Below are 144,179 nucleotides of genomic sequence, written 5' to 3'. Positions count from 1 at the left end.
AAACACACGCCATGCACAACTGCACCGGGGAAGGTGCCAGAAAGGAGTTCTGTTGGTAGTTCTTCCACTTCCCCGGTAGCCAGCTGAAAGACACCACAAAAGTTGTTCTACCTGCTTTCTGGGCTGAGATGGGGAATCGCTGACATTTGGACTCGGCTGATGACAAAATCTTCCAAACACACCCCATGCACAACTCCCCCGGGGAAGATGCCAGAAAGAAGTTCTGTTGGTAGTTCTTACACTGCCGCGGTAGCCAGCTGAAAGACACCACAAAAGTGGTTTTACCTGCTTGCTGGGCTGAGATGGGGAATCGCTGACTTTTGGAGTCGGCTGGTGACAAAATGTTCCAAACACACCCCATGCACAACTCCACCGGGGAAGGTGCCAGAAAGTGGTTCTGTTGGTAGTTCTTCCACTGCCCCGGTAGCCAGCTGAAAGACACCACAAAAGTTGTTCTACCTGCTTTCTGGGCTGAGATGGGGAATCGCTGACTTTTGGACTCGGCTGATGACAAAATCTTCCAAACACACCCCATGCACAACTCCCCCGGGGAAGATGCCAGACAGAAGTTCTGTTGGTAGTTCTTACACTGCCGCGGTAGCCAGCTGAAAGACACCACAAAAGTGTTTCTACCTGCTTTCTGGGCTGAGATGGGCAATGGCTGACTTTTGGACTCGGCTGGTGACAAAGTGTTCCAAACACACCCCATGCACAACTGCACCGGGGAAGGTGCCAGAAAGGAGATCTGTTGGTAGTTCTTACACTGCCCCGGTAGCCAGATGAAAGACACCACAAAAGTGGTTCTACCTGTTTTCTGGGCTGAGATGGGGAATCGCTGACTTTTGGACTCGGCTGGTGACAAAATCTTCCAAACACACCCCATGCACAACTCCCCCGGGGAAGGTGCCAGAAAGGAGTTCTGTTGGGAGTTCTTACACTGCCCCGGTAGCCAGCTGAAAGACACCACAAAAGTGGTTCTACCTGTTTTCTGGGCTGAGATGGGGAATCGCTGACTTTTGGACTCGGCTGGTGACAAAGTGTTCCAAACACACCCCATGCACAACTGCACCGGGGAAGGTGCCAGAAAGGAGTTCTGTTGGTAGTTCTTCCACTGCCCCGGTAGCCAGCTGAAAGACACCACAAAAGTGGTTCTACCTGCTTTCTGGGCTGAGATGGGGAATCGCTGACTTTTGGACTCGGCTGGTGACAAAATGTTCCAAACACACCCCATGCACAACTCCCCCGGGGAAGATGCCAGAAAGGAGTTCTGTTGGTAGTTCTTACACTGCCCCGGTAGCCAGCTGAAAGACACCACAAAAGTGGTTCTACCTGCTTGCTGAGCTGAGATGGGCAATGGCTGACTTTTGGACTCGGCTGGTGACAAAATGTTCCAAACACACCCCATGCACAACTCCCCCGGGGAAGATGCCAGAAAGGAGTTCTGTTGGTAGTTCTTCCACTGCCCCGGTAGCCAGCTGAAAGACACCACAAAAGTGGTTCTACCTGTTTTCTGGGCTGAGATGGGGAATCGCTGACTTTTGGACTCGGCTGGTGACAAAATGTTCCAAACACACCCCATGCACAACTCCACCGGGGAAGATGCCAGAAAGGAGTTCTGTTGGTAGTTCTTCCACTGCCCCGGTAGCCAGATGAAAGACACCACAAAAGTGGTTCTACCTGCTTTCTGGGCTGAGATGGGGAATCGCTGACTTTTGGAGTCGGCTGGTGACAAAATGTTCCAAACACACCCCATGCACAACTCCCGTAGGGAAGGTGCCAAAATCAGTTCCGTTGGTAGTTGTTACATTGCCCCGGTAGCCAGATGAAAGACACCACAAAAGTGGTTCTACCTGCTTGCTGGGCTGAGATGGGAAATCGCAGACTTTTGGAGTCGGCCTGTAACAAAATGATCCAAAGACACCCCATGCACAACTCCCCCGGGGAAGGTGCCAGAAAGGAGTTCTGTTGGTAGTTCTTACACTGCCCCGGTAGCCAGATGAAAGACACCACAAAAGTGGTTCTACCTGCTTTCTGGGCTGAGATGGGAAATCGCTGACTTTTGGAGTCGGCCTGTGACAAAATGATCCAAACACACCCCATGCACAACTCCACCGGGGAAGGTGCCAGAAAGGAGTTCTGTTGGGAGTTCTTACACTGCCCCGGTAGCCAGCTGAAAGACACCACAAAAGTGGTTCTACCTGTTTTCTGGGCTGAGATGGGGAATCGCTGACTTTTGGAGTTGGCCGGAGACAAAACGTTCCAAACACACCCCATGCACAACTCCACCGGGGAAGGTGCCAAAATCAGTTCCGTTGGTAGTTGTTACATTGCCCCGGTAGGCAGATGAAAGACACCACAAAAGTGGTTCTACCTGCTTGCTGGGCTGAGATGGAAAATCGCAGACTTTTGGAGTCGGCCTGTAACAAAATGATCCAAACACACCCCATGCACAACTCCCCCGGGGAAGGTGCCAGAAAGGAGTTCTGTTGGTAGTTCTTCCACTGCCCCGGTAGCCAGCTGAAAGACACCACAAAAGTGTTTCTACCTGCTTTCTGGGCTGAGATGGGGAATCGCTGACTTTTGGACTCGGCTGGTGACAAAGTGTTCCAAACACACCCCATGCACAACTGCACCGGGGAAGGTGCCAGAAAGGAGTTCTGTTGGTAGTTCTTACACTGCCCCGGTAGCCAGCTGAAAGACACCACAAAAGTTGTTCTACCTGCTTTCTGGGCTGAGATGGGGAATCGCTGACTTTTGGAGTCGGCTGATGACAAAATGTTCCAAACACACCCCATGCACAACTCCCCCGGGGAAGATGCCAGAAAGGAGTTCTGTTGGTAGTTCTTACACTGCCCCGGTAGCCAGATGAAAGACACCACAAAAGTGGTTCTACCTGTTTTCTGGGCTGAGATGGGGAATCGCTGACTTTTGGACTCGGCTGGTGACAAAGTGTTCCAAACACACCCCATGCACAACTCCACCGGGGAAGGTGCCAAAATCAGTTCCGTTGGTAGTTGTTACATTGCCCCGGTAGGCAGATGAAAGACACCACAAAAGTGGTTCTACCTGCTTGCTGGGCTGAGATGGGAAATCGCAGACTTTTGGAGTCGGCCTGTAACAAAATGATCCAAACACACCCCATGCACAACTCCCCCGGGGAAGGTGCCAGAAAGGAGTTCTGTTGGTAGTTCTTACACTGCCCCGGTAGCCAGCTGAAAGACACCACAAAAGTAGTTCTACCTGCTTTCTGGGCTGAGATGGGGAATCGCTGACTTTTGGACTCGGCTGATGACAAACTCTTCCAAACACACCCCATGCACAACTCCCCCGGGGAAGATGCCAGAAAGAAGTTCTGTTGGTAGTTCTTACACTGCCGCGGTAGCCAGCTGAAAGACACCACAAAAGTGTTTCTACCTGCTTTCTGGGCTGAGATGGGGAATCGCTGACTTTTGGACTCGGCTGGTGACAAAGTGTTCCAAACACACCCCATGCACAACTGCACCGGGGAAGGTGCCAGAAAGGAGTTCTGTTGGTAGTTCTTCCACTGCCCCGGTAGCCAGCTGAAAGACACCACAAAAGTTGTTCTACCTGCTTTCTGGGCTGAGATGGGGAATCGCTGACTTTTGGACTCGGCTGATGACAAAATCTTCCAAACACACCCCATGCACAACTCCCCCGGGGAAGATGCCAGAAAGGAGTTCTGTTGGTAGTTCTTACACTGCCCCGGTAGCCAGCTGAAAGACACCATAAAAGTGGTTCTACCTGCTTGCTGAGCTGAGATGGGCAATGGCTGACTTTTGGACTCGGCTGGTGACAAAATGTTCCAAACACACCCCATGCACAACTCCACCGGGGAAGATGCCAGAAAGGAGTTCTGTTGGTAGTTCTTCCACTGCCCCGGTAGCCAGATGAAAGACACCACAAAAGTGGTTCTACCTGCTTTCTGGGCTGAGATGGGGAATCGCTGACTTTTGGACTCGGCTGGTGACAAAGTGTTCCAAACACACCCCATGCACAACTGCACCGGGGAAGGTGCCAGAAAGGAGTTCTGTTGGTAGTTCTTACACTGCCCCGGTAGCCAGCTGAAAGACACCACAAAAGTTGTTCTACCTGCTTTCTGGGCTGAGATGGGGAATCGCTGACTTTTGGAGTCGGCTGATGACAAAATGTTCCAAACACACCCCATGCACAACTCCCCCGGGGAAGATGCCAGAAAGGAGTTCTGTTGGTAGTTCTTACACTGCCCCGGTAGCCAGATGAAAGACACCACAAAAGTGGTTCTACCTGTTTTCTGGGCTGAGATGGGGAATCGCTGACTTTTGGACTCGGCTGGTGACAAAGTGTTCCAAACACACCCCATGCACAACTCCACCGGGGAAGGTGCCAAAATCAGTTCCGTTGGTAGTTGTTACATTGCCCCGGTAGGCAGATGAAAGACACCACAAAAGTGGTTCTACCTGCTTGCTGGGCTGAGATGGGAAATCGCAGACTTTTGGAGTCGGCCTGTAACAAAATGATCCAAACACACCCCATGCACAACTCCCCCGGGGAAGGTGCCAGAAAGGAGTTCTGTTGGTAGTTCTTACACTGCCCCGGTAGCCAGCTGAAAGACACCACAAAAGTAGTTCTACCTGCTTTCTGGGCTGAGATGGGGAATCGCTGACTTTTGGACTCGGCTGATGACAAACTCTTCCAAACACACCCCATGCACAACTCCCCCGGGGAAGATGCCAGAAAGAAGTTCTGTTGGTAGTTCTTACACTGCCGCGGTAGCCAGCTGAAAGACACCACAAAAGTGTTTCTACCTGCTTTCTGGGCTGAGATGGGGAATCGCTGACTTTTGGACTCGGCTGGTGACAAAGTGTTCCAAACACACCCCATGCACAACTGCACCGGGGAAGGTGCCAGAAAGGAGTTCTGTTGGTAGTTCTTCCACTGCCCCGGTAGCCAGCTGAAAGACACCACAAAAGTTGTTCTACCTGCTTTCTGGGCTGAGATGGGGAATCGCTGACTTTTGGACTCGGCTGATGACAAAATCTTCCAAACACACCCCATGCACAACTCCCCCGGGGAAGATGCCAGAAAGGAGTTCTGTTGGTAGTTCTTACACTGCCCCGGTAGCCAGCTGAAAGACACCATAAAAGTGGTTCTACCTGCTTGCTGAGCTGAGATGGGCAATGGCTGACTTTTGGACTCGGCTGGTGACAAAATGTTCCAAACACACCCCATGCACAACTCCACCGGGGAAGATGCCAGAAAGGAGTTCTGTTGGTAGTTCTTCCACTGCCCCGGTAGCCAGATGAAAGACACCACAAAAGTGGTTCTACCTGCTTTCTGGGCTGAGATGGGGAATCGCTGACTTTTGGACTCGGCTGGTGACAAAATGTTCCAAACACACCCCATGCACAACTGCACCGGGGAAGGTGCCAGAAAGGAGTTCTGTTGGTAGTTCTTCCACTGCCCCGGTAGCCAGATGAAAGACACCACAAAAGTGGTTCTACCTGCTTTCTGGGCTGAGATGGGAAATCGCAGACTTTTGCAGTCGGCCTGTAACAAAATGATCCAAAGACACCCCATGCACAACTCCCCCGGGGAAGGTGCCAGAAAGGAGTTCTGTTGGTAGTTCTTACACTGCCCCGGTAGCCAGCTGAAAGACACCACAAAAGTGGTTTTACCTGCTTGCTGGGCTGAGATGGGAAATCGCTGACTTTTGGACTCGGCTGGTGACAAAATGTTCCAAACACACCCCATGCACAACTCCCCCGGGGAAGGTGCCAGAAAGGAGTTCTGTTGGTAGTTCTTCCACTGCCCCGGTAGCCAGATGAAAGACACCACAAAAGTGGTTCTACCTGCTTTCTGGGCTGAGATGGGGAATCGCTGACTTTTGGACTCGGCTGATGACAAAATCTTCCAAACACACCCCATGCACAACTCCCCCGGGGAAGATGCCAGAAAGGAGTTCTGTTGGTAGTTCTTACACTGCCGCGGTAGCCAGCTGAAAGACACCACAAAAGTGTTTCTACCTGCTTTCTGGGCTGAGATGGGCAATGGCTGACTTTTGGAGTCGGCTGGTGACAAAATGTTCCAAACACACCCCATGCACAACTCCCCCGGGGAAGGTGCCAGAAAGGAGTTCTGTTGGTAGTTCTTACACTGCCCCGGTAGCCAGATGAAAGACACAACAAAAGGGGTTCTACCTGCTTTCTGGGCTGAGATGGGGAATCGCAGACTTTTGGAGTCGGCCTGTGATAAAATGATCCAAACACACCCCATGCACAACTCCCCCGGGGAAGGTGCCAGAAAGAAGTTCTGTTTGGAGTTCTTACACTGTCCCGGTAGCCAGATGAAAGACACCACAAAAGTGGTTCTACCTGCTTTCTGGGCTGAGATGGGGAATCGCTGACTTTTGGACTCGGCTGGTGACAAAGTGTTCCAAACACACCCCATGCACAACTGCACCGGGGAAGGTGCCAGAAAGGAGTTCTGTTGGTAGTTCTTCCACTGCCCCGGTAGCCAGATGAAAGACACCACAAAAGTGGTTCTACCTGCTTTCTGGGCTGAGATGGGAAATCGCAGACTTTTGGAGTCGGCCTGTAACAAAATGATCCAAAGACACCCCATGCACAACTCCCCGGGGAAGGTGCCAGAAAGGAGTTCTGTTGGTAGTTCTTACACTGCCCCGGTAGCCAGATGAAAGACACCACAAAAGTGGTTCTACCTGCTTTCTGGGCTGAGATGGGAAATCGCTGACTTTTGGAGTCGGCCTGTGACAAAATGACCCAAACACACGCCATGCACAACTGCACCGGGGAAGGTGCCAGAAAGGAGTTCTGTTGGTAGTTCTTCCACTTCCCCGGTAGCCAGCTGAAAGACACCACAAAAGTTGTTCTACCTGCTTTCTGGGCTGAGATGGGGAATCGCTGACATTTGGACTCGGCTGATGACAAAATCTTCCAAACACACCCCATGCACAACTCCCCCGGGGAAGATGCCAGAAAGAAGTTCTGTTGGTAGTTCTTACACTGCCGCGGTAGCCAGCTGAAAGACACCACAAAAGTGGTTTTACCTGCTTGCTGGGCTGAGATGGGGAATCGCTGACTTTTGGAGTCGGCTGGTGACAAAATGTTCCAAACACACCCCATGCACAACTCCCCCGGGGAAGGTGCCAGAAAGTGGTTCTGTTGGTAGTTCTTCCACTGCCCCGGTAGCCAGCTGAAAGACACCACAAAAGTTGTTCTACCTGCTTTCTGGGCTGAGATGGGGAATCGCTGACTTTTGGACTCGGCTGATGACAAAATCTTCCAAACACACCCCATGCACAACTCCCCCGGGGAAGATGCCAGACAGAAGTTCTGTTGGTAGTTCTTACACTGCCGCGGTAGCCAGCTGAAAGACACCACAAAAGTGTTTCTACCTGCTTTCTGGGCTGAGATGGGCAATGGCTGACTTTTGGACTCGGCTGGTGACAAAGTGTTCCAAACACACCCCATGCACAACTGCACCGGCGAAGGTGCCAGAAAGGAGTTCTGTTGGTAGTTCTTACACTGCCCCGGTAGCCAGATGAAAGACACCACAAAAGTGGTTCTACCTGTTTTCTGGGCTGAGATGGGGAATCGCTGACTTTTGGACTCGGCTGGTGACAAAATGTTCCAAACACACCCCATGCACAACTCCCCCGGGGAAGGTGCCAGAAAGGAGTTCTGTTGGGAGTTCTTACACTGCCCCGGTAGCCAGCTGAAAGACACCACAAAAGTGGTTCTACCTGTTTTCTGGGCTGAGATGGGGAATCGCTGACTTTTGGACTCGGCTGGTGACAAAGTGTTCCAAACACACCCCATGCACAACTGCACCGGGGAAGGTGCCAGAAAGGAGTTCTGTTGGTAGTTCTTCCACTGCCCCGGTAGCCAGCTGAAAGACACCACAAAAGTGGTTCTACCTGCTTTCTGGGCTGAGATGGGGAATCGCTGACTTTTGGAGTCGGCTGGTGACAAAATGTTCCAAACACACCCCATGCACAACTCCCCCGGGGAAGATGCCAGAAAGGAGTTCTGTTGGTAGTTCTTACACTGCCCCGGTAGCCAGATGAAAGACACCACAAAAGTGGTTCTACCTGCTTGCTGAGCTGAGATGGGCAATGGCTGACTTTTGGAGTCGGCTGGTGACAAAATGTTCCAAACACACCCCATGCACAACTCCCCCGGGGAAGATGCCAGAAAGGAGTTCTGTTGGTAGTTCTTCCACTGCCCCGGTAGCCAGCTGAAAGACACCACAAAAGTGGTTCTACCTGTTTTCTGGGCTGAGATGGGGAATCGCTGACTTTTGGACTCGGCTGGTGACAAAGTGTTCCAAACACACCCCATGCACAACTCCACCGGGGAAGGTGCCAAAATCAGTTCCGTTGGTAGTTGTTACATTGCCCCGGTAGGCAGATGAAAGACACCACAAAAGTGGTTCTACCTGCTTTCTGGGCTGAGATGGGAAATCGCAGACTTTTGGAGTCGGCCTGTAACAAAATGATCCAAAGACACCCCATGAACAACTCCCCCGGGGAAGGTGCCAGAAAGGAGTTCTGTTGGTAGTTCTTCCACTGCCCCGGTAGCCAGATGAAAGACACCACAAAAGTGGTTCTACCTGCTTTCTGGGCTGAGATGGGGAATCGCTGACTTTTGGACTCGGCTGGTGACAAAATGTTCCAAACACACCCCATGCACAACTCCCCCGGGGAAGATGCCAGAAAGGAGTTCTGTTGGTAGTTCTTACACTGCCCCGGTAGCCAGATGAAAGACACCACAAAATGGTGCTACCTGCTTTCTGGGCTGAGATGGGGAATCGCTGACTTTTGGACTCGGCTGGTGACAAAATGTTCCAAACACACCCCATGCACAACTCCACCGGGGAAGGTGACAGAAAGTGGTTCTGTTGGTAGTTCTTACACTGCCCCGGTAGGCAGCTGAAAGACACCACAAAAGTTGTTCTACCTGCTTTCTGGGCTGAGATGGGGAATCGCTGACTTTTGGACTCGGCTGGTGACAAAATCTTCCAAACACACCCCACGCACAACTCCCCCGGGGAAGATGCCAGAAAGGAGTTCTGTTGGTAGTTCTTCCACTGCCGCGGTAGCCAGCTGAAAGACACCACAAAAGTGGTTCTACCTGCTTGCTGGGCTGAGATGGGGAATCGCTGACTTTTGGACTCGGAGTGTAACAAAATGATCCAAACACACGCCATGCACAACTCCCCCGGGGAAGGTGCCAGAAAGGAGTTCTGTTGGTAGTTCTTCCACTGCCCCGGTAGCCAGCTGAAAGACACCACAAAAGTTGTTCTACCTGTTTTCTGGGCTGAGATGGGGAATCGCTGACTTTTGGAGTCGGCTGATGACAAAATGTGCCAAACACACCCCATGCACAACTCCCCCGGGGAAGATGCCAGAAAGGAGTTCTGTTGGTAGTTCTTACACTGCCCCGGTAGCCAGATGAAAGACACCAAAAAAGGGGTTCTACCTACTTTCTGGGCTAAGATGGGGAATCGCTGACTTTTGGAGTCGGCTGGTGACAAAATGTTCCAAACACACCCCATGCACAACTCCCCCGGGGAAGGTGCCAGAAAGGAGTTCTGTTGGTAGTTCTTCCACTGCCCCGGTAGCCAGATGAAAGACACCACAAAAGTGGTTCTACCTGCTTTCTGGGCTGAGATGGGGAATCGCTGACTTTTGGACTCGGCTGGTGACAAAGTGTTCCAAACACACCCCATGCACAACTCCACCGGGGAAGGTGCCAAAATCAGTTCCGTTGGTAGTTGTTACATTGCCCCGGTAGCCAGCTGAAAGACACCACAAAAGTGGTTCTACCTGCTTTCTGGGCTGAGATGGGGAATCGCTGACTTTTGGACTCGGCTGGTGACAAAATGTTCCAAACACACCCCATGCACAACTCCCCCGGGGAAGATGCCAGAAAGGAGTTCTGTTGGTAGTTCTTACACTGCCCCGGTAGCCAGATGAAAGACACCACAAAAGGGGTTCTACCTGCTTTCTGGGCTGAGATGGGGAATCGCAGACTTTTGGAGTCGGCCTGTGACAAAATGATCCAAACACACCCCATGCACAACTCCCCCGGGGAAGGTGCCAGAAAGGAGTTCTGTTGGGAGTTCTTACACTGCCCCGGTAGCCAGATGAAAGACACCACAAAAGTGGTTCTACCTGCTTTCTGGGCTGAGATGGGGAATCGCTGACTTTTGGACTCGGCTGATGACAAAATCTTCCAAACACACCCCATGCACAACTCCCCCGGGGAAGATGCCAGACAGAAGTTTGTTGGTAGTTCTTCCACTGCCGCGGTAGCCAGCTGAAAGACACCACAAAAGTGTTTCTACCTGCTTGCTGGGCTGAGATGGGGAATCGCTGACTTTTGGACTCGGCCTGTAACAAAATGATCCAAACACACCCCATGCACAACTCCCCCGGGGAAGGTGCCAGAAAGGAGTTCTGTTGGTAGTTATTCCACTGCCCCGGTAGCCAGCTGAAAGACACCACAAAAGTTGTTCTACCTGCTTGCTGGGCTGAGATGGGGAATCGCTGACTTTTGGAGTCGGCCTGTGACAAAATGATCCAAACACACCCCATGCACAACTCCACCGGGGAAGGTGCCAAAATCAGTTCCGTTGGTAGTTGTTACACTGCCCCGGTAGCCAGCTGAAAGACACCACAAAAGTTGTTCTACCTGCTTGCTGGGCTGAGATGGGGAATCGCTGACTTTTGGACTCGGCTGGTGACAAAGTGTTCCAAACACACCCCATGCACAACTGCACCGGGGAAGGTGCCAGAAAGGAGTTCTGTTGGTAGTTCTTACACTGCCCCGGTAGCCAGCTGAAAGACACCACAAAAGTGGTTCTACCTGCTTTCTGGGCTGAGATGGGGAATCGCTGACTTTTGGACTCGGCTGGTGACAAAATGTTCCAAACACACCCCATGCACAACTCCCCCGGGGAAGATGCCAGAAAGGAGTTCTGTTGGTAGTTCTTACACTGCCCCGGTAGCCAGATGAAAGACACCACAAAAGTTGTTCTACCTGCTTTCTGGGCTGAGATGGGGAATCGCTGACTTTTGGACTCGGCTGGTGACAAAATGTTCCAAACACACCCCATGCACAACTCCACCGGGGAAGGTGCCAGAAAGTGGTTCTGTTGGTAGTTCTTACACTGCCCCGGTAGGCAGCTGAAAGACACCACAAAAGTTGTTCTACCTGCTTTCTGGGCTGAGATGGGCAATCGCTGACTTTTGGACTCGGCTGGTGACAAAATCTTCCAAACACACCCCACGCACAACTCCCCCGGGGAAGATGCCAGAAAGGAGTTCTGTTGGTAGTTCTTCCACTGCCGCGGTAGCCAGCTGAAAGACACCACAAAAGTGGTTCTACCTGCTTGCTGGGCTGAGATGGGGAATCGCTGACTTTTGGACTCGGAGTGTAACAAAATGATCCAAACACACCCCATGCACAACTCCCCCGGGGAAGGTGCCAGAAAGGAGTTCTGTTGGTAGTTCTTACACTGCCCCGGTAGCCAGATGAAAGACACCACAAAAGTAGTTCTACCTGCTTTCTGGGCTGAGATGGGAAATCGCAGACTTTTGGAGTCGGCCTGTGACAAAATGATCCAAACACACGCCATGCACAACTCCCCCGGGGAAGGTGCCAGAAAGTAGTTCTGTTGGTAGTTCTTCCACTGCCCCGGTAGCCAGATGAAAGACACCACAAAAGTTGTTCTACCTGTTTTCTGGGCTGAGATGGGGAATCGCTGACTTTTGGACTCGGCTGATGACAAAATCTTCCAAACACACCCCATGCACAACTCCCCCGGGGAAGATGCCAGAAAGGAGTTCTGTTGGTAGTTCTTACACTGCCGCGGTAGCCAGCTGAAAGGCACCATAAAAGTGGTTCTACCTGCTTGCTGAGCTGAGATGGGCAATGGCTGACTTTTGGACTCGGCTGGTGACAAAATGTTCCAAACACACCCCATGCACAACTCCCCCGGGGAAGATGCCAGAAAGGAGTTCTGTTGGTAGTTCTTCCACTGCCCCGGTAGCCAGCTGAAAGACACCACAAAAGTGGTTCTACCTGTTTTCTGGGCTGAGATGGGGAATCGCTGACTTTTGGACTCGGCTGGTGACAAAGTGTTCCAAACACACCCCATGCACAACTCCACCGGGGAAGGTGCCAAAATCAGTTCCGTTGGTAGTTGTTACATTGCCCCGGTAGGCAGATGAAAGACACCACAAAAGTGGTTCTACCTGCTTTCTGGGCTGAGATGGGAAATCGCAGACTTTTGGAGTCGGCCTGTAACAAAATGATCCAAAGACACCCCATGCACAACTCCCCCGGGGAAGGTGCCAGAAAGGAGTTCTGTTGGTAGTTCTTCCACTGCCCCGGTAGCCAGATGAAAGACACCACAAAAGTGGTTCTACCTGCTTGCTGGGCTGAGATGGGCAATGGCTGACTTTTGGAGTCGGCTGATGACAAAATGTGCCAAACACACCCCATGCACAACTCCCCCGGGGAAGATGCCAGAAAGGAGTTCTGTTGGTAGTTGTTACATTGCCCCGGTAGCCAGATGAAAGACACCACAAAAGTGGTTCTACCTGCTTGCTGGGCTGAGATGGGGAATCGCTGACTTTTGGACTCGGAGTGTAACAAAATGATCCAAACACACCCCATGCACAACTCCCCCGGGGAAGGTGCCAGAAAGGAGTTCTGTTGGTAGTTCTTACACTGCCCCGGTAGCCAGATGAAAGACACCACAAAAGTGGTTCTACCTGCTTTCTGGGCTGAGATGGGAAATCGCAGACTTTTGGAGTCGGCCTGTGACAAAATGATCCAAACACACGCCATGCACAACTCCCCCGGGGAAGATGCCAGAAAGGAGTTCTGTTGGTAGTTCTTACACTGCCCCGGTAGCCAGATGAAAGACACCAAAAAAGGGGTTCTACCTACTTTCTGGGCTAAGATGGGGAATCGCTGACTTTTGGACTCGGCCTGTAACAAAATGATCCAAAGACACCCCATGCACAACTCCCCCGGGGAAGGTGCCAGAAAGGAGTTCTGTTGGTAGTTCTTACACTGCCCCGGTAGCCAGATGAAAGACACCACAAAAGTGGTTCTACCTGCTTTCTGGGCTGAGATGGGAAATCGCAGACTTTTGGAGTCGGCCTGTGACAAAATGATCCAAACACACCCCATGCACAACTGCACCGGGGAAGGTGCCAGAAAGGAGTTCTGTTGGTAGTTCTTCCACTTCCCCGGTAGCCAGCTGAAAGACACCACAAAAGTGTTTCTACCTGCTTTCTGGGCTGAGATGGGGAATCGCTGACTTTTGGAGTCGGCTGGTGACAAAGTGTTCCAAACACACCCCATGCACAACTGCACCGGGGAAGGTGCCAGAAAGGAGTTCTGTTGGTAGTTCTTACACTGCCCCGGTAGCCAGATGAAAGACACCAAAAAAGTTGTTCTACCTGCTTTCTGGGCTGAGATGGGGAATCGCTGACTTTTGGACTCGGCTGGTGACAAAATGATCCAAACACACCCCATGCACAACTGCACCGGGGAAGGTGCCAGAAAGGAGTTCTGTTGGTAGTTCTTACACTGCCCCGGTAGCCAGATGAAAGACACCACAAAAGTGGTTTTACCTGCTTGCTGGGCTGAGATGGGGAATCTCTGACTTTTGGACTCGGCTGGTGACAAAGTGTTCCAAACACACCCCATGCACAACTCCCCCGGGGAAGGTGCCAGAAAGGAGTTCTGTAGATAGTTCTTCCACTGCCCCGGTAGCCAGCTGAAAGACACCACAAAAGTTGTTCTACCTGCTTACTGGGCTAAGATGGGGAATCGCTGACTTTTGGACTCGGCTGGTGACAAAATGTTCCAAACACACCCCATGCACAACTCCCCCGGGGAAGATGCCAGAAAGGAGTTCTCTTGGTAGTTCTTACACTGCCGCGGTAGCCAGCTGAAAGACACCACAAAAGTGGTTCTACCTGCTTGCTGGGCTGAGATGGGCAATGGCTGACTTTTGGAGTCGGCTGGTGACAAAATGTTCCAAACACACCCCATGCACAACTCCCCCGGGGAAGGTGCCAAAATCAGTTCCGTTGGTAGTTGTTACATTGCCCCGGTAGCCAGCTGAAAGACACCACAAAAGTGGTTCTACCTGCTTTCTGGGCTGAGATGGGGAATCGCTGACTTTTGGACTCGGCTGGTGACAAAATGTTCCAAACAAACCCCATGCACAACTGCACCGGGGAAGGTGCCAGAAAGGAGTTCTGTTGGTAGTTCTTCCACTGCCCCGGTAGCCAGATGAAAGACACCACAAAAGTGGTTCTACCTGCTTTCTGGGCTGAGATGGGAAATCGCAGACTTTTGGAGTCGGCCTGTGACAAAATGATCCAAACACACCCCATGCACAACTCCCCCGGGGAAGGTGCCAGAAAGGAGTTCTGTTGGTAGTTCTTCCACTGCCCCGGTAGCCAGCTGAAAGACACCACAAAAGTTGTTCTACCTGCTTGCTGGGCTGAGATGGGGAATCGCTGACTTTTGGACTCGGCTGGTGACAAAGTGTTCCAAACACACCCCATGCACAACTGCACCGGGGAAGGTGCCAGAAAGGAGTTCTGTTGGTAGTTCTTACACTGCCCCGGTAGCCAGATGAAAGACACCACAAAAGTGGTTCTACCTGCTTTCTGGTCTGAGATGGGCAATCGCTGACTTTTGGACTCGGCTGGTGACAAAATCTTCCAAACACACCCCACGCACAACTCCCCCGGGGAAGGTGCCAGAAAGGAGTTCTGTTGGTAGTTCTTCCACTGCCGCGGTAGCCAGCTGAAAGACACCACAAAAGTGGTTCTACCTGCTTGCTGGGCTGAGATGGGCAATGGCTGACTTTTGGAGTCGGCTGGTGACAAAATGTTCCAAACACACCCCATGCACAACTCCACCGGGGAAGGTGCCAAAATCAGTTCCGTTGGTAGTTGTTACATTGCCCCGGTAGCCAGATGAAAGACACCACAAAAGTGTTTCTACCTGCTTGCTGGGCTGAGATGGGGAATCGCTGACTTTTGGACTCAGCTGATGACAAAATCTTCCAAACACACCCATGCACAACTCCCCTGAGGAAGGTGCCAGAAATGAGTTCTGTTGGTAGTTCTTACACTGCCCCGGTAGCCAGCTGAAAGACACCACAAAAGTGGTTCTACCTGCTTGCTGGGCTGAGATGGGGAATCGCTGACTTTTGGACTCGGAGTGTAACAAAATGATCCAAACACACCCCATGCACAACTCCCCCGGGGAAGGTGCCAGAAAGGAGTTCTGTTGGTAGTTCTTACACTGCCCCGGTAGCCAGATGAAAGACACCACAAAAGTGGTTCTACCTGCTTTCTGGGCTGAGATGGGAAATCGCAGACTTTTGGAGTCGGCCTGTGACAAAATGATCCAAACACACGCCATGCACAACTCCCCCGGGGAAGGTGCCAGAAAGTAGTTCTGTTGGTAGTTGTTCCACTGCCCCGGTAGCCAGCTGAAAGACACCACAAAAGTTGTTCTACCTGTTTTCTGGGCTGAGATGGGGAATCGCTGACTTTTGGACTCGGCTGATGACAAAATCTTCCAAACACACCCCATGCACAACTCCCCCGGGGAAGATGCCAGAAAGGAGTTCTGTTGGTAGTTCTTACACTGCCGCGGTAGCCAGCTGAAAGACACCATAAAAGTGGTTCTACCTGCTTTCTGGGCTGAGATGGGGAATCGCAGACTTTTGGACTCGGCTGGTGACAAAATGTTCCAAACACACCCCATGCACAACTCCCCCGGGGAAGATGCCAGAAAGGAGTTCTGTTGGTAGTTCTTCCACTGCCCCGGTAGCCAGCTGAAAGACACCACAAAAGTGGTTCTACCTGTTTTCTGGGCTGAGATGGGGAATCGCTGACTTTTGGACTCGGCTGGTGACAAAGTGTTCCAAACACACCCCATGCACAACTCCACCGGGGAAGGTGCCAAAATCAGTTCCGTTGGTAGTTGTTACATTGCCCCGGTAGGCAGATGAAAGACACCACAAAAGTGGTTCTACCTGCTTTCTGGGCTGAGATGGGAAATCGCAGACTTTTGGAGTCGGCCTGTAACAAAATGATCCAAAGACACCCCATGCACAACTCCCCCGGGGAAGGTGCCAGAAAGGAGTTCTGTTGGTAGTTCTTCCACTGCCCCGGTAGCCAGATGAAAGACACCACAAAAGTGGTTCTACCTGCTTGCTGGGCTGAGATGGGGAATGGCTGACTTTTGGAGTCGGCTGATGACAAAATGTGCCAAACACACCCCATGCACAACTCCCCCGGGGAAGATGCCAGAAAGGAGTTCTGTTGGTAGTTCTTACACTGCCGCGGTAGCCAGCTGAAAGACACCACAAAAGTGGTTCTACCTGCTTGCTGAGCTGAGATGGGCAATGGCTGACTTTTGGACTCGGCTGATGACAAAATGTTCCAAACACACCCCATGCACAACTCCCCCGGGGAAGATGCCAGAAAGGAGTTCTGTTGGTAGTTCTTACACTGCCCCGGTAGCCAGATGAAAGACACCAAAAAAGGGGTTCTACCTACTTTCTGGGCTAAGATGGGGAATCGCTGACTTTTGGAGTCGGCTGGTGACAAAATGTTCCAAACACACCCCATGCACAACTCCCCCGGGGAAGATGCCAGAAAGGAGTTCTGTTGGTAGTTCTTACACTGCCCCGGTAGCCAGATGAAAGACACCACAAAAGGGGTTCTACCTGCTTTCTGGGCTGAGATGGGGAATCGCTGACTTTTGGACTCGGCTGGTGACAAAGTGTTCCAAACACACCCCATGCACAACTCCACCGGGGAAGGTGCCAAAATCAGTTCCGTTTGTAGTTGTTACATTGCCCCGGTAGCCAGCTGAAAGACACCACAAAAGTGGTTCTACCTGCTTTCTGGGCTGAGATGGGCAATCGCTGACTTTTGGACTCGGCTGGTGACAAAATGTTCCAAACACACCCCATGCACAACTCCCCCGGGGAAGATGCCAGAAAGGAGTTCTGTTGGTAGTTCTTACACTGCCCCGGTAGCCAGATGAAAGACACCACAAAAGTGGTTCTACCTGCTTTCTGGGCTGAGATGGGGAATCGCTGACTTTTGGACTCGGCTGATGACAAAATCTTCCAAACACACCCCATGCACAACTCCCCCGGGGAAGATGCCAGACAGAAGTTCTGTTGGTAGTTCTTACACTGCCGCGGTAGCCAGCTGAAAGACACCACAAAAGTGTTTCTACCTGCTTTCTGGGCTGAGATGGGCAGTGGCTGACTTTTGGACTCGGCTGGTGACAAAGTGTTCCAAACACACCCCATGCACAACTGCACCGGGGAAGGTGCCAGAAAGGAGTTCTGTTGGTAGTTCTTCCACTGCCCCGGTAGCCAGATGAAAGACACCACAAAAGTGGTTCTACCTGCTTTCTGGGCTGAGATGGGAAATCGCAGACTTTTGGAGTCGGCCTGTAACAAAATGATCCAAAGACACCCCATGCACAACTCCACCGGGGAAGATGCCAGAAAGGAGTTCTGTTGGTAGTTCTTCCACTGCCCCGGTAGCCAGATGAAAGACACCACAAAAGTGGTTCTACCTGCTTTCTGGGCTGAGATGGGAAATCGCAGACTTTTGGAGTCGGCCTGTAACAAAATGATCCAAAGACACCCCATGCACAACTCCCCCGGGGAAGGTGCCAGAAAGGAGTTCTGTTGGTAGTTCTTACACTGCCCCGGTAGCCAGATGAAAGACACCACAAAAGTGGTTCTACCTGCTTGCTGGGCTGAGATGGGGAATCGCTGACTTTTGGACTCGGCTGGTGACAAAATGTTCCAAACACACCCCATGCACAACTCCCCCGGGGAAGATGCCAGAAAGGAGTTCTGTTGGTAGTTCTTACACTGCCCCGGTAGCCAGATGAAAGACACCACAAAAGTTGTTCTACCTGCTTTCTGGGCTGAGATGGGGAATCGCTGACTTTTGGACTCGGCTGGTGACAAAATGATCCAAACACACCCCATGCACAACTGCACCGGGGAAGGTGCCAGAAAGGAGTTCTGTTGGTAGTTCTTACACTGCCCCGGTAGCCAGATGAAAGACACCACAAAAGTGGTTTTACCTGCTTGCTGGGCTGAGATGGGGAATCTCTGACTTTTGGACTCGGCTGGTGACAAAGTGTTCCAAACACACCCCATGCACAACTCCCCCGGGGAAGGTGCCAGAAAGGAGTTCTGTAGATAGTTCTTCCACTGCCCCGGTAGCCAGCTGAAAGACACCACAAAAGTTGTTCTACCTGCTTACTGGGCTAAGATGGGGAATCGCTGACTTTTGGACTCGGCTGGTGACAAAATGTTCCAAACACACCCCATGCACAACTCCCCCGGGGAAGATGCCAGAAAGGAGTTCTCTTGGTAGTTCTTACACTGCCGCGGTAGCCAGCTGAAAGACACCACAAAAGTGGTTCTACCTGCTTGCTGGGCTGAGATGGGCAATGGCTGACTTTTGGAGTCGGCTGGTGACAAAATGTTCCAAACACACCCCATGCACAACTCCACCGGGGAAGGTGCCAAAATCAGTTCCGTTGGTAGTTGTTACATTGCCCCGGTAGCCAGCTGAAAGACACCACAAAAGTGGTTCTACCTGCTTTCTGGGCTGAGATGGGGAATCGCTGACTTTTGGACTCGGCTGGTGACAAAATGTTCCAAACAAACCCCATGCACAACTGCACCGGGGAAGGTGCCAGAAATGAGTTCTGTTGGTAGTTCTTCCACTGCCCCGGTAGCCAGATGAAAGACACCACAAAAGTGGTTCTACCTGCTTTCTGGGCTGAGATGGGAAATCGCAGACTTTTGGAGTCGGCCTGTAACAAAATGATCCAAACACACCCCATGCACAACTCCCCCGGGGAAGGTGCCAGAAAGGAGTTCTGTTGGTAGTTCTTCCACTGCCCCGGTAGCCAGATGAAAGACACCACAAAAGTGGTTCTACCTGCTTTCTGGGCTGAGATGGGGAATCGCTGACTTTTGGACTCGGCTGGTGACAAAATCTTCCAAACACACCCCATGCACAACTCCACCGGGGAAGGTGCCAAAATCAGTTCCGTTTGTAGTTGTTACATTGCCCCGGTAGCCAGCTGAAAGACACCACAAAAGTGGTTCTACCTGCTTTCTGGGCTGAGATGGGCAATCGCTGACTTTTGGACTCGGCTGGTGACAAAATGTTCCAAACACACCCCATGCACAACTCCCCCGGGGAAGATGCCAGAAAGGAGTTCTGTTGGTAGTTCTTACACTGCCCCGGTAGCCAGATGAAAGACACCACAAAAGTGGTTCTACCTGCTTTCTGGGCTGAGATGGGGAATCGCTGACTTTTGGACTCGGCTGATGACAAAATCTTCCAAACACACCCCATGCACAACTCCCCCGGGGAAGATGCCAGACAGAAGTTCTGTTGGTAGTTCTTACACTGCCGCGGTAGCCAGCTGAAAGACACCACAAAAGTGTTTCTACCTGCTTTCTGGGCTGAGATGGGCAGTGGCTGACTTTTGGACTCGGCTGGTGACAAAGTGTTCCAAACACACCCCATGCACAACTGCACCGGGGAAGGTGCCAGAAAGGAGTTCTGTTGGTAGTTCTTCCACTGCCCCGGTAGCCAGATGAAAGACACCACAAAAGTGGTTCTACCTGCTTTCTGGGCTGAGATGGGAAATCGCAGACTTTTGGAGTCGGCCTGTAACAAAATGATCCAAAGACACCCCATGCACAACTCCACCGGGGAAGATGCCAGAAAGGAGTTCTGTTGGTAGTTCTTCCACTGCCCCGGTAGCCAGATGAAAGACACCACAAAAGTGGTTCTACCTGCTTTCTGGGCTGAGATGGGAAATCGCAGACTTTTGGAGTCGGCCTGTAACAAAATGATCCAAAGACACCCCATGCACAACTCCCCCGGGGAAGGTGCCAGAAAGGAGTTCTGTTGGTAGTTCTTACACTGCCCCGGTAGCCAGATGAAAGACACCACAAAAGTGGTTCTACCTGCTTGCTGGGCTGAGATGGGGAATCGCTGACTTTTGGACTCGGCTGGTGACAAAATGTTCCAAACACACCCCATGCACAACTCCCCCGGGGAAGATGCCAGAAAGGAGTTCTGTTGGTAGTTCTTACACTGCCCCGGTAGCCAGATGAAAGACACCACAAAAGTGGTTCTACCTGCTTTCTGGGCTGAGATGGGGAATCGCTGACTTTTGGACTCGGCTGATGACAAAATCTTCCAAACACACCCCATGCACAACTCCCCCGGGGAAGATGCCAGACAGAAGTTCTGTTGGTAGTTCTTACACTGCCGCGGTAGCCAGCTGAAAGACACCACAAAAGTGTTTCTACCTGCTTTCTGGGCTGAGATGGGCAATGGCTGACTTTTGGACTCGGCTGGTGACAAAGTGTTCCAAACACACCCCATGCACAACTGCACCGGGGAAGGTGCCAGAAAGGAGTTCTGTTGGTAGTTCTTCCACTGCCCCGGTAGCCAGATGAAAGACACCACAAAAGTGGTTCTACCTGCTTTCTGGGCTGAGATGGGAAATCGCAGACTTTTGGAGTCGGCCTGTAACAAAATGATCCAAAGACACCCCATGCACAACTCCACCGGGGAAGATGCCAGAAAGGAGTTCTGTTGGTAGTTCTTCCACTGCCCCGGTAGCCAGATGAAAGACACCACAAAAGTGGTTCTACCTGCTTTCTGGGCTGAGATGGGAAATCGCAGACTTTTGGAGTCGGCCTGTAACAAAATGATCCAAAGACACCCCATGCACAACTCCCCCGGGGAAGGTGCCAGAAAGGAGTTCTGTTGGTAGTTCTTACACTGCCCCGGTAGCCAGATGAAAGACACCACAAAAGTGGTTCTACCTGCTTGCTGGGCTGAGATGGGGAATCGCTGACTTTTGGACTCGGCTGGTGACAAAATGTTCCAAACACACCCCATGCACAACTCCCCCGGGGAAGATGCCAGAAAGGAGTTCTGTTGGTAGTTCTTACACTGCCCCGGTAGCCAGATGAAAGACACCACAAAAGTGGTTCTACCTGCTTTCTGGGCTGAGATGGGGAATCGCTGACTTTTGGACTCGGCTGATGACAAAATCTTCCAAACACACCCCATGCACAACTCCCCCGGGGAAGATGCCAGACAGAAGTTCTGTTGGTAGTTCTTACACTGCCGCGGTAGCCAGCTGAAAGACACCACAAAAGTGTTTCTACCTGCTTTCTGGGCTGAGATGGGCAATGGCTGACTTTTGGACTCGGCTGGTGACAAAGTGTTCCAAACACACCCCATGCACAACTGCACCGGGGAAGGTGCCAGAAAGGAGTTCTGTTGGTAGTTCTTCCACTGCCCCGGTAGCCAGATGAAAGACACCACAAAAGTGGTTCTACCTGCTTTCTGGGCTGAGATGGGAAATCGCAGACTTTTGGAGTCGGCCTGTAACAAAATGATCCAAAGACACCCCATGCACAACTCCACCGGGGAAGATGCCAGAAAGGAGTTCTGTTGGTAGTTCTTCCACTGCCCCGGTAGCCAGATGAAAGACACCACAAAAGTGGTTCTACCTGCTTTCTGGGCTGAGATGGGAAATCGCAGACTTTTGGAGTCGGCCTGTAACAAAATGATCCAAAGACACCCCATGCACAACTCCCCCGGGGAAGGTGCCAGAAAGGAGTTCTGTTGGTAGTTCTTACACTGCCCCGGTAGCCAGATGAAAGACACCACAAAAGTGGTTCTACCTGCTTGCTGGGCTGAGATGGGGAATCGCTGACTTTTGGACTCGGCTGGTGACAAAGTGTTCCAAACACACCCCATGCACAACTCCCCCGGGGAAGATGCCAGAAAGGAGTTCTGTTGGTAGTTCTTACACTGCCCCGGTAGCCAGATGAAAGACACCACAAAAGTGGTTCTACCTGCTTTCTGGGCTGAGATGGGGAATCGCTGACTTTTGGACTCGGCTGATGACAAAATCTTCCAAACACACCCCATGCACAACTCCCCCGGGGAAGATGCCAGACAGAAGTTCTGTTGGTAGTTCTTACACTGCCGCGGTAGCCAGCTGAAAGACACCACAAAAGTGTTTCTACCTGCTTTCTGGGCTGAGATGGGCAGTGGCTGACTTTTGGACTCGGCTGGTGACAAAGTGTTCCAAACACACCCCATGCACAACTGCACCGGGGAAGGTGCCAGAAAGGAGTTCTGTTGGTAGTTCTTCCACTGCCCCGGTAGCCAGATGAAAGACACCACAAAAGTGGTTCTACCTGCTTTCTGGGCTGAGATGGGAAATCGCAGACTTTTGGAGTCGGCCTGTAACAAAATGATCCAAAGACACCCCATGCACAACTCCACCGGGGAAGATGCCAGAAAGGAGTTCTGTTGGTAGTTCTTCCACTGCCCCGGTAGCCAGATGAAAGACACCACAAAAGTGGTTCTACCTGCTTTCTGGGCTGAGATGGGAAATCGCAGACTTTTGGAGTCGGCCTGTAACAAAATGATCCAAAGACACCCCATGCACAACTCCCCCGGGGAAGGTGCCAGAAAGGAGTTCTGTTGGTAGTTCTTACACTGCCCCGGTAGCCAGATGAAAGACACCACAAAAGTGGTTCTACCTGCTTGCTGGGCTGAGATGGGGAATCGCTGACTTTTGGACTCGGCTGGTGACAAAATGTTCCAAACACACCCCATGCACAACTCCCCCGGGGAAGATGCCAGAAAGGAGTTCTGTTGGTAGTTCTTACACTGCCCCGGTAGCCAGATGAAAGACACCACAAAAGTGGTTCTACCTGCTTTCTGGGCTGAGATGGGGAATCGCTGACTTTTGGACTCGGCTGATGACAAAATCTTCCAAACACACCCCATGCACAACTCCCCCGGGGAAGATGCCAGACAGAAGTTCTGTTGGTAGTTCTTACACTGCCGCGGTAGCCAGCTGAAAGACACCACAAAAGTGTTTCTACCTGCTTTCTGGGCTGAGATGGGCAATGGCTGACTTTTGGACTCGGCTGGTGACAAAGTGTTCCAAACACACCCCATGCACAACTGCACCGGGGAAGGTGCCAGAAAGGAGTTCTGTTGGTAGTTCTTCCACTGCCCCGGTAGCCAGATGAAAGACACCACAAAAGTGGTTCTACCTGCTTTCTGGGCTGAGATGGGAAATCGCAGACTTTTGGAGTCGGCCTGTAACAAAATGATCCAAAGACACCCCATGCACAACTCCACCGGGGAAGATGCCAGAAAGGAGTTCTGTTGGTAGTTCTTCCACTGCCCCGGTAGCCAGATGAAAGACACCACAAAAGTGGTTCTACCTGCTTTCTGGGCTGAGATGGGAAATCGCAGACTTTTGGAGTCGGCCTGTAACAAAATGATCCAAAGACACCCCATGCACAACTCCCCCGGGGAAGGTGCCAGAAAGGAGTTCTGTTGGTAGTTCTTACACTGCCCCGGTAGCCAGATGAAAGACACCACAAAAGTGGTTCTACCTGCTTGCTGGGCTGAGATGGGGAATCGCTGACTTTTGGAGTCGGCTGGTGACAAAGTGTTCCAAACACACCCCATGCACAACTGCACCGGGGAAGGTGCCAGAAAGGAGTTCTGTTGGTAGTTCTTACACTGCCCCGGTAGCCAGATGAAAGACACCAAAAAAGTTGTTCTACCTGCTTTCTGGGCTGAGATGGGGAATCGCTGACTTTTGGACTCGGCTGGTGACAAAATGATCCAAACACACCCCATGCACAACTGCACCGGGGAAGGTGCCAGAAAGGAGTTCTGTTGGTAGTTCTTACACTGCCCCGGTAGCCAGATGAAAGACACCACAAAAGTGGTTTTACCTGCTTGCTGGGCTGAGATGGGGAATCTCTGACTTTTGGACTCGGCTGGTGACAAAGTGTTCCAAACACACCCCATGCACAACTCCACCGGGGAAGGTGCCAAAATCAGTTCCGTTGGTAGTTGTTACATTGCCCCGGTAGGCAGATGAAAGACACCACAAAAGTTGTTCTACCTGTTTTCTGGGCTGAGATGGGGAATGGCTGACTTTTGGAGTCGGCTGATGACAAAATCTTCCAAACACACCCCATGCACAACTCCCCCGGGGAAGATGCCAGAAAGGAGTTCTGTTGGTAGTTCTTACACTGCCGCGGTAGCCAGCTGAAAGACACCACAAAAGTGGTTCTACCTGCTTGCTGAGCTGAGATGGGCAATGGCTGACTTTTGGACTCGGCTGATGACAAAATGTTCCAAACACACCCCATGCACAACTCCCCCGGGGAAGATGCCAGAAAGGAGTTCTGTTGGTAGTTCTTACACTGCCCCGGTAGCCAGATGAAAGACACCAAAAAAGGGGTTCTACCTACTTTCTGGGCTAAGATGGGGAATCGCTGACTTTTGGAGTCGGCTGGTGACAAAATGTTCCAAACACACCCCATGCACAACTCCCCCGGGGAAGATGCCAGAAAGGAGTTCTGTTGGTAGTTCTTACACTGCCCCGGTAGCCAGATGAAAGACACCACAAAAGGGGTTCTACCTGCTTTCTGGGCTGAGATGGGGAATCGCTGACTTTTGGACTCGGCTGGTGACAAAGTGTTCCAAACACACCCCATGCACAACTCCACCGGGGAAGGTGCCAAAATCAGTTCCGTTTGTAGTTGTTACATTGCCCCGGTAGCCAGCTGAAAGACACCACAAAAGTGGTTCTACCTGCTTTCTGGGCTGAGATGGGCAATCGCTGACTTTTGGACTCGGCTGGTGACAAAATGTTCCAAACACACCCCATGCACAACTCCCCCGGGGAAGATGCCAGAAAGGAGTTCTGTTGGTAGTTCTTACACTGCCCCGGTAGCCAGATGAAAGACACCACAAAAGTGGTTCTACCTGCTTTCTGGGCTGAGATGGGGAATCGCTGACTTTTGGACTCGGCTGATGACAAAATCTTCCAAACACACCCCATGCACAACTCCCCCGGGGAAGATGCCAGACAGAAGTTCTGTTGGTAGTTCTTACACTGCCGCGGTAGCCAGCTGAAAGACACCACAAAAGTGTTTCTACCTGCTTTCTGGGCTGAGATGGGCAGTGGCTGACTTTTGGACTCGGCTGGTGACAAAGTGTTCCAAACACACCCCATGCACAACTGCACCGGGGAAGGTGCCAGAAAGGAGTTCTGTTGGTAGTTCTTCCACTGCCCCGGTAGCCAGATGAAAGACACCACAAAAGTGGTTCTACCTGCTTTCTGGGCTGAGATGGGAAATCGCAGACTTTTGGAGTCGGCCTGTAACAAAATGATCCAAAGACACCCCATGCACAACTCCACCGGGGAAGATGCCAGAAAGGAGTTCTGTTGGTAGTTCTTCCACTGCCCCGGTAGCCAGATGAAAGACACCACAAAAGTGGTTCTACCTGCTTTCTGGGCTGAGATGGGAAATCGCAGACTTTTGGAGTCGGCCTGTAACAAAATGATCCAAAGACACCCCATGCACAACTCCCCCGGGGAAGGTGCCAGAAAGGAGTTCTGTTGGTAGTTCTTACACTGCCCCGGTAGCCAGATGAAAGACACCACAAAAGTGGTTCTACCTGCTTGCTGGGCTGAGATGGGGAATCGCTGACTTTTGGACTCGGCTGGTGACAAAATGTTCCAAACACACCCCATGCACAACTCCCCCGGGGAAGATGCCAGAAAGGAGTTCTGTTGGTAGTTCTTACACTGCCCCGGTAGCCAGATGAAAGACACCACAAAAGTGGTTCTACCTGCTTTCTGGGCTGAGATGGGGAATCGCTGACTTTTGGACTCGGCTGATGACAAAATCTTCCAAACACACCCCATGCACAACTCCCCCGGGGAAGATGCCAGACAGAAGTTCTGTTGGTAGTTCTTACACTGCCGCGGTAGCCAGCTGAAAGACACCACAAAAGTGTTTCTACCTGCTTTCTGGGCTGAGATGGGCAATGGCTGACTTTTGGACTCGGCTGGTGACAAAGTGTTCCAAACACACCCCATGCACAACTGCACCGGGGAAGGTGCCAGAAAGGAGTTCTGTTGGTAGTTCTTCCACTGCCCCGGTAGCCAGATGAAAGACACCACAAAAGTGGTTCTACCTGCTTTCTGGGCTGAGATGGGAAATCGCAGACTTTTGGAGTCGGCCTGTAACAAAATGATCCAAAGACACCCCATGCACAACTCCACCGGGGAAGATGCCAGAAAGGAGTTCTGTTGGTAGTTCTTCCACTGCCCCGGTAGCCAGATGAAAGACACCACAAAAGTGGTTCTACCTGCTTTCTGGGCTGAGATGGGAAATCGCAGACTTTTGGAGTCGGCCTGTAACAAAATGATCCAAAGACACCCCATGCACAACTCCCCCGGGGAAGGTGCCAGAAAGGAGTTCTGTTGGTAGTTCTTACACTGCCCCGGTAGCCAGATGAAAGACACCACAAAAGTGGTTCTACCTGCTTGCTGGGCTGAGATGGGGAATCGCTGACTTTTGGACTCGGCTGGTGACAAAGTGTTCCAAACACACCCCATGCACAACTCCCCCGGGGAAGATGCCAGAAAGGAGTTCTGTTGGTAGTTCTTACACTGCCCCGGTAGCCAGATGAAAGACACCACAAAAGTGGTTCTACCTGCTTTCTGGGCTGAGATGGGGAATCGCTGACTTTTGGACTCGGCTGATGACAAAATCTTCCAAACACACCCCATGCACAACTCCCCCGGGGAAGATGCCAGACAGAAGTTCTGTTGGTAGTTCTTACACTGCCGCGGTAGCCAGCTGAAAGACACCACAAAAGTGTTTCTACCTGCTTTCTGGGCTGAGATGGGCAGTGGCTGACTTTTGGACTCGGCTGGTGACAAAGTGTTCCAAACACACCCCATGCACAACTGCACCGGGGAAGGTGCCAGAAAGGAGTTCTGTTGGTAGTTCTTCCACTGCCCCGGTAGCCAGATGAAAGACACCACAAAAGTGGTTCTACCTGCTTTCTGGGCTGAGATGGGAAATCGCAGACTTTTGGAGTCGGCCTGTAACAAAATGATCCAAAGACACCCCATGCACAACTCCACCGGGGAAGATGCCAGAAAGGAGTTCTGTTGGTAGTTCTTCCACTGCCCCGGTAGCCAGATGAAAGACACCACAAAAGTGGTTCTACCTGCTTTCTGGGCTGAGATGGGAAATCGCAGACTTTTGGAGTCGGCCTGTAACAAAATGATCCAAAGACACCCCATGCACAACTCCCCCGGGGAAGGTGCCAGAAAGGAGTTCTGTTGGTAGTTCTTACACTGCCCCGGTAGCCAGATGAAAGACACCACAAAAGTGGTTCTACCTGCTTGCTGGGCTGAGATGGGGAATCGCTGACTTTTGGACTCGGCTGGTGACAAAATGTTCCAAACACACCCCATGCACAACTCCCCCGGGGAAGATGCCAGAAAGGAGTTCTGTTGGTAGTTCTTACACTGCCCCGGTAGCCAGATGAAAGACACCACAAAAGTGGTTCTACCTGCTTTCTGGGCTGAGATGGGGAATCGCTGACTTTTGGACTCGGCTGATGACAAAATCTTCCAAACACACCCCATGCACAACTGCACCGGGGAAGGTGCCAGAAAGGAGTTCTGTTGGTAGTTCTTACACTGCCCCGGTAGCCAGATGAAAGACACCACAAAAGTGGTTTTACCTGCTTGCTGGGCTGAGATGGGGAATCTCTGACTTTTGGACTCGGCTGGTGACAAAGTGTTCCAAACACACCCCATGCACAACTCCCCCGGGGAAGGTGCCAGAAAGGAGTTCTGTAGATAGTTCTTCCACTGCCCCGGTAGCCAGCTGAAAGACACCACAAAAGTTGTTCTACCTGCTTACTGGGCTAAGATGGGGAATCGCTGACTTTTGGACTCGGCTGGTGACAAAATGTTCCAAACACACCCCATGCACAACTCCCCCGGGGAAGATGCCAGAAAGGAGTTCTCTTGGTAGTTCTTACACTGCCGCGGTAGCCAGCTGAAAGACACCACAAAAGTGGTTCTACCTGCTTGCTGGGCTGAGATGGGCAATGGCTGACTTTTGGAGTCGGCTGGTGACAAAATGTTCCAAACACACCCCATGCACAACTCCACCGGGGAAGGTGCCAAAATCAGTTCCGTTGGTAGTTGTTACATTGCCCCGGTAGCCAGATGAAAGACACCACAAAAGTGTTTCTACCTGCTTGCTGGGCTGAGATGGGGAATCGCTGACTTTTGGACTCAGCTGATGACAAAATGTTCCAAACACACCCCATGCACAACTCCCCTGAGGAAGGTGCCAGAAATGAGTTCTGTTGGTAGTTCTTACACTGCCCCGGTAGCCAGCTGAAAGACACCACAAAAGTGGTTCTACCTGCTTGCTGGGCTGAGATGGGGAATCGCTGACTTTTGGACTCGGAGTGTAACAAAATGATCCAAACACACCCCATGCACAACTCCCCCGGGGAAGGTGCCAGAAAGGAGTTCTGTTGGTAGTTCTTACACTGCCCCGGTAGCCAGATGAAAGACACCACAAAAGTGGTTCTACCTGCTTTCTGGGCTGAGATGGGAAATCGCAGACTTTTGGAGTCGGCCTGTGACAAAATGATCCAAACACACGCCATGCACAACTCCCCCGGGGAAGGTGCCAGAAAGTAGTTCTGTTGGTAGTTGTTCCACTGCCCCGGTAGCCAGCTGAAAGACACCACAAAAGTTGTTCTACCTGTTTTCTGGGCTGAGATGGGGAATCGCTGACTTTTGGACTCGGCTGATGACAAAATCTTCCAAACACACCCCATGCACAACTCCCCCGGGGAAGATGCCAGAAAGGAGTTCTGTTGGTAGTTCTTACACTGCCGCGGTAGCCAGCTGAAAGACACCACAAAAGTGGTTCTACCTGCTTGCTGAGCTGAGATGTGCAATGGCTGACTTTTGGACTCGGCTGGTGACAAAATGTTCCAAACACACCCCATGCACAACTCCCCCGGGGAAGATGCCAGAAAGGAGTTCTGTTGGTAGTTCTTCCACTGCCCCGGTAGCCAGCTGAAAGACACCACAAAAGTGGTTCTACCTGTTTTCTGGGCTGAGATGGGGAATCGCTGACTTTTGGACTCGGCTGGTGACAAAGTGTTCCAAACACACCCCATGCACAACTCCACCGGGGAAGGTGCCAAAATCAGTTCCGTTGGTAGTTGTTACATTGCCCCGGTAGGCAGATGAAAGACACCACAAAAATGGTTCTACCTGCTTTCTGGGCTGAGATGGGAAATCGCAGACTTTTGGAGTCGGCCTGTAACAAAATGATCCAAACACACCCCATGCACAACTCCCCCGGGGAAGGTGCCAGAAAGGAGTTCTGTTGGTAGTTCTTCCACTGCCCCGGTAGCCAGATGAAAGACACCACAAAAGTGGTTCTACCTGCTTTCTGGGCTGAGATGGAAAATCGCAGACTTTTGGAGTCGGCCTGTGACAAAATGTTCCAAACACACCCCATGCACAACTCCACCGGGGAAGGTGCCAAAATCAGTTCCGTTGGTAGTTGTTACATTGCCCCGGTAGCCAGATGAAAGACACCACAAAAGTGTTTCTACCTGCTTGCTGGGCTGAGATGGGGAATCGCTGACTTTTGGACTCAGCTGATGACAAAATCTTCCAAACACACCCATGCACAACTCCCCTGAGGAAGGTGCCAGAAATGAGTTCTGTTGGTAGTTCTTACACTGCCCCGGTAGCCAGCTGAAAGACACCACAAAAGTGGTTCTACCTGCTTGCTGGGCTGAGATGGGGAATCGCTGACTTTTGGACTCGGAGTGTAACAAAATGATCCAAACACACCCCATGCACAACTCCCCCGGGGAAGGTGCCAGAAAGGAGTTCTGTTGGTAGTTCTTACACTGCCCCGGTAGCCAGATGAAAGACACCACAAAAGTGGTTCTACCTGCTTTCTGGGCTGAGATGGGAAATCGCAGACTTTTGGAGTCGGCCTGTGACAAAATGATCCAAACACACGCCATGCACAACTCCCCCGGGGAAGGTGCCAGAAAGTAGTTCTGTTGGTAGTTGTTCCACTGCCCCGGTAGCCAGCTGAAAGACACCACAAAAGTTGTTCTACCTGTTTTCTGGGCTGAGATGGGGAATCGCTGACTTTTGGACTCGGCTGATGACAAAATCTTCCAAACACACCCCATGCACAACTCCCCCGGGGAAGATGCCAGAAAGGAGTTCTGTTGGTAGTTCTTACACTGCCGCGGTAGCCAGCTGAAAGACACCATAAAAGTGGTTCTACCTGCTTTCTGGGCTGAGATGGGGAATCGCAGACTTTTGGACTCGGCTGGTGACAAAATGTTCCAAACACACCCCATGCACAACTCCCCCGGGGAAGATGCCAGAAAGGAGTTCTGTTGGTAGTTCTTCCACTGCCCCGGTAGCCAGCTGAAAGACACCACAAAAGTGGTTCTACCTGTTTTCTGGGCTGAGATGGGGAATCGCTGACTTTTGGACTCGGCTGGTGACAAAGTGTTCCAAACACACCCCATGCACAACTCCACCGGGGAAGGTGCCAAAATCAGTTCCGTTGGTAGTTGTTACATTGCCCCGGTAGGCAGATGAAAGACACCACAAAAGTGGTTCTACCTGCTTTCTGGGCTGAGATGGGAAATCGCAGACTTTTGGAGTCGGCCTGTAACAAAATGATCCAAAGACACCCCATGCACAACTCCCCCGGGGAAGGTGCCAGAAAGGAGTTCTGTTGGTAGTTCTTCCACTGCCCCGGTAGCCAGATGAAAGACACCACAAAAGTGGTTCTACCTGCTTGCTGGGCTGAGATGGGGAATGGCTGACTTTTGGAGTCGGCTGATGACAAAATGTGCCAAACACACCCCATGCACAACTCCCCCGGGGAAGATGCCAGAAAGGAGTTCTGTTGGTAGTTGTTACATTGCCCCGGTAGCCAGATGAAAGACACCACAAAAGTGGTTCTACCTGCTTGCTGGGCTGAGATGGGGAATCGCTGACTTTTGGACTCGGAGTGTAACAAAATGATCCAAACACACCCCATGCACAACTCCCCCGGGGAAGGTGCCAGAAAGGAGTTCTGTTGGTAGTTCTTACACTGCCCCGGTAGCCAGATGAAAGACACCACAAAAGTGGTTCTACCTGCTTTCTGGGCTGAGATGGGAAATCGCAGACTTTTGGAGTCGGCCTGTGACAAAATGATCCAAACACACGCCATGCACAACTCCCCCGGGGAAGGTGCCAGAAAGTAGTTCTGTTGGTAGTTCTTCCACTGCCCCGGTAGCCAGCTGAAAGACACCACAAAAGTTGTTCTACCTGTTTTCTGGGCTGAGATGGGGAATCGCTGACTTTTGGACTCGGCTGATGACAAAATCTTCCAAACACACCCCATGCACAACTCCCCCGGGGAAGATGCCAGAAAGGAGTTCTGTTGGTAGTTCTTACACTGCCGCGGTAGCCAGCTGAAAGACACCACAAAAGTGGTTCTACCTGCTTGCTGAGCTGAGATGGGCAATGGCTGACTTTTGGACTCGGCTGATGACAAAATGTTCCAAACACACCCCATGCACAACTCCCCCGGGGAAGATGCCAGAAAGGAGTTCTGTTGGTAGTTCTTACACTGCCCCGGTAGCCAGATGAAAGACACCAAAAAAGGGGTTCTACCTACTTTCTGGGCTAAGATGGGGAATCGCTGACTTTTGGAGTCGGCTGGTGACAAAATGTTCCAAACACACCCCATGCACAACTCCCCCGGGGAAGGTGCCAGAAAGGAGTTCTGTTGGTAGTTCTTCCACTGCCCCGGTAGCCAGATGAAAGACACCACAAAAGTGGTTCTACCTGCTTTCTGGGCTGAGATGGGGAATCGCTGACTTTTGGACTCGGCTGGTGACAAAGTGTTCCAAACACACCCCATGCACAACTCCACCGGGGAAGGTGCCAAAATCAGTTCCGTTTGTAGTTGTTACATTGCCCCGGTAGCCAGCTGAAAGACACCACAAAAGTGGTTCTACCTGCTTTCTGGGCTGAGATGGGCAATCGCTGACTTTTGGACTCGGCTGGTGACAAAATGTTCCAAACACACCCCATGCACAACTCCCCCGGGGAAGATGCCAGAAAGGAGTTCTGTTGGTAGTTCTTACACTGCCCCGGTAGCCAGATGAAAGACACCACAAAAGTGGTTCTACCTGCTTTCTGGGCTGAGATGGGGAATCGCTGACTTTTGGACTCGGCTGATGACAAAATCTTCCAAACACACCCCATGCACAACTCCCCCGGGGAAGATGCCAGACAGAAGTTCTGTTGGTAGTTCTTACACTGCCGCGGTAGCCAGCTGAAAGACACCACAAAAGTGTTTCTACCTGCTTTCTGGGCTGAGATGGGCAGTGGCTGACTTTTGGACTCGGCTGGTGACAAAGTGTTCCAAACACACCCCATGCACAACTGCACCGGGGAAGGTGCCAGAAAGGAGTTCTGTTGGTAGTTCTTCCACTGCCCCGGTAGCCAGATGAAAGACACCACAAAAGTGGTTCTACCTGCTTTCTGGGCTGAGATGGGAAATCGCAGACTTTTGGAGTCGGCCTGTAACAAAATGATCCAAAGACACCCTATGCACAACTCCACCGGGGAAGATGCCAGAAAGGAGTTCTGTTGGTAGTTCTTCCACTGCCCCGGTAGCCAGATGAAAGACACCACAAAAGTGGTTCTACCTGCTTTCTGGGCTGAGATGGGAAATCGCAGACTTTTGGAGTCGGCCTGTAACAAAATGATCCAAAGACACCCCATGCACAACTCCCCCGGGGAAGGTGCCAGAAAGGAGTTCTGTTGGTAGTTCTTACACTGCCCCGGTAGCCAGATGAAAGACACCACAAAAGTGGTTCTACCTGCTTGCTGGGCTGAGATGGGGAATCGCTGACTTTTGGACTCGGCTGGTGACAAAATGTTCCAAACACACCCCATGCACAACTCCCCCGGGGAAGATGCCAGAAAGGAGTTCTGTTGGTAGTTCTTACACTGCCCCGGTAGCCAGATGAAAGACACCACAAAAGTGGTTCTACCTGCTTTCTGGGCTGAGATGGGGAATCGCTGACTTTTGGACTCGGCTGATGACAAAATCTTCCAAACACACCCCATGCACAACTCCCCCGGGGAAGATGCCAGACAGAAGTTCTGTTGGTAGTTCTTACACTGCCGCGGTAGCCAGCTGAAAGACACCACAAAAGTGTTTCTACCTGCTTTCTGGGCTGAGATGGGCAATGGCTGACTTTTGGACTCGGCTGGTGACAAAGTGTTCCAAACACACCCCATGCACAACTGCACCGGGGAAGGTGCCAGAAAGGAGTTCTGTTGGTAGTTCTTCCACTGCCCCGGTAGCCAGATGAAAGACACCACAAAAGTGGTTCTACCTGCTTTCTGGGCTGAGATGGGAAATCGCAGACTTTTGGAGTCGGCCTGTAACAAAATGATCCAAAGACACCCCATGCACAACTCCACCGGGGAAGATGCCAGAAAGGAGTTCTGTTGGTAGTTCTTCCACTGCCCCGGTAGCCAGATGAAAGACACCACAAAAGTGGTTCTACCTGCTTTCTGGGCTGAGATGGGAAATCGCAGACTTTTGGAGTCGGCCTGTAACAAAATGATCCAAAGACACCCCATGCACAACTCCCCCGGGGAAGGTGCCAGAAAGGAGTTCTGTTGGTAGTTCTTACACTGCCCCGGTAGCCAGATGAAAGACACCACAAAAGTGGTTCTACCTGCTTGCTGGGCTGAGATGGGGAATCGCTGACTTTTGGAGTCGGCTGGTGACAAAGTGTTCCAAACACACCCCATGCACAACTGCACCGGGGAAGGTGCCAGAAAGGAGTTCTGTTGGTAGTTCTTACACTGCCCCGGTAGCCAGATGAAAGACACCAAAAAAGTTGTTCTACCTGCTTTCTGGGCTGAGATGGGGAATCGCTGACTTTTGGACTCGGCTGGTGACAAAATGATCCAAACACACCCCATGCACAACTGCACCGGGGAAGGTGCCAGAAAGGAGTTCTGTTGGTAGTTCTTACACTGCCCCGGTAGCCAGATGAAAGACACCACAAAAGTGGTTTTACCTGCTTGCTGGGCTGAGATGGGGAATCTCTGACTTTTGGACTCGGCTGGTGACAAAGTGTTCCAAACACACCCCATGCACAACTCCCCCGGGGAAGGTGCCAGAAAGGAGTTCTGTAGATAGTTCTTCCACTGCCCCGGTAGCCAGCTGAAAGACACCACAAAAGTTGTTCTACCTGCTTACTGGGCTAAGATGGGGAATCGCTGACTTTTGGACTCGGCTGGTGACAAAATGTTCCAAACACACCCCATGCACAACTCCCCCGGGGAAGATGCCAGAAAGGAGTTCTCTTGGTAGTTCTTACACTGCCGCGGTAGCCAGCTGAAAGACACCACAAAAGTGGTTCTACCTGCTTGCTGGGCTGAGATGGGCAATGGCTGACTTTTGGAGTCGGCTGGTGACAAAATGTTCCAAACACACCCCATGCACAACTCCCCCGGGGAAGGTGCCAAAATCAGTTCCGTTGGTAGTTGTTACATTGCCCCGGTAGCCAGCTGAAAGACACCACAAAAGTGGTTCTACCTGCTTTCTGGGCTGAGATGGGGAATCGCTGACTTTTGGACTCGGCTGGTGACAAAATGTTCCAAACAAACCCCATGCACAACTGCACCGGGGAAGGTGCCAGAAAGGAGTTCTGTTGGTAGTTCTTCCACTGCCCCGGTAGCCAGATGAAAGACACCACAAAAGTGGTTCTACCTGCTTTCTGGGCTGAGATGGGAAATCGCAGACTTTTGGAGTCGGCCTGTGACAAAATGATCCAAACACACCCCATGCACAACTCCCCCGGGGAAGGTGCCAGAAAGGAGTTCTGTTGGTAGTTCTTCCACTGCCCCGGTAGCCAGCTGAAAGACACCACAAAAGTTGTTCTACCTGCTTGCTGGGCTGAGATGGGGAATCGCTGACTTTTGGACTCGGCTGGTGACAAAGTGTTCCAAACACACCCCATGCACAACTGCACCGGGGAAGGTGCCAGAAAGGAGTTCTGTTGGTAGTTCTTACACTGCCCCGGTAGCCAGATGAAAGACACCACAAAAGTGGTTCTACCTGCTTTCTGGTCTGAGATGGGCAATCGCTGACTTTTGGACTCGGCTGGTGACAAAATCTTCCAAACACACCCCACGCACAACTCCCCCGGGGAAGATGCCAGAAAGGAGTTCTGTTGGTAGTTCTTCCACTGCCGCGGTAGCCAGCTGAAAGACACCACAAAAGTGGTTCTACCTGCTTGCTGGGCTGAGATGGGCAATGGCTGACTTTTGGAGTCGGCTGGTGACAAAATGTTCCAAACACACCCCATGCACAACTCCACCGGGGAAGGTGCCAAAATCAGTTCCGTTGGTAGTTGTTACATTGCCCCGGTAGCCAGATGAAAGACACCACAAAAGTGTTTCTACCTGCTTGCTGGGCTGAGATGGGGAATCGCTGACTTTTGGACTCAGCTGATGACAAAATCTTCCAAACACACCCATGCACAACTCCCCTGAGGAAGGTGCCAGAAATGAGTTCTGTTGGTAGTTCTTACACTGCCCCGGTAGCCAGCTGAAAGACACCACAAAAGTGGTTCTACCTGCTTGCTGGGCTGAGATGGGGAATCGCTGACTTTTGGACTCGGAGTGTAACAAAATGATCCAAACACACCCCATGCACAACTCCCCCGGGGAAGGTGCCAGAAAGGAGTTCTGTTGGTAGTTCTTACACTGCCCCGGTAGCCAGATGAAAGACACCACAAAAGTGGTTCTACCTGCTTTCTGGGCTGAGATGGGAAATCGCAGACTTTTGGAGTCGGCCTGTGACAAAATGATCCAAACACACGCCATGCACAACTCCCCCGGGGAAGGTGCCAGAAAGTAGTTCTGTTGGTAGTTGTTCCACTGCCCCGGTAGCCAGATGAAAGACACCACAAAAGTGGTTCTACCTGTTTTCTGGGCTGAGATGGGGAATCGCTGACTTTTGGACTCGGCTGATGACAAAATCTTCCAAACACACCCCATGCACAACTCCCCCGGGGAAGATGCCAGAAAGGAGTTCTGTTGGTAGTTCTTACACTGCCGCGGTAGCCAGCTGAAAGACACCATAAAAGTGGTTCTACCTGCTTTCTGGGCTGAGATGGGGAATCGCAGACTTTTGGACTCGGCTGGTGACAAAATGTTCCAAACACACCCCATGCACAACTCCCCCGGGGAAGATGCCAGAAAGGAGTTCTGTTGGTAGTTCTTCCACTGCCCCGGTAGCCAGCTGAAAGACACCACAAAAGTGGTTCTACCTGTTTTCTGGGCTGAGATGGGGAATCGCTGACTTTTGGACTCGGCTGGTGACAAAGTGTTCCAAACACACCCCATGCACAACTCCACCGGGGAAGGTGCCAAAATCAGTTCCGTTGGTAGTTGTTACATTGCCCCGGTAGGCAGATGAAAGACACCACAAAAGTGGTTCTACCTGCTTTCTGGGCTGAGATGGGAAATCGCAGACTTTTGGAGTCGGCCTGTAACAAAATGATCCAAACACACGCCATGCACAACTCCCCCGGGGAAGGTGCCAGAAAGGAGTTCTGTTGGTAGTTCTTCCACTGCCCCGGTAGCCAGATGAAAGACACCACAAAAGTTGTTCTACCTGTTTTCTGGGCTGAGATGGGGAATGGCTGACTTTTGGAGTCGGCTGATGACAAAATCTTCCAAACACACCCCATGCACAACTCCCCCGGGGAAGATGCCAGAAAGGAGTTCTGTTGGTAGTTCTTACACTGCCGCGGTAGCCAGCTGAAAGACACCACAAAAGTGGTTCTACCTGCTTGCTGAGCTGAGATGGGCAATGGCTGACTTTTGGACTCGGCTGATGACAAAATGTTCCAAACACACCCCATGCACAACTCCCCCGGGGAAGATGCCAGAAAGGAGTTCTGTTGGTAGTTCTTACACTGCCCCGGTAGCCAGATGAAAGACACCAAAAAAGGGGTTCTACCTACTTTCTGGGCTAAGATGGGGAATCGCTGACTTTTGGAGTCGGCTGGTGACAAAATGTTCCAAACACACCCCATGCACAACTCCCCCGGGGAAGATGCCAGAAAGGAGTTCTGTTGGTAGTTCTTACACTGCCCCGGTAGCCAGATGAAAGACACCACAAAAGGGGTTCTACCTGCTTTCTGGGCTGAGATGGGGAATCGCTGACTTTTGGACTCGGCTGGTGACAAAGTGTTCCAAACACACCCCATGCACAACTCCACCGGGGAAGGTGCCAAAATCAGTTCCGTTTGTAGTTGTTACATTGCCCCGGTAGCCAGCTGAAAGACACCACAAAAGTGGTTCTACCTGCTTTCTGGGCTGAGATGGGCAATCGCTGACTTTTGGACTCGGCTGGTGACAAAATGTTCCAAACACACCCCATGCACAACTCCCCCGGGGAAGATGCCAGAAAGGAGTTCTGTTGGTAGTTCTTACACTGCCCCGGTAGCCAGATGAAAGACACCACAAAAGTGGTTCTACCTGCTTTCTGGGCTGAGATGGGGAATCGCTGACTTTTGGACTCGGCTGATGACAAAATCTTCCAAACACACCCCATGCACAACTCCCCCGGGGAAGATGCCAGACAGAAGTTCTGTTGGTAGTTCTTACACTGCCGCGGTAGCCAGCTGAAAGACACCACAAAAGTGTTTCTACCTGCTTTCTGGGCTGAGATGGGCAGTGGCTGACTTTTGGACTCGGCTGGTGACAAAGTGTTCCAAACACACCCCATGCACAACTGCACCGGGGAAGGTGCCAGAAAGGAGTTCTGTTGGTAGTTCTTCCACTGCCCCGGTAGCCAGATGAAAGACACCACAAAAGTGGTTCTACCTGCTTTCTGGGCTGAGATGGGAAATCGCAGACTTTTGGAGTCGGCCTGTAACAAAATGATCCAAAGACACCCCATGCACAACTCCACCGGGGAAGATGCCAGAAAGGAGTTCTGTTGGTAGTTCTTCCACTGCCCCGGTAGCCAGATGAAAGACACCACAAAAGTGGTTCTACCTGCTTTCTGGGCTGAGATGGGCAATGGCTGACTTTTGGAGTCGGCCTGTAACAAAATGATCCAAAGACACCCCATGCACAACTCCCCCGGGGAAGGTGCCAGAAAGGAGTTCTGTTGGTAGTTCTTACACTGCCCCGGTAGCCAGATGAAAGACACCACAAAAGTGGTTCTACCTGCTTGCTGGGCTGAGATGGGGAATCGCTGACTTTTGGAGTCGGCTGGTGACAAAGTGTTCCAAACACACCCCATGCACAACTGCACCGGGGAAGGTGCCAGAAAGGAGTTCTGTTGGTAGTTCTTACACTGCCCCGGTAGCCAGATGAAAGACACCACAAAAGTTGTTCTACCTGCTTTCTGGGCTGAGATGGGGAATCGCTGACTTTTGGACTCGGCTGGTGACAAAATGATCCAAACACACCCCATGCACAACTGCACCGGGGAAGGTGCCAGAAAGGAGTTCTGTTGGTAGTTCTTACACTGCCCCGGTAGCCAGATGAAAGACACCACAAAAGTGGTTTTACCTGCTTGCTGGGCTGAGATGGGGAATCTCTGACTTTTGGACTCGGCTGGTGACAAAGTGTTCCAAACACACCCCATGCACAACTCCCCCGGGGAAGGTGCCAGAAAGGAGTTCTGTAGATAGTTCTTCCACTGCCCCGGTAGCCAGCTGAAAGACACCACAAAAGTTGTTCTACCTGCTTACTGGGCTAAGATGGGGAATCGCTGACTTTTGGACTCGGCTGGTGACAAAATGTTCCAAACACACCCCATGCACAACTCCCCCGGGGAAGATGCCAGAAAGGAGTTCTCTTGGTAGTTCTTACACTGCCGCGGTAGCCAGCTGAAAGACACCACAAAAGTGGTTCTACCTGCTTGCTGGGCTGAGATGGGCAATGGCTGACTTTTGGAGTCGGCTGGTGACAAAATGTTCCAAACACACCCCATGCACAACTCCACCGGGGAAGGTGCCAAAATCAGTTCCGTTGGTAGTTGTTACATTGCCCCGGTAGCCAGCTGAAAGACACCACAAAAGTGGTTCTACCTGCTTTCTGGGCTGAGATGGGGAATCGCTGACTTTTGGACTCGGCTGGTGACAAAATGTTCCAAACAAACCCCATGCACAACTGCACCGGGGAAGGTGCCAGAAATGAGTTCTGTTGGTAGTTCTTCCACTGCCCCGGTAGCCAGATGAAAGACACCACAAAAGTGGTTCTACCTGCTTTCTGGGCTGAGATGGGAAATCGCAGACTTTTGGAGTCGGCCTGTAACAAAATGATCCAAACACACCCCATGCACAACTCCCCCGGGGAAGGTGCCAGAAAGGAGTTCTGTTGGTAGTTCTTCCACTGCCCCGGTAGCCAGATGAAAGACACCACAAAAGTGGTTCTACCTGCTTTCTGGGCTGAGATGGGGAATCGCTGACTTTTGGACTCGGCTGGTGACAAAATCTTCCAAACACACCCCACGCACAACTCCCCCGGGGAAGATGCCAGAAAGGAGTTCTGTTGGTAGTTCTTCCACTGCCGCGGTAGCCAGCTGAAAGACACCACAAAAGTGGTTCTACCTGCTTGCTGGGCTGAGATGGGCAATGGCTGACTTTTGGAGTCGGCTGGTGACAAAATGTTCCAAACACACCCCATGCACAACTCCACCGGGGAAGGTGCCAAAATCAGTTCCGTTGGTAGTTGTTACATTGCCCCGGTAGCCAGATGAAAGACACCACAAAAGTGTTTCTACCTGCTTGCTGGGCTGAGATGGGGAATCGCTGACTTTTGGACTCAGCTGATGACAAAATCTTCCAAACACACCCCATGCACAACTCCCCTGAGGAAGGTGCCAGAAATGAGTTCTGTTGGTAGTTCTTACACTGCCCCGGTAGCCAGCTGAAAGACACCACAAAAGTGGTTCTACCTGCTTGCTGGGCTGAGATGGGGAATCGCTGACTTTTGGACTCGGAGTGTAACAAAATGATCCAAACACACCCCATGCACAACTCCCCCGGGGAAGGTGCCAGAAAGGAGTTCTGTTGGTAGTTCTTACACTGCCCCGGTAGCCAGATGAAAGACACCACAAAAGTGGTTCTACCTGCTTTCTGGGCTGAGATGGGAAATCGCAGACTTTTGGAGTCGGCCTGTGACAAAATGATCCAAACACACGCCATGCACAACTCCCCCGGGGAAGGTGCCAGAAAGTAGTTCTGTTGGTAGTTGTTCCACTGCCCCGGTAGCCAGCTGAAAGACACCACAAAAGTTGTTCTACCTGTTTTCTGGGCTGAGATGGGGAATCGCTGACTTTTGGACTCGGCTGATGACAAAATCTTCCAAACACACCCCATGCACAACTCCCCCGGGGAAGATGCCAGAAAGGAGTTCTGTTGGTAGTTCTTACACTGCCGCGGTAGCCAGCTGAAAGACACCACAAAAGTGGTTCTACCTGCTTGCTGAGCTGAGATGTGCAATGGCTGACTTTTGGACTCGGCTGGTGACAAAATGTTCCAAACACACCCCATGCACAACTCCCCCGGGGAAGATGCCAGAAAGGAGTTCTGTTGGTAGTTCTTCCACTGCCCCGGTAGCCAGCTGAAAGACACCACAAAAGTGGTTCTACCTGTTTTCTGGGCTGAGATGGGGAATCGCTGACTTTTGGACTCGGCTGGTGACAAAGTGTTCCAAACACACCCCATGCACAACTCCACCGGGGAAGGTGCCAAAATCAGTTCCGTTGGTAGTTGTTACATTGCCCCGGTAGGCAGATGAAAGACACCACAAAAATGGTTCTACCTGCTTTCTGGGCTGAGATGGGAAATCGCAGACTTTTGGAGTCGGCCTGTAACAAAATGATCCAAACACACCCCATGCACAACTCCCCCGGGGAAGGTGCCAGAAAGGAGTTCTGTTGGTAGTTCTTCCACTGCCCCGGTAGCCAGATGAAAGACACCACAAAAGTGGTTCTACCTGCTTTCTGGGCTGAGATGGAAAATCGCAGACTTTTGGAGTCGGCCTGTGACAAAATGTTCCAAACACACCCCATGCACAACTCCACCGGGGAAGGTGCCAAAATCAGTTCCGTTGGTAGTTGTTACATTGCCCCGGTAGCCAGATGAAAGACACCACAAAAGTGTTTCTACCTGCTTGCTGGGCTGAGATGGGGAATCGCTGACTTTTGGACTCAGCTGATGACAAAATCTTCCAAACACACCCATGCACAACTCCCCTGAGGAAGGTGCCAGAAATGAGTTCTGTTGGTAGTTCTTACACTGCCCCGGTAGCCAGCTGAAAGACACCACAAAAGTGGTTCTACCTGCTTGCTGGGCTGAGATGGGGAATCGCTGACTTTTGGACTCGGAGTGTAACAAAATGATCCAAACACACCCCATGCACAACTCCCCCGGGGAAGGTGCCAGAAAGGAGTTCTGTTGGTAGTTCTTACACTGCCCCGGTAGCCAGATGAAAGACACCACAAAAGTGGTTCTACCTGCTTTCTGGGCTGAGATGGGAAATCGCAGACTTTTGGAGTCGGCCTGTGACAAAATGATCCAAACACACGCCATGCACAACTCCCCCGGGGAAGGTGCCAGAAAGTAGTTCTGTTGGTAGTTGTTCCACTGCCCCGGTAGCCAGCTGAAAGACACCACAAAAGTTGTTCTACCTGTTTTCTGGGCTGAGATGGGGAATCGCTGACTTTTGGACTCGGCTGATGACAAAATCTTCCAAACACACCCCATGCACAACTGCACCGGGGAAGGTGCCAGAAAGGAGTTCTGTTGGTAGTTCTTACACTGCCGCGGTAGCCAGCTGAAAGACACCACAAAAGTGGTTCTACCTGCTTTCTGGGCTGAGATGGGGAATCGCAGACTTTTGGACTCGGCTGGTGACAAAATGTTCCAAACACACCCCATGCACAACTCCCCCGGGGAAGATGCCAGAAAGGAGTTCTGTTGGTAGTTCTTCCACTGCCCCGGTAGCCAGCTGAAAGACACCACAAAAGTGGTTCTACCTGTTTTCTGGGCTGAGATGGGGAATCGCTGACTTTTGGACTCGGCTGGTGACAAAGTGTTCCAAACACACCCCATGCACAACTCCACCGGGGAAGGTGCCAAAATCAGTTCCGTTGGTAGTTGTTACATTGCCCCGGTAGGCAGATGAAAGACACCACAAAAGTGGTTCTACCTGCTTTCTGGGCTGAGATGGGAAATCGCAGACTTTTGGAGTCGGCCTGTAACAAAATGATCCAAAGACACCCCATGCACAACTCCCCCGGGGAAGGTGCCAGAAAGGAGTTCTGTTGGTAGTTCTTCCACTGCCCCGGTAGCCAGATGAAAGACACCACAAAAGTGGTTCTACCTGCTTGCTGGGCTGAGATGGGGAATGGCTGACTTTTGGAGTCGGCTGATGACAAAATGTGCCAAACACACCCCATGCACAACTCCCCCGGGGAAGATGCCAGAAAGGAGTTCTGTTGGTAGTTGTTACATTGCCCCGGTAGCCAGATGAAAGACACCACAAAAGTGGTTCTACCTGCTTGCTGGGCTGAGATGGGGAATCGCTGACTTTTGGACTCGGAGTGTAACAAAATGATCCAAACACACCCCATGCACAACTCCCCCGGGGAAGGTGCCAGAAAGGAGTTCTGTTGGTAGTTCTTACACTGCCCCGGTAGCCAGATGAAAGACACCACAAAAGTGGTTCTACCTGCTTTCTGGGCTGAGATGGGAAATCGCAGACTTTTGGAGTCGGCCTGTGACAAAATGATCCAAACACACGCCATGCACAACTCCCCCGGGGAAGGTGCCAGAAAGTAGTTCTGTTGGTAGTTCTTCCACTGCCCCGGTAGCCAGCTGAAAGACACCACAAAAGTTGTTCTACCTGTTTTCTGGGCTGAGATGGGGAATCGCTGACTTTTGGACTCGGCTGATGACAAAATCTTCCAAACACACCCCATGCACAACTCCCCCGGGGAAGATGCCAGAAAGGAGTTCTGTTGGTAGTTCTTACACTGCCGCGGTAGCCAGCTGAAAGACACCACAAAAGTGGTTCTACCTGCTTGCTGAGCTGAGATGGGCAATGGCTGACTTTTGGACTCGGCTGATGACAAAGTGTTCCAAACACACCCCATGCACAACTGCACCGGGGAAGGTGCCAGAAAGGAGTTCTGTTGGTAGTTCTTACACTGCCCCGGTAGCCAGATGAAAGACACCACAAAAGTGGTTCTACCTGCTTTCTGGGCTGAGATGGGGAATCGCTGACTTTTGGACTCGGCTGGTGACAAAATCTTCCAAACACACCCCACGCACAACTCCCCCGGGGAAGATGCCAGAAAGGAGTTCTGTTGGTAGTTCTTCCACTGCCCCGGTAGCCAGATGAAAGACACCACAAAAGTGGTTCTACCTGCTTTCTGGGCTGAGATGGGGAATCGCTGACTTTTGGACTCGGCTGGTGACAAAGTGTTCCAAACACACCCCATGCACAACTCCACCGGGGAAGGTGCCAAAATCAGTTCCGTTGGTAGTTGTTACATTGCCCCGGTAGCCAGCTGAAAGACACCACAAAAGTGGTTCTACCTGCTTTCTGGGCTGAGATGGGGAATCGCTGACTTTTGGACTCGGCTGGTGACAAAATGTTCCAAACACACCCCATGCACAACTCCCCCGGGGAAGATGCCAGAAAGGAGTTCTGTTGGTAGTTCTTACACTGCCCCGGTAGCCAGATGAAAGACACCACAAAAGTGGTTCTACCTGCTTTCTGGGCTGAGATGGGGAATCGCTGACTTTTGGACTCGGCTGATGACAAAATCTTCCAAACACACCCCATGCACAACTCCCCCGGGGAAGATGCCAGACAGAAGTTCTGTTGGTAGTTCTTACACTGCCGCGGTAGCCAGCTGAAAGACACCACAAAAGTGTTTCTACCTGCTTTCTGGGCTGAGATGGGCAATGGCTGACTTTTGGACTCGGCTGGTGACAAAGTGTTCCAAACACACCCCATGCACAACTGCACCGGGGAAGGTGCCAGAAAGGAGTTCTGTTGGTAGTTCTTCCACTGCCCCGGTAGCCAGATGAAAGACACCACAAAAGTGGTTCTACCTGCTTTCTGGGCTGAGATGGGAAATCGCAGACTTTTGGAGTCGGCCTGTAACAAAATGATCCAAAGACACCCCATGCACAACTCCACCGGGGAAGATGCCAGAAAGGAGTTCTGTTGGTAGTTCTTCCACTGCCCCGGTAGCCAGATGAAAGACACCACAAAAGTGGTTCTACCTGCTTTCTGGGCTGAGATGGGAAATCGCAGACTTTTGGAGTCGGCCTGTAACAAAATGATCCAAAGACACCCCATGCACAACTCCCCCGGGGAAGGTGCCAGAAAGGAGTTCTGTTGGTAGTTCTTACACTGCCCCGGTAGCCAGATGAAAGACACCACAAAAGTGGTTCTACCTGCTTGCTGGGCTGAGATGGGGAATCGCTGACTTTTGGAGTCGGCTGGTGACAAAGTGTTCCAAACACACCCCATGCACAACTGCACCGGGGAAGGTGCCAGAAAGGAGTTCTGTTGGTAGTTCTTACACTGCCCCGGTAGCCAGATGAAAGACACCAAAAAAGTTGTTCTACCTGCTTTCTGGGCTGAGATGGGGAATCGCTGACTTTTGGACTCGGCTGGTGACAAAATGATCCAAACACACCCCATGCACAACTGCACCGGGGAAGGTGCCAGAAAGGAGTTCTGTTGGTAGTTCTTACACTGCCCCGGTAGCCAGATGAAAGACACCACAAAAGTGGTTTTACCTGCTTGCTGGGCTGAGATGGGGAATCTCTGACTTTTGGACTCGGCTGGTGACAAAGTGTTCCAAACACACCCCATGCACAACTCCCCCGGGGAAGGTGCCAGAAAGGAGTTCTGTAGATAGTTCTTCCACTGCCCCGGTAGCCAGCTGAAAGACACCACAAAAGTTGTTCTACCTGCTTACTGGGCTAAGATGGGGAATCGCTGACTTTTGGACTCGGCTGGTGACAAAATGTTCCAAACACACCCCATGCACAACTCCCCCGGGGAAGATGCCAGAAAGGAGTTCTCTTGGTAGTTCTTACACTGCCGCGGTAGCCAGCTGAAAGACACCACAAAAGTGGTTCTACCTGCTTGCTGGGCTGAGATGGGCAATGGCTGACTTTTGGAGTCGGCTGGTGACAAAATGTTCCAAACACACCCCATGCACAACTCCACCGGGGAAGGTGCCAAAATCAGTTCCGTTGGTAGTTGTTACATTGCCCCGGTAGCCAGCTGAAAGACACCACAAAAGTGGTTCTACCTGCTTTCTGGGCTGAGATGGGGAATCGCTGACTTTTGGACTCGGCTGGTGACAAAATGTTCCAAACAAACCCCATGCACAACTGCACCGGGGAAGGTGCCAGAAATGAGTTCTGTTGGTAGTTCTTCCACTGCCCCGGTAGCCAGATGAAAGACACCACAAAAGTGGTTCTACCTGCTTTCTGGGCTGAGATGGGAAATCGCAGACTTTTGGAGTCGGCCTGTAACAAAATGATCCAAACACACCCCATGCACAACTCCCCCGGGGAAGGTGCCAGAAAGGAGTTCTGTTGGTAGTTCTTCCACTGCCCCGGTAGCCAGATGAAAGACACCACAAAAGTGGTTCTACCTGCTTGCTGGGCTGAGATGGGGAATCGCTGACTTTTGGACTCGGCTGGTGACAAAGTGTTCCAAACACACCCCATGCACAACTGCACCGGGGAAGGTGCCAGAAAGGAGTTCTGTTGGTAGTTCTTACACTGCCCCGGTAGCCAGATGAAAGACACCACAAAAGTGGTTCTACCTGCTTTCTGGGCTGAGATGGGGAATCGCTGACTTTTGGACTCGGCTGGTGACAAAATCTTCCAAACACACCCCACGCACAACTCCCCCGGGGAAGATGCCAGAAAGGAGTTCTGTTGGTAGTTCTTCCACTGCCGCGGTAGCCAGCTGAAAGACACCACAAAAGTGGTTCTACCTGCTTGCTGGGCTGAGATGGGCAATGGCTGACTTTTGGAGTCGGCTGGTGACAAAATGTTCCAAACACACCCCATGCACAACTCCACCGGGGAAGGTGCCAAAATCAGTTCCGTTGGTAGTTGTTACATTGCCCCGGTAGCCAGATGAAAGACACCACAAAAGTGTTTCTACCTGCTTGCTGGGCTGAGATGGGGAATCGCTGACTTTTGGACTCAGCTGATGACAAAATCTTCCAAACACACCCCATGCACAACTCCCCTGAGGAAGGTGCCAGAAATGAGTTCTGTTGGTAGTTCTTACACTGCCCCGGTAGCCAGCTGAAAGACACCACAAAAGTGGTTCTACCTGCTTGCTGGGCTGAGATGGGGAATCGCTGACTTTTGGACTCGGAGTGTAACAAAATGATCCAAACACACCCCATGCACAACTCCCCCGGGGAAGGTGCCAGAAAGGAGTTCTGTTGGTAGTTCTTACACTGCCCCGGTAGCCAGATGAAAGACACCACAAAAGTGGTTCTACCTGCTTTCTGGGCTGAGATGGGAAATCGCAGACTTTTGGAGTCGGCCTGTGACAAAATGATCCAAACACACGCCATGCACAACTCCCCCGGGGAAGGTGCCAGAAAGTAGTTCTGTTGGTAGTTGTTCCACTGCCCCGGTAGCCAGCTGAAAGACACCACAAAAGTTGTTCTACCTGTTTTCTGGGCTGAGATGGGGAATCGCTGACTTTTGGACTCGGCTGATGACAAAATCTTCCAAACACACCCCATGCACAACTCCCCCGGGGAAGATGCCAGAAAGGAGTTCTGTTGGTAGTTCTTACACTGCCGCGGTAGCCAGCTGAAAGACACCATAAAAGTGGTTCTACCTGCTTTCTGGGCTGAGATGGGGAATCGCAGACTTTTGGACTCGGCTGGTGACAAAATGTTCCAAACACACCCCATGCACAACTCCCCCGGGGAAGATGCCAGAAAGGAGTTCTGTTGGTAGTTCTTCCACTGCCCCGGTAGCCAGCTGAAAGACACCACAAAAGTGGTTCTACCTGTTTTCTGGGCTGAGATGGGGAATCGCTGACTTTTGGACTCGGCTGGTGACAAAGTGTTCCAAACACACCCCATGCACAACTCCACCGGGGAAGGTGCCAAAATCAGTTCCGTTGGTAGTTGTTACATTGCCCCGGTAGGCAGATGAAAGACACCACAAAAGTGGTTCTACCTGCTTTCTGGGCTGAGATGGGAAATCGCAGACTTTTGGAGTCGGCCTGTAACAAAATGATCCAAAGACACCCCATGCACAACTCCCCCGGGGAAGGTGCCAGAAAGGAGTTCTGTTGGTAGTTCTTCCACTGCCCCGGTAGCCAGATGAAAGACACCACAAAAGTGGTTCTACCTGCTTGCTGGGCTGAGATGGGGAATGGCTGACTTTTGGAGTCGGCTGATGACAAAATGTGCCAAACACACCCCATGCACAACTCCCCCGGGGAAGATGCCAGAAAGGAGTTCTGTTGGTAGTTGTTACATTGCCCCGGTAGCCAGATGAAAGACACCACAAAAGTGGTTCTACCTGCTTGCTGGGCTGAGATGGGGAATCGCTGACTTTTGGACTCGGAGTGTAACAAAATGATCCAAACACACCCCATGCACAACTCCCCCGGGGAAGGTGCCAGAAAGGAGTTCTGTTGGTAGTTCTTACACTGCCCCGATAGCCAGATGAAAGACACCACAAAAGTGGTTCTACCTGCTTTCTGGGCTGAGATGGGAAATCGCAGACTTTTGGAGTCGGCCTGTGACAAAATGATCCAAACACACGCCATGCACAACTCCCCCGGGGAAGGTGCCAGAAAGTAGTTCTGTTGGTAGTTCTTCCACTGCCCCGGTAGCCAGCTGAAAGACACCACAAAAGTTGTTCTACCTGTTTTCTGGGCTGAGATGGGGAATCGCTGACTTTTGGACTCGGCTGATGACAAAATCTTCCAAACACACCCCATGCACAACTCCCCCGGGGAAGATGCCAGAAAGGAGTTCTGTTGGTAGTTCTTACACTGCCGCGGTAGCCAGCTGAAAGACACCACAAAAGTGGTTCTACCTGCTTGCTGAGCTGAGATGGGCAATGGCTGACTTTTGGACTCGGCTGATGACAAAATGTTCCAAACACACCCCATGCACAACTCCCCCGGGGAAGATGCCAGAAAGGAGTTCTGTTGGTAGTTCTTACACTGCCCCGGTAGCCAGATGAAAGACACCAAAAAAGGGGTTCTACCTACTTTCTGGGCTAAGATGGGGAATCGCTGACTTTTGGAGTCGGCTGGTGACAAAATGTTCCAAACACACCCCATGCACAACTCCCCCGGGGAAGGTGCCAGAAAGGAGTTCTGTTGGTAGTTCTTCCACTGCCCCGGTAGCCAGATGAAAGACACCACAAAAGTGGTTCTACCTGCTTTCTGGGCTGAGATGGGGAATCGCTGACTTTTGGACTCGGCTGGTGACAAAGTGTTCCAAACACACCCCATGCACAACTCCACCGGGGAAGGTGCCAAAATCAGTTCCGTTTGTAGTTGTTACATTGCCCCGGTAGCCAGCTGAAAGACACCACAAAAGTGGTTCTACCTGCTTTCTGGGCTGAGATGGGGAATCGCTGACTTTTGGACTCGGCTGGTGACAAAATGTTCCAAACACACCCCATGCACAACTCCCCCGGGGAAGATGCCAGAAAGGAGTTCTGTTGGTAGTTCTTACACTGCCCCGGTAGCCAGATGAAAGACACCACAAAAGTGGTTCTACCTGCTTTCTGGGCTGAGATGGGCAATGGCTGACTTTTGGACTCGGCTGGTGACAAAGTGTTCCAAACACACCCCATGCACAACTGCACCGGGGAAGGTGCCAGAAAGGAGTTCTGTTGGTAGTTCTTCCACTGCCCCGGTAGCCAGATGAAAGACACCACAAAAGTGGTTCTACCTGCTTTCTGGGCTGAGATGGGAAATCGCAGACTTTTGGAGTCGGCCTGTAACAAAATGATCCAAAGACACCCCATGCACAACTCCACCGGGGAAGATGCCAGAAAGGAGTTCTGTTGGTAGTTCTTCCACTGCCCCGGTAGCCAGATGAAAGACACCACAAAAGTGGTTCTACCTGCTTTCTGGGCTGAGATGGGAAATCGCAGACTTTTGGAGTCGGCCTGTAACAAAATGATCCAAAGACACCCCATGCACAACTCCCCCGGGGAAGGTGCCAGAAAGGAGTTCTGTTGGTAGTTCTTACACTGCCCCGGTAGCCAGATGAAAGACACCACAAAAGTGGTTCTACCTGCTTGCTGGGCTGAGATGGGGAATCGCTGACTTTTGGAGTCGGCTGGTGACAAAGTGTTCCAAACACACCCCATGCACAACTCCCCCGGGGAAGGTGCCAGAAAGGAGTTCTGTTGGTAGTTCTTACACTGCCCCGGTAGCCAGATGAAAGACACCAAAAAAGTTGTTCTACCTGCTTTCTGGGCTGAGATGGGGAATCGCTGACTTTTGGACTCGGCTGGTGACAAAATGATCCAAACACACCCCATGCACAACTCCCCCGGGGAAGGTGCCAGAAAGGAGTTCTGTTGGTAGTTCTTACACTGCCCCGGTAGCCAGATGAAAGACACCACAAAAGTGGTTTTACCTGCTTGCTGGGCTGAGATGGGGAATCTCTGACTTTTGGACTCGGCTGGTGACAAAGTGTTCCAAACACACCCCATGCACAACTCCCCCGGGGAAGGTGCCAGAAAGGAGTTCTGTAGATAGTTCTTCCACTGCCCCGGTAGCCAGCTGAAAGACACCACAAAAGTTGTTCTACCTGCTTACTGGGCTAAGATGGGGAATCGCTGACTTTTGGACTCGGCTGGTGACAAAATGTTCCAAACACACCCCATGCACAACTCCCCCGGGGAAGATGCCAGAAAGGAGTTCTCTTGGTAGTTCTTACACTGCCGCGGTAGCCAGCTGAAAGACACCACAAAAGTGGTTCTACCTGCTTGCTGGGCTGAGATGGGCAATGGCTGACTTTTGGAGTCGGCTGGTGACAAAATGTTCCAAACACACCCCATGCACAACTCCACCGGGGAAGGTGCCAAAATCAGTTCCGTTGGTAGTTGTTACATTGCCCCGGTAGCCAGCTGAAAGACACCACAAAAGTGGTTCTACCTGCTTTCTGGGCTGAGATGGGGAATCGCTGACTTTTGGACTCGGCTGGTGACAAAATGTTCCAAACAAACCCCATGCACAACTGCACCGGGGAAGGTGCCAGAAATGAGTTCTGTTGGTAGTTCTTCCACTGCCCCGGTAGCCAGATGAAAGACACCACAAAAGTGGTTCTACCTGCTTTCTGGGCTGAGATGGGAAATCGCAGACTTTTGGAGTCGGCCTGTGACAAAATGATCCAAACACACCCCATGCACAACTCCACCGGGGAAGGTGCCAGAAAGGAGTTCTGTTGGTAGTTCTTCCACTGCCCCGGTAGCCAGATGAAAGACACCACAAAAGTGGTTCTACCTGCTTGCTGGGCTGAGATGGGGAATCGCTGACTTTTGGACTCGGCTGGTGACAAAGTGTTCCAAACACACCCCATGCACAACTGCACCGGGGAAGGTGCCAGAAAGGAGTTCTGTTGGTAGTTCTTCCACTGCCCCGGTAGCCAGATGAAAGACACCACAAAAGTGGTTCTACCTGCTTTCTGGGCTGAGATGGGGAATCGCTGACTTTTGGACTCGGCTGGTGACAAAATCTTCCAAACACACCCCACGCACAACTCCCCCGGGGAAGATGCCAGAAAGGAGTTCTGTTGGTAGTTCTTCCACTGCCGCGGTAGCCAGCTGAAAGACACCACAAAAGTGGTTCTACCTGCTTGCTGGGCTGAGATGGGGAATCGCTGACTTTTGGAGTCGGCTGGTGACAAAATGTTCCAAACACACCCCATGCACAACTCCACCGGGGAAGGTGCCAAAATCAGTTCCGTTGGTAGTTGTTACATTGCCCCGGTAGCCAGATGAAAGACACCACAAAAGTGTTTCTACCTGCTTGCTGGGCTGAGATGGGAAATCGCAGACTTTTGGAGTCGGCCTGTGACAAAATGATCCAAACACACGCCATGCACAACTCCCCCGGGGAAGGTGCCAGAAAGTAGTTCTGTTGGTAGTTGTTCCACTGCCCCGGTAGCCAGCTGAAAGACACCACAAAAGTTGTTCTACCTGTTTTCTGGGCTGAGATGGGGAATCGCTGACTTTTGGACTCGGCTGATGACAAAATCTTCCAAACACACCCCATGCACAACTCCCCCGGGGAAGATGCCAGAAAGGAGTTCTGTTGGTAGTTCTTACACTGCCGCGGTAGCCAGCTGAAAGACACCACAAAAGTGGTTCTACCTGCTTGCTGAGCTGAGATGTGCAATGGCTGACTTTTGGACTCGGCTGGTGACAAAATGTTCCAAACACACCCCATGCACAACTCCCCCGGGGAAGATGCCAGAAAGGAGTTCTGTTGGTAGTTCTTCCACTGCCCCGGTAGCCAGCTGAAAGACACCACAAAAGTGGTTCTACCTGCTTTCTGGGCTGAGATGGGGAATCGCTGACTTTTGGAGTCGGCTGGTGACAAAGTGTTCCAAACACACCCCATGCACAACTCCACCGGGGAAGGTGCCAAAATCAGTTCCGTTGGTAGTTGTTACATTGCCCCGGTAGGCAGATGAAAGACACCACAAAAATGGTTCTACCTGCTTTCTGGGCTGAGATGGGAAATCGCAGACTTTTGGAGTCGGCCTGTGACAAAATGATCCAAACACACGCCATGCACAACTGCACCGGGGAAGGTGCCAGAAAGGAGTTCTGTTGGTAGTTCTTACACTGCCCCGGTAGCCAGATGAAAGACACCAAAAAAGGGGTTCTACCTACTTTCTGGGCTAAGATGGGGAATCGCTGACTTTTGGAGTCGGCTGGTGACAAAATGTTCCAAACACACCCCATGCACAACTCCCCCGGGGAAGGTGCCAGAAAGGAGTTCTGTTGGTAGTTCTTCCACTGCCCCGGTAGCCAGATGAAAGACACCACAAAAGTGGTTCTACCTGCTTTCTGGGCTGAGATGGGGAATCGCTGACTTTTGGACTCGGCTGGTGACAAAGTCTTCCAAACACACCCCATGCACAACTCCACCGGGGAAGGTGCCAAAATCAGTTCCGTTGGTAGTTGTTACATTGCCCCGGTAGCCAGCTGAAAGACACCACAAAAGTGGTTCTACCTGCTTTCTGGGCTGAGATGGGGAATCGCTGACTTTTGGACTCGGCTGGTGACAAAATGTTCCAAACACACCCCATGCACAACTCCCCCGGGGAATATGCCAGAAAGGAGTTCTGTTGGTAGTTCTTACACTGCCCCGGTAGCCAGCTGAAAGACACCACAAAAGTGGTTCTACCTGCTTGCTGAGCTGAGATGGGCAATGGCTGACTTTTGGACTCGGCTGGTGACAAAATGTTCCAAACACACCCCATGCACAACTCCCCCGGGGAAGATGCCAGAAAGGAGTTCTGTTGGTAGTTCTTCCACTGCCCCGGTAGCCAGCTGAAAGACACCACAAAAGTGGTTCTACCTGTTTTCTGGGCTGAGATGGGGAATCGCTGACTTTTGGACTCGGCTGGTGACAAAATGTTCCAAACACACCCCATGCACAACTCCACCGGGGAAGGTGCCAAAATCAGTTCCGTTGGTAGTTGTTACATTGCCCCGGTAGGCAGATGAAAGACACCACAAAAGTGGTTCTACCTGCTTTCTGGGCTGAGATGGGAAATCGCAGACTTTTGGAGTCGGCCTGTAACAAAATGATCCAAAGACACCCCATGCACAACTCCCCCGGGGAAGGTGCCAGAAAGGAGTTCTGTTGGTAGTTCTTCCACTGCCCCGGTAGCCAGATGAAAGACACCACAAAAGTGGTTCTACCTGCTTTCTGGGCTGAGATGGAAAATCGCAGACTTTTGGAGTCGGCCTGTGACAAAATGATCCAAACACACGCCATGCACAACTGCACCGGGGAAGGTGCCAGAAAGGAGTTCTTTTGGTAGTTCTTCCACTGCCCCGGTAGCCAGCTGAAAGACACCACAAAAGTTGTTCTACCTGCTTTCTGGGCTGAGATGGGGAATCGCTGACTTTTGGACTCGGCTGATGACAAAATCTTCCAAACACACCCCATGCACAACTCCCCCGGGGAAGATGCCAGAAAGGAGTTCTGTTGGTAGTTCTTACACTGCCCCGGTAGCCAGATGAAAGACACCAAAAAAGGGGTTCTACCTACTTTCTGGGCTAAGATGGGGAATCGCTGACTTTTGGAGTCGGCTGGTGACAAAATGTTCCAAACACACCCCATGCACAACTCCCCCGGGGAAGGTGCCAGAAAGGAGTTCTGTTGGTAGTTCTTCCACTGCCCCGGTAGCCAGATGAAAGACACCACAAAAGTGGTTCTACCTGCTTTCTGGGCTGAGATGGGGAATCGCTGACTTTTGGACTCGGCTGGTGACAAAGTGTTCCAAACACACCCCATGCACAACTCCACCGGGGAAGGTGCCAAAATCAGTTCCGTTGGTAGTTGTTACATTGCCCCGGTAGCCAGCTGAAAGACACCACAAAAGTGGTTCTACCTGCTTTCTGGGCTGAGATGGGGAATCGCTGACTTTTGGACTCGGCTGGTGACAAAATGTTCCAAACACACCCCATGCACAACTCCCCCGGGGAAGATGCCAGAAAGGAGTTCTGTTGGTAGTTCTTACACTGCCCCGGTAGCCAGATGAAAGACACCACAAAAGGGGTTCTACCTGCTTTCTGGGCTGAGATGGGGAATCGCAGACTTTTGGAGTCGGCCTGTGACAAAATGATCCAAACACACCCCATGCACAACTCCCCCGGGGAAGGTGCCAGAAAGGAGTTCTGTTGGGAGTTCTTACACTGCCCCGGTAGCCAGATGAAAGACACCACAAAAGTGGTTCTACCTGCTTTCTGGGCTGAGATGGGGAATCGCTGACTTTTGGACTCGGCTGATGACAAAATCTTCCAAACACACCCCATGCACAACTCCCCCGGGGAAGATGCCAGACAGAAGTTCTGTTGGTAGTTCTTACACTGCCGCGGTAGCCAGCTGAAAGACACCACAAAAGTGTTTCTACCTGCTTGCTGGGCTGAGATGGGGAATCGCTGACTTTTGGACTCGGCCTGTAACAAAATGATCCAAACACACCCCATGCACAACTCCCCCGGGGAAGGTGCCAGAAAGGAGTTCTGTTGGTAGTTATTCCACTGCCCCGGTAGCCAGCTGAAAGACACCACAAAAGTGGTTCTACCTGCTTTCTGGGCTGAGATGGGAAATCGCAGACTTTTGGAGTCGGCCTGTGACAAAATGATCCAAACACACCCCATGCACAACTCCACCGGGGAAGGTGCCAAAATCAGTTCCGTTGGTAGTTGTTACACTGCCCCGGTAGCCAGCTGAAAGACACCACAAAAGTTGTTCTACCTGCTTGCTGGGCTGAGATGGGGAATCGCTGACTTTTGGACTCGGCTGGTGACAAAGTGTTCCAAACACACCCCATGCACAACTGCACCGGGGAAGGTGCCAGAAAGGAGTTCTGTTGGTAGTTCTTCCACTGCCCCGGTAGCCAGCTGAAAGACACCACAAAAGTGGTTCTACCTGCTTTCTGGGCTGAGATGGGGAATCGCTGACTTTTGCAGTCGGCTGGTGACAAAATGTTCCAAACACACCCCATGCACAACTCCCCCGGGGAAGATGCCAGAAAGGAGTTCTGTTGGTAGTTCTTACACTGCCCCGGTAGCCAGATGAAAGACACCACAAAATGGTGCTACCTGCTTTCTGGGCTGAGATGGGGAATCGCTGACTTTTGGACTCGGCTGGTGACAAAATGTTCCAAACACACCCCATGCACAACTCCACCGGGGAAGGTGCCAGAAAGTGGTTCTGTTGGTAGTTCTTACACTGCCCCGGTAGGCAGCTGAAAGACACCACAAAAGTTGTTCTACCTGCTTTCTGGGCTGAGATGGGCAATCGCTGACTTTTGGACTCGGCTGGTGACAAAATCTTCCAAACACACCCCACGCACAACTCCCCCGGGGAAGATGCCAGAAAGGAGTTCTGTTGGTAGTTCTTCCACTGCCGCGGTAGCCAGCTGAAAGACACCACAAAAGTGGTTCTACCTGCTTGCTGGGCTGAGATGGGGAATCGCTGACTTTTGGACTCGGAGTGTAACAAAATGATCCAAACACACCCCATGCACAACTCCCCCGGGGAAGGTGCCAGAAAGGAGTTCTGTTGGTAGTTCTTACACTGCCCCGGTAGCCAGATGAAAGACACCACAAAAGTAGTTCTACCTGCTTTCTGGGCTGAGATGGGAAATCGCAGACTTTTGGAGTCGGCCTGTGAAAAAATGATCCAAACACACGCCATGCACAACTGCACCGGGGAAGGTGCCAGAAAGTAGTTCTGTTGGTAGTTCTTCCACTGCCCCGGTAGCCAGCTGAAAGACACCACAAAAGTTGTTCTACCTGTTTTCTGGGCTGAGATGGGGAATCGCTGACTTTTGGACTCGGCTGATGACAAAATCTTCCAAACACACCCCATGCACAACTCCCCCGGGGAAGATGCCAGAAAGGAGTTCTGTTGGTAGTTCTTACACTGCCGCGGTAGCCAGCTGAAAGACACCATAAAAGTGGTTCTACCTGCTTGCTGAGCTGAGATGGGCAATGGCTGACTTTTGGACTCGGCTGGTGACAAAATGTTCCAAACACACCCCATGCACAACTCCCCCGGGGAAGATGCCAGAAAGGAGTTCTGTTGGTAGTTCTTACACTGCCCCGGTAGCCAGCTGAAAGACACCACAAAAGTGGTTCTACCTGTTTTCTGGGCTGAGATGGGGAATCGCTGACTTTTGGACTCGGCTGGTGACAAAGTGTTCCAAACACACCCCATGCACAACTCCACCGGGGAAGGTGCCAAAATCAGTTCCGTTGGTAGTTGTTACATTGCCCCGGTAGGCAGATGAAAGACACCACAAAAGTGGTTCTACCTGCTTTCTGGGCTGAGATGGGAAATCGCAGACTTTTGGAGTCGGCCTGTAACAAAATGATCCAAAGACACCCCATGCACAACTCCCCCGGGGAAGGTGCCAGAAAGGAGTTCTGTTGGTAGTTCTTCCACTGCCCCGGTAGCCAGATGAAAGACACCACAAAAGTGGTTCTACCTGCTTGCTGGGCTGAGATGGGGAATCGCTGACTTTTGTTGTCGGCTGGTGACAAAATGTTCCAAACACACCCCATGCACAACTCCCCCGGGGAAGGTGCCAGAAAGGAGTTCTGTTGGTAGTTCTTCCACTGCCCCGGTAGCCAGATGAAAGACACCACAAAAGTGGTTCTACCTGCTTGCTGGGCTGAGATGGGCAATGGCTGACTTTTGGAGTCGGCTGATGACAAAATGTGCCAAACACACCCCATGCACAACTCCCCCGGGGAAGATGCCAGAAAGGAGTTCTGTTGGTAGTTGTTACATTGCCCCGTTAGCCAGATGAAAGACACCACAAAAGTGGTTCTACCTGCTTGCTGGGCTGAGATGGGGAATCTCTGACTTTTGGAGTCGGCCTGTGACAAAGTGTTCCAAACACACCCCATGCACAACTCCCCCGGGGAAGGTGCCAAAATCAGTTCCGTTGGTAGTTGTTACATTGCCCCGGTAGCCAGCTGAAAGACACCACAAAAGTGGTTCTACCTGCTTTCTGGGCTGAGATGGGGAATCGCTGACTTTTGGACTCGGCTGGTGACAAAATGTTCCAAACAAACCCCATGCACAACTGCACCGGGGAAGGTGCCAGAAAGGAGTTCTGTTGGTAGTTCTTCCACTGCCCCGGTAGCCAGATGAAAGACACCACAAAAGTGGTTCTACCTGCTTTCTGGGCTGAGATGGGAAATCGCAGACTTTTGTTGTCGGCTGGTGACAAAATGATCCAAACACACCCCATGCACAACTCCCCCGGGGAAGGTGCCAGAAAGGAGTTCTGTTGGGAGTTCTTACACTGCCCCGGTAGCCAGATGAAAGACACCACAAAAGTGGTTCTACCTGCTTTCTGGGCTGAGATGGGGAATCGCTGACTTTTGGACTCGGCTGATGACAAAATCTTCCAAACACACCCCATGCACAACTCCCCCGGGGAAGATGCCAGACAGAAGTTCTGTTGGTAGTTCTTACACTGCCGCGGTAGCCAGCTGAAAGACACCACAAAAGTGTTTCTACCTGCTTGCTGGGCTGAGATGGGGAATCGCTGACTTTTGGACTCGGCCTGTAACAAAATGATCCAAACACACCCCATGCACAACTCCCCCGGGGAAGGTGCCAGAAAGGAGTTCTGTTGGTAGTTATTCCACTGCCCCGGTAGCCAGCTGAAAGACACCACAAAAGTGGTTCTACCTGCTTTCTGGGCTGAGATGGGAAATCGCAGACTTTTGGAGTCGGCCTGTGACAAAATGATCCAAACACACCCCATGCACAACTCCACCGGGGAAGGTGCCAAAATCAGTTCCGTTGGTAGTTGTTACACTGCCCCGGTAGCCAGCTGAAAGACACCACAAAAGTTGTTCTACCTGCTTGCTGGGCTGAGATGGGGAATCGCTGACTTTTGGACTCGGCTGATGACAAAATCTTCCAAACACACCCCATGCACAACTGCACCGGGGAAGGTGCCAGAAAGGAGTTCTGTTGGTAGTTCTTCCACTGCCCCGGTAGCCAGCTGAAAGACACCACAAAAGTGGTTCTACCTGCTTTCTGGGCTGAGATGGGGAATCGCTGACTTTTGGACTCGGCTGGTGACAAAATGTTCCAAACACACCCCATGCACAACTCCCCCGGGGAAGATGCCAGAAAGGAGTTCTGTTGGTAGTTCTTACACTGCCCCGGTAGCCAGATGAAAGACACCACAAAATGGTGCTACCTGCTTTCTGGGCTGAGATGGGGAATCGCTGACTTTTGGACTCGGCTGGTGACAAAATGTTCCAAACACACCCCATGCACAACTCCACCGGGGAAGGTGCCAGAAAGTGGTTCTGTTGGTAGTTCTTACACTGCCCCGGTAGGCAGCTGAAAGACACCACAAAAGTTGTTCTACCTGCTTTCTGGGCTGAGATGGGCAATCGCTGACTTTTGGACTCGGCTGGTGACAAAATCTTCCAAACACACCCCACGCACAACTCCCCCGGGGAAGATGCCAGAAAGGAGTTCTGTTGGTAGTTCTTCCACTGCCGCGGTAGCCAGCTGAAAGACACCACAAAAGTGGTTCTACCTGCTTGCTGGGCTGAGATGGGGAATCGCTGACTTTTGGACTCGGAGTGTAACAAAATGATCCAAACACACCCCATGCACAACTCCCCCGGGGAAGGTGCCAGAAAGGAGTTCTGTTGGTAGTTCTTCCACTGCCCCGGTAGCCAGATGAAAGACACCACAAAAGTAGTTCTACCTGCTTTCTGGGCTGAGATGGGAAATCGCAGACTTTTGGAGTCGGCCTGTGACAAAATGATCCAAACACACGCCATGCACAACTGCACCGGGGAAGGTGCCAGAAAGTAGTTCTGTTGGTAGTTCTTCCACTGCCCCGGTAGCCAGCTGAAAGACACCACAAAAGTTGTTCTACCTGTTTTCTGGGCTGAGATGGGGAATCGCTGACTTTTGGACTCGGCTGATGACAAAATCTTCCAAACACACCCCATGCACAACTCCCCCGGGGAAGATGCCAGAAAGGAGTTCTGTTGGTAGTTCTTACACTGCCGCGGTAGCCAGCTGAAAGACACCACAAAAGTGGTTCTACCTGCTTGCTGAGCTGAGATGGGCAATGGCTGACTTTTGGACTCGGCTGGTGACAAAATGTTCCAAACACACCCCATGCACAACTCCCCCGGGGAAGATGCCAGAAAGGAGTTCTGTTGGTAGTTCTTCCACTGCCCCGGTAGCCAGCTGAAAGACACCACAAAAGTGGTTCTACCTGCTTTCTGGGCTGAGATGGGGAATCGCTGACTTTTGGAGTCGGCTGGTGACAAAGTGTTCCAAACACACCCCATGCACAACTCCACCGGGGAAGGTGCCAAAATCAGTTCCGTTGGTAGTTGTTACATTGCCCCGGTAGGCAGATGAAAGACACCACAAAAATGGTTCTACCTGCTTTCTGGGCTGAGATGGGAAATCGCAGACTTTTGGAGTCGGCCTGTGACAAAATGATCCAAACACACGCCATGCACAACTGCACCGGGGAAGGTGCCAGAAAGGAGTTCTGTTGGTAGTTCTTACACTGCCCCGGTAGCCAGATGAAAGACACCAAAAAAGGGGTTCTACCTACTTTCTGGGCTAAGATGGGGAATCGCTGACTTTTGGAGTCGGCTGGTGACAAAATGTTCCAAACACACCCCATGCACAACTCCCCCGGGGAAGGTGCCAGAAAGGAGTTCTGTTGGTAGTTCTTCCACTGCCCCGGTAGCCAGATGAAAGACACCACAAAAGTGGTTCTACCTGCTTTCTGGGCTGAGATGGGGAATCGCTGACTTTTGGACTCGGCTGGTGACAAAGTCTTCCAAACACACCCCATGCACAACTCCACCGGGGAAGGTGCCAAAATCAGTTCCGTTGGTAGTTGTTACATTGCCCCGGTAGCCAGCTGAAAGACACCACAAAAGTGGTTCTACCTGCTTTCTGGGCTGAGATGGGGAATCGCTGACTTTTGGACTCGGCTGGTGACAAAATGTTCCAAACACACCCCATGCACAACTCCCCCGGGGAATATGCCAGAAAGGAGTTCTGTTGGTAGTTCTTACACTGCCCCGGTAGCCAGCTGAAAGACACCACAAAAGTGGTTCTACCTGCTTGCTGAGCTGAGATGGGCAATGGCTGACTTTTGGACTCGGCTGGTGACAAAATGTTCCAAACACACCCCATGCACAACTCCCCCGGGGAAGATGCCAGAAAGGAGTTCTGTTGGTAGTTCTTCCACTGCCCCGGTAGCCAGCTGAAAGACACCACAAAAGTGGTTCTACCTGTTTTCTGGGCTGAGATGGGGAATCGCTGACTTTTGGACTCGGCTGGTGACAAAATGTTCCAAACACACCCCATGCACAACTCCACCGGGGAAGGTGCCAAAATCAGTTCCGTTGGTAGTTGTTACATTGCCCCGGTAGGCAGATGAAAGACACCACAAAAGTGGTTCTACCTGCTTTCTGGGCTGAGATGGGAAATCGCAGACTTTTGGAGTCGGCCTGTAACAAAATGATCCAAAGACACCCCATGCACAACTCCCCCGGGGAAGGTGCCAGAAAGGAGTTCTGTTGGTAGTTCTTCCACTGCCCCGGTAGCCAGATGAAAGACACCACAAAAGTGGTTCTACCTGCTTTCTGGGCTGAGATGGAAAATCGCAGACTTTTGGAGTCGGCCTGTGACAAAATGATCCAAACACACGCCATGCACAACTGCACCGGGGAAGGTGCCAGAAAGGAGTTCTTTTGGTAGTTCTTCCACTGCCCCGGTAGCCAGCTGAAAGACACCACAAAAGTTGTTCTACCTGCTTTCTGGGCTGAGATGGGGAATCGCTGACTTTTGGACTCGGCTGATGACAAAATCTTCCAAACACACCCCATGCACAACTCCCCCGGGGAAGATGCCAGAAAGGAGTTCTGTTGGTAGTTCTTACACTGCCCCGGTAGCCAGATGAAAGACACCAAAAAAGGGGTTCTACCTACTTTCTGGGCTAAGATGGGGAATCGCTGACTTTTGGAGTCGGCTGGTGACAAAATGTTCCAAACACACCCCATGCACAACTCCCCCGGGGAAGGTGCCAGAAAGGAGTTCTGTTGGTAGTTCTTCCACTGCCCCGGTAGCCAGATGAAAGACACCACAAAAGTGGTTCTACCTGCTTTCTGGGCTGAGATGGGGAATCGCTGACTTTTGGACTCGGCTGGTGACAAAGTGTTCCAAACACACCCCATGCACAACTCCACCGGGGAAGGTGCCAAAATCAGTTCCGTTGGTAGTTGTTACATTGCCCCGGTAGCCAGCTGAAAGACACCACAAAAGTGGTTCTACCTGCTTTCTGGGCTGAGATGGGGAATCGCTGACTTTTGGACTCGGCTGGTGACAAAATGTTCCAAACACACCCCATGCACAACTCCCCCGGGGAAGATGCCAGAAAGGAGTTCTGTTGGTAGTTCTTACACTGCCCCGGTAGCCAGATGAAAGACACCACAAAAGGGGTTCTACCTGCTTTCTGGGCTGAGATGGGGAATCGCAGACTTTTGGAGTCGGCCTGTGACAAAATGATCCAAACACACCCCATGCACAACTCCCCCGGGGAAGGTGCCAGAAAGGAGTTCTGTTGGGAGTTCTTACACTGCCCCGGTAGCCAGATGAAAGACACCACAAAAGTGGTTCTACCTGCTTTCTGGGCTGAGATGGGGAATCGCTGACTTTTGGACTCGGCTGATGACAAAATCTTCCAAACACACCCCATGCACAACTCCCCCGGGGAAGATGCCAGACAGAAGTTCTGTTGGTAGTTCTTACACTGCCGCGGTAGCCAGCTGAAAGACACCACAAAAGTGTTTCTACCTGCTTGCTGGGCTGAGATGGGGAATCGCTGACTTTTGGACTCGGCCTGTAACAAAATGATCCAAACACACCCCATGCACAACTCCCCCGGGGAAGGTGCCAGAAAGGAGTTCTGTTGGTAGTTATTCCACTGCCCCGGTAGCCAGCTGAAAGACACCACAAAAGTGGTTCTACCTGCTTTCTGGGCTGAGATGGGAAATCGCAGACTTTTGGAGTCGGCCTGTGACAAAATGATCCAAACACACCCCATGCACAACTCCACCGGGGAAGGTGCCAAAATCAGTTCCGTTGGTAGTTGTTACACTGCCCCGGTAGCCAGCTGAAAGACACCACAAAAGTTGTTCTACCTGCTTGCTGGGCTGAGATGGGGAATCGCTGACTTTTGGACTCGGCTGGTGACAAAGTGTTCCAAACACACCCCATGCACAACTGCACCGGGGAAGGTGCCAGAAAGGAGTTCTGTTGGTAGTTCTTCCACTGCCCCGGTAGCCAGCTGAAAGACACCACAAAAGTGGTTCTACCTGCTTTCTGGGCTGAGATGGGGAATCGCTGACTTTTGCAGTCGGCTGGTGACAAAATGTTCCAAACACACCCCATGCACAACTCCCCCGGGGAAGATGCCAGAAAGGAGTTCTGTTGGTAGTTCTTACACTGCCCCGGTAGCCAGATGAAAGACACCACAAAATGGTGCTACCTGCTTTCTGGGCTGAGATGGGGAATCGCTGACTTTTGGACTCGGCTGGTGACAAAATGTTCCAAACACACCCCATGCACAACTCCACCGGGGAAGGTGCCAGAAAGTGGTTCTGTTGGTAGTTCTTACACTGCCCCGGTAGGCAGCTGAAAGACACCACAAAAGTTGTTCTACCTGCTTTCTGGGCTGAGATGGGCAATCGCTGACTTTTGGACTCGGCTGGTGACAAAATCTTCCAAACACACCCCACGCACAACTCCCCCGGGGAAGATGCCAGAAAGGAGTTCTGTTGGTAGTTCTTCCACTGCCGCGGTAGCCAGCTGAAAGACACCACAAAAGTGGTTCTACCTGCTTGCTGGGCTGAGATGGGGAATCGCTGACTTTTGGACTCGGAGTGTAACAAAATGATCCAAACACACCCCATGCACAACTCCCCCGGGGAAGGTGCCAGAAAGGAGTTCTGTTGGTAGTTCTTACACTGCCCCGGTAGCCAGATGAAAGACACCACAAAAGTAGTTCTACCTGCTTTCTGGGCTGAGATGGGAAATCGCAGACTTTTGGAGTCGGCCTGTGAAAAAATGATCCAAACACACGCCATGCACAACTGCACCGGGGAAGGTGCCAGAAAGTAGTTCTGTTGGTAGTTCTTCCACTGCCCCGGTAGCCAGCTGAAAGACACCACAAAAGTTGTTCTACCTGTTTTCTGGGCTGAGATGGGGAATCGCTGACTTTTGGACTCGGCTGATGACAAAATCTTCCAAACACACCCCATGCACAACTCCCCCGGGGAAGATGCCAGAAAGGAGTTCTGTTGGTAGTTCTTACACTGCCGCGGTAGCCAGCTGAAAGACACCATAAAAGTGGTTCTACCTGCTTGCTGAGCTGAGATGGGCAATGGCTGACTTTTGGACTCGGCTGGTGACAAAATGTTCCAAACACACCCCATGCACAACTCCCCCGGGGAAGATGCCAGAAAGGAGTTCTGTTGGTAGTTCTTACACTGCCCCGGTAGCCAGCTGAAAGACACCACAAAAGTGGTTCTACCTGTTTTCTGGGCTGAGATGGGGAATCGCTGACTTTTGGACTCGGCTGGTGACAAAGTGTTCCAAACACACCCCATGCACAACTCCACCGGGGAAGGTGCCAAAATCAGTTCCGTTGGTAGTTGTTACATTGCCCCGGTAGGCAGATGAAAGACACCACAAAAGTGGTTCTACCTGCTTTCTGGGCTGAGATGGGAAATCGCAGACTTTTGGAGTCGGCCTGTAACAAAATGATCCAAAGACACCCCATGCACAACTCCCCCGGGGAAGGTGCCAGAAAGGAGTTCTGTTGGTAGTTCTTCCACTGCCCCGGTAGCCAGATGAAAGACACCACAAAAGTGGTTCTACCTGCTTGCTGGGCTGAGATGGGGAATCGCTGACTTTTGTTGTCGGCTGGTGACAAAATGTTCCAAACACACCCCATGCACAACTCCCCCGGGGAAGGTGCCAGAAAGGAGTTCTGTTGGTAGTTCTTCCACTGCCCCGGTAGCCAGATGAAAGACACCACAAAAGTGGTTCTACCTGCTTGCTGGGCTGAGATGGGCAATGGCTGACTTTTGGAGTCGGCTGATGACAAAATGTGCCAAACACACCCCATGCACAACTCCCCCGGGGAAGATGCCAGAAAGGAGTTCTGTTGGTAGTTGTTACATTGCCCCGTTAGCCAGATGAAAGACACCACAAAAGTGGTTCTACCTGCTTGCTGGGCTGAGATGGGGAATCTCTGACTTTTGGAGTCGGCCTGTGACAAAGTGTTCCAAACACACCCCATGCACAACTCCCCCGGGGAAGGTGCCAAAATCAGTTCCGTTGGTAGTTGTTACATTGCCCCGGTAGCCAGCTGAAAGACACCACAAAAGTGGTTCTACCTGCTTTCTGGGCTGAGATGGGGAATCGCTGACTTTTGGACTCGGCTGGTGACAAAATGTTCCAAACAAACCCCATGCACAACTGCACCGGGGAAGGTGCCAGAAAGGAGTTCTGTTGGTAGTTCTTCCACTGCCCCGGTAGCCAGATGAAAGACACCACAAAAGTGGTTCTACCTGCTTTCTGGGCTGAGATGGGAAATCGCAGACTTTTGTTGTCGGCTGGTGACAAAATGATCCAAACACACCCCATGCACAACTCCCCCGGGGAAGGTGCCAGAAAGGAGTTCTGTTGGGAGTTCTTACACTGCCCCGGTAGCCAGATGAAAGACACCACAAAAGTGGTTCTACCTGCTTTCTGGGCTGAGATGGGGAATCGCTGACTTTTGGACTCGGCTGATGACAAAATCTTCCAAACACACCCCATGCACAACTCCCCCGGGGAAGATGCCAGACAGAAGTTCTGTTGGTAGTTCTTACACTGCCGCGGTAGCCAGCTGAAAGACACCACAAAAGTGTTTCTACCTGCTTGCTGGGCTGAGATGGGGAATCGCTGACTTTTGGACTCGGCCTGTAACAAAATGATCCAAACACACCCCATGCACAACTCCCCCGGGGAAGGTGCCAGAAAGGAGTTCTGTTGGTAGTTATTCCACTGCCCCGGTAGCCAGCTGAAAGACACCACAAAAGTGGTTCTACCTGCTTTCTGGGCTGAGATGGGAAATCGCAGACTTTTGGAGTCGGCCTGTGACAAAATGATCCAAACACACCCCATGCACAACTCCACCGGGGAAGGTGCCAAAATCAGTTCCGTTGGTAGTTGTTACACTGCCCCGGTAGCCAGCTGAAAGACACCACAAAAGTTGTTCTACCTGCTTGCTGGGCTGAGATGGGGAATCGCTGACTTTTGGACTCGGCTGATGACAAAATCTTCCAAACACACCCCATGCACAACTGCACCGGGGAAGGTGCCAGAAAGGAGTTCTGTTGGTAGTTCTTCCACTGCCCCGGTAGCCAGCTGAAAGACACCACAAAAGTGGTTCTACCTGCTTTCTGGGCTGAGATGGGGAATCGCTGACTTTTGGACTCGGCTGGTGACAAAATGTTCCAAACACACCCCATGCACAACTCCCCCGGGGAAGATGCCAGAAAGGAGTTCTGTTGGTAGTTCTTACACTGCCCCGGTAGCCAGATGAAAGACACCACAAAATGGTGCTACCTGCTTTCTGGGCTGAGATGGGGAATCGCTGACTTTTGGACTCGGCTGGTGACAAAATGTTCCAAACACACCCCATGCACAACTCCACCGGGGAAGGTGCCAGAAAGTGGTTCTGTTGGTAGTTCTTACACTGCCCCGGTAGGCAGCTGAAAGACACCACAAAAGTTGTTCTACCTGCTTTCTGGGCTGAGATGGGCAATCGCTGACTTTTGGACTCGGCTGGTGACAAAATCTTCCAAACACACCCCACGCACAACTCCCCCGGGGAAGATGCCAGAAAGGAGTTCTGTTGGTAGTTCTTCCACTGCCGCGGTAGCCAGCTGAAAGACACCACAAAAGTGGTTCTACCTGCTTGCTGGGCTGAGATGGGGAATCGCTGACTTTTGGACTCGGAGTGTAACAAAATGATCCAAACACACCCCATGCACAACTCCCCCGGGGAAGGTGCCAGAAAGGAGTTCTGTTGGTAGTTCTTCCACTGCCCCGGTAGCCAGATGAAAGACACCACAAAAGTAGTTCTACCTGCTTTCTGGGCTGAGATGGGAAATCGCAGACTTTTGGAGTCGGCCTGTGACAAAATGATCCAAACACACGCCATGCACAACTGCACCGGGGAAGGTGCCAGAAAGTAGTTCTGTTGGTAGTTCTTCCACTGCCCCGGTAGCCAGCTGAAAGACACCACAAAAGTTGTTCTACCTGTTTTCTGGGCTGAGATGGGGAATCGCTGACTTTTGGACTCGGCTGATGACAAAATCTTCCAAACACACCCCATGCACAACTCCCCCGGGGAAGATGCCAGAAAGGAGTTCTGTTGGTAGTTCTTACACTGCCGCGGTAGCCAGCTGAAAGACACCATAAAAGTGGTTCTACCTGCTTGCTGAGCTGAGATGGGCAATGGCTGACTTTTGGACTCGGCTGGTGACAAAATGTTCCAAACACACCCCATGCACAACTCCCCCGGGGAAGATGCCAGAAAGGAGTTCTGTTGGTAGTTCTTACACTGCCCCGGTAGCCAGCTGAAAGACACCACAAAAGTGGTTCTACCTGTTTTCTGGGCTGAGATGGGGAATCGCTGACTTTTGGACTCGGCTGGTGACAAAGTGTTCCAAACACACCCCATGCACAACTCCACCGGGGAAGGTGCCAAAATCAGTTCCGTTGGTAGTTGTTACATTGCCCCGGTAGGCAGATGAAAGACACCACAAAAGTGGTTCTACCTGCTTTCTGGGCTGAGATGGGAAATCGCTGACTTTTGGAGTCGGCTGGTGAAAAATGTTCCAAACACACCCCATGCACAACTCCACCGGGGAAGGTGCCAGAAAGGAGTTCTGTTGGTAGTTCTTCCACTGCCCCGGTAGCCAGATGAAAGACACCACAAAAGTGGTTCTACCTGCTTGCTGGGCTGAGATGGGGAATCGCTGACTTTTGTTGTCGGCTGGTGACAAAATGTTCCAAACACACCCCATGCACAACTCCCCCGGGGAAGGTGCCAGAAAGGAGTTCTGTTGGTAGTTCTTCCACTGCCCCGGTAGCCAGATGAAAGACACCACAAAAGTGGTTCTACCTGCTTGCTGGGCTGAGATGGGCAATGGCTGACTTTTGGAGTCGGCTGATGACAAAATGTGCCAAACACACCCCATGCACAACTCCCCCGGGGAAGATGCCAGAAAGGAGTTCTGTTGGTAGTTGTTACATTGCCCCGTTAGCCAGATGAAAGACACCACAAAAGTGGTTCTACCTGCTTGCTGGGCTGAGATGGGGAATCTCTGACTTTTGGAGTCGGCCTGTGACAAAGTGTTCCAAACACACCCCATGCACAACTCCCCCGGGGAAGGTGCCAAAATCAGTTCCGTTGGTAGTTGTTACATTGCCCCGGTAGCCAGCTGAAAGACACCACAAAAGTGGTTCTACCTGCTTTCTGGGCTGAGATGGGGAATCGCTGACTTTTGGACTCGGCTGGTGACAAAATGTTCCAAACAAACCCCATGCACAACTGCACCGGGGAAGGTGCCAGAAAGGAGTTCTGTTGGTAGTTCTTCCACTGCCCCGGTAGCCAGATGAAAGACACCACAAAAGTGGTTCTACCTGCTTTCTGGGCTGAGATGGGAAATCGCAGACTTTTGTTGTCGGCTGGTGACAAAATGATCCAAACACACCCCATGCACAACTCCCCCGGGGAAGGTGCCAGAAAGGAGTTCTGTTGGTAGTTCTTCCACTGCCCCGGTAGCCAGCTGAAAGACACCACAAAAGTGGTTCTACCTGCTTTCTGGGCTGAGATGGGAAATCGCAGACTTTTGGAGTCGGCCTGTGACAAAATGATCCAAACACACCCCATGCACAACTCCACCGGGGAAGGTGCCAGAAAGGAGTTCTGTTGGTAGTTCTTCCACTGCCCCGGTAGCCAGCTGAAAGACACCACAAAAGTTGTTCTACCTGCTTGCTGGGCTGAGATGGGGAATCGCTGACTTTTGGACTCGGCTGGTGACAAAGTGTTCCAAACACACCCCATGCACAACTGCACCGGGGAAGGTGCCAGAAAGGAGTTCTGTTGGTAGTTCTTACACTGCCCCGGTAGCCAGATGAAAGACACCACAAAAGTGGTTCTACCTGCTTTCTGGGCTGAGATGGGGAATCGCTGACTTTTGGACTCGGCTGGTGACAAAATCTTCCAAACACACCCCACGCACAACTCCCCCGGGGAAGATGCCAGAAAGGAGTTCTGTTGGTAGTTCTTCCACTGCCGCGGTAGCCAGCTGAAAGACACCACAAAAGTGGTTCTACCTGCTTGCTGGGCTGAGATGGGCAATGGCTGACTTTTGGAGTCGGCTGGTGACAAAATGTTCCAAACACACCCCATGCACAACTCCACCGGGGAAGGTGCCAAAATCAGTTCCGTTGGTAGTTGTTACATTGCCCCGGTAGGCAGATGAAAGACACCACAAAAGTGTTTCTACCTGCTTGCTGGGCTGAGATGGGGAATCGCTGACTTTTGGACTCAGCTGATGACAAAATCTTCCAAACACACCCCATGCACAACTCCCCTGAGGAAGGTGCCAGAAATGAGTTCTGTTGGTAGTTCTTACACTGCCCCGGTAGCCAGCTGAAAGACACCACAAAAGTGGTTCTACCTGCTTGCTGGGCTGAGATGGGGAATCGCTGACTTTTGGACTCGGAGTGTAACAAAATGATCCAAACACACCCCATGCACAACTCCCCCGGGGAAGGTGCCAGAAAGGAGTTCTGTTGGTAGTTGTTCCACTGCCCCGGTAGCCAGCTGAAAGACACCACAAAAGTTGTTCTACCTGTTTTCTGGGCTGAGATGGGGAATCGCTGACTTTTGGACTCGGCTGATGACAAAATCTTCCAAACACACCCCATGCACAACTCCCCCGGGGAAGATGCCAGAAAGGAGTTCTGTTGGTAGTTCTTACACTGCCGCGGTAGCCAGCTGAAAGACACCACAAAAGTGGTTCTACCTGCTTGCTGAGCTGAGATGTGCAATGGCTGACTTTTGGACTCGGCTGGTGACAAAATGTTCCAAACACACCCCATGCACAACTCCCCCGGGGAAGATGCCAGAAAGGAGTTCTGTTGGTAGTTCTTCCACTGCCCCGGTAGCCAGCTGAAAGACACCACAAAAGTGGTTCTACCTGTTTTCTGGGCTGAGATGGGGAATCGCTGACTTTTGGACTCGGCTGGTGACAAAGTGTTCCAAACACACCCCATGCACAACTCCACCGGGGAAGGTGCCAAAATCAGTTCCGTTGGTAGTTGTTACATTGCCCCGGTAGGCAGATGAAAGACACCACAAAAGTGGTTCTACCTGCTTTCTGGGCTGAGATGGGAAATCGCAGACTTTTGGAGTCGGCCTGTAACAAAATGATCCAAAGACACCCCATGCACAACTCCACCGGGGAAGGTGCCAGAAAGGAGTTCTGTTGGTAGTTCTTCCACTGCCCCGGTAGCCAGATGAAAGACACCACAAAAGTGGTTCTACCTGCTTTCTGGGCTGAGATGGAAAATCGCAGACTTTTGGAGTCGGCCTGTGACAAAATGATCCAAACACACGCCATGCACAACTGCACCGGGGAAGGTGCCAGAAAGGAGTTCTGTTGGTAGTTCTTCCACTGCCCCGGTAGCCAGATGAAAGACACCACAAAAGTGGTTCTACCTGCTTTCTGGGCTGAGATGGGAAATCGCAGACTTTTGGAGTCGGCCTGTGACAAAATGATCCAAACACACCCCATGCACAACTCCACCGGGGAAGGTGCCAGAAAGGAGTTCTGTTGGTAGTTCTTCCACTGCCCCGGTAGCCAGCTGAAAGACACCACAAAAGTTGTTCTACCTGCTTGCTGGGCTGAGATGGGGAATCGCTGACTTTTGGACTCGGCTGGTGACAAAGTGTTCCAAACACACCCCATGCACAACTGCACCGGGGAAGGTGCCAGAAAGGAGTTCTGTTGGTAGTTCTTCCACTGCCGCGGTAGCCAGCTGAAAGACACCACAAAAGTGGTTCTACCTGCTTGCTGGGCTGAGATGGGCAATGGCTGACTTTTGGAGTCGGCTGGTGACAAAATGTTCCAAACACACCCCATGCACAACTCCACCGGGGAAGGTGCCAAAATCAGTTCCGTTGGTAGTTGTTACATTGCCCCGGTAGCCAGATGAAAGACACCACAAAAGTGTTTCTACCTGCTTGCTGGGCTGAGATGGGGAATCGCTGACTTTTGGACTCAGCTGATGACAAAATCTTCCAAACACACCCCATGCACAACTCCCCTGAGGAAGGTGCCAGAAATGAGTTCTGTTGGTAGTTCTTACACTGCCCCGGTAGCCAGCTGAAAGACACCACAAAAGTGGTTCTACCTGCTTGCTGGGCTGAGATGGGGAATCGCTGACTTTTGGACTCGGAGTGTAACAAAATGATCCAAACACACCCCATGCACAACTCCCCCGGGGAAGGTGCCAGAAAGGAGTTCTGTTGGTAGTTCTTACACTGCCCCGGTAGCCAGATGAAAGACACCACAAAAGTGGTTCTACCTGCTTTCTGGGCTGAGATGGGAAATCGCAGACTTTTGGAGTCGGCCTGTGACAAAATGATCCAAACACACGCCATGCACAACTCCCCCGGGGAAGGTGCCAGAAAGGAGTTCTGTTGGTAGTTGTTCCACTGCCCCGGTAGCCAGCTGAAAGACACCACAAAAGTTGTTCTACCTGTTTTCTGGGCTGAGATGGGGAATCGCTGACTTTTGGACTCGGCTGATGACAAAATCTTCCAAACACACCCCATGCACAACTCCCCCGGGGAAGATGCCAGAAAGGCGTTCTGTTGGTAGTTCTTACACTGCCGCGGTAGCCAGCTGAAAGACACCACAAAAGTGGTTCTACCTGCTTGCTGAGCTGAGATGTGCAATGGCTGACTTTTGGACTCGGCTGGTGACAAAATGTTCCAAACACACCCCATGCACAACTCCCCCGGGGAAGATGCCAGAAAGGAGTTCTGTTGGTAGTTCTTCCACTGCCCCGGTAGCCAGCTGAAAGACACCACAAAAGTGGTTCTACCTGTTTTCTGGGCTGAGATGGGGAATCGCTGACTTTTGGAGTCGGCCTGTGACAAAGTGTTCCAAACACACCCCATGCACAACTCCACCGGGGAAGGTGCCAAAATCAGTTCCGTTGGTAGTTGTTACATTGCCCCGGTAGGCAGATGAAAGACACCACAAAAGTGGTTCTACCTGCTTTCTGGGCTGAGATGGGAAATCGCAGACTTTTGGAGTCGGCCTGTAACAAAATGATCCAAAGACACCCCATGCACAACTCCACCGGGGAAGGTGCCAGAAAGGAGTTCTGTTGGTAGTTCTTACACTGCCCCGGTAGCCAGATGAAAGACACCACAAAAGTGGTTCTACCTGCTTTCTGGGCTGAGATGGAAAATCGCAGACTTTTGGAGTCGGCCTGTGACAAAATGATCCAAACACACGCCATGCACAACTGCACCGGGGAAGGTGCCAGAAAGGAGTTCTGTTGGTAGTTCTTCCACTGCCGCGGTAGCCAGATGAAAGACACCACAAAAGTGGTTCTACCTGCTTTCTGGGCTGAGATGGGAAATCGCAGACTTTTGGAGTCGGCCTGTGACAAAATGATCCAAACACACCCCATGCACAACTCCCCCGGGGAAGGTGCCAGAAAGGAGTTCTGTTGGTAGTTCTTCCACTGCCCCGGTAGCCAGCTGAAAGACACCACAAAAGTTGTTCTACCTGCTTGCTGGGCTGAGATGGGGAATCGCTGACTTTTGGACTCGGCTGGTGACAAAATGTTGCATACACACCCCATGCACAACTCCCCCGGGGAAGGTGCCAGAAAGGAGTTCTGTTGGTAGTTCTTACACTGCCCCGGTAGCCAGATGAAAGACACCACAAAAGTGGTTCTACCTGCTTTCTGGGCTGAGATGGGGAATCGCTGACTTTTGGACTCGGCTGGTGACAAAATCTTCCAAACACACCCCACGCACAACTCCCCCGGGGAAGATGCCAGAAAGGAGTTCTGTTGGTAGTTCTTCCACTGCCGCGGTAGCCAGCTGAAAGACACCACAAAAGTGGTTCTACCTGCTTGCTGGGCTGAGATGGGCAATGGCTGACTTTTGGAGTCGGCTGGTGACAAAATGTTCCAAACACACCCCATGCACAACTCCACCGGGGAAGGTGCCAAAATCAGTTCCGTTGGTAGTTGTTACATTGCCCCGGTAGCCAGATGAAAGACACCACAAAAGTGTTTCTACCTGCTTGCTGGGCTGAGATGGGGAATCGCTGACTTTTGGACTCAGCTGATGACAAAATCTTCCAAACACACCCCATGCACAACTCCCCTGAGGAAGGTGCCAGAAATGAGTTCTGTTGGTAGTTCTTACACTGCCCCGGTAGCCAGCTGAAAGACACCACAAAAGTGGTTCTACCTGCTTGCTGGGCTGAGATGGGGAATCGCTGACTTTTGGACTCGGAGTGTAACAAAATGATCCAAACACACCCCATGCACAACTCCCCCGGGGAAGGTGCCAGAAAGGAGTTCTGTTGGTAGTTCTTACACTGCCCCGGTAGCCAGATGAAAGACACCACAAAAGTGGTTCTACCTGCTTTCTGGGCTGAGATGGGAAATCGCAGACTTTTGGAGTCGGCCTGTGACAAAATGATCCAAACACACGCCATGCACAACTCCCCCGGGGAAGGTGCCAGAAAGTAGTTCTGTTGGTAGTTGTTCCACTGCCCCGGTAGCCAGCTGAAAGACACCACAAAAGTTGTTCTACCTGTTTTCTGGGCTGAGATGGGGAATCGCTGACTTTTGGACTCGGCTGATGACAAAATCTTCCAAACACACCCCATGCACAACTCCCCCGGGGAAGATGCCAGAAAGGAGTTCTGTTGGTAGTTCTTACACTGCCGCGGTAGCCAGCTGAAAGACACCACAAAAGTGGTTCTACCTGCTTGCTGAGCTGAGATGTGCAATGGCTGACTTTTGGACTCGGCTGGTGACAAAATGTTCCAAACACACCCCATGCACAACTCCCCCGGGGAAGATGCCAGAAAGGAGTTCTGTTGGTAGTTCTTCCACTGCCCCGGTAGCCAGCTGAAAGACACCACAAAAGTGGTTCTACCTGTTTTCTGGGCTGAGATGGGGAATCGCTGACTTTTGGACTCGGCTGGTGACAAAGTGTTCCAAACACACCCCATGCACAACTCCACCGGGGAAGGTGCCAAAATCAGTTCCGTTGGTAGTTGTTACATTGCCCCGGTAGGCAGATGAAAGACACCACAAAAGTGGTTCTACCTGCTTTCTGGGCTGAGATGGGAAATCGCAGACTTTTGGAGTCGGCCTGTAACAAAATGATCCAAAGACACCCCATGCACAACTCCACCGGGGAAGGTGCCAGAAAGGAGTTCTTTTGGTAGTTCTTCCACTTCCCCGGTAGCCAGCTGAAAGACACCACAAAAGTTGTTCTCCCTGCTTTCTGGGCTGAGATGGGGAATCGCTGACTTTTGGACTCGGCTGATGACAAAATCTTCCAAACACACCCCATGCACAACTCCCCCGGGGAAGATGCCAGAAAGGAGTTCTGTTGGTAGTTCTTACACTGCCCCGGTAGCCAGATGAAAGACACCAAAAAAGGGGTTCTACCTACTTTCTGGGCTAAGATGGGGAATCGCTGACTTTTGGAGTCGGCTGGTGACAAAATGTTCCAAACACACCCCATGCACAACTCCCCCGGGGAAGGTGCCAGAAAGGAGTTCTGTTGGTAGTTCTTCCACTGCCCCGGTAGCCAGATGAAAGACACCACAAAAGTGGTTCTACCTGCTTTCTGGGCTGAGATGGGGAATCGCTGACTTTTGGACTCGGCTGGTGACAAAGTGTTCCAAACACACCCCATGCACAACTCCACCGGGGAAGGTGCCAAAATCAGTTCCGTTGGTAGTTGTTACATTGCCCCGGTAGCCAGCTGAAAGACACCACAAAAGTGGTTCTACCTGCTTTCTGGGCTGAGATGGGGAATCGCTGACTTTTGGACTCGGCTGGTGACAAAATGTTCCAAACACACCCCATGCACAACTCCCCCGGGGAAGATGCCAGAAAGGAGTTCTGTTGGTAGTTCTTACACTGCCCCGGTAGCCAGATGAAAGACACCACAAAAGGGGTTCTACCTGCTTTCTGGGCTGAGATGGGGAATCGCAGACTTTTGGAGTCGGCCTGTGACAAAATGATCCAAACACACCCCATGCACAACTCCCCCGGGGAAGGTGCCAGAAAGGAGTTCTGTTGGGAGTTCTTACACTGCCCCGGTAGCCAGATGAAAGACACCACAAAAGTGGTTCTACCTGCTTTCTGGGCTGAGATGGGGAATCGCAGACTTTTGGACTCGGCTGATGACAAAATCTTCCAAACACACCCCATGCACAACTCCCCCGGGGAAGATGCCAGACAGAAGTTCTGTTGGTAGTTCTTACACTGCCGCGGTAGCCAGCTGAAAGACACCACAAAAGTGTTTCTACCTGCTTGCTGGGCTGAGATGGGGAATCGCTGACTTTTGGACTCGGCCTGTAACAAAATGATCCAAACACACCCCATGCACAACTCCCCCGGGGAAGGTGCCAGAAAGGAGTTCTGTTGGTAGTTATTCCACTGCCCCGGTAGCCAGCTGAAAGACACCACAAAAGTGGTTCTACCTGCTTTCTGGGCTGAGATGGGAAATCGCAGACTTTTGGAGTCGGCCTGTGACAAAATGATCCAAACACACCCCATGCACAACTCCACCGGGGAAGGTGCCAAAATCAGTTCCGTTGGTAGTTGTTACACTGCCCCGGTAGCCAGCTGAAAGACACCACAAAAGTTGTTCTACCTGCTTGCTGGGCTGAGATGGGGAATCGCTGACTTTTGGACTCGGCTGGTGACAAAGTGTTCCAAACACACCCCATGCACAACTGCACCGGGGAAGGTGCCAGAAAGGAGTTCTGTTGGTAGTTCTTACACTGCCCCGGTAGCCAGATGAAAGACACCACAAAAGTGGTTCTACCTGCTTTCTGGGCTGAGATGGGGAATCGCTGACTTTTGGACTCGGCTGGTGACAAAATGTTCCAAACACACCCCATGCACAACTCCCCCGGGGAAGATGCCAGAAAGGAGTTCTGTTGGTAGTTCTTACACTGCCCCGGTAGCCAGATGAAAGACACCACAAAATGGTGCTACCTGCTTTCTGGGCTGAGATGGGGAATCGCTGACTTTTGGACTCGGCTGGTGACAAAATGTTCCAAACACACCCCATGCACAACTCCACCGGGGAAGGTGCCAGAAAGTGGTTCTGTTGGTAGTTCTTACACTGCCCCGGTAGGCAGCTGAAAGACACCACAAAAGTGGTTCTACCTGCTTTCTGGGCTGAGATGGGGAATCGCTGACTTTTGGACTCGGCTGGTGACAAAATCTTCCAAACACACCCCACGCACAACTCCCCCGGGGAAGATGCCAGAAAGGAGTTCTGTTGGTAGTTCTTCCACTGCCGCGGTAGCCAGCTGAAAGACACCACAAAAGTGGTTCTACCTGCTTGCTGGGCTGAGATGGGGAATCGCTGACTTTTGGACTCGGAGTGTAACAAAATGATCCAAACACACCCCATGCACAACTCCCCCGGGGAAGGTGCCAGAAAGGAGTTCTGTTGGTAGTTCTTACACTGCCCCGGTAGCCAGATGAAAGACACCACAAAAGTAGTTCTACCTGCTTTCTGGGCTGAGATGGGAAATCGCAGACTTTTGGAGTCGGCCTGTGACAAAATGATCCAAACACACGCCATGCACAACTCCCCCGGGGAAGGTGCCAGAAAGTAGTTCTGTTGGTAGTTCTTCCACTGCCCCGGTAGCCAGCTGAAAGACACCACAAAAGTTGTTCTACCTGTTTTCTGGGCTGAGATGGGGAATCGCTGACTTTTGGACTCGGCTGATGACAAAATCTTCCAAACACACCCCATGCACAACTCCCCCGGGGAAGATGCCAGAAAGGAGTTCTGTTGGTAGTTCTTACACTGCCCCGGTAGCCAGATGAAAGACACCATAAAAGTGGTTCTACCTGCTTGCTGAGCTGAGATGGGCAATGGCTGACTTTTGGACTCGGCTGGTGACAAAATGTTCCAAACACACCCCATGCACAACTCCCCCGGGGAAGATGCCAGAAAGGAGTTCTGTTGGTAGTTCTTCCACTGCCCCGGTAGCCAGCTGAAAGACACCACAAAAGTGGTTCTACCTGTTTTCTGGGCTGAGATGGGGAATCGCTGACTTTTGGACTCGGCTGGTGACAAAGTGTTCCAAACACACCCCATGCACAACTCCACCGGGGAAGGTGCCAAAATCAGTTCCGTTGGTAGTTGTTACATTGCCCCGGTAGGCAGATGAAAGACACCACAAAAGTGGTTCTACCTGCTTTCTGGGCTGAGATGGGAAATCGCAGACTTTTGGAGTCGGCCTGTAACAAAATGATCCAAAGACACCCCATGCACAACTCCCCCGGGGAAGGTGCCAGAAAGGAGTTCTGTTGGTAGTTCTTCCACTGCCCCGGTAGCCAGCTGAAAGACACCACAAAAGTTGTTCTCCCTGCTTTCTGGGCTGAGATGGGGAATCGCTGACTTTTGGACTCGGCTGATGACAAAATCTTCCAAACACACCCCATGCACAACTCCCCCGGGGAAGATGCCAGAAAGGAGTTCTGTTGGTAGTTCTTACACTGCCCCGGTAGCCAGATGAAAGACACCAAAAAAGGGGTTCTACCTACTTTCTGGGCTAAGATGGGGAATCGCTGACTTTTGGAGTCGGCTGGTGACAAAATGTTCCAAACACACCCCATGCACAACTCCCCCGGGGAAGGTGCCAGAAAGGAGTTCTGTTGGTAGTTCTTCCACTGCCCCGGTAGCCAGATGAAAGACACCACAAAAGTGGTTCTACCTGCTTTCTGGGCTGAGATGGGGAATCGCTGACTTTTGGACTCGGCTGGTGACAAAGTGTTCCAAACACACCCCATGCACAACTCCACCGGGGAAGGTGCCAAAATCAGTTCCGTTGGTAGTTGTTACATTGCCCCGGTAGCCAGCTGAAAGACACCACAAAAGTGGTTCTACCTGCTTTCTGGGCTGAGATGGGGAATCGCTGACTTTTGGACTCGGCTGGTGACAAAATGTTCCAAACACACCCCATGCACAACTCCCCCGGGGAAGATGCCAGAAAGGAGTTCTGTTGGTAGTTCTTACACTGCCCCGGTAGCCAGATGAAAGACACCACAAAAGGGGTTCTACCTGCTTTCTGGGCTGAGATGGGGAATCGCAGACTTTTGGAGTCGGCCTGTGACAAAATGATCCAAACACACCCCATGCACAACTCCCCCGGGGAAGGTGCCAGAAAGGAGTTCTGTTGGGAGTTCTTACACTGCCCCGGTAGCCAGATGAAAGACACCACAAAAGTGGTTCTACCTGCTTTCTGGGCTGAGATGGGGAATCGCTGACTTTTGGACTCGGCTGATGACAAAATCTTCCAAACACACCCCATGCACAACTCCCCCGGGGAAGATGCCAGACAGAAGTTCTGTTGGTAGTTCTTACACTGCCGCGGTAGCCAGCTGAAAGACACCACAAAAGTGTTTCTACCTGCTTGCTGGGCTGAGATGGGGAATCGCTGACTTTTGGACTCGGCCTGTAACAAAATGATCCAAACACACCCCATGCACAACTCCCCCGGGGAAGGTGCCAGAAAGGAGTTCTGTTGGTAGTTATTCCACTGCCCCGGTAGCCAGCTGAAAGACACCACAAAAGTGGTTCTACCTGCTTTCTGGGCTGAGATGGGAAATCGCAGACTTTTGGAGTCGGCCTGTGACAAAATGATCCAAACACACCCCATGCACAACTGCACCGGGGAAGGTGCCAGAAAGGAGTTCTGTTGGTAGTTCTTACACTGCCCCGGTAGCCAGATGAAAGACACCACAAAAGTGGTTCTACCTGCTTTCTGGGCTGAGATGGGGAATCGCTGACTTTTGGACTCGGCTGGTGACAAAATGTTCCAAACACACCCCATGCACAACTCCCCCGGGGAAGATGCCAGAAAGGAGTTCTGTTGGTAGTTCTTACACTGCCCCGGTAGCCAGATGAAAGACACCACAAAATGGTGCTACCTGCTTTCTGGGCTGAGATGGGGAATCGCTGACTTTTGGACTCGGCTGGTGACAAAATGTTCCAAACACACCCCATGCACAACTCCACCGGGGAAGGTGCCAGAAAGTGGTTCTGTTGGTAGTTCTTACACTGCCCCGGTAGGCAGCTGAAAGACACCACAAAAGTTGTTCTACCTGCTTTCTGGGCTGAGATGGGGAATCGCTGACTTTTGGACTCGGCTGGTGACAAAATCTTCCAAACACACCCCACGCACAACTCCCCCGGGGAAGATGCCAGAAAGGAGTTCTGTTGGTAGTTCTTCCACTGCCGCGGTAGCCAGCTGAAAGACACCACAAAAGTGGTTCTACCTGCTTGCTGGGCTGAGATGGGGAATCGCTGACTTTTGGACTCGGAGTGTAACAAAATGATCCAAACACACCCCATGCACAACTCCCCCGGGGAAGGTGCCAGAAAGGAGTTCTGTTGGTAGTTCTTACACTGCCCCGGTAGCCAGATGAAAGACACCACAAAAGTAGTTCTACCTGCTTTCTGGGCTGAGATGGGAAATCGCAGACTTTTGGAGTCGGCCTGTGACAAAATGATCCAAACACACGCCATGCACAACTCCCCCGGGGAAGGTGCCAGAAAGTAGTTCTGTTGGTAGTTCTTCCACTGCCCCGGTAGCCAGCTGAAAGACACCACAAAAGTTGTTCTACCTGTTTTCTGGGCTGAGATGGGGAATCGCTGACTTTTGGACTCGGCTGATGACAAAATCTTCCAAACACACCCCATGCACAACTCCCCCGGGGAAGATGCCAGAAAGGAGTTCTGTTGGTAGTTCTTACACTGCCCCGGTAGCCAGATGAAAGACACCATAAAAGTGGTTCTACCTGCTTGCTGAGCTGAGATGGGCAATGGCTGACTTTTGGACTCGGCTGGTGACAAAATGTTCCAAACACACCCCATGCACAACTCCCCCGGGGAAGATGCCAGAAAGGAGTTCTGTTGGTAGTTCTTCCACTGCCCCGGTAGCCAGCTGAAAGACACCACAAAAGTGGTTCTACCTGTTTTCTGGGCTGAGATGGGGAATCGCTGACTTTTGGACTCGGCTGGTGACAAAGTGTTCCAAACACACCCCATGCACAACTCCACCGGGGAAGGTGCCAAAATCAGTTCCGTTGGTAGTTGTTACATTGCCCCGGTAGGCAGATGAAAGACACCACAAAAGTGGTTCTACCTGCTTTCTGGGCTGAGATGGGAAATCGCAGACTTTTGGAGTCGGCCTGTAACAAAATGATCCAAAGACACCCCATGCACAACTCCCCCGGGGAAGGTGCCAGAAAGGAGTTCTGTTGGTAGTTCTTCCACTGCCCCGGTAGCCAGATGAAAGACACCACAAAAGTGGTTCTACCTGCTTGCTGGGCTGAGATGGGGAATCGCTGACTTTTGTTGTCGGCTGGTGACAAAATGTTCCAAACACACCCCATGCACAACTCCCCCGGGGAAGATGCCAGAAAGGAGTTCTGTTGGTAGTTCTTCCACTGCCCCGGTAGCCAGATGAAAGACACCACAAAAGTGGTTCTACCTGCTTGCTGGGCTGAGATGGGCAATGGCTGACTTTTGGAGTCGGCTGATGACAAAATGTGCCAAACACACCCCATGCACAACTCCCCCGGGGAAGATGCCAGAAAGGAGTTCTGTTGGTAGTTGTTACATTGCCCCGGTAGCCAGATGAAAGACACCACAAAAGTGGTTCTACCTGCTTTCTGGGCTGAGATGGGGAATCGCTGACTTTTGGACTCGGCTGGTGACAAAATGTTCCAAACACACCCCATGCACAACTCCCCCGGGGAAGATGCCAGAAAGGAGTTCTGTTGGTAGTTCTTACACTGCCCCGGTAGCCAGCTGAAAGACACCACAAAAGTGTTTCTACCTGCTTTCTGGGCTGAGATGGGCAATGGCTGACTTTTGGACTCGGCTGGTGACAAAGTGTTCCAAACACACCCCATGCACAACTGCACCGGGGAAGATGCCAGAAAGGACTTCTGTTGGTAGTTCTTCCACTGCCCCGGTAGCCAGCTGAAAGACACCACAAAAGTGTTTCTACCTGCTTTCTGGGCTGAGATGGGGAATCGCTGACTTTTGGAGTCGGCTGGTGACAAAGTGTTCCAAACACACCCCATGCACAACTGCACCGGGGAAGGTGCCAGAAAGGAGTTCTGTTGGTAGTTCTTACACTGCCCCGGTAGCCAGATGAAAGACACCAAAAAAGTTGTTCTACCTGCTTTCTGGGCTGAGATGGGGAATCGCTGACTTTTGGACTCGGCTGGTGACAAAATGATCCAAACACACCCCATGCACAACTGCACCGGGGAAGGTGCCAGAAAGGAGTTCTGTTGGTAGTTCTTACACTGCCCCGGTAGCCAGATGAAAGACACCACAAAAGTGGTTTTACCTGCTTGCTGGGCTGAGATGGGGAATCTCTGACTTTTGGACTCGGCTGGTGACAAAGTGTTCCAAACACACCCCATGCACAACTCCCCCGGGGAAGGTGCCAGAAAGGAGTTCTCTTGGTAGTTCTTACACTGCCGCGGTAGCCAGCTGAAAGACACCACAAAAGTGGTTCTACCTGCTTGCTGGGCTGAGATGGGCAATGGCTGACTTTTGGAGTCGGCTGGTGACAAAATGTTCCAAACACACCCCATGCACAACTCCCCCGGGGAAGGTGCCAAAATCAGTTCCGTTGGTAGTTGTTACATTGCCCCGGTAGCCAGCTGAAAGACACCACAAAAGTGGTTCTACCTGCTTTCTGGGCTGAGATGGGGAATCGCTGACTTTTGGACTCGGCTGGTGACAAAATGTTCCAAACACACCCCATGCACAACTCCCCCGGGGAAGGTGCCAGAAAGGAGTTCTGTTGGTAGTTCTTCCACTGCCCCGGTAGCCAGATGAAAGACACCACAAAAGTGGTTCTACCTGCTTTCTGGGCTGAGATGGGAAATCGCAGACTTTTGGAGTCGGCCTGTGACAAAATGGTCCAAACACACGCCATGCACAACTCCCCCGGGGAAGGTGCCAGAAAGGAGTTCTGTTGGTAGTTCTTCCACTGCCCCGGTAGCCAGATGAAAGACACCACAAAAGTGGTTCTACCTGCTTTCTGGGCTGAGATGGGAAATCGCTGACTTTTGGACTCGGCCTGTGACAAAATGATCCAAACACAACCCATGCACAACTCCCCCGGGGAAGGTGCCAGAAAGGAGTTCTGTTGGTAGTTCTTCCACTTCCCCGGTAGCCAGCTGAAAGACACCACAAAAGTGTTTCTACCTGCTTTCTGGGCTGAGATGGGGAATCGCTGACTTTTGGAGTCGGCTGGTGACAAAGTGTTCCAAACACACCCCATGCACAACTGCACCGGGGAAGGTGCCAGAAAGGAGTTCTGTTGGTAGTTCTTACACTGCCCCGGTAGCCAGATGAAAGACACCAAAAAAGTTGTTCTACCTGCTTTCTGGGCTGAGATGGGGAATCGCAGACTTTTGGAGTCGGCCTGTGACAAAATGATCCAAACACACCCCATGCACAACTGCACCGGGGAAGGTGCCAGAAAGGAGTTCTGTTGGTAGTTCTTACACTGCCCCGGTAGCCAGCTGAAAGACACCACAAAAGTGGTTTTACCTGCTTGCTGGGCTGAGATGGGAAATCGCTGACTTTTGGACTCGGCTGGTGACAAAATGTTCCAAACACACCCCATGCACAACTCCCCCGGGGAAGGTGCCAGAAAGGAGTTCTGTTGGTAGTTCTTCCACTGCCCCGGTAGCCAGATGAAAGACACCACAAAAGTGGTTCTACCTGCTTTCTGGGCTGAGATGGGGAATCGCAGACTTTTGGAGTCGGCCTGTAACAAAATGATCCAAACACACCCCATGCACAACTCCCCCGGGGAAGGTGCCAGAAAGGAGTTCTGTTGGTAGTTCTTCCACTGCCCCGGTAGCCAGCTGAAAGACACCACAAAAGTGGTTCTACCTGCTTTCTGGGCTGAGATGGGGAATCGCTGACTTTTGGACTCGGCTGGTGACAAAATGTTCCAAACACACCCCATGCACAACTGCACCGGGGAAGGTGCCAGAAAGGAGTTCTGTTGGTAGTTCTTCCACTGCCCCGGTAGCCAGATGAAAGACACCACAAAAGTGGTTCTACCTGCTTTCTGGGCTGAGATGGGAAATCGCAGACTTTTGGAGTCGGCCTGTGACAAAATGATCCAAACACACCCCATGCACAACTCCCCCGGGGAAGGTGCCAGAAAGGAGTTCTGTTAGTAGTTCTTACACTGCCCCGGTAGCCAGCTGAAAGACACCACAAAAGTGGTTCTACCTGCTTTCTGGGCTGAGATGGGAAATCGCAGACTTTTGGAGTCGGCCTGTGACAAAATGATCCAAACACACCCCATGCACAACTGCACCGGGGAAGGTGCCAGAAAGGAGTTCTGTTGGTAGTTCTTCCACTTCCCCGGTAGCCAGCTGAAAGACACCACAAAAGTGTTTCTACCTGCTTTCTGGGCTGAGATGGGGAATCGCTGACTTTTGGAGTCGGCTGGTGACAAAGTGTTCCAAACACACCCCATGCACAACTGCACCGGGGAAGGTGCCAGAAAGGAGTTCTGTTGGTAGTTCTTACACTGCCCCGGTAGCCAGATGAAAGACACCAAAAAAGTTGTTCTACCTGCTTTCTGGGCTGAGATGGGGAATCGCTGACTTTTGGACTCGGCTGGTGACAAAATGATCCAAACACACCCCATGCACAACTGCACCGGGGAAGGTGCCAGAAAGGAGTTCTGTTGGTAGTTCTTACACTGCCCCGGTAGCCAGCTGAAAGACACCACAAAAGTGGTTTTACCTGCTTGCTGGGCTGAGATGGGAAATCGCTGACTTTTGGACTCGGCTGGTGACAAAATGTTCCAAACACACCCCATGCACAACTCCCCCGGGGAAGGTGCCAGAAAGGAGTTCTGTTGGTAGTTCTTCCACTGCCCCGGTAGCCAGATGAAAGACACCACAAAAGTGGTTCTACCTGCTTTCTGGGCTGAGATGGGGAATCGCTGACTTTTGGACTCGGCTGGTGACAAAGTGTTCCAAACACACCCCATGCACAACTCCACCGGGGAAGGTGCCAAAATCAGTTCCGTTGGTAGTTGTTTCATTGCCCCGGTAGCCAGCTGAAAGACACCACAAAAGTGGTTCTACCTGCTTTCTGGGCTGAGATGGGGAATCGCTGACTTTTGGACTCGGCTGGTGACAAAATGTTCCAAACACACCCCATGCACAACTGCACCGGGGAAGGTGCCAGAAAGGAGTTCTGTTGGTAGTTCTTCCACTGCCCCGGTAGCCAGATGAAAGACACCACAAAAGTGGTTCTACCTGCTTTCTGGGCTGAGATGGGAAATCGCAGACTTTTGGAGTCGGCCTGTGACAAAATGATCCAAACACACCCCATGCACAACTCCCCCGGGGAAGGTGCCAGAAAGGAGTTCTGTTAGTAGTTCTTACACTGCCCCGGTAGCCAGCTGAAAGACACCACAAAAGTGGTTCTACCTGCTTTCTGGGCTGAGATGGGAAATCGCAGACTTTTGGAGTCGGCTGGTGACAAAATGTTCCAAACACACCCCATGCACAACTCCCCCGGGGAAGATGCCAGAAAGGAGTTCTGTTGGTAGTTCTTACACTGCCCCGGTAGCCAGATGAAAGACACCAAAAAAGGGGTTCTACCTACTTTCTGGGCTAAGATGGGGAATCGCTGACTTTTGGAGTCGGCTGGTGACAAAATGTTCCAAACACACCCCATGCACAACTCCCCCGGGGAAGGTGCCAGAAAGGAGTTCTGTTGGTAGTTCTTACACTGCCCCGGTAGCCAGCTGAAAGACACAACAAAAGTGGTTCTACCTGCTTTCTGGGCTGAGATGGGGAATCGCTGACTTTTGGAGTCGGCTGGTGACAAAATGTTCCAAACACACCCCATGCACAACTCCCCCGGGGAAGGTGCCAGAAAGGAGTTCTGTTAGTAGTTCTTACACTGCCCCGGTAGCCAGCTGAAAGACACCACAAAAGTGGTTCTACCTGCTTTCTGGGCTGAGATGGGAAATCGCATACTTTTGGAGTCGGCCTGTGACAAAATGATCCAAACACACGCCATGCACAACTCCCCCGGGGAAGGTGCCAGAAAGGAGTTCTGTTGGTAGTTCTTACACTGCCCCGGTAGCCAGATGAAAGACACCACAAAAGGGGTTCTACCTGCTTTCTGGGCTGAGATGGGGAATCGCTGACTTTTGGACTCGGCTGGTGACAAAATGTTCCAAACACACCCCATGCACAACTCCCCCGGGGAAGATGCCAGAAAGGAGTTCTGTTGGTAGTTCTTACACTGCCGCGGTAGCCAGCTGAAAGACACCACAAAAGTGGTTCTACCTGCTTGCTGAGCTGAGATGGGCAATGGCTGACTTTTGGACTCGGCTGGTGACAAAATGTTCCAAACACACCCCATGCACAACTCCCCCGGGGAAGAGGCCAGAAAGGAGTTCTGTTGGTAGTTCTTCCACTGCCCCGGTAGCCAGCTGAAAGACACCACAAAAGTGGTTCTACCTGCTTTCTGGGCTGAGATGGGAAATCGCAGACTTTTGGAGTCGGCCTGTGACAAAATGATCCAAACACACCCCATGCACAACTGCACCGGGGAAGGTGCCAGAAAGGAGTTCTGTTGGTAGTTCTTCCACTTCCCCGGTAGCCAGCTGAAAGACACCACAAAAGTGTTTCTACCTGCTTTCTGGGCTGAGATGGGGAATCGCTGACTTTTGGAGTCGGCTGGTGACAAAGTGTTCCAAACACACCCCATGCACAACTGCACCGGGGAAGGTGCCAGAAAGGAGTTCTGTTGGTAGTTCTTACACTGCCCCGGTAGCCAGATGAAAGACACCAAAAAAGTTGTTCTACCTGCTTTCTGGGCTGAGATGGGGAATCGCTGACTTTTGGACTCGGCTGGTGACAAAATGATCCAAACACACCCCATGCACAACTCCCCCGGGGAAGGTGCCAGAAAGGAGTTCTGTTGGTAGTTCTTACACTGCCCCGGTAGCCAGATGAAAGACACCACAAAAGTGGTTTTACCTGCTTGCTGGGCTGAGATGGGAAATCGCTGACTTTTGGACTCGGCTGGTGACAAAATGTTCCAAACACACCCCATGCACAACTCCCCCGGGGAAGGTGCCAGAAAGGAGTTCTGTTGGTAGTTCTTCCACTGCCCCGGTAGCCAGATGAAAGACACCACAAAAGTGGTTCTACCTGCTTTCTGGGCTGAGATGGGAAATCGCAGACTTTTGGAGTCGGCTGGTGACAAAATGGTCCAAACACACGCCATGCACAACTCCCCCGGGGAAGGTGCCAGAAAGGAGTTCTGTTGGTAGTTCTTCCACTGCCCCGGTAGCCAGATGAAAGACACCACAAAAGTTGTTCTACCTGCTTTCTGGGCTGAGATGGGGAATCGCTGACTTTTGGACTCGGCTGGTGACAAAGTGTTCCAAACACACCCCATGCACAACTCCCCCGGGGAAGATGCCAGAAAGGAGTTCTGTTGGTAGTTCTTACACTGCCCCGGTAGCCAGATGAAAGACACCAAAAAAGGGGTTCTACCTACTTTCTGGGCTAAGATGGGGAATCGCTGACTTTTGGACTCGGCTGGTGACAAAATGTTCCAAACACACCCCATGCACAACTCCCCCGGGGAAGGTGCCAGAAAGGAGTTCTGTTGGTAGTTCTTCCACTGCCCCGGTAGCCAGATGAAAGACACCACAAAAGTGGTTCTACCTGCTTTCTGGGCTGAGATGGGGAATCGCTGACTTTTGGACTCGGCTGGTGACAAAGTGTTCCAAACACACCCCATGCACAACTCCACCGGGGAAGGTGCCAAAATCAGTTCCGTTGGTAGTTGTTACATTGCCCCGGTAGCCAGCTGAAAGACACCACAAAAGTGGTTCTACCTGCTTTCTGGGCTGAGATGGGGAATCGCTGACTTTTGGACTCGGCTGATGACAAAATCTTCCAAACACACCCCACGCACAACTCCCCCGGGGAAGATGCCAGAAAGGAGTTCTGTTGGTAGTTCTTCCACTGCCCCGGTAGCCAGATGAAAGACACCACAAAAGTGGTTCTACCTGCTTGCTGGGCTGAGATGGGGAATCTCTGACTTTTGGACTCGGCTGGTGACAATGTGTTCCAAACACACCCCATGCACAACTCCCCCGGGGAAGGTGCCAGAAAGGAGTTCTGTAGATAGTTCTTCCACTGCCCCGGTAGCCAGCTGAAAGACACCACAAAAGTTGTTCTACCTGTTTTCTGGGCTGAGATGGGGAATAGCTGACTTTTGGACTCGGCTGGTGACAAAATGTTCCAAACACACCCCATGCACAACTCCCCCGGGGAAGATGCCAGAAAGGAGTTCTGTTGGTAGTTCTTACACTGCCGCGGTAGCCAGCTGAAAGACACCACAAAAGTGGTTCTACCTGCTTGCTGGGCTGAGATGGGCAATGGCTGACTTTTGGAGTCGGCTGGTGACAAAATGTTCCAAACACACCCCATGCACAACTCCCCCGGGGAAGATGCCAGAAAGGAGTTCTGTTGGTAGTTCTTACACTGCCCCGGTAGCCAGATGAAAGACACCACAAAAGTGGTTCTACCTGCTTTCTGGGCTGAGATGGGGAATCGCTGACTTTTGGACTCGGCTGGTGACAAAGTGTTCCAAACACACCCCATGCACAACTCCACCGGGGAAGGTGCCAAAATCAGTTCCGTTGGTAGTTGTTACATTGCTCCGGTAGCCAGCTGAAAGACACCACAAAAGTGGTTCTACCTGCTTTCTGGGCTGAGATGGGGAATCGCTGACTTTTGGAGTCGGCTGGTGACAAAGTGTTCCAAACACACCCCATGCACAACTGCACCGGGGAAGGTGCCAGAAAGGAGTTCTGTTGGTAGTTCTTACACTGCCCCGGTAGCCAGATGAAAGACACCAAAAAAGTTGTTCTACCTGCTTTCTGGGCTGAGATGGGGAATCGCTGACTTTTGGACTCGGCTGGTGACAAAATGATCCAAACACACCCCATGCACAACTGCACCGGGGAAGGTGCCAGAAAGGAGTTCTGTTGGTAGTTCTTCCACTTCCCCGGTAGCCAGCTGAAAGACACCACAAAAGTGTTTCTACCTGCTTTCTGGGCTGAGATGGGGAATCGCTGACTTTTGGAGTCGGCTGGTGACAAAGTGTTCCAAACACACCCCATGCACAACTGCACCGGGGAAGGTGCCAGAAAGGAGTTCTGTTGGTAGTTCTTACACTGCCCCGGTAGCCAGCTGAAAGACACCACAAAAGTGGTTCTACCTGCTTGCTGAGCTGAGATGGGCAATGGCTGACTTTTGGACTCGGCTGGTGACAAAATGTTCCAAACACACCCCATGCACAACTCCCCCGGGGAAGATGCCAGAAAGGAGTTCTGTTGGTAGTTCTTACACTGCCCCGGTAGCCAGATGAAAGACACCACAAAAGTGGTTCTACCTGCTTTCTGGGCTGAGATGGGGAATCGCTGACTTTTGGAGTCGGCTGGTGACAAAGTGTTCCAAACACACCCCATGCACAACTGCACCGGGGAAGGTGCCAGAAAGGAGTTCTGTTGGTAGTTCTTACACTGCCCCGGTAGCCAGATGAAAGACACCACAAAAGTTGTTCTACCTGCTTTCTGGGCTGAGATGGGGAATCGCTGACTTTTGGACTCGGCTGGTGACAAAATGATCCAAACACACCCCATGCACAACTGCACCGGGGAAGGTGCCAGAAAGGAGTTCTGTTGGTAGTTCTTCCACTGCCCCGGTAGCCAGATGAAAGACACCAAAAAAGTGGTTCTACCTGCTTTCTGGGCTGAGATGGGAAATCGCAGACTTTTGGAGTCGGCTGGTGACAAAATGTTCCAAACACAACCCATGCACAACTCCCCCGGGGAAGATGCCAGAAAGGAGTTCTGTTGGTAGTTCTTCCACTGCCCCGGTAGCCAGATGAAAGACACCACAAAAGTTGTTCTACCTGCTTTCTGGGCTGAGATGGGGAATCGCTGACTTTTGGACTCGGCTGGTGACAAAATGTTCCAAACACACCCCATGCACAACTCCCCCGGGGAAGATGCCAGAAAGGAGTTCTGTTGGTAGTTCTTACACTGCCCCGGTAGCCAGCTGAAAGACACCACAAAAGTGGTTCTACCTGCTTTCTGGGCTGAGATGGGGAATCGCTGACTTTTGGAGTCGGCTGGTGACAAAGTGTTCCAAACACACCCCATGCACAACTGCACCGGGGAAGGTGCCAGAAAGGAGTTCTGTTGGTAGTTCTTACACTGCCCCGGTAGCCAGATGAAAGACACCAAAAAAGTTGTTCTACCTGCTTTCTGGGCTGAGATGGGGAATCGCTGACTTTTGGACTCGGCTGGTGACAAAATGATCCAAACACACCCCATGCACAACTGCACCGGGGAAGGTGCCAGAAAGGAGTTCTGTTGGTAGTTCTTCCACTTCCCCGGTAGCCAGCTGAAAGACACCACAAAAGTGTTTCTACCTGCTTTCTGGGCTGAGATGGGGAATCGCTGACTTTTGGAGTCGGCTGGTGACAAAGTGTTCCAAACACACCCCATGCACAACTGCACCGGGGAAGGTGCCAGAAAGGAGTTCTGTTGGTAGTTCTTACACTGCCCCGGTAGCCAGCTGAAAGACACCACAAAAGTGGTTCTACCTGCTTGCTGAGCTGAGATGGGCAATGGCTGACTTTTGGACTCGGCTGGTGACAAAATGTTCCAAACACACCCCATGCACAACTCCCCCGGGGAAGATGCCAGAAAGGAGTTCTGTTGGTAGTTCTTACACTGCCCCGGTAGCCAGATGAAAGACACCACAAAAGTGGTTCTACCTGCTTTCTGGGCTGAGATGGGGAATCGCTGACTTTTGGAGTCGGCTGGTGACAAAGTGTTCCAAACACACCCCATGCACAACTGCACCGGGGAAGGTGCCAGAAAGGAGTTCTGTTGGTAGTTCTTACACTGCCCCGGTAGCCAGATGAAAGACACCACAAAAGTTGTTCTACCTGCTTTCTGGGCTGAGATGGGGAATCGCTGACTTTTGGACTCGGCTGGTGACAAAATGATCCAAACACACCCCATGCACAACTGCACCGGGGAAGGTGCCAGAAAGGAGTTCTGTTGGTAGTTCTTCCACTGCCCCGGTAGCCAGATGAAAGACACCAAAAAAGTGGTTCTACCTGCTTTCTGGGCTGAGATGGGAAATCGCAGACTTTTGGAGTCGGCTGGTGACAAAATGTTCCAAACACACCCCATGCACAACTCCCCCGGGGAAGATGCCAGAAAGGAGTTCTGTTGGTAGTTCTTCCACTGCCCCGGTAGCCAGATGAAAGACACCACAAAAGTTGTTCTACCTGCTTTCTGGGCTGAGATGGGGAATCGCTGACTTTTGGACTCGGCTGGTGACAAAATGTTCCAAACACACCCCATGCACAACTCCCCCGGGGAAGATGCCAGAAAGGAGTTCTGTTGGTAGTTCTTACACTGCCCCGGTAGCCAGATGAAAGACACCACAAAAGTGGTTCTACCTGCTTTCTGGGCTGAGATGGGGAATCGCTGACTTTTGGAGTCGGCTGGTGACAAAGTGTTCCAAACACACCCCATGCACAACTGCACCGGGGAAGGTGCCAGAAAGGAGTTCTGTTGGTAGTTCTTACACTGCCCCGGTAGCCAGATGAAAGACACCACAAAAGTGGTTCTACCTGCTTGCTGAGCTGAGATGGGCAATGGCTGACTTTTGGACTCGGCTGGTGACAATGTGTTCCAAACACACCCCATGCACAACTCCCCCGGGGAAGGTGCCAGAAAGGAGTTCTGTTGGTAGTTCTTACACTGCCCCGGTAGCCAGATGAAAGACACCACAAAAGTTGTTCTACCTGTTTTCTGGGCTGAGATGGGGAATAGCTGACTTTTGGACTCGGCTGGTGACAAAGTGTTCCAAACACACCCCATGCACAACTCCACCGGGGAAGATGCCAGAAAGGAGTTCTGTTGGTAGTTCTTACACTGCCGCGGTAGCCAGCTGAAAGACACCACAAAAGTGGTTCTACCTGCTTGCTGGGCTGAGATGGGAAATCGCTGACTTTTGGACTCGGCTGGTGACAAAATGTTCCAAACACACCCCATGCACAACTCCCCCGGGGAAGATGCCAGAAAGGAGTTCTGTTGGTAGTTCTTACACTGCCGCGGTAGCCAGCTGAAAGACACCACAAAAGTGGTTCTACCTGCTTGCTGAGCTGAGATGGGCAATGGCTGACTTTTGGACTCGGCTGGTGACAAAATGTTCCAAACACACCCCATGCACAACTCCCCCGGGGAAGAGGCCAGAAAGGAGTTCTGTTGGTAGTTCTTCCACTGCCCCGGTAGCCAGCTGAAAGACGCCACAAAAGTGGTTCTACCTGCTTTCTGGGCTGAGATGGGAAATCGCAGACTTTTGGAGTCGGCCTGTGACAAAATGATCCAAACACACCCCATGCACAACTGCACCGGGGAAGGTGCCAGAAAGGAGTTCTGTTGGTAGTTCTTCCACTGCCCCGGTAGCCAGATGAAAGACACCACAAAAGTGGTTCTACCTGCTTTCTGGGCTGAGATGGGGAATCGCTGACTTTTGGACTCGGCTGGTGACAAAGTGTTCCAAACACACCCCATGCACAACTCCACCGGGGAAGGTGCCAAAATCAGTTCCGTTGGTAGTTGTTACATTGCCCCGGTAGCCAGCTGAAAGACACCACAAAAGTGGTTCTACCTGCTTTCTGGGCTGAGATGGGGAATCGCTGACTTTTGGACTCGGCTGGTGACAAAATGTTCCAAACACACCCCATGCACAACTGCACCGGGGAAGGTGCCAGAAAGGAGTTCTGTTGGTAGTTCTTCCACTGCCCCGGTAGCCAGATGAAAGACACCACAAAAGTGGTTCTACCTGCTTTCTGGGCTGAGATGGGAAATCGCAGACTTTTGGAGTCGGCCTGTGACAAAATGATCCAAACACACCCCATGCACAACTCCCCCGGGGAAGGTGCCAGAAAGGAGTTCTGTTAGTAGTTCTTACACTGCCCCGGTAGCCAGCTGAAAGACACCACAAAAGTGGTTCTACCTGCTTTCTGGGCTGAGATGGGAAATCGCAGACTTTTGGAGTCGGCCTGTGACAAAATGATCCAAACACACCCCATGCACAACTCCCCCGGGGAAGGTGCCAGAAAGGAGTTCTGTTGGTAGTTCTTCCACTGCCCCGGTAGCCAGCTGAAAGACACCACAAAAGTTGTTCTACCTGCTTTCTGGGCTGAGATGGGCAATGGCTGACTTTTGGAGTCGGCTGGTGACAAAATGTTCCAAACACACCCCATGCACAACTCCCCCGGGGAAGGTGCCAGAAAGGAGTTCTGTTGGTAGTTCTTCCACTGCCCCGGTAGCCAGATGAAAGACACCACAAAAGTGGTTCTACCTGCTTTCTGGGCTGAGATGGGAAATCGCAGACTTTTGGAGTCGGCCTGTAACAAAATGATCCAAAGACACCCCATGCACAACTCCCCCGGGGAAGGTGCCAGAAAGGAGTTCTGTTAGTAGTTCTTCCACTGCCCCGGTAGCCAGCTGAAAGACACCACAAAAGTGGTTCTACCTGCTTTCTGGGCTGAGATGGGGAATCGCTGACTTTTGGACTCGGCTGGTGACAAAATGTTCCAAACACACCCCATGCACAACTGCACCGGGGAAGGTGCCAGAAAGGAGTTCTGTTGGTAGTTCTTACACTGCCCCGGTAGCCAGATGAAAGACACCACAAAAGTGGTTCTACCTGCTTTCTGGGCTGAGATGGGAAATCGCAGACTTTTGGAGTCGGCCTGTGACAAAATGGTCCAAACACACGCCATGCACAACTGCCCCGGGGAAGGTGCCAGAAAGGAGTTCTGTTGGTAGTTCTTCCACTGCCCCGGTAGCCAGATGAAAGACACCACAAAAGTGGTTCTACCTGCTTGCTGGGCTGAGATGGGCAATGGCTAACTTTTGGAGTCGGCTGGTGGCAAAATGTTCCAAACACACCCCATGCACAACTCCCCCGGGGAAGATGCCAGAAAGGAGTTCTGTTGGTAGTTCTTACACTGCCCCGGTAGCCAGATGAAAGACACCAAAAAAGGGGTTCTACCTGCTTTCTGGGCTAAGATGGGGAATCGCTGACTTTTGGACTCGGCTGGTGATAAAATGTTCCAAACACACCCCATGCACAACTCCCCCGGGGAAGGTGCCAGAAAGGAGTTCTGTTGGTAGTTCTTCCACTGCCCCGGTAGCCAGATGAAAGACACCACAAAAGTGGTTCTACCTGCTTGCTGGGCTGAGATGGGGAATCGCTGACTTTTGGACTCGGCTGGTGACAAAGTGTTCCAAACACACCCCATGCACAACTGCACCGGGGAAGGTGCCAAAATCAGTTCCGTTGGTAGTTGTTACATTGCCCCGGTAGCCAGCTGAAAGACACCACAAAAGTGGTTCTACCTGCTTTCTGGGCTGAGATGGGGAATCGCTGACTTTTGGACTCGGCTGATGACAAAATCTTCCAAACACACCCCACGCACAACTCCCCCGGGGAAGATGCCAGAAAGGAGTTCTGTTGGTAGTTCTTCCACTGCCCCGGTAGCCAGCTGAAAGACACCACAAAAGTGGTTCTACCTGCTTTCTGGGCTGAGATGGGGAATCGCTGACTTTTGGACTCGGCTGGTGACAAAATGTTCCAAACACACCCCATGCACAACTGCACCGGGGAAGGTGCCAGAAAGGAGTTCTGTTGGTAGTTCTTCCACTGCCCCGGTAGCCAGATGAAAGACACCACAAAAGTGGTTCTACCTGCTTTCTGGGCTGAGATGGGAAATCGCAGACTTTTGGAGTCGGCCTGTGACAAAATGATCCAAACACACCCCATGCACAACTCCCCCGGGGAAGGTGCCAGAAAGGAGTTCTGTTAGTAGTTCTTACACTGCCCCGGTAGCCAGCTGAAAGACACCACAAAAGTGGTTCTACCTGCTTTCTGGGCTGAGATGGGAAATCGCAGACTTTTGGAGTCGGCCTGTGACAAAATGATCCAAACACACCCCATGCACAACTCCCCCGGGGAAGGTGCCAGAAAGGAGTTCTGTTGGTAGTTCTTCCACTGCCCCGGTAGCCAGCTGAAAGACACCACAAAAGTTGTTCTACCTGCTTTCTGGGCTGAGATGGGCAATGGCTGACTTTTGGAGTCGGCTGGTGACAAAATGTTCCAAACACACCCCATGCACAACTCCCCCGGGGAAGGTGCCAGAAAGGAGTTCTGTTGGTAGTTCTTCCACTGCCCCGGTAGCCAGATGAAAGACACCACAAAAGTGGTTCTACCTGCTTTCTGGGCTGAGATGGGAAATCGCAGACTTTTGGAGTCGGCCTGTAACAAAATGATCCAAAGACACCCCATGCACAACTCCCCCGGGGAAGGTGCCAGAAAGGAGTTCTGTTAGTAGTTCTTCCACTGCCCCGGTAGCCAGCTGAAAGACACCACAAAAGTGGTTCTACCTGCTTTCTGGGCTGAGATGGGGAATCGCTGACTTTTGGACTCGGCTGGTGACAAAATGTTCCAAACACACCCCATGCACAACTGCACCGGGGAAGGTGCCAGAAAGGAGTTCTGTTGGTAGTTCTTACACTGCCCCGGTAGCCAGATGAAAGACACCACAAAAGTGGTTCTACCTGCTTTCTGGGCTGAGATGGGAAATCGCAGACTTTTGGAGTCGGCCTGTGACAAAATGGTCCAAACACACGCCATGCACAACTGCCCCGGGGAAGGTGCCAGAAAGGAGTTCTGTTGGTAGTTCTTCCACTGCCCCGGTAGCCAGATGAAAGACACCACAAAAGTTGTTCTACCTGCTTTCTGGGCTGAGATGGGGAATCGCTGACTTTTGGACTCGGCTGGTGACAAAGTGTTCCAAACACACCCCATGCACAACTGCACCGGGGAAGGTGCCAGAAAGGAGTTCTGTTGGTAGTTCTTCCACTGCCCCGGTAGCCAGATGAAAGACACCACAAAAGTGGTTCTACCTGCTTGCTGGGCTGAGATGGGCAATGGCTAACTTTTGGAGTCGGCTGGTGGCAAAATGTTCCAAACACACCCCATGCACAACTCCCCCGGGGAAGATGCCAGAAAGGAGTTCTGTTGGTAGTTCTTACACTGCCCCGGTAGCCAGATGAAAGACACCAAAAAAGGGGTTCTACCTGCTTTCTGGGCTAAGATGGGGAATCGCTGACTTTTGGACTCGGCTGGTGATAAAATGTTCCAAACACACCCCATGCACAACTCCCCCGGGGAAGGTGCCAGAAAGGAGTTCTGTTGGTAGTTCTTCCACTGCCCCGGTAGCCAGATGAAAGACACCACAAAAGTGGTTCTACCTGCTTTCTGGGCTGAGATGGGGAATCGCTGACATTTGGACTCGGCTGGTGACAAAGTGTTCCAAACACACCCCATGCACAACTCCCCCGGGGAAGGTGCCAAAATCAGTTCCGTTGGTAGTTGTTACATTGCCCCGGTAGCCAGATGAAAGACACCACAAAAGTGGTTCTACCTGCTTTCTGGGCTGAGATGGGGAATCGCTGACTTTTGGACTCGGCTGATGACAAAATCTTCCAAACACACCCCACGCACAACTCCCCCGGGGAAGATGCCAGAAAGGAGTTCTGTTGGTAGTTCTTCCACTGCCCCGGTAGCCAGCTGAAAGACACCACAAAAGTGGTTCTACCTGCTTTCTGGGCTGAGATGGGGAATCGCTGACTTTTGGACTCGGCTGGTGACAAAATGTTCCAAACACACCCCATGCACAACTGCACCGGGGAAGGTGCCAGAAAGGAGTTCTGTTGGTAGTTCTTCCACTGCCCCGGTAGCCAGATGAAAGACACCACAAAAGTGGTTCTACCTGCTTTCTGGGCTGAGATGGGAAATCGCAGACTTTTGGAGTCGGCCTGTGACAAAATGATCCAAACACACCCCATGCACAACTCCCCCGGGGAAGGTGCCAGAAAGGAGTTCTGTTAGTAGTTCTTACACTGCCCCGGTAGCCAGCTGAAAGACACCACAAAAGTGGTTCTACCTGCTTTCTGGGCTGAGATGGGAAATCGCTGACTTTTGGACTCGGCCTGTGACAAAATGATCCAAACACAACCCATGCACAACTCCCCCGGGGAAGGTGCCAGAAAGGAGTTCTGTTGGTAGTTCTTCCACTTCCCCGGTAGCCAGCTGAAAGACACCACAAAAGTGTTTCTACCTGCTTTCTGGGCTGAGATGGGGAATCGCTGACTTTTGGAGTCGGCTGGTGACAAAATGTTCCAAACACACCCCATGCACAACTGCACCGGGGAAGGTGCCAGAAAGGAGTTCTGTTGGTAGTTCTTACACTGCCCCGGTAGCCAGATGAAAGACACCAAAAAAGTTGTTCTACCTGCTTTCTGGGCTGAGATGGGGAATCGCTGACTTTTGGACTCGGCTGGTGACAAAATGATCCAAACACACCCCATGCACAACTGCACCGGGGAAGGTGCCAGAAAGGAGTTCTGTTGGTAGTTCTTACACTGCCCCGGTAGCCAGCTGAAAGACACCACAAAAGTGGTTTTACCTGCTTGCTGGGCTGAGATGGGAAATCGCTGACTTTTGGACTCGGCTGGTGACAAAATGTTCCAAACACACCCCATGCACAACTCCCCCGGGGAAGGTGCCAGAAAGGAGTTCTGTTGGTAGTTCTTCCACTGCCCCGGTAGCCAGATGAAAGACACCACAAAAGTGGTTCTACCTGCTTGCTGGGCTGAGATGGGGAATCGCTGACTTTTGGAGTCGGCCTGTGACAAAATGATCCAAACACACCCCATGCACAACTCCCCCGGGGAAGGTGCCAGAAAGGAGTTCTGTTGGTAGTTCTTCCACTGCCCCGGTAGCCAGCTGAAAGACACCACAAAAGTGGTTCTACCTGCTTTCTGGGCTGAGATGGGGAATCGCTGACTTTTGGACTCGGCTGGTGACAAAATGTTCCAAACACACCCCATGCACAACTGCACCGGGGAAGGTGCCAGAAAGGAGTTCTGTTGGTAGTTCTTCCACTGCCCCGGTAGCCAGATGAAAGACACCACAAAAGTGGTTCTACCTGCTTTCTGGGCTGAGATGGGAAATCGCAGACTTTTGGAGTCGGCCTGTGACAAAATGATCCAAACACACCCCATGCACAACTCCCCCGGGGAAGGTGCCAGAAAGGAGTTCTGTTAGTAGTTCTTCCACTGCCCCGGTAGCCAGATGAAAGACACCACAAAAGTGGTTCTACCTGCTTTCTGGGCTGAGATGGGAAATCGCAGACTTTTGGACTCGGCCTGTAACAAAATGATCCAAAGACACCCCATGCACAACTCCCCCGGGGAAGGTGCCAGAAAGGAGTTCTGTTGGTAGTTCTTACACTGCCCCGGTAGCCAGATGAAAGACACCACAAAAGTGGTTCTACCTGCTTTCTGGGCTGAGATGGGAAATCGCAGACTTTTGGAGTCGGCCTGTGACAAAATGATCCAAACACACCCCATGCACAACTGCACCGGGGAAGGTGCCAGAAAGGAGTTCTGTTGGTAGTTCTTCCACTTCCCCGGTAGCCAGCTGAAAGACACCACAAAAGTGTTTCTACCTGCTTTCTGGGCTGAGATGGGGAATCGCTGACTTTTGGAGTCGGCTGGTGACAAAGTGTTCCAAACACACCCCATGCACAACTGCACCGGGGAAGGTGCCAGAAAGGAGTTCTGTTGGTAGTTCTTACACTGCCCCGGTAGCCAGATGAAAGACACCAAAAAAGTTGTTCTACCTGCTTTCTGGGCTGAGATGGGGAATCGCTGACTTTTGGACTCGGCTGGTGACAAAATGATCCAAACACACCCCATGCACAACTGCACCGGGGAAGGTGCCAGAAAGGAGTTCTGTTGGTAGTTCTTACACTGCCCCGGTAGCCAGCTGAAAGACACCACAAAAGTGGTTTTACCTGCTTGCTGGGCTGAGATGGGAAATCGCTGACTTTTGGACTCGGCTGGTGACAAAATGTTCCAAACACACCCCATGCACAACTCCCCCGGGGAAGGTGCCAGAAAGGAGTTCTGTTGGTAGTTCTTCCACTGCCCCGGTAGCCAGATGAAAGACACCACAAAAGTGGTTCTACCTGCTTTCTGGGCTGAGATGGGGAATCGCTGACTTTTGGACTCGGCTGATGACAAAGTGTTCCAAACACACCCCATGCACAACTCCACCGGGGAAGGTGCCAAAATCAGTTCCGTTGGTAGTTGTTTCATTGCCCCGGTAGCCAGCTGAAAGACACCACAAAAGTGGTTCTACCTGCTTTCTGGGCTGAGATGGGGAATCGCTGACTTTTGGACTCGGCTGGTGACAAAATGTTCCAAACACACCCCATGCACAACTGCACCGGGGAAGGTGCCAGAAAGGAGTTCTGTTGGTAGTTCTTCCACTGCCCCGGTAGCCAGATGAAAGACACCACAAAAGTGGTTCTACCTGCTTTCTGGGCTGAGATGGGAAATCGCAGACTTTTGGAGTCGGCCTGTGACAAAATGATCCAAACACACCCCATGCACAACTCCCCCGGGGAAGGTGCCAGAAAGGAGTTCTGTTAGTAGTTCTTACACTGCCCCGGTAGCCAGCTGAAAGACACCACAAAAGTGGTTCTACCTGCTTTCTGGGCTGAGATGGGAAATCGCAGACTTTTGGAGTCGGCTGGTGACAAAATGTTCCAAACACACCCCATGCACAACTCCCCCGGGGAAGATGCCAGAAAGGAGTTCTGTTGGTAGTTCTTACACTGCCCCGGTAGCCAGATGAAAGACACCAAAAAAGGGGTTCTACCTACTTTCTGGGCTAAGATGGGGAATCGCTGACTTTTGGAGTCGGCTGGTGACAAAATGTTCCAAACACACCCCATGCACAACTCCCCCGGGGAAGGTGCCAGAAAGGAGTTCTGTTGGTAGTTCTTACACTGCCCCGGTAGCCAGCTGAAAGACACCACAAAAGTGGTTCTACCTGCTTTCTGGGCTGAGATGGGGAATCGCTGACTTTTGGAGTCGGCTGGTGACAAAATGTTCCAAACACACCCCATGCACAACTCCCCCGGGGAAGGTGCCAGAAAGGAGTTCTGTTAGTAGTTCTTACACTGCCCCGGTAGCCAGCTGAAAGACACCACAAAAGTGGTTCTACCTGCTTTCTGGGCTGAGATGGGAAATCGCATACTTTTGGAGTCGGCCTGTGACAAAATGATCCAAACACACGCCATGCACAACTCCCCCGGGGAAGGTGCCAGAAAGGAGTTCTGTTGGTAGTTCTTCCACTGCCCCGGTAGCCAGATGAAAGACACCACAAAAGTTGTTCTACCTGCTTTCTGGGCTGAGATGGGGAATCGCTGACTTTTGGACTCGGCTGGTTACAAAGTGTTCCAAACACACCCCATGCACAACTGCACCGGGGAAGGTGCCAGAAAGGAGTTCTGTTGGTAGTTCTTACACTGCCCCGGTAGCCAGCTGAAAGACACCACAAAAGTGGTTCTACCTGCTTGCTGGGCTGAGATGGGCAATGGCTGACTTTTGGAGTCGGCTGGTGACAAAATGTTCCAAACACACCCCATGCACAACTCCCCCGGGGAAGATGCCAGAAAGGAGTTCTGTTGGTAGTTCTTACACTGCCCCGGTAGCCAGATGAAAGACACCACAAAAGTGGTTCTACCTGCTTTCTGGGCTGAGATGGGGAATCGCTGACTTTTGGACTCGGCTGGTGACAAAGTGTTCCAAACACACCCCATGCACAACTCCACCGGGGAAGGTGCCAAAATCAGTTCCGTTGGTAGTTCTGACACTGCCCCGGTAGCCAGATGAAAGACACCACAAAAGTGGTTCTACCTGCTTTCTGGGCTGAGATGGGGAATCGCTGACTTTTGGACTCGGCTGGTGACAAAATGTTCCAAACACACCCCATGCACAACTCCCCCGGGGAAGATGCCAGAAAGGAGTTCTGTTGGTAGTTCTTACACTGCCGCGGTAGCCAGCTGAAAGACACCACAAAAGTGGTTCTACCTGCTTGCTGAGCTGAGATGGGCAATGGCTGACTTTTGGACTCGGCTGGTGACAAAATGTTCCAAACACACCCCATGCACAACTCCCCCGGGGAAGAGGCCAGAAAGGAGTTCTGTTGGTAGTTCTTCCACTGCCCCGGTAGCCAGCTGAAAGACACCACAAAAGTGGTTCTACCTGCTTTCTGGGCTGAGATGGGAAATCGCAGACTTTTGGAGTCGGCCTGTGACAAAATGATCCAAACACACCCCATGCACAACTGCACCGGGGAAGGTGCCAGAAAGGAGTTCTGTTGGTAGTTCTTCCACTTCCCCGGTAGCCAGCTGAAAGACACCACAAAAGTGTTTCTACCTGCTTTCTGGGCTGAGATGGGGAATCGCTGACTTTTGGAGTCGGCTGGTGACAAAGTGTTCCAAACACACCCCATGCACAACTCCCCCGGGGAAGGTGCCAGAAAGGAGTTCTGTTGGTAGTTCTTACACTGCCCCGGTAGCCAGATGAAAGACACCAAAAAAGTTGTTCTACCTGCTTTCTGGGCTGAGATGGGGAATCGCTGACTTTTGGACTCGGCTGGTGACAAAATGATCCAAACACACCCCATGCACAACTGCACCGGGGAAGGTGCCAGAAAGGAGTTCTGTTGGTAGTTCTTACACTGCCCCGGTAGCCAGATGAAAGACACCACAAAAGTGGTTTTACCTGCTTGCTGGGCTGAGATGGGAAATCGCTGACTTTTGGACTCGGCTGGTGACAAAATGTTCCAAACACACCCCATGCACAACTCCCCCGGGGAAGGTGCCAGAAAGGAGTTCTGTTGGTAGTTCTTCCACTGCCCCGGTAGCCAGATGAAAGACACCACAAAAGTGGTTCTACCTGCTTTCTGGGCTGAGATGTGAAATCGCAGACTTTTGGAGTCGGCCTGTGACAAAATGGTCCAAACACACGCCATGCACAACTCCCCCGGGGAAGGTGCCAGAAAGGAGTTCTGTTGGTAGTTCTTCCACTGCCCCGGTAGCCAGATGAAAGACACCACAAAAGTTGTTCTACCTGCTTTCTGGGCTGAGATGGGGAATCGCTGACTTTTGGACTCGGCTGGTGACAAAGTGTTCCAAACACACCCCATGCACAACTCCCCCGGGGAAGATGCCAGAAAGGAGTTCTGTTGGTAGTTCTTACACTGCCCCGGTAGCCAGATGAAAGACACCAAAAAAGGGGTTCTACCCACTTTCTGGGCTAAGATGGGGAATCGCTGACTTTTGGACTCGGCTGGTGACAAAATGTTCCAAACACACCCCATGCACAACTCCCCCGGGGAAGGTGCCAGAAAGGAGTTCTGTTGGTAGTTCTTCCACTGCCCCGGTAGCCAGATGAAAGACACCACAAAAGTGGTTCTACCTGCTTTCTGGGCTGAGATGGGGAATCGCTGACTTTTGGACTCGGCTGGTGACAAAGTGTTCCAAACACACCCCATGCACAACTCCACCGGGGAAGGTGCCAAAATCAGTTCCGTTGGTAGTTGTTACATTGCCCCGGTAGCCAGCTGAAAGACACCACAAAAGTGGTTCTACCTGCTTTCTGGGCTGAGATGGGGAATCGCTGACTTTTGGACTCGGCTGATGACAAAATCTTCCAAACACACCCCACGCACAACTCCCCCGGGGAAGATGCCAGAAAGGAGTTCTGTTGGTAGTTCTTCCACTGCCCCGGTAGCCAGATGAAAGACACCACAAAAGTGGTTCTACCTGCTTGCTGGGCTGAGATGGGGAATCTCTGACTTTTGGACTCGGCTGGTGACAATGTGTTCCAAACACACCCCATGCACAACTCCCCCGGGGAAGGTGCCAGAAAGGAGTTCTGTAGATAGTTCTTCCACTGCCCCGGTAGCCAGCTGAAAGACACCACAAAAGTTGTTCTACCTGTTTTCTGGGCTGAGATGGGGAATAGCTGACTTTTGGACTCGGCTGGTGACAAAATGTTCCAAACACACCCCATGCACAACTCCCCCGGGGAAGATGCCAGAAAGGAGTTCTGTTGGTAGTTCTTACACTGCCGCGGTAGCCAGCTGAAAGACACCACAAAAGTGGTTCTACCTGCTTGCTGGGCTGAGATGGGCAATGGCTGACTTTTGGAGTCGGCTGGTGACAAAATGTTCCAAACACACCCCATGCACAACTCCCCCGGGGAAGATGCCAGAAAGGAGTTCTGTTGGTAGTTCTTACACTGCCCCGGTAGCCAGATGAAAGACACCACAAAAGTGGTTCTACCTGCTTTCTGGGCTGAGATGGGGAATCGCTGACTTTTGGACTCGGCTGGTGACAAAGTGTTCCAAACACACCCCATGCACAACTCCACCGGGGAAGGTGCCAAAATCAGTTCCGTTGGTAGTTGTTACATTGCTCCGGTAGCCAGCTGAAAGACACCACAAAAGTGGTTCTACCTGCTTTCTGGGCTGAGATGGGGAATCGCTGACTTTTGGAGTCGGCTGGTGACAAAGTGTTCCAAACACACCCCATGCACAACTGCACCGGGGAAGGTGCCAGAAAGGAGTTCTGTTGGTAGTTCTTACACTGCCCCGGTAGCCAGATGAAAGACACCAAAAAAGTTGTTCTACCTGCTTTCTGGGCTGAGATGGGGAATCGCTGACTTTTGGACTCGGCTGGTGACAAAATGATCCAAACACACCCCATGCACAACTGCACCGGGGAAGGTGCCAGAAAGGAGTTCTGTTGGTAGTTCTTCCACTTCCCCGGTAGCCAGCTGAAAGACACCACAAAAGTGTTTCTACCTGCTTTCTGGGCTGAGATGGGGAATCGCTGACTTTTGGAGTCGGCTGGTGACAAAGTGTTCCAAACACACCCCATGCACAACTGCACCGGGGAAGGTGCCAGAAAGGAGTTCTGTTGGTAGTTCTTACACTGCCCCGGTAGCCAGCTGAAAGACACCACAAAAGTGGTTCTACCTGCTTGCTGAGCTGAGATGGGCAATGGCTGACTTTTGGACTCGGCTGGTGACAAAATGTTCCAAACACACCCCATGCACAACTCCCCCGGGGAAGATGCCAGAAAGGAGTTCTGTTGGTAGTTCTTACACTGCCCCGGTAGCCAGATGAAAGACACCACAAAAGTGGTTCTACCTGCTTTCTGGGCTGAGATGGGGAATCGCTGACTTTTGGAGTCGGCTGGTGACAAAGTGTTCCAAACACACCCCATGCACAACTGCACCGGGGAAGGTGCCAGAAAGGAGTTCTGTTGGTAGTTCTTACACTGCCCCGGTAGCCAGATGAAAGACACCAAAAAAGTTGTTCTACCTGCTTTCTGGGCTGAGATGGGGAATCGCTGACTTTTGGACTCGGCTGGTGACAAAATGATCCAAACACACCCCATGCACAACTCCCCCGGGGAAGGTGCCAGAAAGGAGTTCTGTTGGTAGTTCTTACACTGCCCCGGTAGCCAGATGAAAGACACCACAAAAGTGGTTTTACCTGCTTGCTGGGCTGAGATGGGAAATCGCTGACTTTTGGACTCGGCTGGTGACAAAATGTTCCAAACACACCCCATGCACAACTCCCCCGGGGAAGGTGCCAGAAAGGAGTTCTGTTGGTAGTTCTTCCACTGCCCCGGTAGCCAGATGAAAGACACCACAAAAGTGGTTCTACCTGCTTTCTGGGCTGAGATGGGGAATCGCTGACTTTTGGACTCGGCTGGTGACAAAATGGTCCAAACACACGCCATGCACAACTCCCCCGGGGAAGGTGCCAGAAAGGAGTTCTGTTGGTAGTTCTTCCACTGCCCCGGTAGCCAGATGAAAGACACCACAAAAGTTGTTCTACCTGCTTTCTGGGCTGAGATGGGGAATCGCTGACTTTTGGACTCGGCTGGTGACAAAGTGTTCCAAACACACCCCATGCACAACTCCCCCGGGGAAGATGCCAGAAAGGAGTTCTGTTGGTAGTTCTTACACTGCCCCGGTAGCCAGATGAAAGACACCAAAAAAGGGGTTCTACCTACTTTCTGGGCTAAGATGGGGAATCGCTGACTTTTGGACTCGGCTGGTGACAAAATGTTCCAAACACACCCCATGCACAACTCCCCCGGGGAAGGTGCCAGAAAGGAGTTCTGTTGGTAGTTCTTCCACTGCCCCGGTAGCCAGATGAAAGACACCACAAAAGTGGTTCTACCTGCTTTCTGGGCTGAGATGGGGAATCGCTGACTTTTGGACTCGGCTGGTGACAAAGTGTTCCAAACACACCCCATGCACAACTCCACCGGGGAAGGTGCCAAAATCAGTTCCGTTGGTAGTTGTTACATTGCCCCGGTAGCCAGCTGAAAGACACCACAAAAGTGGTTCTACCTGCTTTCTGGGCTGAGATGGGGAATCGCTGACTTTTGGACTCGGCTGATGACAAAATCTTCCAAACACACCCCACGCACAACTCCCCCGGGGAAGATGCCAGAAAGGAGTTCTGTTGGTAGTTCTTCCACTGCCCCGGTAGCCAGATGAAAGACACCACAAAAGTGGTTCTACCTGCTTGCTGGGCTGAGATGGGGAATCTCTGACTTTTGGACTCGGCTGGTGACAATGTGTTCCAAACACACCCCATGCACAACTCCCCCGGGGAAGGTGCCAGAAAGGAGTTCTGTAGATAGTTCTTCCACTGCCCCGGTAGCCAGCTGAAAGACACCACAAAAGTTGTTCTACCTGTTTTCTGGGCTGAGATGGGGAATAGCTGACTTTTGGACTCGGCTGGTGACAAAATGTTCCAAACACACCCCATGCACAACTCCCCCGGGGAAGATGCCAGAAAGGAGTTCTGTTGGTAGTTCTTACACTGCCGCGGTAGCCAGCTGAAAGACACCACAAAAGTGGTTCTACCTGCTTGCTGGGCTGAGATGGGGAATCGCTGACTTTTGGAGTCGGCTGGTGACAAAGTGTTCCAAACACACCCCATGCACAACTGCACCGGGGAAGGTGCCAGAAAGGAGTTCTGTTGGTAGTTCTTACACTGCCCCGGTAGCCAGCTGAAAGACACCACAAAAGTGGTTCTACCTGCTTGCTGAGCTGAGATGGGCAATGGCTGACTTTTGGACTCGGCTGGTGACAAAATGTTCCAAACACACCCCATGCACAACTCCCCCGGGGAAGATGCCAGAAAGGAGTTCTGTTGGTAGTTCTTACACTGCCCCGGTAGCCAGATGAAAGACACCACAAAAGTGGTTCTACCTGCTTTCTGGGCTGAGATGGGGAATCGCTGACTTTTGGAGTCGGCTGGTGACAAAGTGTTCCAAACACACCCCATGCACAACTGCACCGGGGAAGGTGCCAGAAAGGAGTTCTGTTGGTAGTTCTTACACTGCCCCGGTAGCCAGATGAAAGACACCAAAAAAGTTGTTCTACCTGCTTTCTGGGCTGAGATGGGGAATCGCTGACTTTTGGACTCGGCTGGTGACAAAATGATCCAAACACACCCCATGCACAACTGCACCGGGGAAGGTGCCAGAAAGGAGTTCTGTTGGTAGTTCTTCCACTGCCCCGGTAGCCAGATGAAAGACACCAAAAAAGTGGTTCTACCTGCTTTCTGGGCTGAGATGGGAAATCGCAGACTTTTGGAGTCGGCTGGTGACAAAATGTTCCAAACACACCCCATGCACAACTCCCCCGGGGAAGATGCCAGAAAGGAGTTCTGTTGGTAGTTCTTCCACTGCCCCGGTAGCCAGATGAAAGACACCACAAAAGTTGTTCTACCTGCTTTCTGGGCTGAGATGGGGAATCGCTGACTTTTGGACTCGGCTGGTGACAAAATGTTCCAAACACACCCCATGCACAACTCCCCCGGGGAAGATGCCAGAAAGGAGTTCTGTTGGTAGTTCTTACACTGCCCCGGTAGCCAGATGAAAGACACCACAAAAGTGGTTCTACCTGCTTTCTGGGCTGAGATGGGGAATCGCTGACTTTTGGAGTCGGCTGGTGACAAAGTGTTCCAAACACACCCCATGCACAACTGCACCGGGGAAGGTGCCAGAAAGGAGTTCTGTTGGTAGTTCTTCCACTGCCCCGGTAGCCAGATGAAAGACACCACAAAAGTGGTTCTACCTGCTTGCTGAGCTGAGATGGGCAATGGCTGACTTTTGGACTCGGCTGGTGACAATGTGTTCCAAACACACCCCATGCACAACTCCCCCGGGGAAGGTGCCAGAAAGGAGTTCTGTAGATAGTTCTTCCACTGCCCCGGTAGCCAGCTGAAAGACACCACAAAAGTTGTTCTACCTGTTTTCTGGGCTGAGATGGGGAATAGCTGACTTTTGGACTCGGCTGGTGACAAAATGTTCCAAACACACCCCATGCACAACTCCACCGGGGAAGATGCCAGAAAGGAGTTCTGTTGGTAGTTCTTACACTGCCGCGGTAGCCAGCTGAAAGACACCACAAAAGTGGTTCTACCTGCTTGCTGGGCTGAGATGGGAAATCGCTGACTTTTGGACTCGGCTGGTGACAAAATGTTCCAAACACACCCCATGCACAACTCCCCCGGGGAAGATGCCAGAAAGGAGTTCTGTTGGTAGTTCTTACACTGCCGCGGTAGCCAGCTGAAAGACACCACAAAAGTGGTTCTACCTGCTTGCTGAGCTGAGATGGGCAATGGCTGACTTTTGGACTCGGCTGGTGACAAAATGTTCCAAACACACCCCATGCACAACTCCCCCGGGGAAGAGGCCAGAAAGGAGTTCTGTTGGTAGTTCTTACACTGCCCCGGTAGCCAGATGAAAGACACCAAAAAAGGGGTTCTACCTACTTTCTGGGCTAAGATGGGGAATCGCTGACTTTTGGACTCGGCTGGTGACAAAATGTTCCAAACACACCCCATGCACAACTCCCCCGGGGAAGGTGCCAGAAAGGAGTTCTGTTGGTAGTTCTTCCACTGCCCCGGTAGCCAGATGAAAGACACCACAAAAGTGGTTCTACCTGCTTTCTGGGCTGAGATGGGGAATCGCTGACTTTTGGACTCGGCTGGTGACAAAGTGTTCCAAACACACCCCATGCACAACTCCACCGGGGAAGGTGCCAAAATCAGTTCCGTTGGTAGTTGTTACATTGCCCCGGTAGCCAGCTGAAAGACACCACAAAAGTGGTTCTACCTGCTTTCTGGGCTGAGATGGGGAATCGCTGACTTTTGGACTCGGCTGATGACAAAATCTTCCAAACACACCCCACGCACAACTCCCCCGGGGAAGATGCCAGAAAGGAGTTCTGTTGGTAGTTCTTCCACTGCCCCGGTAGCCAGATGAAAGACACCACAAAAGTGGTTCTACCTGCTTGCTGGGCTGAGATGGGGAATCTCTGACTTTTGGACTCGGCTGGTGACAATGTGTTCCAAACACACCCCATGCACAACTCCCCCGGGGAAGGTGCCAGAAAGGAGTTCTGTAGATAGTTCTTCCACTGCCCCGGTAGCCAGCTGAAAGACACCACAAAAGTTGTTCTACCTGTTTTCTGGGCTGAGATGGGGAATAGCTGACTTTTGGACTCGGCTGGTGACAAAATGTTCCAAACACACCCCATGCACAACTCCCCCGGGGAAGATGCCAGAAAGGAGTTCTGTTGGTAGTTCTTACACTGCCGCGGTAGCCAGCTGAAAGACACCACAAAAGTGGTTCTACCTGCTTGCTGGGCTGAGATGGGCAATGGCTGACTTTTGGAGTCGGCTGGTGACAAAATGTTCCAAACACACCCCATGCACAACTCCCCCGGGGAAGATGCCAGAAAGGAGTTCTGTTGGTAGTTCTTACACTGCCCCGGTAGCCAGATGAAAGACACCACAAAAGTGGTTCTACCTGCTTTCTGGGCTGAGATGGGGAATCGCTGACTTTTGGACTCGGCTGGTGACAAAGTGTTCCAAACACACCCCATGCACAACTCCACCGGGGAAGGTGCCAAAATCAGTTCCGTTGGTAGTTGTTACATTGCTCCGGTAGCCAGCTGAAAGACACCACAAAAGTGGTTCTACCTGCTTTCTGGGCTGAGATGGGGAATCGCTGACTTTTGGAGTCGGCTGGTGACAAAGTGTTCCAAACACACCCCATGCACAACTGCACCGGGGAAGGTGCCAGAAAGGAGTTCTGTTGGTAGTTCTTACACTGCCCCGGTAGCCAGATGAAAGACACCAAAAAAGTTGTTCTACCTGCTTTCTGGGCTGAGATGGGGAATCGCTGACTTTTGGACTCGGCTGGTGACAAAATGATCCAAACACACCCCATGCACAACTGCACCGGGGAAGGTGCCAGAAAGGAGTTCTGTTGGTAGTTCTTCCACTTCCCCGGTAGCCAGCTGAAAGACACCACAAAAGTGTTTCTACCTGCTTTCTGGGCTGAGATGGGGAATCGCTGACTTTTGGAGTCGGCTGGTGACAAAGTGTTCCAAACACACCCCATGCACAACTGCACCGGGGAAGGTGCCAGAAAGGAGTTCTGTTGGTAGTTCTTACACTGCCCCGGTAGCCAGCTGAAAGACACCACAAAAGTGGTTCTACCTGCTTGCTGAGCTGAGATGGGCAATGGCTGACTTTTGGACTCGGCTGGTGACAAAATGTTCCAAACACACCCCATGCACAACTCCCCCGGGGAAGATGCCAGAAAGGAGTTCTGTTGGTAGTTCTTACACTGCCCCGGTAGCCAGATGAAAGACACCACAAAAGTGGTTCTACCTGCTTTCTGGGCTGAGATGGGGAATCGCTGACTTTTGGAGTCGGCTGGTGACAAAGTGTTCCAAACACACCCCATGCACAACTGCACCGGGGAAGGTGCCAGAAAGGAGTTCTGTTGGTAGTTCTTACACTGCCCCGGTAGCCAGATGAAAGACACCAAAAAAGTTGTTCTACCTGCTTTCTGGGCTGAGATGGGGAATCGCTGACTTTTGGACTCGGCTGGTGACAAAATGATCCAAACACACCCCATGCACAACTCCCCCGGGGAAGGTGCCAGAAAGGAGTTCTGTTGGTAGTTCTTACACTGCCCCGGTAGCCAGATGAAAGACACCACAAAAGTGGTTTTACCTGCTTGCTGGGCTGAGATGGGAAATCGCTGACTTTTGGACTCGGCTGGTGACAAAATGTTCCAAACACACCCCATGCACAACTCCCCCGGGGAAGGTGCCAGAAAGGAGTTCTGTTGGTAGTTCTTCCACTGCCCCGGTAGCCAGATGAAAGACACCACAAAAGTGGTTCTACCTGCTTTCTGGGCTGAGATGGGGAATCGCTGACTTTTGGACTCGGCTGGTGACAAAATGGTCCAAACACACGCCATGCACAACTCCCCCGGGGAAGGTGCCAGAAAGGAGTTCTGTTGGTAGTTCTTCCACTGCCCCGGTAGCCAGATGAAAGACACCACAAAAGTTGTTCTACCTGCTTTCTGGGCTGAGATGGGGAATCGCTGACTTTTGGACTCGGCTGGTGACAAAGTGTTCCAAACACACCCCATGCACAACTCCCCCGGGGAAGATGCCAGAAAGGAGTTCTGTTGGTAGTTCTTACACTGCCCCGGTAGCCAGATGAAAGACACCAAAAAAGGGGTTCTACCTACTTTCTGGGCTAAGATGGGGAATCGCTGACTTTTGGACTCGGCTGGTGACAAAATGTTCCAAACACACCCCATGCACAACTCCCCCGGGGAAGGTGCCAGAAAGGAGTTCTGTTGGTAGTTCTTCCACTGCCCCGGTAGCCAGATGAAAGACACCACAAAAGTGGTTCTACCTGCTTTCTGGGCTGAGATGGGGAATCGCTGACTTTTGGACTCGGCTGGTGACAAAGTGTTCCAAACACACCCCATGCACAACTCCACCGGGGAAGGTGCCAAAATCAGTTCCGTTGGTAGTTGTTACATTGCCCCGGTAGCCAGCTGAAAGACACCACAAAAGTGGTTCTACCTGCTTTCTGGGCTGAGATGGGGAATCGCTGACTTTTGGACTCGGCTGATGACAAAATCTTCCAAACACACCCCACGCACAACTCCCCCGGGGAAGATGCCAGAAAGGAGTTCTGTTGGTAGTTCTTCCACTGCCCCGGTAGCCAGCTGAAAGACACCACAAAAGTTGTTCTACCTGTTTTCTGGGCTGAGATGGGGAATAGCTGACTTTTGGACTCGGCTGGTGACAAAATGTTCCAAACACACCCCATGCACAACTCCCCCGGGGAAGATGCCAGAAAGGAGTTCTGTTGGTAGTTCTTACACTGCCGCGGTAGCCAGCTGAAAGACACCACAAAAGTGGTTCTACCTGCTTGCTGGGCTGAGATGGGGAATCGCTGACTTTTGGAGTCGGCTGGTGACAAAGTGTTCCAAACACACCCCATGCACAACTGCACCGGGGAAGGTGCCAGAAAGGAGTTCTGTTGGTAGTTCTTACACTGCCCCGGTAGCCAGCTGAAAGACACCACAAAAGTGGTTCTACCTGCTTGCTGAGCTGAGATGGGCAATGGCTGACTTTTGGACTCGGCTGGTGACAAAATGTTCCAAACACACCCCATGCACAACTCCCCCGGGGAAGATGCCAGAAAGGAGTTCTGTTGGTAGTTCTTACACTGCCCCGGTAGCCAGATGAAAGACACCACAAAAGTGGTTCTACCTGCTTTCTGGGCTGAGATGGGGAATCGCTGACTTTTGGAGTCGGCTGGTGACAAAGTGTTCCAAACACACCCCATGCACAACTGCACCGGGGAAGGTGCCAGAAAGGAGTTCTGTTGGTAGTTCTTACACTGCCCCGGTAGCCAGATGAAAGACACCAAAAAAGTTGTTCTACCTGCTTTCTGGGCTGAGATGGGGAATCGCTGACTTTTGGACTCGGCTGGTGACAAAATGATCCAAACACACCCCATGCACAACTGCACCGGGGAAGGTGCCAGAAAGGAGTTCTGTTGGTAGTTCTTCCACTGCCCCGGTAGCCAGATGAAAGACACCAAAAAAGTGGTTCTACCTGCTTTCTGGGCTGAGATGGGAAATCGCAGACTTTTGGAGTCGGCTGGTGACAAAATGTTCCAAACACACCCCATGCACAACTCCCCCGGGGAAGATGCCAGAAAGGAGTTCTGTTGGTAGTTCTTCCACTGCTCCGGTAGCCAGATGAAAGACACCACAAAAGTTGTTCTACCTGCTTTCTGGGCTGAGATGGGGAATCGCTGACTTTTGGACTCGGCTGGTGACAAAATGTTCCAAACACACCCCATGCACAACTCCCCCGGGGAAGATGCCAGAAAGGAGTTCTGTTGGTAGTTCTTACACTGCCCCGGTAGCCAGATGAAAGACACCACAAAAGTGGTTCTACCTGCTTTCTGGGCTGAGATGGGGAATCGCTGACTTTTGGAGTCGGCTGGTGACAAAGTGTTCCAAACACACCCCATGCACAACTCCCCCGGGGAAGAGGCCAGAAAGGAGTTCTGTTGGTAGTTCTTCCACTGCCCCGGTAGCCAGCTGAAAGACGCCACAAAAGTGGTTCTACCTGCTTTCTGGGCTGAGATGGGAAATCGCAGACTTTTGGAGTCGGCCTGTGACAAAATGATCCAAACACACCCCATGCACAACTGCACCGGGGAAGGTGCCAGAAAGGAGTTCTGTTGGTAGTTCTTCCACTTCCCCGGTAGCCAGCTGAAAGACACCACAAAAGTGGTTCTACCTGCTTTCTGGGCTGAGATGGGGAATCGCTGACTTTTGGACTCGGCTGGTGACAAAGTGTTCCAAACACACCCCATGCACAACTCCACCGGGGAAGGTGCCAAAATCAGTTCCGTTGGTAGTTGTTACATTGCCCCGGTAGCCAGCTGAAAGACACCACAAAAGTGGTTCTACCTGCTTTCTGGGCTGAGATGGGGAATCGCTGACTTTTGGACTCGGCTGGTGACAAAATGTTCCAAACACACCCCATGCACAACTGCACCGGGGAAGGTGCCAGAAAGGAGTTCTGTTGGTAGTTCTTCCACTGCCCCGGTAGCCAGATGAAAGACACCACAAAAGTGGTTCTACCTGCTTTCTGGGCTGAGATGGGAAATCGCAGACTTTTGGAGTCGGCCTGTGACAAAATGATCCAAACACACCCCATGCACAACTCCCCCGGGGAAGGTGCCAGAAAGGAGTTCTGTTAGTAGTTCTTACACTGCCGCGGTAGCCAGCTGAAAGACACCACAAAAGTGGTTCTACCTGCTTTCTGGGCTGAGATGGGAAATCGCAGACTTTTGGAGTCGGCCTGTGACAAAATGATCCAAACACACGCCATGCACAACTGCACCGGGGAAGGTGCCAGAAAGGAGTTCTGTTGGTAGTTCTTCCACTGCCCCGGTAGCCAGCTGAAAGACACCACAAAAGTTGTTCTACCTGCTTTCTGGGCTGAGATGGGCAATGGCTGACTTTTGGAGTCGGCTGGTGACAAAATGTTCCAAACACACCCCATGCACAACTCCCCCGGGGAAGATGCCAGAAAGGAGTTCTGTTGGTAGTTCTTACACTGCCCCGGTAGCCAGATGAAAGACACCAAAAAAGGGGTTCTACCTACTTTCTGGGCTAAGATGGGGAATCGCTGACTTTTGGAGTCGGCTGGTGACAAAATGTTCCAAACACACCCCATGCACAACTCCCCCGGGGAAGGTGCCAGAAAGGAGTTCTGTTGGTAGTTCTTCCACTGCCCCGGTAGCCAGATGAAAGACACCACAAAAGTGGTTCTACCTGCTTTCTGGGCTGAGATGGGAAATCGCAGACTTTTGGAGTCGGCCTGTAACAAAATGATCCAAAGACACCCCATGCACAACTCCCCCGGGGAAGGTGCCAGAAAGGAGTTCTGTTAGTAGTTCTTACACTGCCCCGGTAGCCAGCTGAAAGACACCACAAAAGTGGTTCTACCTGCTTTCTGGGCTGAGATGGGGAATCGCTGACTTTTGGACTCGGCTGGTGACAAAATGTTCCAAACACACCCCATGCACAACTGCACCGGGGAAGGTGCCAGAAAGGAGTTCTGTTGGTAGTTCTTCCACTGCCCCGGTAGCCAGATGAAAGACACCACAAAAGTGGTTCTACCTGCTTTCTGGGCTGAGATGGGAAATCGCAGACTTTTGGAGTCGGCCTGTGACAAAATGGTCCAAACACACGCCATGCACAACTGCCCCGGGGAAGGTGCCAGAAAGGAGTTCTGTTGGTAGTTCTTCCACTGCCCCGGTAGCCAGATGAAAGACACCACAAAAGTTGTTCTACCTGCTTTCTGGGCTGAGATGGGGAATCGCTGACTTTTGGACTCGGCTGGTGACAAAGTGTTCCAAACACACCCCATGCACAACTGCACCGGGGAAGGTGCCAGAAAGGAGTTCTGTTGGTAGTTCTTCCACTGCCCCGGTAGCCAGATGAAAGACACCACAAAAGTGGTTCTACCTGCTTGCTGGGCTGAGATGGGCAATGGCTGACTTTTGGAGTCGGCTGGTGACAAAATGTTCCAAACACACCCCATGCACAACTCCCCCGGGGAAGATGCCAGAAAGGAGTTCTGTTGGTAGTTCTTACACTGCCCCGGTAGCCAGATGAAAGACACCAAAAAAGGGGTTCTACCTGCTTTCTGGGCTAAGATGGGGAATCGCTGACTTTTGGACTCGGCTGGTGATAAAATGTTCCAAACACACCCCATGCACAACTCCCCCGGGGAAGGTGCCAGAAAGGAGTTCTGTTGGTAGTTCTTCCACTGCCCCGGTAGCCAGATGAAAGACACCACAAAAGTGGTTCTACCTGCTTTCTGGGCTGAGATGGGGAATCGCTGACATTTGGACTCGGCTGGTGACAAAGTGTTCCAAACACACCCCATGCACAACTCCACCGGGGAAGGTGCCAAAATCAGTTCCGTTGGTAGTTGTTACATTGCCCCGGTAGCCAGCTGAAAGACACCACAAAAGTGGTTCTACCTGCTTTCTGGGCTGAGATGGGGAATCGCTGACTTTTGGACTCGGCTGATGACAAAATCTTCCAAACACACCCCACGCACAACTCCCCCGGGGAAGATGCCAGAAAGGAGTTCTGTTGGTAGTTCTTCCACTGCCCCGGTAGCCAGATGAAAGACACCACAAAAGTGGTTCTACCTGCTTGCTGGGCTGAGATGGGGAATCTCTGACTTTTGGACTCGTCTGGTGACAATGTGTTCCAAACACACCCCATGCACAACTCCCCCGGGGAAGGTGCCAGAAAGGAGTTCTGTAGATAGTTCTTCCACTGCCCCGGTAGCCAGCTGAAAGACACCACAAAAGTTGTTCTACCTGTTTTCTGGGCTGAGATGGGGAATAGCTGACTTTTGGACTCGGCTGGTGACAAAATGTTCCAAACACACCCCATGCACAACTCCCCCGGGGAAGATGCCAGAAAGGAGTTCTGTTGGTAGTTCTTCCACTGCCCCGGTAGCCACCTGAAAGACACCACAAAAGTGGTTCTACCTGCTTGCTGAGCTGAGATGGGCAATGGCTGACTTTTGGACTCGGCTGGTGACAAAATGTTCCAAACACACCCCATGCACAACTCCCCCGGGGAAGATGCCAGAAAGGAGTTCTGTTGGTAGTTCTTCCACTGCCCCGGTAGCCAGCTGAAAGACACCACAAAAGTGGTTCTACCTGTTTTCTGGGCTGAGATGGGGAATCGCTGACTTTTGGACTCGGCCTGTGACAAAATGTTCCAAACACACCCCATGCACAACTCCACCGGGGAAGGTGCCAAAATCAGTTCCGTTGGTAGTTGTTACATTGCCCCGGTAGCCAGCTGAAAGACACCACAAAAGTGGTTCTACCTGCTTTCTGGGCTGAGATGGGGAATCGCTGACTTTTGGACTCGGCTGGTGACAAAATGTTCCAAACACACCCCATGCACAACTGCACCGGGGAAGGTGCCAGAAAGGAGTTCTGTTGGTAGTTCTTCCACTGCCCCGGTAGCCAGATGAAAGACACCACAAAAGTGGTTCTACCTGCTTTCTGGGCTGAGATGGGAAATCGCAGACTTTTGGAGTCGGCCTGTGACAAAATGATCCAAACACACCCCATGCACAACTCCCCCGGGGAAGGTGCCAGAAAGGAGTTCTGTTAGTAGTTCTTACACTGCCCCGGTAGCCAGCTGAAAGACACCACAAAAGTGGTTCTACCTGCTTTCTGGGCTGAGATGGGAAATCGCAGACTTTTGGAGTCGGCCTGTGACAAAATGATCCAAACACACGCCATGCACAACTGCACCGGGGAAGGTGCCAGAAAGGAGTTCTGTTGGTAGTTCTTCCACTGCCCCGGTAGCCAGCTGAAAGACACCACAAAAGTTGTTCTACCTGCTTTCTGGGCTGAGATGGGCAATGGCTGACTTTTGGAGTCGGCTGGTGACAAAATGTTCCAAACACACCCCATGCACAACTCCCCCGGGGAAGATGCCAGAAAGGAGTTCTGTTGGTAGTTCTTACACTGCCCCGGTAGCCAGATGAAAGACACCAAAAAAGGGGTTCTACCTACTTTCTGGGCTAAGATGGGGAATCGCTGACTTTTGGAGTCGGCTGGTGACAAAATGTTCCAAACACACCCCATGCACAACTCCCCCGGGGAAGGTGCCAGAAAGGAGTTCTGTTGGTAGTTCTTCCACTGCCCCGGTAGCCAGATGAAAGACACCACAAAAGTGGTTCTACCTGCTTTCTGGGCTGAGATGGGAAATCGCAGACTTTTGGAGTCGGCCTGTAACAAAATGATCCAAAGACACCCCATGCACAACTCCCCCGGGGAAGGTGCCAGAAAGGAGTTCTGTTAGTAGTTCTTACACTGCCCCGGTAGCCAGCTGAAAGACACCACAAAAGTGGTTCTACCTGCTTTCTGGGCTGAGATGGGGAATCGCTGACTTTTGGACTCGGCTGGTGACAAAATGTTCCAAACACACCCCATGCACAACTGCACCGGGGAAGGTGCCAGAAAGGAGTTCTGTTGGTAGTTCTTCCACTGCCCCGGTAGCCAGATGAAAGACACCACAAAAGTGGTTCTACCTGCTTTCTGGGCTGAGATGGGAAATCGCAGACTTTTGGAGTCGGCCTGTGACAAAATGGTCCAAACACACGCCATGCACAACTGCCCCGGGGAAGGTGCCAGAAAGGAGTTCTGTTGGTAGTTCTTCCACTGCCCCGGTAGCCAGATGAAAGACACCACAAAAGTTGTTCTACCTGCTTTCTGGGCTGAGATGGGGAATCGCTGACTTTTGGACTCGGCTGGTGACAAAGTGTTCCAAACACACCCCATGCACAACTGCACCGGGGAAGGTGCCAGAAAGGAGTTCTGTTGGTAGTTCTTCCACTGCCCCGGTAGCCAGATGAAAGACACCACAAAAGTGGTTCTACCTGCTTGCTGGGCTGAGATGGGCAATGGCTGACTTTTGGAGTCGGCTGGTGACAAAATGTTCCAAACACACCCCATGCACAACTCCCCCGGGGAAGATGCCAGAAAGGAGTTCTGTTGGTAGTTCTTACACTGCCCCGGTAGCCAGATGAAAGACACCAAAAAAGGGGTTCTACCTGCTTTCTGGGCTAAGATGGGGAATCGCTGACTTTTGGACTCGGCTGGTGATAAAATGTTCCAAACACACCCCATGCACAACTCCCCCGGGGAAGGTGCCAGAAAGGAGTTCTGTTGGTAGTTCTTCCACTGCCCCGGTAGCCAGATGAAAGACACCACAAAAGTGGTTCTACCTGCTTTCTGGGCTGAGATGGGGAATCGCTGACATTTGGACTCGGCTGGTGACAAAGTGTTCCAAACACACCCCATGCACAACTCCACCGGGGAAGGTGCCAAAATCAGTTCCGTTGGTAGTTGTTACATTGCCCCGGTAGCCAGCTGAAAGACACCACAAAAGTGGTTCTACCTGCTTTCTGGGCTGAGATGGGGAATCGCTGACTTTTGGACTCGGCTGATGACAAAATCTTCCAAACACACCCCACGCACAACTCCCCCGGGGAAGATGCCAGAAAGGAGTTCTGTTGGTAGTTCTTCCACTGCCCCGGTAGCCAGATGAAAGACACCACAAAAGTGGTTCTACCTGCTTGCTGGGCTGAGATGGGGAATCTCTGACTTTTGGACTCGGCTGGTGACAATGTGTTCCAAACACACCCCATGCACAACTCCCCCGGGGAAGGTGCCAAAATCAGTTCCGTTGGTAGTTGTTACATTGCCCCGGTAGCCAGCTGAAAGACACCACAAAAGTGGTTCTACCTGCTTTCTGGGCTGAGATGGGGAATCGCTGACTTTTGGACTCGGCTGGTGACAAAATGTTCCAAACACACCCCATGCACAACTGCACCGGGGAAGGTGCCAGAAAGGAGTTCTGTTGGTAGTTCTTCCACTGCCCCGGTAGCCAGATGAAAGACACCACAAAAGTGGTTCTACCTGCTTTCTGGGCTGAGATGGGAAATCGCAGACTTTTGGAGTCGGCCTGTGACAAAATGATCCAAACACACCCCATGCACAACTCCCCCGGGGAAGGTGCCAGAAAGGAGTTCTGTTAGTAGTTCTTACACTGCCCCGGTAGCCAGCTGAATGACACCACAAAAGTGGTTCTACCTGCTTTCTGGGCTGAGATGGGAAATCGCAGACTTTTGGAGTCGGCCTGTGACAAAATGATCCAAACACACCCCATGCACAACTGCACCGGGGAAGGTGCCAGAAAGGAGTTCTGTTGGTAGTTCTTCCACTGCCCCGGTAGCCAGCTGAAAGACACCACAAAAGTTGTTCTACCTGCTTTCTGGGCTGAGATGGGCAATGGCTGACTTTTGGAGTCGGCTGGTGACAAAATGTTCCAAACACACCCCATGCACAACTCCCCCGGGGAAGATGCCAGAAAGGAGTTCTGTTGGTAGTGCTTACACTGCCCCGGTAGCCAGATGAAAGACACCAAAAAAGGGGTTCTACCTACTTTCTGGGCTAAGATGGGGAATCGCTGACTTTTGGAGTCGGCTGGTGACAAAATGTTCCAAACACACCCCATGCACAACTCCCCCGGGGAAGGTGCCAGAAAGGAGTTCTGTTGGTAGTTCTTCCACTGCCCCGGTAGCCAGATGAAAGACACCACAAAAGTGGTTCTACCTGCTTTCTGGGCTGAGATGGGAAATCGCAGACTTTTGGAGTCGGCCTGTAACAAAATGATCCAAAGACACCCCATGCACAACTCCCCCGGGGAAGGTGCCAGAAAGGAGTTCTGTTGGTAGTTCTTCCACTGCCCCGGTAGCCAGCTGAAAGACACCACAAAAGTGGTTCTACCTGCTTGCTGGGCTGAGATGGGCAATGGCTGACTTTTGGAGTCGGCTGGTGACAAAATGTTCCAAACACACCCCATGCACAACTCCACCGGGGAAGGTGCCAAAATCAGTTCCGTTGGTAGTTGTTACATTGCCCCGGTAGGCAGATGAAAGACACCACAAAAGTGTTTCTACCTGCTTTCTGGGCTGAGATGGGGAATCGCTGACTTTTGGACTCGGCTGGTGACAAAATGTTCCAAACACACCCCATGCACAACTCCCCTGAGGAAGGTGCCAGAAAGGAGTTCTGTTGGTAGTTCTTACACTGCCCCGGTAGCCAGCTGAAAGACACCACAAAAGTGGTTCTACCTGCTTTCTGGGCTGAGATGGGGAATCGCTGACTTTTGGACTCGGCTGGTGACAAAATGTTCCAAACACACCCCATGCACAACTGCACCGGGGAAGGTGCCAGAAAGGAGTTCTGTTGGTAGTTCTTCCACTGCCCCGGTAGCCAGATGAAAGACACCACAAAAGTGGTTCTACCTGCTTTCTGGGCTGAGATGGGAAATCGCAGACTTTTGGAGTCGGCCTGTGACAAAATGATCCAAACACACCCCATGCACAACTCCCCCGGGGAAGGTGCCAGAAAGGAGTTCTGTTAGTAGTTCTTACACTGCCGCGGTAGCCAGCTGAAAGACACCACAAAAGTGGTTCTACCTGCTTTCTGGGCTGAGATGGGAAATCGCAGACTTTTGGAGTCGGCCTGTGACAAAATGATCCAAACACACGCCATGCACAACTGCACCGGGGAAGGTGCCAGAAAGGAGTTCTGTTGGTAGTTCTTCCACTGCCCCGGTAGCCAGCTGAAAGACACCACAAAAGTTGTTCTACCTGCTTTCTGGGCTGAGATGGGCAATGGCTGACTTTTGGAGTCGGCTGGTGACAAAATGTTCCAAACACACCCCATGCACAACTCCCCCGGGGAAGATGCCAGAAAGGAGTTCTGTTGGTAGTTCTTACACTGCCCCGGTAGCCAGATGAAAGACACCAAAAAAGGGGTTCTACCTACTTTCTGGGCTAAGATGGGGAATCGCTGACTTTTGGAGTCGGCTGGTGACAAAATGTTCCAAACACACCCCATGCACAACTCCCCCGGGGAAGGTGCCAGAAAGGAGTTCTGTTGGTAGTTCTTCCACTGCCCCGGTAGCCAGATGAAAGACACCACAAAAGTGGTTCTACCTGCTTTCTGGGCTGAGATGGGAAATCGCAGACTTTTGGAGTCGGCCTGTAACAAAATGATCCAAAGACACCCCATGCACAACTCCCCCGGGGAAGGTGCCAGAAAGGAGTTCTGTTAGTAGTTCTTACACTGCCCCGGTAGCCAGCTGAAAGACACCACAAAAGTGGTTCTACCTGCTTTCTGGGCTGAGATGGGGAATCGCTGACTTTTGGACTCGGCTGGTGACAAAATGTTCCAAACACACCCCATGCACAACTGCACCGGGGAAGGTGCCAGAAAGGAGTTCTGTTGGTAGTTCTTCCACTGCCCCGGTAGCCAGATGAAAGACACCACAAAAGTGGTTCTACCTGCTTTCTGGGCTGAGATGGGAAATCGCAGACTTTTGGAGTCGGCCTGTGACAAAATGGTCCAAACACACGCCATGCACAACTGCCCCGGGGAAGGTGCCAGAAAGGAGTTCTGTTGGTAGTTCTTCCACTGCCCCGGTAGCCAGATGAAAGACACCACAAAAGTTGTTCTACCTGCTTTCTGGGCTGAGATGGGGAATCGCTGACTTTTGGACTCGGCTGGTGACAAAGTGTTCCAAACACACCCCATGCACAACTGCACCGGGGAAGGTGCCAGAAAGGAGTTCTGTTGGTAGTTCTTCCACTGCCCCGGTAGCCAGATGAAAGACACCACAAAAGTGGTTCTACCTGCTTGCTGGGCTGAGATGGGCAATGGCTGACTTTTGGAGTCGGCTGGTGACAAAATGTTCCAAACACACCCCATGCACAACTCCCCCGGGGAAGATGCCAGAAAGGAGTTCTGTTGGTAGTTCTTACACTGCCCCGGTAGCCAGATGAAAGACACCAAAAAAGGGGTTCTACCTGCTTTCTGGGCTAAGATGGGGAATCGCTGACTTTTGGACTCGGCTGGTGATAAAATGTTCCAAACACACCCCATGCACAACTCCCCCGGGGAAGGTGCCAGAAAGGAGTTCTGTTGGTAGTTCTTCCACTGCCCCGGTAGCCAGATGAAAGACACCACAAAAGTGGTTCTACCTGCTTTCTGGGCTGAGATGGGGAATCGCTGACATTTGGACTCGGCTGGTGACAAAGTGTTCCAAACACACCCCATGCACAACTCCACCGGGGAAGGTGCCAAAATCAGTTCCGTTGGTAGTTGTTACATTGCCCCGGTAGCCAGCTGAAAGACACCACAAAAGTGGTTCTACCTGCTTTCTGGGCTGAGATGGGGAATCGCTGACTTTTGGACTCGGCTGATGACAAAATCTTCCAAACACACCCCACGCACAACTCCCCCGGGGAAGATGCCAGAAAGGAGTTCTGTTGGTAGTTCTTCCACTGCCCCGGTAGCCAGATGAAAGACACCACAAAAGTGGTTCTACCTGCTTGCTGGGCTGAGATGGGGAATCTCTGACTTTTGGACTCGTCTGGTGACAATGTGTTCCAAACACACCCCATGCACAACTCCCCCGGGGAAGGTGCCAGAAAGGAGTTCTGTAGATAGTTCTTCCACTGCCCCGGTAGCCAGCTGAAAGACACCACAAAAGTTGTTCTACCTGTTTTCTGGGCTGAGATGGGGAATAGCTGACTTTTGGACTCGGCTGGTGACAAAATGTTCCAAACACACCCCATGCACAACTCCCCCGGGGAAGATGCCAGAAAGGAGTTCTGTTGGTAGTTCTTCCACTGCCCCGGTAGCCACCTGAAAGACACCACAAAAGTGGTTCTACCTGCTTGCTGAGCTGAGATGGGCAATGGCTGACTTTTGGACTCGGCTGGTGACAAAATGTTCCAAACACACCCCATGCACAACTCCCCCGGGGAAGATGCCAGAAAGGAGTTCTGTTGGTAGTTCTTCCACTGCCCCGGTAGCCAGCTGAAAGACACCACAAAAGTGGTTCTACCTGTTTTCTGGGCTGAGATGGGGAATCGCTGACTTTTGGACTCGGCCTGTGACAAAATGTTCCAAACACACCCCATGCACAACTCCACCGGGGAAGGTGCCAAAATCAGTTCCGTTGGTAGTTGTTACATTGCCCCGGTAGCCAGCTGAAAGACACCACAAAAGTGGTTCTACCTGCTTTCTGGGCTGAGATGGGGAATCGCTGACTTTTGGACTCGGCTGGTGACAAAATGTTCCAAACACACCCCATGCACAACTGCACCGGGGAAGGTGCCAGAAAGGAGTTCTGTTGGTAGTTCTTCCACTGCCCCGGTAGCCAGATGAAAGACACCACAAAAGTGGTTCTACCTGCTTTCTGGGCTGAGATGGGAAATCGCAGACTTTTGGAGTCGGCCTGTGACAAAATGATCCAAACACACCCCATGCACAACTCCCCCGGGGAAGGTGCCAGAAAGGAGTTCTGTTAGTAGTTCTTACACTGCCCCGGTAGCCAGCTGAAAGACACCACAAAAGTGGTTCTACCTGCTTTCTGGGCTGAGATGGGAAATCGCAGACTTTTGGAGTCGGCCTGTGACAAAATGATCCAAACACACGCCATGCACAACTGCACCGGGGAAGGTGCCAGAAAGGAGTTCTGTTGGTAGTTCTTCCACTGCCCCGGTAGCCAGCTGAAAGACACCACAAAAGTTGTTCTACCTGCTTTCTGGGCTGAGATGGGCAATGGCTGACTTTTGGAGTCGGCTGGTGACAAAATGTTCCAAACACACCCCATGCACAACTCCCCCGGGGAAGATGCCAGAAAGGAGTTCTGTTGGTAGTTCTTACACTGCCCCGGTAGCCAGATGAAAGACACCAAAAAAGGGGTTCTACCTACTTTCTGGGCTAAGATGGGGAATCGCTGACTTTTGGAGTCGGCTGGTGACAAAATGTTCCAAACACACCCCATGCACAACTCCCCCGGGGAAGGTGCCAGAAAGGAGTTCTGTTGGTAGTTCTTCCACTGCCCCGGTAGCCAGATGAAAGACACCACAAAAGTGGTTCTACCTGCTTTCTGGGCTGAGATGGGAAATCGCAGACTTTTGGAGTCGGCCTGTAACAAAATGATCCAAAGACACCCCATGCACAACTCCCCCGGGGAAGGTGCCAGAAAGGAGTTCTGTTAGTAGTTCTTACACTGCCCCGGTAGCCAGCTGAAAGACACCACAAAAGTGGTTCTACCTGCTTTCTGGGCTGAGATGGGGAATCGCTGACTTTTGGACTCGGCTGGTGACAAAATGTTCCAAACACACCCCATGCACAACTGCACCGGGGAAGGTGCCAGAAAGGAGTTCTGTTGGTAGTTCTTCCACTGCCCCGGTAGCCAGATGAAAGACACCACAAAAGTGGTTCTACCTGCTTTCTGGGCTGAGATGGGAAATCGCAGACTTTTGGAGTCGGCCTGTGACAAAATGGTCCAAACACACGCCATGCACAACTGCCCCGGGGAAGGTGCCAGAAAGGAGTTCTGTTGGTAGTTCTTCCACTGCCCCGGTAGCCAGATGAAAGACACCACAAAAGTTGTTCTACCTGCTTTCTGGGCTGAGATGGGGAATCGCTGACTTTTGGACTCGGCTGGTGACAAAGTGTTCCAAACACACCCCATGCACAACTGCACCGGGGAAGGTGCCAGAAAGGAGTTCTGTTGGTAGTTCTTCCACTGCCCCGGTAGCCAGATGAAAGACACCACAAAAGTGGTTCTACCTGCTTGCTGGGCTGAGATGGGCAATGGCTGACTTTTGGAGTCGGCTGGTGACAAAATGTTCCAAACACACCCCATGCACAACTCCCCCGGGGAAGATGCCAGAAAGGAGTTCTGTTGGTAGTTCTTACACTGCCCCGGTAGCCAGATGAAAGACACCAAAAAAGGGGTTCTACCTGCTTTCTGGGCTAAGATGGGGAATCGCTGACTTTTGGACTCGGCTGGTGATAAAATGTTCCAAACACACCCCATGCACAACTCCCCCGGGGAAGGTGCCAGAAAGGAGTTCTGTTGGTAGTTCTTCCACTGCCCCGGTAGCCAGATGAAAGACACCACAAAAGTGGTTCTACCTGCTTTCTGGGCTGAGATGGGGAATCGCTGACATTTGGACTCGGCTGGTGACAAAGTGTTCCAAACACACCCCATGCACAACTCCACCGGGGAAGGTGCCAAAATCAGTTCCGTTGGTAGTTGTTACATTGCCCCGGTAGCCAGCTGAAAGACACCACAAAAGTGGTTCTACCTGCTTTCTGGGCTGAGATGGGGAATCGCTGACTTTTGGACTCGGCTGATGACAAAATCTTCCAAACACACCCCACGCACAACTCCCCCGGGGAAGATGCCAGAAAGGAGTTCTGTTGGTAGTTCTTCCACTGCCCCGGTAGCCAGATGAAAGACACCACAAAAGTGGTTCTACCTGCTTGCTGGGCTGAGATGGGGAATCTCTGACTTTTGGACTCGGCTGGTGACAATGTGTTCCAAACACACCCCATGCACAACTCCCCCGGGGAAGGTGCCAAAATCAGTTCCGTTGGTAGTTGTTACATTGCCCCGGTAGCCAGCTGAAAGACACCACAAAAGTGGTTCTACCTGCTTTCTGGGCTGAGATGGGGAATCGCTGACTTTTGGACTCGGCTGGTGACAAAATGTTCCAAACACACCCCATGCACAACTGCACCGGGGAAGGTGCCAGAAAGGAGTTCTGTTGGTAGTTCTTCCACTGCCCCGGTAGCCAGATGAAAGACACCACAAAAGTGGTTCTACCTGCTTTCTGGGCTGAGATGGGAAATCGCAGACTTTTGGAGTCGGCCTGTGACAAAATGATCCAAACACACCCCATGCACAACTCCCCCGGGGAAGGTGCCAGAAAGGAGTTCTGTTAGTAGTTCTTACACTGCCCCGGTAGCCAGCTGAATGACACCACAAAAGTGGTTCTACCTGCTTTCTGGGCTGAGATGGGAAATCGCAGACTTTTGGAGTCGGCCTGTGACAAAATGATCCAAACACACCCCATGCACAACTGCACCGGGGAAGGTGCCAGAAAGGAGTTCTGTTGGTAGTTCTTCCACTGCCCCGGTAGCCAGCTGAAAGACACCACAAAAGTTGTTCTACCTGCTTTCTGGGCTGAGATGGGCAATGGCTGACTTTTGGAGTCGGCTGGTGACAAAATGTTCCAAACACACCCCATGCACAACTCCCCCGGGGAAGATGCCAGAAAGGAGTTCTGTTGGTAGTGCTTACACTGCCCCGGTAGCCAGATGAAAGACACCAAAAAAGGGGTTCTACCTACTTTCTGGGCTAAGATGGGGAATCGCTGACTTTTGGAGTCGGCTGGTGACAAAATGTTCCAAACACACCCCATGCACAACTCCCCCGGGGAAGGTGCCAGAAAGGAGTTCTGTTGGTAGTTCTTCCACTGCCCCGGTAGCCAGATGAAAGACACCACAAAAGTGGTTCTACCTGCTTTCTGGGCTGAGATGGGAAATCGCAGACTTTTGGAGTCGGCCTGTAACAAAATGATCCAAAGACACCCCATGCACAACTCCCCCGGGGAAGGTGCCAGAAAGGAGTTCTGTTGGTAGTTCTTCCACTGCCCCGGTAGCCAGCTGAAAGACACCACAAAAGTGGTTCTACCTGCTTGCTGGGCTGAGATGGGCAATGGCTGACTTTTGGAGTCGGCTGGTGACAAAATGTTCCAAACACACCCCATGCACAACTCCACCGGGGAAGGTGCCAAAATCAGTTCCGTTGGTAGTTGTTACATTGCCCCGGTAGGCAGATGAAAGACACCACAAAAGTGTTTCTACCTGCTTTCTGGGCTGAGATGGGGAATCGCTGACTTTTGGACTCGGCTGGTGACAAAATGTTCCAAACACACCCCATGCACAACTCCCCTGAGGAAGGTGCCAGAAAGGAGTTCTGTTGGTAGTTCTTACACTGCCCCGGTAGCCAGCTGAAAGACACCACAAAAGTGGTTCTACCTGCTTTCTGGGCTGAGATGGGGAATCGCTGACTTTTGTTGTCGGCTGGTGACAAAATGTTCCAAACACACCCCATGCACAACTCCCCTGAGGAAGGTGCCAGAAATGAGTTCTGTTGGTAGTTCTTCCACTGCCCCGGTAGCCAGATGAAAGACACCACAAAAGTGGTTCTACCTGCTTGCTGGGCTGAGATGGGGAATCGCTGACTTTTGGACTCGGCTGGTGACAAAATGTTCCAAACACAACCCATGCACAACTCCCCCGGGGAAGGTGCCAGAAAGGAGTTCTGTTGGTAGTTCTTACACTGCCCCGGTAGGCAGATGAAAGACACCACAAAAGTGGTTCTACCTGCTTGCTGGGCTGAGATGGGCAATGGCTGACTTTTGGAGTCGGCTGGTGACAAAATGTTCCAAACACACCCCATGCACAACTCCCCCGGGGAAGGTGCCAGAAAGGAGTTCTGTTGGTAGTTCTTACACTGCCCCGGTAGCCAGATGAAAGACACCACAAAAGTGGTTCTACCTGCTTGCTGGGCTGAGATGGGAAATCGCAGACTTTTGGAGTCGGCCTGTGACAAAATGATCCAAACACACCCCATGCACAACTCCACCGGGGAAGGTGCCAAAATCAGTTCCGTTGGTAGTTGTTACACTGCCCCGGTAGCCAGCTGAAAGACACCACAAAAGTTGTTCTACCTGCTTGCTGGGCTGAGATGGGGAATCGCTGACTTTTGGACTCGGCTGGTGACAAAGTGTTCCAAACACACCCCATGCACAACTGCACCGGGGAAGGTGCCAGAAAGGAGTTCTGTTGGTAGTTCTTACACTGCCCCGGTAGCCAGATGAAAGACACCACAAAAGTGGTTCTACTTGCTTTCTGGGCTGAGATGGGGAATCGCTGACTTTTGGACTCGGCTGGTGACAAAATCTTCCAAACACACCCCATGCACAACTCCCCCGGGGAAGATGCCAGAAAGGAGTTCTGTTGGTAGTTCTTACACTGCCCCGGTAGCCAGATGAAAGACACCACAAAAGTGGTTCTACCTGCTTGCTGGGCTGAGATGGGGAATCGCTGACTTTTGGAGTCGGCTGGTGACAAAATGTTCCAAACACACCCCATGCACAACTCCCCCGGGGAAGATGCCAGAAAGGAGTTCTGTTGGTAGTTGTTACATTGCCCCGGTAGGCAGATGAAAGACACCACAAAAGTGGTTCTACCTGCTTGCTGGGCTGAGATGGGGAATCGCTGACTTTTAGACTCGGAGTGTAACAAAATGATCCAAACACACCCCATGCACAACTCCCCCGGGGAAGGTGCCAGAAAGGAGTTCTGTTGGTAGTTCTTCCACTGCCCCGGTAGCCAGATGAAAGACACCACAAAAGTGGTTCTGCCTGCTTGCTGGGCTGAGATGGGCAATCGCTGACTTTTGACTCGGCTGGTGACAAAATGTTCCAAACACACCCCATGCACAACTCCCCCGGGGAAGGTGCCAGAAAGGAGTTCTGTTGGTAGTTCTTCCACTGCCCCGGTAGCCAGCTGAAAGACACCACAAAAGTTGTTCTACCTGCTTTCTGGGCTGAGATGGGGAATCGCTGACTTTTGGACTCGGCTGATGACAAAATCTTCCAAACACACCCCATGCACAACTCCCCCGGGGAAGATGCCAGAAAGGAGTTCTGTTGGTAGTTCTTACACTGCCGCGGTAGCCAGCTGAAAGACACCACAAAAGTGGTTCTACCTGCTTGCTGAGCTGAGATGGGCAATGGCTGACTTTTGGACTCGGCTGGTGACAAAATGTTCCAAACAGACGCCATGCACAACTCCCCCGGGGAAGATGCCAGAAAGGAGTTCTGTTGGTAGTTCTTCCACTGCCCCGGTAGCCAGCTGAAAGACACCACAAAAGTGGTTCTACCTGTTTTCTGGGCTGAGATGGGGAATCGCTGACTTTTGGACTCGGCTGGTGACAAAGTGTTCCAAACACACCCCATGCACAACTCCACCGGGGAAGGTGCCAAAATCAGTTCCGTTGGTAGTTGTTACATTGCCCCGGTAGGCAGATGAAAGACACCACAAAAGTGGTTCTACCTGCTTTCTGGGCTGAGATGGGGAATCGCTGACTTTTGGACTCGGCTGGTGACAAAATGTTCCAAACACACCCCATGCACAACTCCCCTGAGGAAGGTGCCAGAAATGAGTTCTGTTGGTAGTTCTTACACTGCCCCGGTAGCCAGCTGAAAGACACCACAAAAGTGGTTCTACCTGCTTTCTGGGCTGAGATGGGGAATCGCTGACTTTTGTTGTCGGCTGGTGACAAAATGTTCCAAACACACCCCATGCACAACTCCCCTGAGGAAGGTGCCAGAAATGAGTTCTGTTGGTAGTTCTTCCACTGCCCCGGTAGCCAGATGAAAGACACCACAAAAGTGGTTCTACCTGCTTGCTGGGCTGAGATGGGGAATCGCTGACTTTTGGACTCGGCTGGTGACAAAATGTTCCAAACACAACCCATGCACAACTCCCCCGGGGAAGGTGCCAGAAAGGAGTTCTGTTGGTAGTTCTTACACTGCCCCGGTAGGCAGATGAAAGACACCACAAAAGTGGTTCTACCTGCTTGCTGGGCTGAGATGGGCAATGGCTGACTTTTGGAGTCGGCTGGTGACAAAATGTTCCAAACACACCCCATGCACAACTCCCCCGGGGAAGGTGCCAGAAAGGAGTTCTGTTGGTAGTTCTTACACTGCCCCGGTAGCCAGATGAAAGACACCACAAAAGTGGTTCTACCTGCTTGCTGGGCTGAGATGGGAAATCGCAGACTTTTGGAGTCGGCCTGTGACAAAATGATCCAAACACACCCCATGCACAACTCCACCGGGGAAGGTGCCAAAATCAGTTCCGTTGGTAGTTGTTACACTGCCCCGGTAGCCAGCTGAAAGACACCACAAAAGTTGTTCTACCTGCTTGCTGGGCTGAGATGGGGAATCGCTGACTTTTGGACTCGGCTGGTGACAAAGTGTTCCAAACACACCCCATGCACAACTGCACCGGGGAAGGTGCCAGAAAGGAGTTCTGTTGGTAGTTCTTACACTGCCCCGGTAGCCAGATGAAAGACACCACAAAAGTGGTTCTACTTGCTTTCTGGGCTGAGATGGGGAATCGCTGACTTTTGGACTCGGCTGGTGACAAAATCTTCCAAACACACCCCATGCACAACTCCCCCGGGGAAGATGCCAGAAAGGAGTTCTGTTGGTAGTTCTTACACTGCCCCGGTAGCCAGATGAAAGACACCACAAAAGTGGTTCTACCTGCTTGCTGGGCTGAGATGGGGAATCGCTGACTTTTGGAGTCGGCTGGTGACAAAATGTTCCAAACACACCCCATGCACAACTCCCCCGGGGAAGATGCCAGAAAGGAGTTCTGTTGGTAGTTGTTACATTGCCCCGGTAGGCAGATGAAAGACACCACAAAAGTGGTTCTACCTGCTTGCTGGGCTGAGATGGGGAATCGCTGACTTTTGGACTCGGAGTGTAACAAAATGATCCAAACACACCCCATGCACAACTCCCCCGGGGAAGGTGCCAGAAAGGAGTTCTGTTGGTAGTTCTTACACTGCCCCGGTAGCCAGATGAAAGACACCACAAAAGTGGTTCTACCTGCTTTCTGGGCTGAGATGGGAAATCGCAGACTTTTGGAGTCGGCCTGTGACAAAATGATCCAAACACACGCCATGCACAACTCCCCCGGGGAAGGTGCCAGAAAGTAGTTCTGTTGGTAGTTCTTCCACTGCCCCGGTAGCCAGCTGAAAGACACCACAAAAGTTGTTCTACCTGTTTTCTGGGCTGAGATGGGGAATCGCTGACTTTTGGACTCGGCTGATGACAAAATCTTCCAAACACACCCCATGCACAACTCCCCCGGGGAAGATGCCAGAAAGGAGTTCTGTTGGTAGTTCTTACACTGCCGCGGTAGCCAGCTGAAAGACACCACAAAAGTGGTTCTACCTGCTTGCTGAGCTGAGATGGGCAATGGCTGACTTTTGGACTCGGCTGGTGACAAAATGTTCCAAACAGACGCCATGCACAACTCCCCCGGGGAAGATGCCAGAAAGGAGTTCTGTTGGTAGTTCTTACACTGCCCCGGTAGCCAGCTGAAAGACACCACAAAAGTGGTTCTACCTGCTTTCTGGGCTGAGATGGGGAATCGCTGACTTTTGTTGTCGGCTGGTGACAAAATGTTCCAAACACACCCCATGCACAACTCCCCTGAGGAAGGTGCCAGAAATGAGTTCTGTTGGTAGTTCTTCCACTGCCCCGGTAGCCAGATGAAAGACACCACAAAAGTGGTTCTACCTGCTTGCTGGGCTGAGATGGGGAATCGCTGACTTTTGGACTCGGCTGGTGACAAAATGTTCCAAACACAACCCATGCACAACTCCCCCGGGGAAGGTGCCAGAAAGGAGTTCTGTTGGTAGTTCTTACACTGCCCCGGTAGGCAGATGAAAGACACCACAAAAGTGGTTCTACCTGCTTGCTGGGCTGAGATGGGCAATGGCTGACTTTTGGAGTCGGCTGGTGACAAAATGTTCCAAACACACCCCATGCACAACTCCCCCGGGGAAGGTGCCAGAAAGGAGTTCTGTTGGTAGTTCTTACACTGCCCCGGTAGCCAGATGAAAGACACCACAAAAGTGGTTCTACCTGCTTGCTGGGCTGAGATGGGAAATCGCAGACTTTTGGAGTCGGCCTGTGACAAAATGATCCAAACACACCCCATGCACAACTCCACCGGGGAAGGTGCCAAAATCAGTTCCGTTGGTAGTTGTTACACTGCCCCGGTAGCCAGCTGAAAGACACCACAAAAGTTGTTCTACCTGCTTGCTGGGCTGAGATGGGGAATCGCTGACTTTTGGACTCGGCTGGTGACAAAGTGTTCCAAACACACCCCATGCACAACTGCACCGGGGAAGGTGCCAGAAAGGAGTTCTGTTGGTAGTTCTTACACTGCCCCGGTAGCCAGATGAAAGACACCACAAAAGTGGTTCTACTTGCTTTCTGGGCTGAGATGGGGAATCGCTGACTTTTGGACTCGGCTGGTGACAAAATCTTCCAAACACACCCCATGCACAACTCCCCCGGGGAAGATGCCAGAAAGGAGTTCTGTTGGTAGTTCTTACACTGCCCCGGTAGCCAGATGAAAGACACCACAAAAGTGGTTCTACCTGCTTGCTGGGCTGAGATGGGGAATCGCTGACTTTTGGAGTCGGCTGGTGACAAAATGTTCCAAACACACCCCATGCACAACTCCCCCGGGGAAGATGCCAGAAAGGAGTTCTGTTGGTAGTTGTTACATTGCCCCGGTAGGCAGATGAAAGACACCACAAAAGTGGTTCTACCTGCTTGCTGGGCTGAGATGGGGAATCGCTGACTTTTAGACTCGGAGTGTAACAAAATGATCCAAACACACCCCATGCACAACTCCCCCGGGGAAGGTGCCAGAAAGGAGTTCTGTTGGTAGTTCTTCCACTGCCCCGGTAGCCAGATGAAAGACACCACAAAAGTGGTTCTGCCTGCTTGCTGGGCTGAGATGGGCAATCGCTGACTTTTGACTCGGCTGGTGACAAAATGTTCCAAACACACCCCATGCACAACTCCCCCGGGGAAGGTGCCAGAAAGGAGTTCTGTTGGTAGTTCTTCCACTGCCCCGGTAGCCAGCTGAAAGACACCACAAAAGTTGTTCTACCTGCTTTCTGGGCTGAGATGGGGAATCGCTGACTTTTGGACTCGGCTGATGACAAAATCTTCCAAACACACCCCATGCACAACTCCCCCGGGGAAGATGCCAGAAAGGAGTTCTGTTGGTAGTTCTTACACTGCCGCGGTAGCCAGCTGAAAGACACCACAAAAGTGGTTCTACCTGCTTGCTGAGCTGAGATGGGCAATGGCTGACTTTTGGACTCGGCTGGTGACAAAATGTTCCAAACAGACGCCATGCACAACTCCCCCGGGGAAGATGCCAGAAAGGAGTTCTGTTGGTAGTTCTTCCACTGCCCCGGTAGCCAGCTGAAAGACACCACAAAAGTGGTTCTACCTGTTTTCTGGGCTGAGATGGGGAATCGCTGACTTTTGGACTCGGCTGGTGACAAAGTGTTCCAAACACACCCCATGCACAACTCCACCGGGGAAGGTGCCAAAATCAGTTCCGTTGGTAGTTGTTACATTGCCCCGGTAGGCAGATGAAAGACACCACAAAAGTGGTTCTACCTGCTTTCTGGGCTGAGATGGGGAATCGCTGACTTTTGGACTCGGCTGGTGACAAAATGTTCCAAACACACCCCATGCACAACTCCCCTGAGGAAGGTGCCAGAAATGAGTTCTGTTGGTAGTTCTTACACTGCCCCGGTAGCCAGCTGAAAGACACCACAAAAGTGGTTCTACCTGCTTTCTGGGCTGAGATGGGGAATCGCTGACTTTTGTTGTCGGCTGGTGACAAAATGTTCCAAACACACCCCATGCACAACTCCCCTGAGGAAGGTGCCAGAAATGAGTTCTGTTGGTAGTTCTTCCACTGCCCCGGTAGCCAGATGAAAGACACCACAAAAGTGGTTCTACCTGCTTGCTGGGCTGAGATGGGGAATCGCTGACTTTTGGACTCGGCTGGTGACAAAATGTTCCAAACACAACCCATGCACAACTCCCCCGGGGAAGGTGCCAGAAAGGAGTTCTGTTGGTAGTTCTTACACTGCCCCGGTAGGCAGATGAAAGACACCACAAAAGTGGTTCTACCTGCTTGCTGGGCTGAGATGGGCAATGGCTGACTTTTGGAGTCGGCTGGTGACAAAATGTTCCAAACACACCCCATGCACAACTCCCCCGGGGAAGGTGCCAGAAAGGAGTTCTGTTGGTAGTTCTTACACTGCCCCGGTAGCCAGATGAAAGACACCACAAAAGTGGTTCTACCTGCTTGCTGGGCTGAGATGGGAAATCGCAGACTTTTGGAGTCGGCCTGTGACAAAATGATCCAAACACACCCCATGCACAACTCCACCGGGGAAGGTGCCAAAATCAGTTCCGTTGGTAGTTGTTACACTGCCCCGGTAGCCAGCTGAAAGACACCACAAAAGTTGTTCTACCTGCTTGCTGGGCTGAGATGGGGAATCGCTGACTTTTGGACTCGGCTGGTGACAAAGTGTTCCAAACACACCCCATGCACAACTGCACCGGGGAAGGTGCCAGAAAGGAGTTCTGTTGGTAGTTCTTACACTGCCCCGGTAGCCAGATGAAAGACACCACAAAAGTGGTTCTACTTGCTTTCTGGGCTGAGATGGGGAATCGCTGACTTTTGGACTCGGCTGGTGACAAAATCTTCCAAACACACCCCATGCACAACTCCCCCGGGGAAGATGCCAGAAAGGAGTTCTGTTGGTAGTTCTTACACTGCCCCGGTAGCCAGATGAAAGACACCACAAAAGTGGTTCTACCTGCTTGCTGGGCTGAGATGGGGAATCGCTGACTTTTGGAGTCGGCTGGTGACAAAATGTTCCAAACACACCCCATGCACAACTCCCCCGGGGAAGATGCCAGAAAGGAGTTCTGTTGGTAGTTGTTACATTGCCCCGGTAGGCAGATGAAAGACACCACAAAAGTGGTTCTACCTGCTTGCTGGGCTGAGATGGGGAATCGCTGACTTTTGGACTCGGAGTGTAACAAAATGATCCAAACACACCCCATGCACAACTCCCCCGGGGAAGGTGCCAGAAAGGAGTTCTGTTGGTAGTTCTTACACTGCCCCGGTAGCCAGATGAAAGACACCACAAAAGTGGTTCTACCTGCTTTCTGGGCTGAGATGGGAAATCGCAGACTTTTGGAGTCGGCCTGTGACAAAATGATCCAAACACACGCCATGCACAACTCCCCCGGGGAAGGTGCCAGAAAGTAGTTCTGTTGGTAGTTCTTCCACTGCCCCGGTAGCCAGCTGAAAGACACCACAAAAGTTGTTCTACCTGTTTTCTGGGCTGAGATGGGGAATCGCTGACTTTTGGACTCGGCTGATGACAAAATCTTCCAAACACACCCCATGCACAACTCCCCCGGGGAAGATGCCAGAAAGGAGTTCTGTTGGTAGTTCTTACACTGCCGCGGTAGCCAGCTGAAAGACACCACAAAAGTGGTTCTACCTGCTTGCTGAGCTGAGATGGGCAATGGCTGACTTTTGGACTCGGCTGGTGACAAAATGTTCCAAACAGACGCCATGCACAACTCCCCCGGGGAAGATGCCAGAAAGGAGTTCTGTTGGTAGTTCTTCCACTGCCCCGGTAGCCAGCTGAAAGACACCACAAAAGTGGTTCTACCTGTTTTCTGGGCTGAGATGGGGAATCGCTGACTTTTGGACTCGGCTGGTGACAAAGTGTTCCAAACACACCCCATGCACAACTCCACCGGGGAAGGTGCCAAAATCAGTTCCGTTGGTAGTTGTTACATTGCCCCGGTAGGCAGATGAAAGACACCACAAAAGTGGTTCTACCTGCTTTCTGGGCTGAGATGGGGAATCGCTGACTTTTGGACTCGGCTGGTGACAAAGTGTTCCAAACACACCCCATGCACAACTGCACCGGGGAAGGTGCCAGAAAGGAGTTCTGTTGGTAGTTCTTCCACTGCCCCGGTAGCCAGATGAAAGACACCACAAAAGTGGTTCTACCTGCTTTCTGGGCTGAGATGGAAAATCGCAGACTTTTGGAGTCGGCCTGTGACAAAATGATCCAAACACACGCCATGCACAACTGCACCGGGGAAGGTGCCAGAAAGGAGTTCTGTAGATAGTTCTTCCACTTCCCCGGTAGCCAGATGAAAGACACCACAAAAGTGGTTCTACCTGCTTTCTGGGCTGAGATGGGGAATCGCTGACTTTTGGACTCGGCTGATGACAAAATCTTCCAAACACACCCCATGCACAACTCCCCCGGGGAAGATGCCAGAAAGAAGTTCTGTTGGTAGTTCTTACACTGCCCCGGTAGCCAGCTGAAAGACACCACAAAAGTGGTTTTACCTGCTTGCTGGGCTGAGATGGGGAATGGCTGACTTTTGTAGTCGGCTGGTGAAAAAATGTTCCAAACACACCCCATGCACAACTGCACCGGGGAAGGTGCCAGAAAGTGGTTCTGTTGGTAGTTCTTCCACTGCCCCGGTAGCCAGCTGAAAGACACCACAAAAGTTGTTCTACCTGCTTTCTGGGCTGAGATGGGGAATCGCTGACTTTTGGACTCGGCTGATGACAAAATCTTCCAAACACACCCCATGCACAACTCCCCCGGGGAAGATGCCAGAAAGGAGTTCTGTTGGTAGTTCTTACACTGCCGCGGTAGCCAGCTGAAAGACACCACAAAAGTGGTTCTACCTGCTTGCTGAGCTGAGATGGGCAATGGCTGACTTTTGGAGTCGGCTGGTGACAAAATGTTCCAAACACACCGCATGCACAACTCCCCCGGGGAAGATGCCAGAAAGGAGTTCTGTTGGTAGTTCTTACACTGCCGCGGTAGCCAGCTGAAAGACACCACAAAAGTGTTTCTACCTGCTTTCTGGGCTGAGATGGGGAATCGCTGACTTTTGGACTCGGCTGGTGACAAAATGTTCCAAACACACCCCATGCACAACTGCACCGGGGAAGGTGCCAGAAAGGAGTTCTGTTGGTAGTTCTTCCACTGCCCCGGTAGCCAGATGAAAGACACCACAAAAGTGGTTCTACCTGCTTTCTGGGCTGAGATGGGAAATCGCAGACTTTTGGAGTCGGCCTGTGACAAAATGATCCAAACACACCCCATGCACAACTCCCCCGGGGAAGGTGCCAGAAAGGAGTTCTGTTAGTAGTTCTTACACTGCCCCGGTAGCCAGCTGAAAGACACCACAAAAGTGGTTCTACCTGCTTTCTGGGCTGAGATGGGAAATCGCAGACTTTTGGAGTCGGCCTGTGACAAAATGATCCAAACACACGCCATGCACAACTCCCCCGGGGAAGGTGCCAGAAAGTAGTTCTGTTGGTAGTTCTTCCACTGCCCCGGTAGCCAGATGAAAGACACCACAAAAGTTGTTCTACCTGTTTTCTGGGCTGAGATGGGGAATCGCTGACTTTTGGACTCGGCTGATGACAAAATCTTCCAAACACACCCCATGCACAACTCCCCCGGGGAAGATGCCAGAAAGGAGTTCTGTTGGTAGTTCTTACACTGCCGCGGTAGCCAGCTGAAAGACACCACAAAAGTGGTTCTACCTGCTTGCTGAGCTGAGATGGGCAATGGCTGACTTTTGGACTCGGCTGGTGACAAAATGATCCAAACACACGCCATGCACAACTCCCCCGGGGAAGGTGCCAGAAAGGAGTTCTGTTGGTAGTTCTTTCACTGCCCCGGTAGCCAGCTGAAAGACACCACAAAAGTGGTTCTACCTGTTTTCTGGGCTGAGATGGGGAATCGCTGACTTTTGGACTCGGCTGGTGACAAAGTGTTCCAAACACACCCCATGCACAACTCCACCGGGGAAGGTGCCAAAATCAGTTCCGTTGGTAGTTGTTACATTGCCCCGGTAGGCAGATGAAAGACACCACAAAAGTGGTTCTACCTGCTTTCTGGGCTGAGATGGGGAATCGCTGACTTTTGGACTCGGCTGGTGACAAAGTGTTCCAAACACACCCCATGCACAACTGCACCGGGGAAGGTGCCAGAAAGGAGTTCTGTTGGTAGTTCTTCCACTGCCCCGGTAGCCAGATGAAAGACACCACAAAAGTGGTTCTACCTGCTTTCTGGGCTGAGATGGAAAATCGCAGACTTTTGGAGTCGGCCTGTGACAAAATGATCCAAACACACGCCATGCACAACTGCACCGGGGAAGGTGCCAGAAAGGAGTTCTGTTGGTAGTTCTTCCACTTCCCCGGTAGCCAGATGAAAGACACCACAAAAGTGGTTCTACCTGCTTTCTGGGCTGAGATGGGGAATCGCTGACTTTTGGACTCGGCTGATGACAAAATCTTCCAAACACACCCCATGCACAACTCCCCCGGGGAAGATGCCAGAAAGAAGTTCTGTTGGTAGTTCTTACACTGCCCCGGTAGCCAGCTGAAAGACACCACAAAAGTGGTTTTACCTGCTTGCTGGGCTGAGATGGGGAATGGCTGACTTTTGTAGTCGGCTGGTGAAAAAATGTTCCAAACACACCCCATGCACAACTGCACCGGGGAAGGTGCCAGAAAGTGGTTCTGTTGGTAGTTCTTCCACTGCCCCGGTAGCCAGCTGAAAGACACCACAAAAGTTGTTCTACCTGCTTTCTGGGCTGAGATGGGGAATCGCTGACTTTTGGACTCGGCTGATGACAAAATCTTCCAAACACACCCCATGCACAACTCCCCCGGGGAAGATGCCAGAAAGGAGTTCTGTTGGTAGTTCTTACACTGCCGCGGTAGCCAGCTGAAAGACACCACAAAAGTGGTTCTACCTGCTTGCTGAGCTGAGATGGGCAATGGCTGACTTTTGGAGTCGGCTGGTGACAAAATGTTCCAAACACACCGCATGCACAACTCCCCCGGGGAAGATGCCAGAAAGGAGTTCTGTTGGTAGTTCTTACACTGCCCCGGTAGCCAGATGAAAGACACCACAAAAGGGGTTCTACCTGCTTTCTGGGCTGAGATGGGGAATCGCAGACTTTTGGAGTCGGCCTGTGACAAAATGATCCAAACACACCCCATGCACAACTCCCCCGGGGAAGGTGCCAGAAAGGAGTTCTGTTGGGAGTTCTTACACTGCCCCGGTATCCAGATGAAAGACACCACAAAAGTGGTTCTACCTGCTTTCTGGGCTGAGATGGGGAATCGCTGACTTTTGGACTCGGCTGATGACAAAATCTTCCAAACACACCCCATGCACAACTCCCCCGGGGAAGATGCCAGAAAGGAGTTCTGTTGGTAGTTCTTACACTGCCGCGGTAGCCAGCTGAAAGACACCACAAAAGTGGTTCTACCTGCTTTCTGGGCTGAGATGGGGAATCGCTGACTTTTGGACTCGGCTGGTGACAAAATGTTCCAAACACACCCCATGCACAACTGCACCGGGGAAGGTGCCAGAAAGGAGTTCTGTTGGTAGTTCTTCCACTGCCCCGGTAGCCAGATGAAAGACACCACAAAAGGGGTTCTACCTGCTTTCTGGGCTGAGATGGGAAATCGCAGACTTTTGGAGTCGGCCTGTGACAAAATGATCCAAACACACCCCATGCACAACTGCCCCGGGGAAGGTGCCAGAAAGGAGTTCTGTTGGTAGTTCTTCCACTGCCCCGGTAGCCAGCTGAAAGACACCACAAAAGTTGTTCTACCTGCTTTCTGGGCTGAGATGGGCAATGGCTGACTTTTGGAGTCGGCTGGTGACAAAATGTTCCAAACACACCCCATGCACAACTCCCCCGGGGAAGATGCCAGAAAGGAGTTCTGTTGGTAGTTCTTACACTGCCCCGGTAGCCAGATGAAAGACACCAAAAAAGGGGTTCTACCTACTTTCTGGGCTAAGATGGGGAATCGCTGACTTTTGGAGTCGGCTGGTGACAAAATGTTCCAAACACACCCCATGCACAACTCCCCCGGGGAAGGTGCCAGAAAGGAGTTCTGTTGGTAGTTCTTCCACTGCCCCGGTAGCCAGATGAAAGACACCACAAAAGTGGTTCTACCTGCTTTCTGGGCTGAGATGGGAAATCGCAGACTTTTGGAGTCGGCCTGTAACAAAATGATCCAAAGACACCCCATGCACAACTCCCCCGGGGAAGGTGCCAGAAAGGAGTTCTGTTGGTAGTTCTTCCACTGCCGCGGTAGCCAGCTGAAAGACACCACAAAAGTGGTTCTACCTGCTTGCTGGGCTGAGATGGGCAATGGCTGACTTTTGGAGTCGGCTGGTGACAAAATGTTCCAAACACACCCCATGCACAACTCCACCGGGGAAGATGCCAGAAAGGAGTTCTGTTGGTAGTTCTTCCACTGCCCCGGTAGCCAGATGAAAGACACCACAAAAGTGTTTCTACCTGCTTTCTGGGCTGAGATGGGGAATCGCTGACTTTTGGACTCGGCTGGTGACAAAATGTTCCAAACACACCCCATGCACAACTCCCCTGAGGAAGGTGCCAGAAAGGAGTTCTTTTGGTAGTTCTTACACTGCCCCGGTAGCCAGCTGAAAGACACCACAAAAGTGGTTCTACCTGCTTTCTGGGCTGAGATGGGGAATCGCTGACTTTTGTTGTCGGCTGGTGACAAAATGTTCCAAACACACCCCATGCACAACTCCCCTGAGGAAGGTGCCAGAAAGGAGTTCTGTTGGTAGTTCTTCCACTGCCCCGGTAGCCAGATGAAAGACACCACAAAAGTGGTTCTACCTGCTTGCTGGGCTGAGATGGGGAATCGCTGACTTTTGGACTCGGCTGGTGACAAAATGTTCCAAACACACCCCATGCACAACTGCACCGGGGAAGATGCCAGAAAGGAGTTCTGTTGGTAGTTGTTACATTGCCCCGGTAGGCAGATGAAAGACACCACAAAAGTGGTTCTACCTGCTTGCTGGGCTGAGATGGGGAATCGCTGACTTTTGGACTCGGCCTGTAACAAAATGATCCAAACACACCCCATGCACAACTCCCCCGGGGAAGGTGCCAGAAAGGAGTTCTGTTGGTAGTTCTTACACTGCCCCGGTAGCCAGATGAAAGACACCACAAAAGTGGTTCTACCTTCTTGCTGGGCTGAGATGGGAAATCGCAGACTTTTGGAGTCGGCCTGTGACAAAATGATCCAAACACACCGCATGCACAACTCCACCGGGGAAGGTGCCAAAATCAGTTCCGTTGGTAGTTGTTACACTGCCCCGGTAGCCAGCTGAAAGACACCACAAAAGTTGTTCTACCTGCTTGCTGGGCTGAGATGGGGAATCGCTGACTTTTGGACTCGGCTGGTGACAAAGTGTTCCAAACACACCCCATGCACAACTGCACCGGGGAAGGTGCCAGAAAGGAGTTCTGTTGGTAGTTCTTACACTGCCCCGGTAGCCAGATGAAAGACACCACAAAAGTGGTTCTACTTGCTTTCTGGGCTGAGATGGGGAATCGCTGACTTTTGGACTCGGCTGGTGACAAAATGTTCCAAACACACCCCATGCACAACTCCCCCGGGGAAGATGCCAGAAAGGAGTTCTGTTGGTAGTTCTTACACTGCCCCGGTAGCCAGATGAAAGACACCACAAAAGTGGTTCTACCTGCTTGCTGGGCTGAGATGGGGAATCGCTGACTTTTGGAGTCGGCTGATGACAAAATGTTCCAAACACACCCCATGCACAACTCCCCCGGGGAAGATGCCAGAAAGGAGTTCTGTTGGTAGTTGTTACATTGCCCCGGTAGGCAGCTGAAAGACACCACAAAAGTGGTTCTACCTGCTTGCTGGGCTGAGATGGGGAATCGCTGACTTTTGGACTCGGAGTGTAACAAAATGATCCAAACACACCCCATGCACAACTCCCCCGGGGAAGGTGCCAGAAAGGAGTTCTGTTGGTAGTTCTTACACTGCCCCGGTAGCCAGATGAAAGACACCACAAAAGTGGTTCTACCTGCTTTCTGGGCTGAGATGGGAAATCGCAGACTTTTGGACTCGGCTGATGACAAAATGTTCCAAACACACGCCATGCACAACTCCCCCGGGGAAGATGCCAGAAAGGAGTTCTGTTGGTAGTTCTTCCACTGCCCCGGTAGCCAGCTGAAAGACACCACAAAAGTGGTTCTACCTGTTTTCTGGGCTGAGATGGGGAATCGCTGACTTTTGGACTCGGCTGGTGACAAAGTGTTCCAAACACACCCCATGCACAACTCCACCGGGGAAGGTGCCAAAATCAGTTCCGTTGGTAGTTGTTACATTGCCCCGGTAGGCAGATGAAAGACACCACAAAAGTGGTTCTACCTGCTTTCTGGGCTGAGATGGGAAATCGCAGACTTTTGGAGTCGGCCTGTAACAAAATGATCCAAAGACACCCCATGCACAACTCCCCCGGGGAAGGTGCCAGAAAGGAGTTCTGTTGGTAGTTCTTCCACTGCCCCGGTAGCCAGATGAAAGACACCACAAAAGTGGTTCTACCTACTTTCTGGGCTGAGATGGAAAATCGCAGACTTTTGGAGTCGGCCTGTGACAAAATGATCCAAACACACGCCATGCACAACTGCACCGGGGAAGGTGCCAGAAAGGAGTTCTGTTGGTAGTTCTTCCACTTCCCCGGTAGCCAGATGAAAGACACCACAAAAGTGGTTCTACCTGCTTTCTGGGCTGAGATGGGGAATCGCTGACTTTTGGACTCGGCTGATGACAAAATCTTCCAAACACACCCCATGCACAACTCCCCCGGGGAAGATGCCAGAAAGGAGTTCTGTTGGTAGTTCTTACACTGCCGCGGTAGCCAGCTGAAAGACACCACAAAAGTGGTTCTACCTGCTTGCTGAGCTGAGATGGGCAATGGCTGACTTTTGGACTCGGCTGGTGACAAAATGTTCCAAACACACCGCATGCACAACTCCCCCGGGGAAGGTGCCAGAAAGGAGTTCTGTTGGTAGTTCTTACACTGCCCCGGTAGCCAGATGAAAGACACCACAAAAGTGGTTCTACCTGCTTGCTGGGCTGAGATGGGAAATCGCAGACTTTTGGAGTCGGCCTGTGACAAAATGATCCAAACACACCCCATGCACAACTCCACCGGGGAAGGTGCCAAAATCAGTTCCGTTGGTAGTTGTTACACTGCCCCGGTAGCCAGCTGAAAGACACCACAAAAGTTGTTCTACCTGCTTGCTGGGCTGAGATGGGGAATCGCTGACTTTTGGACTCGGCTGGTGACAAAGTGTTCCAAACACACCCCATGCACAACTGCACCGGGGAAGGTGCCAGAAAGGAGTTCTGTTGGTAGTTCTTACACTGCCCCGGTAGCCAGATGAAAGACACCACAAAAGTGGTTCTACTTGCTTTCTGGGCTGAGATGGGGAATCGCTGACTTTTGGACTCGGCTGGTGACAAAATCTTCCAAACACACCCCATGCACAACTCCCCCGGGGAAGATGCCAGAAAGGAGTTCTGTTGGTAGTTGTTACATTGCCCCGGTAGGCAGATGAAAGACACCACAAAAGTGGTTCTACCTGCTTGCTGGGCTGAGATGGGGAATCGCTGACTTTTGGACTCGGAGTGTAACAAAATGATCCAAACACACCCCATGCACAACTCCCCCGGGGAAGGTGCCAGAAAGGAGTTCTGTTGGTAGTTCTTACACTGCCCCGGTAGCCAGATGAAAGACACCACAAAAGTGGTTCTACCTGCTTTCTGGGCTGAGATGGGAAATCGCAGACTTTTGGAGTCGGCCTGTGACAAAATGATCCAAACACACGCCATGCACAACTCCCCCGGGGAAGGTGCCAGAAAGTAGTTCTGTTGGTAGTTCTTCCACTGCCCCGGTAGCCAGCTGAAAGACACCACAAAAGTTGTTCTACCTGTTTTCTGGGCTGAGATGGGGAATCGCTGACTTTTGGACTCGGCTGATGACAAAATCTTCCAAACACACCCCATGCACAACTCCCCCGGGGAAGATGCCAGAAAGGAGTTCTGTTGGTAGTTCTTACACTGCCGCGGTAGCCAGCTGAAAGACACCACAAAAGTGGTTCTACCTGCTTGCTGAGCTGAGATGGGCAATGGCTGACTTTTGGACTCGGCTGGTGACAAAATGTTCCAAACAGACGCCATGCACAACTCCCCCGGGGAAGATGCCAGAAAGGAGTTCTGTTGGTAGTTCTTCCACTGCCCCGGTAGCCAGCTGAAAGACACCACAAAAGTGGTTCTACCTGTTTTCTGGGCTGAGATGGGGAATCGCTGACTTTTGGACTCGGCTGGTGACAAAGTGTTCCAAACACACCCCATGCACAACTCCACCGGGGAAGGTGCCAAAATCAGTTCCGTTGGTAGTTGTTACATTGCCCCGGTAGGCAGATGAAAGACACCACAAAAGTGGTTCTACCTGCTTTCTGGGCTGAGATGGGGAATCGCTGACTTTTGGACTCGGCTGGTGACAAAATGTTCCAAACACACCCCATGCACAACTCCCCTGAGGAAGGTGCCAGAAATGAGTTCTGTTGGTAGTTCTTACACTGCCCCGGTAGCCAGCTGAAAGACACCACATAAGTGGTTCTACCTGCTTTCTGGGCTGAGATGGGGAATCGCTGACTTTTGTTGTCGGCTGGTGACAAAATGTTCCAAACACACCCCATGCACAACTCCCCCGGGGAAGGTGCCAGAAAGGAGTTCTGTTGGTAGTTCTTCCACTGCCCCGGTAGCCAGATGAAAGACACCACAAAAGTGGTTCTACCTGCTTGCTGGGCTGAGATGGGGAATCGCTGACTTTTGGACTCGGCTGGTGACAAAATGTTCCAAACACAACCCATGCACAACTCCCCCGGGGAAGGTGCCAGAAAGGAGTTCTGTTGGTAGTTCTTACACTGCCCCGGTAGGCAGATGAAAGACACCACAAAAGTGGTTCTACCTGCTTGCTGGGCTGAGATGGGCAATGGCTGACTTTTGGAGTCGGCTGGTGACAAAATGTTCCAAACACACCCCATGCACAACTCCCCCGGGGAAGGTGCCAGAAAGGAGTTCTGTTGGTAGTTCTTACACTGCCCCGGTAGCCAGATGAAAGACACCACAAAAGTGGTTCTACCTGCTTGCTGGGCTGAGATGGGAAATCGCAGACTTTTGGAGTCGGCCTGTGACAAAATGATCCAAACACACGCCATGCACAACTGCACCGGGGAAGGTGCCAGAAAGGAGTTCTGTTGGTAGTTCTTCCACTTCCCCGGTAGCCAGATGAAAGACACCACAAAAGTGGTTCTACCTGCTTTCTGGGCTGAGATGGGGAATCGCTGACTTTTGGACTCGGCTGATGACAAAATCTTCCAAACACACCCCATGCACAACTCCCCCGGGGAAGATGCCAGAAAGGAGTTCTGTTGGTAGTTCTTACACTGCCGCGGTAGCCAGCTGAAAGACACCACAAAAGTGGTTCTACCTGCTTGCTGAGCTGAGATGGGCAATGGCTGACTTTTGGACTCGGCTGGTGACAAAATGTTCCAAACACACCGCATGCACAACTCCCCCGGGGAAGGTGCCAGAAAGGAGTTCTGTTGGTAGTTCTTACACTGCCCCGGTAGCCAGATGAAAGACACCACAAAAGTGGTTCTACCTGCTTGCTGGGCTGAGATGGGAAATCGCAGACTTTTGGAGTCGGCCTGTGACAAAATGATCCAAACACACCCCATGCACAACTCCACCGGGGAAGGTGCCAAAATCAGTTCCGTTGGTAGTTGTTACACTGCCCCGGTAGCCAGCTGAAAGACACCACAAAAGTTGTTCTACCTGCTTGCTGGGCTGAGATGGGGAATCGCTGACTTTTGGACTCGGCTGGTGACAAAGTGTTCCAAACACACCCCATGCACAACTGCACCGGGGAAGGTGCCAGAAAGGAGTTCTGTTGGTAGTTCTTACACTGCCCCGGTAGCCAGATGAAAGACACCACAAAAGTGGTTCTACTTGCTTTCTGGGCTGAGATGGGGAATCGCTGACTTTTGGACTCGGCTGGTGACAAAATCTTCCAAACACACCCCATGCACAACTCCCCCGGGGAAGATGCCAGAAAGGAGTTCTGTTGGTAGTTGTTACATTGCCCCGGTAGGCAGATGAAAGACACCACAAAAGTGGTTCTACCTGCTTGCTGGGCTGAGATGGGGAATCGCTGACTTTTGGACTCGGAGTGTAACAAAATGATCCAAACACACCCCATGCACAACTCCCCCGGGGAAGGTGCCAGAAAGGAGTTCTGTTGGTAGTTCTTACACTGCCCCGGTAGCCAGATGAAAGACACCACAAAAGTGGTTCTACCTGCTTTCTGGGCTGAGATGGGAAATCGCAGACTTTTGGAGTCGGCCTGTGACAAAATGATCCAAACACACGCCATGCACAACTCCCCCGGGGAAGGTGCCAGAAAGTAGTTCTGTTGGTAGTTCTTCCACTGCCCCGGTAGCCAGCTGAAAGACACCACAAAAGTTGTTCTACCTGTTTTCTGGGCTGAGATGGGGAATCGCTGACTTTTGGACTCGGCTGATGACAAAATCTTCCAAACACACCCCATGCACAACTCCCCCGGGGAAGATGCCAGAAAGGAGTTCTGTT

General features: G+C 51.8%; 1 protein-coding gene across 1 annotated transcript; it reads right to left on the bottom strand.

Moving 5' to 3' along the window:
• Positions 1–49,982: 49,982 nt before the first annotated feature.
• On the bottom strand, positions 49,983–113,712 carry LOC308058107 (uncharacterized protein; the record flags this gene model as incomplete). Its single annotated transcript, XM_080412105.1, has 6 exons — positions 49,983–50,181; positions 55,046–55,219; positions 58,174–58,347; positions 62,518–62,691; positions 65,646–65,901; positions 113,708–113,712. The coding sequence occupies 6 exons, from the start codon at positions 113,710–113,712 to the stop codon at positions 50,020–50,022; spliced, it is 945 nt and encodes a 314-aa protein (XP_080268231.1). The 3' UTR covers positions 49,983–50,019.
• Between the last annotated feature and the right edge of the window lie 30,467 nt (positions 113,713–144,179).

Source organism: Falco punctatus (genome assembly GCF_963210335.1).
Source record: "Falco punctatus genome assembly, contig: scaffold_39, whole genome shotgun sequence".
NCBI lineage: Eukaryota > Metazoa > Chordata > Aves > Falconiformes > Falconidae > Falco > Falco punctatus.
This window is presented reverse-complemented; position numbering and strand designations above follow the sequence as displayed.